Here is a 144,179-nt window from a genome sequence, read left to right on the forward strand (position 1 = left end):
TACTTGTAAATGAGTAGAAGGCTGGAAACCCAGGCTTGGTTACTCCTAACATTACTTTGTTCCTGCTTTTAAAGTAATGTATATATGTTTTCCCTCTCACAATTAAACTGACAGAAGCCAGGGCAGTAGAACTGAAATGAGAATTTGACTCTTCCTCTGCGAAGAACAGAAAAGAAGGGACAGAAGTTATACAAATATATGGTATAGATTGCATAGACCAGTGGTTTTTGGAAGTGTGTCCAGCAGCATTTAGATCACTTGAGAAATTGTTACAAATGCAAATTATCCGGCCCCACCCCAGACTACTGAATCAGAGATGGGGCAGTATGTGGCCTGGCAGTCTGTTTGAAAACATCCTCCAGACAACCTCTATACACTCTGCTGTGTGCTCAGCAAAGCATGAAATGCAATCATAATTTTACATTTAAGTACCACTAGAAATATATTTATTCATATAACTATTTGGTGGTCCGCCTGGTGGAAAGCTGAGTGGATTCTCATATTTCGTATTTTGGCATGTTACCTGCCTCACGAGGCCTTTCATTAGTTCACTTTCGGACACACTCCTTTATGCATGAGTTGCCTCTGGCACAACTGGAAAGCTAAATCAATGGAGCCCAGCTGAGAGTCCCTCAAGTCCCAAGAATGTAAGAGTAAGGTCCTCCTGAGACACAGGTGGGGGCCTCAAGGTAACTTTCTAAAAACTCCTTTAACTAAGAATGCATTTAAAACTAAAATACAAAACGAAGTACAAATGAAAGTCATTGGAGCTTCTTAAAAACAAGTTATGGGCATAAACTAATTAACTGAGGAAAAACAGCTATGATGATTTTGATTAGGGAAATATGTTTATGTAAACTATGCTGTTGAAAAGAATGTTGGTTTACCATTTTAACCACATGACCTCAGCCAAAATTTAGGTGCTTCTTGACTCAGGGAAGAAAACTGTATCCATTTATTCAACTACGCATTCATTTATTTAACAAACATTTCAGGTATCTGTGGGGTGACTCAAAAAGGGAATCTTGACTACACCTTTTCACCCTGTCCTCTTCCTGTCCTGAGATGCCGAGACCTGGTTTTTGCTGTACTCTTCCATCGCTGCTTTTCCAGAGGTCATCAGAGACTGCCTACCAATCCACCTGCTCCTCATCTGGCTGCTCTTCCCTGCAGTTTGGGGCTCAACTGAGCATCTTTTGCCTCTTTGAACTGTATGCCTTAGGTTCATTTCTTATTTCTCTGACTGCCTATTTACCATAACTTTAATTGAATTCTCATCTATATTTCTTTTTTTCAAAAACAAGGGTTCTGTGAGATCCTCAGTCCCATTTTCTTCTTTCTCAGCATTTTTTCTTTACCTGAAGGAACTCATCTACTCCCACCAATTTCATTTCACTTCATTTTCTACATTGAGTGGGTAGCTAGCTCCTCTTTCTCCATTTTTAACCCGTGATTCCAAGCTCCTCAACTTAACACACATTTAAGATAATGTTACAGGGTGCAGCCAATAGGGGGGACCCCAAATAGGCATTTGAAATGGGGTCCAGAACTTAAGATGTCCAGGAGATTTTAAGGTGTCTTCACCCCTTCCCCCACAGGTGTGAGTTGGGGGAAGGGGCACACAGAGCAAGAACATGCAGGGCAGCTTTGCAGCTAATCCATGGCATGGTCATTTAGCATACCTATAGCCTTTGGCTGGTCACTTAGATATGCTAAATAGCTATGGCCATGCTCAAGGCCAGGGGGATGGAAAGGGATCTCCCCCCCCCAAGATGTGACTGGGGGGCAGGTCCCCTGAGTTATAGCACCTGCGTGGGAGCTGGGAGAAGATTGGCTCCATGACATGGGGTGACACCTGCCCAGACCCACGATGGCGACCAGAAAAGCTGGAGAAGACAGCAGATTGAGGGCAAGTGTGCCCAAGTGTAGGAGGAGTTGGAAATGGGGCTGCAGAAGAAGATTGGTGCAGGGGATTTAAACCCAGACACGGCAGCCCTGAGGGGGAGAACCACGCGGCTTTGGCAGAGTGGGGACTCTCCCCTTCCCGCAGCCCTGAGAGAGGAGAACCACACATCTTTAGCAGAGTGGAGACTCCCGCAACCCAGAGGAGGAGAACCACGCAGCCTTGACAGAGTGGAGACTCCCGTGGCCCTGGGAGAGAGGATCACGTGCCTGTGCCAGAGTGGGGACCCCCACAGCTTTAGAAGGAGGAACCACCACCTGGTTTTAGCAGAGATCCTGGCGACTCAGCCGAGGGTGCCGGGAACCCAGGGAGGTCTCCCACTCGAGATGGAGGACTAACTGGGAAGAACCAGAGGACTGCCTGAGCCATGGACTTCTATTTCCTTTCCTGAGATACGGTACTCTGGACTGGGCAAAGGGGGAAGGAAGGAAGGACTGTGTGTGTTTGTGGGTATTTTTTAGGGACTTTAGGATTTTTGATAAAGACATTAGGTCACTACTTTAAGTTAGTATAGCATTAAATAAACATTTCCTTTCCTTTTCACGAATCTCTGGCATTGAGAGACGTCTTTCCTAGGGCGGCGGACATAATGGACCCGGGGCCTTCTTTCAATAATAGTATATCATCCCAGGCCCCCCCGTCTGTTCTGTAACAATAAGACTAATTCTCTTCTTCACAAAATGTTGTTTTCTCATTTATTCATGTATTAAACAAATTTTTTTTGAGGGACAACTATCTACTGAGTACTGTTCTCTGTTCTTGGGATATAACAGTGAACAAAACTGACAGAGCCCTTGCTATTCAAAAACTCACAGTCTAATGGGGAACAAACAATAAAAAATAGGTGGATAATATGCTGATAAGTATTTTGAAGAGAAATAAGACAGGATTGGAGAGATTGGGAATAATGGGAATACTTTTTATATAGGGTGGTCTGGGTCTAAGAAGGTAGTATTTGATCAGAAATCCAAAGAATGTGAGGAGGGAATGAGTTCTCTGCATATAAAGAATAGAAACCAGTTGAATGTTTGAAGGAAGGAAAGCCCAGGGTAACACTAGAAAGCACCCAATAACTGAATGTGAGCTAAAAAAAAATCATGACCCCAACATTGAAAAACTTAGTGTTGTTAGATGCAAGATTATGCATCAAGTGTCACTATGGAAACCAGACTGGGGGAGGATGACTCTGCTTCTGCCCTGTGGGGCCTCTCCATGTTCTGAAGCATTGGTCAATCAAATAACAAAATTAATCTCACTCCACTTACACGTGGGTGTAAGTGCATGGTCTCCTCCTGCTGATCAGTGATTTATATGATATACTATTGTTGATACCTGTAACACTGTAAGATATTTTTTAATATCTTTTTATTCTAAATATCTAAATATCTTTATATCTAAATATTATTCAAAATTTATTTTAAATATCTAAATATTTATTTATTCAAGTAATGTTGAAGCAACTGGAACATTAACTTTATTTGTAAATTATTTAGATTCAATTTTTCTCTTTTTCTTTTCTCTTCTGTGAGTACTCTGTGGAATTTTTGTAGTTGTTCACTCACATCTGCCCCAGGACACAGGTGAATAAAAAAAAGAAATTCAAGTCTCTTTCACTGTTTGGTATAAGCCCTTATCATCTGTGTTTTGGGGAATTAGTTTCAAACAGAAGAAATAAATTATTTTGGGATTATTTAATGAATGCTTTTTGTCCCAGTTACTTATTTGTTCCCAGTCATTAATTATAGTAATGATTTTCTATATGTCCCTAGTTATGAATAACTGAAGCATAATCAGATTATTTATATTTGTGTATTTCCTTTACACAATTCAAGATGGATTTTCTCCATTTAATTACTCAATATTTCTAACAACCTTCAGAATGGTGTTAGTTAAATCCAGTAGGTGAAGAATCAATAGATCTTGCTAAAAGTAATGATAATATCTTCTACAATTAAAGCAATATGTGACTAAGAATCTTTGCTTTCATTTGACCTGTATCTTAAAAATTGCTTTCTTTACACTGACATTTATTAATGGCTATTGCTGAGAAACTTTTAAATGAAGGAAGATTGAATGTTTTTCACCTGATAGGGCTTCTAAAATCTCCAAAATAACACTTGAAACTCTCATTGCTTTCTTTTCATAAAATACCTCTTTGTGTGTTCCTTTTTGCGTAGGTTATTTGCAGTTGTGAGAAAATAATGGCTGGAAGTCATTGCACTTGCTCAATTTGTCCTGGTTCTTGGCACAGAGAAAGTCACCCCCTCCGCCCCCCCAGCCCCAGTAGCTTCATCTGCAAACCTGCTTCCAGAACTGCGGGAGCCTTCTCCAGGCCACAGAGCTCCAAATCGCATGAAGGCTTCTGACCTGCAGTTCTGAAGGGACCTTGAGTCACATACACCAGCCAAACCACACCAGGATTAATGAGGGGACTTTTAATAATTTTCATCCTACAAGAGTGGGTGTCCAGAGAGGTCACAGAAGTCATCTCAGGTGAAAGTTTAGAATGTGTGTCTGGTTTCTAGGCACAAGGATGGAGTGAGGGAAGATGGCGAATAGGACATCACTATAAGTAAGTGGGCAGCAGGGCCAATGGTGGGTGAGTGAGCTACAAAAGTAAGGCTGTTTTAAAGGCAGGATGGGGAAAACAAAGGCTCATTATAATCTCCTCCAGTCAGATTATCCAAGCACAGCTGAGAGATCTGGCACATTCAAGGGCAAGTGCTTGAACTTGAACCATCAGAGGAAATGGGTGTGGGGCTAATGCAGACAGGGCTGTCTTCCCACTGCCCACGATGAGGGCTGGCGGGTGGGAGGGGGGGCGCCTGGTTAGAAGGAATGTGTATTGTTTTGAAAATGGATTGTAACTGCCTCCTTATCTCCCTTTAAGAACAGGTCTTGTCCTGTGACTGCTTCTTGACCTTTTCTTTCTGCACGTACACACTGAGGTAAAGTACGTAGTTTCGTGTCATGCGTAGGACATGTGCCTGCTTTGTCTGGGCCACCTTGTAACGAGCCTTGGACTGGAGGAGGAGCAGTCTCTCTCACACCAACCGGCTGCCCTCGGGTGCGCTCCCCTGTAATGTGAGTAACAAACGGCATGTCCACATCTGCTAGTCCTCTGGGTGGTTTTTTCCGATTACCACAAACACTTAAGCAGCTCCCAGGCTTGGAGTTCCTGTGTTACAATGGGGCTAGTAAGCATTGCTTGCAGACTGTAGGTGAGGGAGCTTGGACCATGGTTGGACAGCATGGGTCAGGGACTGTGGGGGGCAGGGTTTTCCCAAGGGCCATCTTCTGGGAAATCTCTACTTTTTATTTCATTAAGTAAATTGATAAAAAAAAAAACAGGAGAGAAGAAAGAAAAAAGGCAAGAATATTGAAGGATGGGGAAGCTGAATGTAGGGAGAAGAGGATCACAAATAATCATCACTCTTCTAGTAAAGTTAGACAAAACCTCTGATCAAGTGAATAAGCAAGGCCTTTGATTTCTTTCTGCTGTAAATCAGGGTTTACATGTAATTTATTACTTCATCTTTCCAAATAGAAGGCAAAGGGCATTTCAAGACATTTTACAAGCATTTAAAATATCTCAGGCAAGTAATATTAGCTTGAAAAAGGTACTTAAAAGAATAAGATATCCATGTGTCACTGAAAGAATTCCTTGTATGTTTAGAATTTCTTTTTCAACAAATATTTCTTGATACCTCTAATAGGTAAGACATTTTCTAAACTTAAGAATGGACAAGACCTTTATCTGTCCCTAACACCACAAGCAGAGAGGAAGTCATTTAAAACAGATCAGGTGTGAAACTTCCACCAGTTTCATTCTCTCTCTCCCCACCCCTTCCTGGGTCTGATTGCTCTTCCCTCAGATCTGCTTGTTGCTCATTCCCCCACAGCCGGCAGGAAGGGCCTCCCTGGACAGGGTATTAAAAACTGTGCATTCCACCCCCAGCACACTAAATTCCTTCCCTTCTGAGGCTCCTGTCCCTTATTTCCTTGCATTTCACTCTATAATTTACTTACTCATTTTATGAATTTTCTGTCTCCCCACCCCCCACCCCTGGCTATAATGTAAATTCTATGAGAGCAGGGCAGGAATTTTTTATCCTGACATTTTATTGCAAAAATTTCAAACATACAGAAACATTGGAAGAATTTTGCAACGAATACGTATATGCCCATTGCCTAGATTTTACAATGAGTATTTTTCTGTACTTGCTCTATCACATTATCTCTTCATCCCTCTATTCACCCATTAATCCATCCTGTTTTTGATATATTTTAAAGTTGCATTTCCCTTTAATATTTCAACATGTATGTCACTAACTAGAGTTCAATGCTTGTTTCTCTTTTTTCTCTTCTGAGGTAAAATTTACATGGCTTTGGCAGATGTATTCACAAACCTTTATCAACAATAAAGTAATTTAATAAAAAGATATGGAGCTTTACCAGCACCTGGAAGGTTCTGTTATGTCTCTTTCTCACAGGGTTGCCAAACAATTAAAAATACAGGAAATCCAGTTAAATTTGAATTTCAGTGAAACAATGAATACATCTTTAGCATAATGTTTCAAAATTTACATAAGGCATAGTTGTACTAAAAAAATCCTCTGTTGTTCATCTGAAATTCAAATTTAACTGGGAATCTTGTATTTGATCTGGCGACTCTACTTTTCAGGAATTTCTTGCCCCAACTCCCCCAAAAGCAGCTATTGTTCCGATTTTTTTTTCCACCAGAAATTTTACCTTAGAACTTTATAATGTGTTTTTTTTCTGTATGGCTGAGTGAAAACTCAGCATGATGCTTTTGAGATTAAGCCATACCATTGCACGTATCATGTGTTTGTTCCTTTTTATTGTGGGATAGTATTTTATAATATGGTTGTAATACCCTTTGTTCATTTATTCCCTATCTTGGGCATTCTGTCTGTTATAAATAAGTTGCTGCAAACAAAAACATTCTTACAACATGCATTGGCTACCAGTTACAGTAGTCTAGACAAAGTACAAACTTTTAACAAACCTCACCGGCACTGTATAATTTAGCTTCTCTTACCTCTTCCCTGGCTTCCCTTCTTGCCACTCTTCTTAAGCTCACTATTCTCCATCCATATTCCTTTTAGTGCCTGGATGCTTGCATGCACCTCCCATTTGAGACTTTTGTTTGCAATGCCCTACGGTTGGAACACTGTTTCTTCTTCTTCTTTTTAAAGATTTTATTTATTTACTTTTTTTAGAGAGAGCAGAAGAGAGGGATAAAGAGAGAGAAACATCAATGTGTGAGAGATACATGGACCTGTTGCCTCTTGAGCACCCCCTACTGGGGAACTGGCCCACAACCCAAACTGGGTTGTGCCCGACTGGGAATTGAACCAGCAGTCTTTCAGTTCACAGGCCGGTGCTCAATCCACTGAGCCACGTCAGTCAGGGCAGAACACTATGTCTTCTTACTTGTTGCCTGACACATTTTGCCTGTGTTCCTCTATCTGCTACTCTAGGCAAAGTTCCTAACCTCTCTATGGCATAGAATAATAATAGTTCCCTTTTCAAAGGGTTATTAAGAGAATTAAATGAATTCACATTCGAAAACCACTTAACATGGCACCACAGTAACTATTCAGTCAATGTTTGTAATTGATGTTGTGGAGAACCTTGAATTTCTAGAAGCTTATGCTTTATGTATACTGTATACTAAAGAACAGGGAATTATTGAAGGCAATGGCAGCAGAGTGGAAGATGAATTTCAAGGGGGACCAAGCAAGCAAGAGGGAAAAAGGCCAGATCAGAGTTTATAGTAATAGTCCACATGAGTACAGTCAACGGGAGTTGAGTTAATAGCAGTAGGAATTGAAAATGGGAGATGGATTCAGAAGACCTTCATGTTCGAGATGGAACCAACTGAGTAGTGAATGTCAGCGAGCCTAGGACAAGGTGTGACATAGCTTTCTCCGAGCTTCCTGTCTTAGGTCATCTCTAAGAATGTTAGTGCCAGGTGCTGAGGTAAGGAATTCAGGAAGAGGGGGTGGATATGAAGAAAAATAATTTTGCTTTTAGAAGTGGTAAATTAAGGATGCTTTACTGGACATTGCTAGAAATGTCTCATAGACCATTCAAAAGGAAAATACAATGGAAGGCATGGATTTTGATGAGAATGAATGATATATCATAAAGATGATGTTTTCAAGGAAACAGAAAGTGACACTTTTATTGTTGTCCTACAAATCTAAGTTCTCTTTTAGAGTCATCTTCCATATAATTCTAATGACATACAAAGTATACAACTCTGTCTTCTACATTCCAGTTTTAGAAAACAAAGACACAGGGACAAGTGGAGAAGACTGTTCATGTGAGAGGGCCAAAGGCACACGGGAGGGGCCTGGTTAAAAGTGAGAAGCAGAGTTGTTTGAAGGGAACCACTTAAGGTCTGGCTGTGGCTGTGATGCCTTTCTTCTTTTTTTTCTGAAATATTAAGACAGTGGTGCTTTGAATCACAGTGTTCCAATTTGCAGTTCAGGGTAGATTATTTTAAATCTTAAAACTGTGAAGAAGAAGTTGAAGTCAGTAGGTGCCATTAGGTTCCTGGTTGTAAGGCAAGAGGCAAGTACTGTGTGATGCTGGGAAGTGTGTGTGCCTGTTTTGCCTTTTTTGCTTGTTTTGATTTTTTTTTTCATTGCTAGACAGGAGCTGGATATCAGAGAAGAATTACTGTTATGGGTCTTCCTTTAATCTGAGAAAAGCTTTCTAGTTATAGTGCTTGGGCTTTGTGTCACCGTCTAGAAAATTAGGTGTATGCTAGTCTTTATTATGCTGTATACTTTTATTAGAGTGTAACAAAAATTACTCAAGCTGAAGAGTTCTTTTAGAATGGAATTACTCATTCAGAAAAACAGAAACTGATCTGAAATTAGTTGTTTACCTCTGAATGTATCTTAAAATTATAATACATGGGCAATAATAAAATGCTACTTTCCTGATAAAAATATTAATGAAATTCAATTCTTTCAATCTAAGCTTTTTTAGAGGTTATTTATTTATAACCAAATGAATCTGTTTACAATATGTTATTTGTATTTTTGTTTATGTGAAGGTCTGTACTGTGAACCAGAATTATGATACATAATTTAGAGAGTTTATTTAGAGAAACTAAGAAGATTCTAAGAAACTAAGAGATTCTTTCATGTAATAGACATAAGGTATCTTACTGCTGATTCTAATCATGTTTTGCACTTGAAACAATATAGGTTTTCATTCATGTTTGGCTGTTTTATTTAAGAGCATGACATACTTCAAAATTCATTTCCTCAATTCCCTTATTCATCTCTTTTCATGAAAGGAATCATTTATCATTATGAAAGTACTTTTCCACTATACTATTTTTCTTACAGTGCTGAAGGTATTCCCTTTTGCTCAGTATTGATGGAGTTTCCAGGGCATAGGTCTCATAATCAGCTCTTCTGGTTGAAAATATATTGCTGAATTTAAAGAAGTCAGAAGCATTGAAAGAAATCACAGTGAGGGGGCCTGGGGAAAATAGAGAGCTAGAATGTTTGAGTAGGTGACAAAAAGGGGGGAAATTAATGAAAATGTTGCCATGTAAATTGGCTTATTTTTATGGTGCTGGTGTTTGCTGACGGAGCATTCATACGACTCCATTGTGTGGAAGAAGCAGGAGCTGCCTATGCCTAGCAGGCTTAAAATGTGCTCTGTAGAGTTTCAGTCTCAACAAAAATGTTTATTTTAATTTTTATTTATTTTTAAATTTAATCTTTAGTGTATTTTTTCATTACCATTTAGTTCCCTTATACCCTCCTCCTCCCAGCATCACCGCACTGTTGTCCATGTCCATGAGTCCTTTTTCCTATTTGCTCAATCCCTCCTCCCCTGCCCCTCCCCTGGCCCTTAGCTGTCAGCCTGCTCTCTGTCTGTGAGTCTGTCCCCATTTTCCTTGTTAGTTCAGTTTGTTCATTAGATTCCACATATCAGTGAGATCATATGGGAGTTGACTGGCTTATTTCACTTAGCATGATGTTCTCCAAGTCCATTCATAACGTTGCAAAGGGTGAAGTTTTCTTGTTTTTTTTATAGCCCAGTAGTATTCCATTGCGCAAATGTCCCATAGTTGTTGTATCCACTCATCTACTGAAGGACATGGGCTGCTTCCACATCTTGGCTATTGTAAACATAGGGGTGCTTATGTTCTTTCAAATTAGTGTTTTGGGTTCCTTCAGATATATTCCCAGAAGTGGATTGCTGGGTTGAAAGGCAGATCCATTTTTAATCTTTTGAGGTATTAAGGTTGAAAATTCTAGTCCATGATGCTGCTGAATACTCACTGGGAAAACTGAAAAATATTGGGAATATTTCCAAATTGGTGCCCTGGATTTGCAAGCCACTTTCAAAGTTTTACATGCTTGTAGTTAAAATGTGCATATCTGATATCTGAAGAAGAAGCAACCCCCAAACAAAGGATAATTTATTTTAGTCTAGTGAAGTTACCCCTTGTAATAATGTAAAGGAGGGTGAGCCTAGCAGGAGAGAAGAGGAAATGAGGAAGAAAAGGAAAGATGTTGGTCACTGAAGAGATAGCTTCCCCCCGGAAAATGTGGGAAAAGGGAACATAGCTTGTTGTTGTCTTACTTTTCTGAAAAATATGTTCCTGAAATCCGAAAAGGTAAAATAACTTGTCCAAAATCACACCGTGTGTCCATGGAAAAGCCTCAAGTCTTAGCTCCCTGCTTAACTCAGTGTGTTTTATTGCAACCATGCCTAGGTCTTGCCCCCATAGAGTCTCCCAGAGAACCGGAATTCTTACATCGTATCTTTTCAACTTCTGTGTTGCTCCATGAGTAGTATTCTTTAAACACTTAAATGCAGTTATTGCCTTCCAGGCCTGGCATTCTCCTTCACTCTGTTCTTAGCTGTCTCTCCTCCAACACCTTTCAGGATGATATTCTAAGTGGGAGTTTTCAGAAACATCTACTTATTCCAAATAGATCAGATGGTAATTGTAGAAAACTGGGACAATAAGAATGGATTCAGGATTTGTTTGCTGTGAATCTGGAATTCATTTTTATATTTAACTTAACTAATTTATTTTCAACTAGTATAACTCTCTTCTCTGAAAGTTTCAGTATGTGTTTTTTTTTTGTTTGCTTGTTTTTTGTTTTTCTCCTTAAAGTGTGACCACCATATCTCTGGGTGTGGAATGTTAGTCAGGAATATAATTTGAAGATCACTGGCTCTATAACTTAATCAGTTTTAATCATATTTGTTGGTCATATCACAAACTATTCCTTTTAATTCTTATTCAAAGTAATAAATGGGTTAAACCCATTATTTTGCAGAATGTGTCCCTCCCCAGACCTTTGTTACTTGATTTGTATATTAGGACACTCTTTTTTTTTTTAAGTCTTTTACAAAGTACATTATGAAGTACAATAGTTGGTTACCATTAAGTCATTACTAAAACTTTGTGTGTGTGTGTGTGTATATATATTTATAGTTGGCCCTTGAACAACACAGGTTTGAACTGTGAGAGCCCACTTATATGTGCATTTCTTCCTTTCTTTTTTCCTTTGTTTTTCATTTTTATCTGTGCATTTTTTCAATAAATACAGTGCTATAAACATGTTTTCTCTTTCTTATGATTTTCTTAATGATATTTTATTATTTTAGCTTAATGCATTGTAAGAATTCATTATATAATACATACAAAGTATATGTTAATCAACTGTTCATGTCATCAATAAAGCTTCTGGTCAACAGTTAAGTTGGGGGAGTCAAAAGTTGTACTTGGGTTTCCAACTGCACAGGGTGTCAGCGTTCCTAACCCCTGCCTTGTTCAAGGGCCAACTGTCTATATGCGCACACATGTTACTGTTCTTCCATGGGTTAAAATTGGGTGGCTGCTCTATTATTTAGGAAAATGCTACAGAGATTTAGCAGTGAAGGGCATATATCTTTGCCTTCTTTTTTTTTTTTTAAAGATTTTATTTATTATTATTTATTTTTAGAGAGGGAAAGGAGGGAGAGGGAGAGAGAGAGAGAGAGAGAGAGAGAGAGAGAGAGAGAGAGAGAGAGAGAGAGAGAGAGAGAGAGAGAGAGAGAGAGAGAGAGAGACATCAGTATGTGGTTGCTGGGGGTTCTGGCCTGCAACCCAGGAATGTACCCTGGCTGGGAATCGAACCTGGGACACTTTGGTTCCCAGCCCGCGCTCAATCCACTGAGCTATGCCAGCCAGGGCTAAAGATTTTATTTATTTATTTTTGGAGAGGAGAAAGGAGGGAGAAAGGGAGAGAAACGTCAATGTGTGCTTGCCTGTCGTAGGCCCCCTATTGGGGACCTGGCCCACAATCCAGGCATGTGCCCTGACCGGGAATCGAACTTGTGATCCCTTGGTTTGCAGGCCAGTACTCAGTCCATTGAGCTGCACCAGCCAGGTGCCTTCTTTTTCATCCATATAAAATATATTACCTGTTCTCAATTCTAATAAGAGAATTGAGGAACTGAATTTTGAAGTATGTAATGCTTTTAAGTAAAACAGCCAAATGTGAATGAACCCTATATTGTTTGAAGTGTGAAACATGATTGCAAACAGTCTTCCATTCAGTGAGTGGACAAGCTATGGCCAAACCGTCATTGTGTTGCTACTTGGTTTTCTCATATGTATTCAGGTAAGCAGTGCACTCAAGGGAAAGCATGTCATTCTTTAGGTGAGTCCAAGAGGACTGTGTTGTATCTCCTGTTCCTTATTTTTGTTTAATTGCAGTCATTGATGCCCTGCAAATAGACATAGCATGAATTGGTGAGCTGGTTTCCAGGTGTGCAGAAATTGGAAGTCTTTATTTATTTTTTATTTTTTTTATTTATTTATTTTTAGAGAGGGAAGAGAGGGAGATAGAGAGAGAGAGAGAAACATCAATGTGCGATTGCTGGGGGTCATGGCCTGCAACCCTGGCATGTACCCTGACTGGGAATAGAACCTGCGACACTTTGGTTTGCAGCCTGCACTCAATCCACTGATCTATGCCAGCGAGGGCAGAAATTGGAGGTCTTTAGAGGATTAAATGTTCTGAGTCCATGGCTATATGCCTGGGGATTTCTGAAGGGTAGAACTGTTTCTAAGCTGTCTGCTTCTGGTCATTGAGGGCTTGGTCCCTAAGTCATAAAAGTAAGCATCAAGAGGAGAAAGAGCAACTATATGGAAGGAAATATTATAGAAAATATATTCTTGCTCACGTTTAGGACTGACTTTAGAACTCTGGAATGCACTTTCTAATAAATTATCCATGTGTATAACCATACTCATTCCTATCAGGAGGAAAAGAGGAAAAAGTCAGAATTCCTACCAGTCTAGAAACATTGTAAAACAATGTCAGCCATGAAATGTTTATGAAAGATTTTGGTTGAAGAAGAGTTTAGGGGGAGTAAAGAGCTATCAAAGGTCTGAGAGACACAGAAATGTTTTAGTAATGGAGAATCTCTGTCTGGGGATTTAAAAATATATAACCCTAAAAAGATTGGTTCTTTAAAAGGAAAGATTCCTGCCTTGGCTGAGCAGCTCCACTGGTTAGAGTGTCATCCAATATGCCAAGGTTGAGGGTTCAATCCCTGGTCAATGCACGTAAAATAATCAACCACTGAATGCATAAATAAGTGGAACAACAAATAAATGTTTCACTCTCTCTCTCTTCCCTTTTTTCTTTCTCCCTAAAAATCCACACAAATTTTAAAAGGAAAGATTCCTTACAGATGTCTAAAATACAAATATTTTCTCACGAACTCAGGAAATATTTCTAACAGTCATTGATTAATAGCTCTTGAGTCATAACTGAGTTGATATATTACCAATTTCAATGCCAAGTTTACTTAACTGAACTATTGGCTGGGCACTAGGCACTGGGATGCTGGTTTGGAACTTCTATTACATCCTCATATAAGAAATAGATTACACAGAGTCAGAGTAAACACTGGCTGCCACTGGAATCCTTAATTTTTCTTTATATTTCTGAAAATGAAGAAAGACTGCACTGTTCATTTACTTTTTAAAAATTTTACTTAAACATAAATCCTCTTTGACAGGCCTCAGGACAGAAGCTAAATAATACGTATGGAATAGACACTGGTCCCTAATTAGTAGACATAAAATTTGTAACAGAATATTTACTTTTCAAGTTGAGTTTCAGGAAAATAAGCTTCTGTTCCCAAAGAAGAACATGGGTCTTCTTGGTTGCATCAGAAAGAAAACAGAAACCTCTAACCTAGACAGAAGAAAAAAAGTGAAGCTGGTAATTAGGCCGCAAGCTTTCTATTTCCAGCTCTCCCCATTACTCTTCCCCTTCTCCCACGGTTTTCAGGGAATAACAGAGTTGGGAGAAGCTGGGAGAAATCCAAAATCCACTTGAGTAATTTTATAATTAAAACATTCTGTGCAAACAGAAGTTTGTTTCTTGACATAGTATGTTAGATTGTCAAGTGAAGGTAGATAAAAGCAGTAGATAGCCAATGCCTTCCTGTGGGTAGAGCATGCGTTATTTTAATGAAAGAAAATGAGAGTTGATGTAATATATTATTGAAAATATTAATTACCATCAATAGTCATCGCTGATATAAATTTTATACCTTTTGTGCAAATTCAAACCCCAGCAACTTGCATCCAGGTGTTCTTGATTGTTCATTGTGGACTTGATGCCCACTAGGTGGCACTGTTGCTTCACAAAGTTGGTCCTGGAAGCTCCATTAACTATGTAAATTACCTAGGGAGCACTATTTATATTTGTTATAAGTATATTGTTTATAGTTTAAGTGGGAATGTCTGCTTTACCAGCTGGAAATCACACTAATACCAATTGTCGTTATTTTTACAAATAGTTCTGATAAAACTCTCTACTATATAAAATTTACAAATGCTTAGAATAAAGAAAAAAACAAAACAAAACAAAACTGCTGATATTCTTGTTACCGTTTGCCACCACACCAATGTCTACTATTTGTCAGCGGCTTACTCTATGAGGGCATTTGTGCTTATTATAGGTAAATTATCTCATTCAGCCCTTCTGACAACCAAACATGCTAAAGATGGCAAGGCTAAGAAGTGGCAAGACTAGAGTTCGCACCCTATCTGGCGGCCCCTCCTGCCCTGCGAGTGCTGCACAGAAAGCTTGGGGTGGGGAAAAACAGGGGGGTGGCTTAACATGGACATAATATGGCTTTCTTTCCATTACTTTTAAAGGTGTTTGTGAGAGTGGAAAAACTCTGTGCCTGTTTTATATACTGGCTAATATATATATATTGCACAGAGGATAACTTGAATTTAGGATCACTAGATGAAACCCAGGATGCCTATTTAATTTTGTGTTTCAGATAAATGACTTCTTGCAAATATGCCTTATGGAAAAATCTGAATTTCTGATAAACAACAAACACATTGATTTTTCTAATATAAATATGTTGCAAGAGCATATCTACATTTAAAAATAAAACTTATTCTTTGTTTATCTGAAACTCAAATGTAACTAGGTATCTTCTGTTTTAATTTGCTAAATTTGGCAACATGGCCTTGCTATGATTTCAGTTAATTTGGGCCAGTTTAACAAAAATTCAGTTTTCTTTCTGTCTAGGACTCTTTCCCTTCTCTCTGAACAGCCCTTGGTTCATGTCTAAGGAATATCTAGATTTGCCCTTTTAGGGGATGACCCTGTGGTCATTTCCTTGCTACTCCTTTCTGGACGTACTCCACCTGGCATCATCATGCTTGTTTCATTTTCACCCCTTTTCTCTCTACCACGTTTTTTCCCATCTATAAAAATGATTAGAGATTTCTACCTCAAAAAAACTCAAGTTCCCTTTGGTTATACTTCTTGAAAGAGTTGCCCCTATTTTTTTTAATCATCCACTGACTTTTTAAACAAATACAACCTGTACCCATTAGTTACTATCTCCCAAAAGTTACTCAACTACTTTCTAATTGCTAAATTCCATACTTTTCTTAGTCCTCGTCTTTCTCTCTTTTCCCCTCTGTGTTTGACAATGTTCCTTCTTTAATCCCTTATTTCAGTCTCCCCGTATTATTTCCCTTCTTGTGACAGACCATCACCTTCTGGTAGTCAATTCTCAGATATTCAGTCTTTATTGCCATGGTTATAATGGCATTGCCATATACCCAGCCCCATAAAAATACTCCTTTTTGACATTTTCTGGCCTCTGTTGTTTTTTGCCATTTTATGTGGTTTCTATCCACACTACATTCATGCATCTATTCGTTCCTTTTTATTTTCAATCTGATTAAATTATAAAGAAACTGGATTTGTCAAACAAATTAAGATTAACAGGAAAGGAATTGTATTCTATCTAGCCTTCCCTCCCTAATCTCCTTAACTGGTGATTATCTTGGGGCTGACAGGAATAAAAGGCATGTTCTTGTGGTAGGGTTTCTTGATTTTTTTTCGGACTTGTGAATGAGTTGATAAGCTCTCTGCTTTCAGCTGGTCTCTGTGGTTTCATCAGAGTGAAGGTGGGACATGAGAATACTTGTGCATGAGATGGGTCATCAGGTTCAGCTGCGACTGTGACACAGGCACTTTCATTACCTTCAGTTTTGAGCATTACCTGTTCAATATGTTGACTAGAATGTGGGAAAGATCATATATGAAATTTGCTTTATTATTTTTAAGTACATTTTATTGATTATGCTATTATAGTTGTCCCATTTTTTTTTCTCCCCTTTATCCCACTCCACCCTGCGTGCCTCCTCCCCACCAGCATTCCCTCCTCAGTTCATGTCCATGGGTCATACATATAAGTTCTTTGGCTTCTTCATTTCCTGTACTATTCTTAACCTTCCCTTGTCTATTTTGTACCTACCATTTATGCTTCTTATTCCCTGTACCTTTTCCTGCATTCTTTCCCTCCCCTTCCCCACTGATAACCTTCCATGTGATCTCCATTTCTGTGATTTTGTTCCTGTTCTAGTTGTTTGCTTATTTTTTGTTTTTTTTTTTAGGTTCAGTTGTTGATAGTTGTGAATTTGTTGTCATTTTACTCTTCATAGTTTTTGATCTTTTTTTTTTTAGATAAGTCTCTTTAACATTTCATATAATGAAGGCTTGGTGATGATTAATTCCTTTAACTGGACCTTATCTGGGAAGCATTTTATCTGCCCTTCCATTCTAGTCCATCACCTTAACCACTTGACCACAACTACTCACACATTGCCCTTCCATTCTAAATGATAGTTTTGCAGGTAATCTTGAGTAATCTTGAGTGTAATAGAGTAATCTTGATAGAGTAATCTTGAATGTAGGTCCTTGCCTTTAATGACTTCAAATACTTCTTTCCAGGCACTTCTTGCCTGCAAGGTTTCTTTTGGGAAATCAGCCGATAGTCTTATGGGAATTCCTTTGGAGGCAACTGTCCCCTTTTCTCTTGTTGCTTTTAAGATTCTCTCCTTGTCTTTAATCTTGGGTAATTTAACTATGATGTGTCTTGGTGTGTTCCTCCTTGGGTCCAATTTCTTTGGGACTCTCTGAGCTCCCTGGAATTGTAAGACTATTTTCTTCACCAGAATGGGGAAGTTTTCCTTTATTATTTTTTTCAAATAAGTTTTCAATTTCTTGCTCTCCCTCTTCTCCTTCTGGCACTCCTATGATTCAGATGTTGGGATATTTAAAGTTATCCCAGAGGTTCCTAAGCCTCTCCTCATTTTAAAAAATTTTTGTTTCTCCATTCTGCTCCAGTTGAATGTTTATTTCTTCCTTCTGTTCCAAATTGTTGATTTGAGTCCTGGTTTCTTTCCCTTCATTGTTGGTTCCCTGTATAATTTCTTTTATTTCACTTGTATAGACTTTATTTCTTCCTTTATTTTGTGACCATACTCATCCATTTCTGTAAGCATCCTGATTACCAGTGTTTTGAACTCTTCATCTGATAGGTTGTCTATCTCCTCATTGCTTAGTTCTTTTTTCTGAAATTTTGATCTGTTTTTTCATTTGGGCCTTATTTTTATGTCTTAGTAAACCTGTTATGTTGTAAGGGGTAAAGCCTTAGGTATTCACCAGGCTGGGGCAACCTACTTCACTAAGTTGTGGTGCTGTATGAGGGGGAGGGGCCAGAAAGGGAACAATGCTGCCTTCTCAACTCTCATCCTGCTTTCAGTCACTCCCCCTGCTACCCACAAGCAAATTGGGTCCTTCTCGTGCTGATTCCCAGGTAGGTGGGTCTGTGTATGTTCTAGGGCCCTGTAGGTCTCTCCAATGAACTCTCCTGTGAAGCTGGGAGTTTCTCCTGTGCTGCAAGCCTCACAGGGTTTATAGCCAGAAGTTCTGAGGCCTTAATTTCCCACACTGGAACTCTGGGTTGCATGGTCTGTCTTGCTTCCCATTTGTTTCTCCTATCTTATCCTCACATGAATGTGGGACCACCTGGTCCACCAGCCACTGTATCACCCACCCAGTCTGCTGCCTTTTGGCGTGTCCTCCTCCACCCTGGCTGCCTGTCTCCACCCCTCCTACCAGTCTGGATGAATGTTTCTTCTTTAACTCCTTGGTCGCCGGACGTCCATATAGTTTGATTTTCTGGTAGTTCTGGTTGTTTTTTGTTTTTAAATTTGTTGTTGTCCTTCTGTCTGTGTGAGGAAGCAAAGTGTATTCACTTACATCTCCATTTTGGCTGCAAGTCCTCAATGTGCCTTATTCTTAATCTCAGGAATCAGTTCCAGCAGACAGGTGAGACCTTGAACTCTTAAATGTTTTGTCCTTGGTTTTACAATCCTAATTATGTTGTCTTCTAAAATATAATGCTCCCTCATTCTTGGGACTTCCTTGGTCAGGTAACCCATGGAGATGTATTAGAAAACAGTCTGATCATCTTGTATAACTTTTGAAAAAGAGACTTCAAATAAGAATGTTCATTGTATTGAAGACTGTTGGAAAATTTATTTAATTAGGTGAACATTTTCTTTTGTTACAGGTTAGTAGACTGCCTACCAAAAGCAATTCCTTTTCTATAGACAATGGAAAAAATTGATAGGCATAAATACTGTGTGCTACTAAGCATATTCATCATTTCTCTCTTTAGTTTCAAGTTTCTAGGTACAATAAAACCCTGTTTTTATAAATTGGAATGAGACCCACAATTTGTTAAAAGTTATTTATAGATGCAAATATGAGAAAATATTTCTGCTAACTTCCATAATTGCCTTAGATTAAATATTTCTAGAGCAGTACTGGTATGTGTACACTCCCACCTGTGCCCATGGCAGATATCACTAACAGATCTATACAAAGTTGCTGAGTGAGCATGTGCGCACTTCTCCAGAATCCTCAGCTCCTCATTTCAGTAATTCAGCTGAAGAACTGATTCATCCATATTGGCGCAGGATATGGGTGACTTTATATTGACCAAATTAAAAACATAGAAGATAAATACCAGAAGATAAAGTCAAGAGTTTAGAAATTTCAGGATCACTTAAGGACACAGCAAACCTTTGAGTTTGAATAAGAAGAATGGAGTTGGCATGTGGGTCTCCAAACTAAACAGGGGTACATGACCAATTTTTGAGGATAAATAATGCTGTAGTGCAAATAAGAATTTGGGGTTCAAAAAAGGGAGATGGAAATAGGTTTGGGTTATTATAAAATGTGGAGTTTGAGTAAGTAGACCAGTTTGCAAAAAATTATAAACTGGATAAGACTGTCCACCTAGGAGAAGAAGAAAACATTCTATTCTAATTGAATAATGATGGGAAGTGAGACATATATCATGTTTTTCCTTTATGCTTTTAATTCACTAAGGAATATTAAAAACTCAGTTTAAAATTGTTTCCCTGACCATTGTGGCTCAGTTGGTTGGGCTCATACTGCATAGTGAAGGGTCACTGGTTCGATTCCTGGCCAGGGTGCATGCATGCCTGGGTTGTGGGTCTGGGCCCTGGTTTGGACATGTGTGAGGCAACCAAGTGATGTTTCTCTCTCACATCTATGTTTCTCTCCCTTTCTTTCTCCCTCCCTTCCCCTCTATCTAAAACTAAATAAAATCTTAAAATTGTTGAAATATACCCATTATTCAAGTCATCTTGAAATTAATGAAAGAATTTTAGTCACTAACAAATAACATTTATCAGTATTTTCTCCCTTGCTATTTCACTTATCTAAATCCACACCTCAAAGACCTTGAAAAGTTGGCATGAAATTTCAGCTTTGCTTGCCAATATGTTGTTTACTTTATGGCTCCATAGTGCAATACTTTAAATATTTGTTGTTGTTGTTGTTGTTGTTGTTGTTGCTGTTGTTGCTGTTGTTCTCCTATTGACATGAATAAACAGTAATGTGCCCTGGGGTTTGATTTATCAGCTCTAGTGTGTGTATATTTTACTGCCAATAATATAGTGAATATGGTACAAAATATCATTGAAATCTATGTGTAATGTACATCTTGCAACTTCTGGGGCAAATTTGAGTTATGCTGTTAATGAATGGGGAGAAAGAGAACTTTGGTTGTATTCCCTGTATGTTACTTCTTAAAGTGAAAGAAATGCTTCATGAAAGGCTTAAAAAGCCTCTTAACATTTTGAATTTTCTATAAACTAAAATTGTTTGTCTATATCTTCAATAAATTATAAACTTGTAATTATTCACTGTTTCTTTTTCTACTGGAGTCCACTGCTTGAATTATACTTAGTCATTCATTTTGACTTCCTAAAAGAAATAAGCCTGAGCGTTGAGAGCTTTCGAATGTTGTTGTGTGCCTGATGGTAACAAGACATTACTGGTAGCCCACATTGGAATTACGTTGTCAGATATGAAATGTGAACCAACAAGTAAAAACTAGCTCAAATGAAAATTATGTTCCATGACTTCAAGGTCCCAGAAAATTGTAAGCCCAAGTGCTCTAATTAATCCAGAAAATAGATCTCATCAAGTGTTGTGAAGCCAACACGTGACAGGTTGAAGAATGTCCTAATGAGACTACTTACAGGATGAGTTTATTATTCATCTGAGCTGGTCTAAGGTGTTAGCCCCAAAGTGCCTCATTGGAGCACTGGAACAAGACACACTAATGAAAATGGCATCATTAGTGATGAGTGTTTGCTGGTTAGTTATCTCCTAATGATTCCACTTCTAAGGAAATAGTCAGAAATCTGGTTACAGATTTATGCCCAAAGATGTGAATCCCAGTATTATCTGTGAAACGAAACAAAATAAAACCCTGCAAGAACCAAAGTATTTACTCCTCAGAAAATGGGTGTACAAACTATGGTACATCTTTATGAAGAAATATAGTGCAGTCATTTAAAAGAATGGTGTTCTCTAAGAATTTTTCATGATGTGGCAAAGGCTTATGATATAATGCTCAGTAAAATCCAAAGTTATGCATACAGCAATATCTTAGCTATATGAAGAAAAACATGTCATAGATGAGAAAAACTAGAGTGTAAACTATACCTACATTTTTTAAAATTTTATTTTAATCCTTGTTCAAGTACAGTTTTCTGTCCTTTACTCCTATCCCAGCCCACCTATACCTAAATTTTAATCAACAATGTGGTTATAGAAAATATTTTTCTTTTTTAACACTTTTCTATACTTTCTAAAAGTTTCTGTTTTATAGTAGTAAATTGATTATATAAAAATCAGAAAAAATGAATAGAAAATATTAGGACAAATAAATGGCTTCTGAATTTTTGTCCAAGTGCACATGGTCCACATTTTGCCCTACTGATCCCTGACAGAAAGTACACAAAGCCATGGTGATTGACCATGGACTGAGTAAGCACGGATTTGGAGTTGATGTCCTCCAAGATTTATAAGTCTGTATTTCCAAATGTAACCTGGCTATAAATCAGTATTTTAGGTGTCCCAGTCCCCATACAGATCATGTTCAAAGAAACATAATGCCACAGTCAAAAGTAATGTGAGAAGGTAGTAATGGGTGAAGGGGGTCAAATTCATGGTGACAGAAGATAATTTGACTTTGGGTGGAGGGCACACCATCAATATCCAGATTGTGTATCATAGAAATGTACACTTGGAACTTACATGATATTATTAACCAATGTTAACTAAATACATTTAATAAAAAAGTAACGTGAGGAGAATTTCAGTCTTAACTAGGATCTCTCAAAAACGATTAAAGGTGATCCAATGTATAACCTGAATATTGTTTCTTAGAAGACTCTTTCCTTATTTGAGCCTGGCTCAATTACCTCATACTTCATAATTGTTCCACAGGCTCTTACATGCTAACCCTCTGAAACTCTCTAAAACCCCAGGCCATGAGGTTTTCTGTTTCCATTCCCCCTGTCTCTTGCATTCACTGTCTAGTTTTTCCCCTTTCCATTATACAGATTCTGTAAGAAAAGTAATTGTGTTGGAAAGAGATGGACCTTTCCATATATTGTGAGGGAATGGGGAGAAGGCCAGCAAGTAAAATAAAATCTCTCCTTATTTTACCCATTGTTATCTCTAACTATTTTTCTGTCTCCACTGATTTTCAGGCTACCAGCATAGCCTGGAACCAGGCTGAGATAGACTACATCATTCTTGGGTAATTTCAGGAGTGCAGGCATTCAATTCACATATTAATACCTAATGACTGGATCCTACGTCTGCAGAACTTTCATTAGATCCTAGGAAGGTGGCAAAGCAAGTTATGTGAATAATCCCTACTCACAAGGAATTTACAATCTCATTAGCCTGACTGGATCAAATCACATGAAATAGATTTCAAGAAAGAAAACCAATAGACAATGAGAATGACTATAGCTGTACACCCAAGAACAGCATAAGGGTTACCTGGATGTTGGGTGTACAGCAAGAACAGAGCTGAGGGGAAACCAGAGAATGTTTCATGGAAAAGGTAAGTATTGAGTCTGTGTTTGATCCAGGCAAGAGACCGGGGAACTAAGGAAAGTAGTATAGAGATATGCTGAAGAGTCAGTATGTAGCATATGGTGAATGTAATTATCTACTGAAACAGAGAGTCCAAGCAAGGTGCAAAGTTTTCTTTTTTCCTCAGTGGAACTGCAATTGTGATTTCAGTCAAGCTTTCAATTATTCTTACTTTGCCAGCATAGATTTGAATTTATTACCTAGATATGTTTTGAAAAAATGTATTGTGAATTTTGATTATGGGAGTAAAATATACTCAGTATATATACATATTATATATATATATAAGTATATATGTAAACTTTTGAAAGGAAGTATATAATACAAATAACTATTGTTTTTGTGAATGAAAATCTCACCTACCAGGGACTGAAAAAGATAGGGCATTTAGCAATGCCCTCTTATTTTGCTGAATTTTGTAGAGCTGAAAATGTATACTTCCTAAATTGGTAAAGTACAGATTCTCTGATTCCCACCCTCCCCGCCTCCCGCCCCCCACAGGCCAGACCATTCTGGCAGTTTTATGTTTTTGCATAGCTTATAGGAAGAGTCTTAACTAGCTGAATGCTTCCTGTTTTCATTAGCATGGCCCAGCCCACTTCCAACACACACCCAGAGCTACATTGGCCTTTGGGATTGGAGCCAAAATTTAAGACTACAGTGAATATAAGGGAATTTACTGGTGAGAGAGCTGTAGACCAACTTAACATTGAACCCATTCCTTTTCCAAGATCGGAAAAATAGTAACAGGAACCATTTCCCCATATCATTCAGGTAAGAATTCAAGGTTTTAATCTGTATTTTTATCTGGAATGATTAGCTGCACTGCAATAATACGTACAGCCCAGCTGCATATATTTAAGTTCGTCTGTTAATCTTTATCTCTCTTTTTTTTATTGATTTGTTTTTTGCATAGCGTTGACGTTATAAACCACAGACGAATTGGAGCCTCACACTGAAAGGAGGAAAACTTTTGTTTCGTACAAGAAAGGTTCTGAAAAATGACAGGGACAAAGAGGAAAAAGAAGAGTGTGCTCTGGAGCAGGATGAAGAACCCCCATTGTGAAGACTTGGAACAGTGGGGCAGAAGGAGGCTACCTGTTTTGGAATGGGCACTACATTACAATCTGAAAGAAGACTTGCCCCCAGACACTGTGTCTGGGATAATGTTGGCAGTTCAACAGGTAACACAAGGTAATGTACTGTACTCGTTTTTCCTGCTTTATGCAGAACAGATGTCACTTTGCTTTAGTGGGAGAGTATTGTGACCTCAGATCTACAATTTAGCTAATGAAATTAATATTGAATTAATTTTGGGGAAATAAACACATTGACTCTTTTATACTGAATATATGTATAAATATATAGAGAATCCTGTATGTCCTTAGAGCTTATGTTTATTGTGCATGCTGATTTAATTTTGAATCACATCGTACACTGTATTTCTCAATAAGAAATTTAAACTGGTGAGAAGTCTCATTTTAATTTTCCTAAGGCAGATTCTAAATGATATGCTGGGTTTAGATAGGTGTTTCTCTTGGTAAAAACTTTTAGTTAACTAGTGTCCACATGTATGAGTGTGTGTGTATGTGTGTGTGTTTTCCTTAAAAGTATACTCATTGTATTTTTTGACTGATTCAATTAATCATTTTCTAACTGTAGCAAGGAAAGCAACTGACTTCTCAGCCTTGAGAATTTGGAACGCTTTCCTTAGCACAGACTTTGTAGATTTGTATTTCCTTGCAGTTTCACTACCTCCCTGTCTTGAACTATTATTCATACCATTAAACTATATGCACTCTTTTAACTGATTTGTTCTGTAGCTGAAACAAACTTGTTTGTTTATTTGTGCTTTTAATGCAGATTAGAAACATCTGCACTAGTGGCTTTACATTAAGATCCATAATACTACCATTTTGTGGGTTTAAATATTTTTAAATAGTCTTGTATTACATTTTAATGACTATTTTGTTAACAGCAAAACACAGTGATCTTTCATTAAAAAGCAGAATAAATAACAGGTTAGGGCTTTTGCAGCCTTGTTTTTATTTAATTTTATTCAAATGAGACACTGCTACTTTGAAACTTAGGTGATGAATTTACTAGGGCTTTGTCACCAGATAGTCTGAGTATATTTTTTAAACTTATTTTGCTTTAACTTAATGTGAAATAAAAGACTAATATATATTTAAAACTAAATTTTTTCACCTTTGTAAAATATCAGGTTAATGAAGAAGTTTGAGAATATAATAAAATTACCTGTGATATGTCATTAGTGATATCATTTATATGTAAGTCATTACTAGTTAATTGTATGGCTTCTATCTGAGTATAGATTTTGAGGAATTTTATTTTATGATTTATATATTACATTAGTTATGAAGAAAAACTGGGCAGATCCCAACTGACGAGAAGCACAAAGGTCACCCATTGTGTCTTATAAAGTCATAGATCTTGCTACTGTTCCTTTTGAAAGTAAGTCTACCCATGACTGGACAAGGCTACATCACTAGAAAGACCTTAAAATTTTGTGTTGGTATATGAAAAGACTCATTCTTCTAAAAGTACCCCTATCCTCTTAAAAACAACTTTCTCAAACTTTCTCATGCTTACCTACTATGGAGGTATAAAAAGTGAAATATGCCCTGTCTGGTGTCACTCAGTGGATTGAGTACTGGCCTGTGAACCAAAGGGTCACTGGTTCAATTTCCAGTCAGGGCACATGACTGGGTTGCAGGCCCATAGGGGGCGCTTGAGAGGCAACCATGCAGTGACGCTTCTCTCCCTTTCCCTCTCCCTCCCTTCTCCTCTCTAAAAATAAATAAATAAAATCTTCTTTTAAAAAGTGCAATGTCGCAACATTATAAGGAGCATTGTGCTAAACTCCTTATATACGTTATATTCCCCTATCCTAACACAATCCTAAGACAGCAGTCTCTTCTCCATTTTCCACATAAGAAAATGGAGGCTTCGGAAAGTAAGTAATTTTTCCTGGACCTCATACCTAATAAGTGATGGAGTCAGGACTTGATTCCAAAGTCAACACTCTTAATATTTTATACTTTACAATCTGTACTGCCAAAATAACTAGACATATTCATAATACCAATATTATTAATAATTGGAGACATTTCTTTAGAAAGGATCAAATATCCTCTCTTCAAATTACTTTTGCATTTAGCTTTCACCCATGCAGGTTTCAGACTGAAAGGTGAAGTTACAGGGAAAATAACTACAGTACAAGGTAGAGTAAGGAAGGCATGTAGATATTATGGCTTTATGTTTGTGTGAATACAATACTGGCAGACGTTACAGGCTCCATTTCTTTACAAAAATCAGAAGAAAGAAGAGATAGTTTTTGCTTTTGCATCATAGCACAAAACTAGAAACAAATACCTGTTTTTACTCTACTGATCTTTGTTGTTTTTTTATTATTAAATACTTTTGAATTGTATTGTTGTTCAAGTACAGTTTTCTGCCTTTTCCCCCATCCCTCCCCACCATCCTCCCCTGTTCCCAGCCCCCCTTGTGTTTGTCCATGTGTCCTTTATAATAGTTTCTATAATAGTTTCTGAATAGAAATCCTTCACCCTTTCCCCTCTATCATTCCCTCCCCTCTCCCCTCTGATTACTGTCAGTTTGTTCTTAATTTCAGTGTCTTTGGTTCTATTTTGCTTGTTTGTTTTGTTGATTAGGTGAGATCATATGGTATTTGTCTTTCACCACCTGGTTTATTTGACTCAGCATAATGCTCTCCAGTTCCATCCATGCTGTTGCAAAGGGTAGGAACTCCCTCTTTCTGCTGCATAGAATTCCATTGTGTAAATGTACCATAGTTTTTTGATCCATTCATTTACTGATGGGCACTTAGGTTGCTTCCAGCACTTGGCTATTGTAAATTGTGCTGCTATGAACATTGGGATGCATAGGTTCTTTTGGATTGGTGTTTCAGGATTCTTAGGTTATAATCCTAGCAGCAGAATTTCTGGGTCAAAAGGCAGTTCCATTTTCAGTTTTCTGAGGAAATTCCATACTGTTTTCCACAGTGGCTGCACCAGTCTGCAATCCCACCAACAATGCACTAGGGTTCCCTTTCCTCTTGGGAAGGAGTCCATAGACTGTTTCAGACTGATAAAGGGGTGATTGCCCTTCCCCAAAGTAAATAAATATAAATGTAGATGTGTTCATTTCAAAGAAAAAAGAGACGATTTAGATTATTTTTAACCACGTTCATAGAGTTTTTAGAAAACATTTGTATTTTTTTAAAATACCAAAAACGTGGGCTCTCTCATTTCTAATATTAGACAATGGCTGTTATAGTCAGCATCTACCACAATGCTCTTTAACTGACGTCTTATAAGATCTCACTACAGAATGTGTTTTAAAGATGAGCAAACATTCTAGAGAATGCCATTGACTTACAACATGTCATCAATATAGTTGGCAAGCTAAGTAGTATAAGACTCTTGTTTGTAGAGTATTTATTTTACATTTTAGCCTGGATGACGACTTTGGGAGAAATAGTTCCTTTGTTCCTAACTTGAAAACCCAAGCACTGCAACAGGGTGGAGACTTACAATGCATGACTTGTCATGTAAGAACTCAATCCACCCAGAAGCAATACGAGAATGTTTTATCTTATAATTCCCAGGGATCACCTAGAATTTTGTTCCTTAATCATGAAAATTCTATGCTGCCACAGCATTGTGGGCTGCACAGAAAAGATGAATGTTCCTTATAATTATGTAGAATGTGTGGCATTATTAGCACAAAAACGCATGCGTGGAAGCTCAGCTTCATTGCACTCTTGAGGGCAGCTTAGTGACATGTGGAACAATAAGTGGAAACTCCCGAAGCATACGTACTACATTGTAAAAATTAAAGGCTTGTCTGGAAATATTCTTCTGCATGGTCTCAGGCTTGAGGATGTGAAACCCTAGCATTAGCTACCAAGTTCTAACTTGACTCCCTGAATCATTGTCTTCCTGCTAGTACTTTTCTCCAGGAACAATAGCAACCTAATATTACTAAATAGGTCTAAAGTGTCCTTGCCCAGCCCCCACAAAAATATACCAAGGAGTTAGTAACACTCTGCTGGCTTTTCCCTTTTTCTCCGTTTCCCCTCATCCCATGACCCATTCTCCACTGTACTTCCAGGCTTCATTCAACACTTCTGATTTTCTTTGCTGATTTGCACATTAAATGGCCATTTATATAATATGTATTAAGATTTGCAACAAAATAGGTAGGCAGTGAGTGTGAAGATAAAGTGTGTGGCTTATATAGTATCATAAATCTGTTTCTACCAGCTAGGATCCATCCCTGGTTTTTGTTATTGTTTTTGCTTTGTTTTGTTTTAGTGACCTTGCCTCTGTAATCAAGGAAAAACACAGCATTCCGAAAATAATGATTTTTATAATTGAAATATAAACCAATGAGTGAATTATCTGTTATTTAGGACCATGATGCTATCTCTCATGGAGCAAATGGAATAATTAAATTATGGTTTATTTTGTCATGAAATAAATCTAGATTCATTCTAGTTTCTAATGGACTATATTTGGGGGTTATAAGATGGTCTGAATTATGCTGGTCTTCTTCACAGGGTTGGCCTTTGCTATTCTCTCATCTGTGCACCCAGTGTTCGGTTTATATGGGTCTTTGTTTCCTGTCATCACTTACGCCATATTTGGAATGGGACGTCATGTTGCCACAGGTAATAATTCCTGTTTCTGCTTCTCATCTTACTAATGAAAGGGACCTCAGAGGTGATCATTAGTTATTGGTTACATTTCTAGCTTTACTACTAAAAACTCAGCAAATATTAGGGCAAAGACATTTAACTTCCTGTACCTCAGCTACTCCATACATATTGTGATTTATTACTATATGACTATGTAACCAGGTTATTGTTAAAGACTCTGAATTTTTTAGTTGTAAAAAGCCATAAAAGAAGGACAATGTTCTGAATTTACAATAAAATGGAGAAAAGTAAGCACTTTGAGGGGTAAAGAAAAGAATATATAAAATTTAGTGATTTAAATATTGAAAAATATTTTCCACATAATTGATCTTTTAGATTTCTTCTAAGCTATAATCTATAATGTTCTTTAATTAATATGTCTTTTACCTTGTTTCACTCTGCATTACCAAATATAATTGGAAGTGTCACAAGTACAGTTGTCTGATAATAGAAGGGGATGGTTAAAAACATGGGTTTTGGAGTCATTGGACTTCTTTTCAGCTAGATTTCAGGTGGTTCTGAATGATGGTTTTTCTGTAGTTTAGTTGTAATTTTGATGTGGTTGTGGGAGGATTCAAGTACCAAGTTTAGCAATACCACCATATTGACTGGAACCTCAGCATTTTAAAATAGACAATATCTGTGTATTTGGGTTAAAAAGAAAAACCCTGAAATTCAGAAAGTTTTCTGTGATAACACAGACTAAACTCACAGGTGCACGGATTACAACCAGTTGTGGCCAGATCTAAAGCCCCAACTTTTCTTGTTTACAGTCAGTTGCTCATGAGTGGACTTTCCTTTGTGTTGACACAAAAATAAAAAAGCACAGCAATGAATTAAAAGATTTTGAAGCCTATTATTTCTAAATTATTCTGCTCTCTAATTTCCTAAAAAAAATTTTATTTTTCAAAATATATTTAAATATGTCATTAGCAAGAAAAAGCAGATTGTTTTAGAGCTGACTTCAAAGCATTTCCTCTGTTAAAAACAAGATAAAAGAAGAAGGCAAAAAATTTTTCATAATGTCATAAACACACTACTTGATATACACATAAATGTACATTTACACAAACCACTTTATTTCTTAAAGAATTGCTATAGACATTTTACTGGTGGCATGGTTTTGAAATGGCCATTTTTATAAGACTAACAAATATTACTAACTGTAAATCCTGTAAATTTCAAAATACATGTAATTTCTATGGCATCAGTAAAGGAACAATTATTCTCTTGCCTTTTGGTGGTATAGTTACCTATTTATATGACAGTAATAAATATTAATTTAATAATATCATTATTTTTGACTTTCCTATAATATTAAACATAGGGACCAAGTGAATCTTAGTAAAAGTTTCCTTCAGACATTTAATATAGATAACATATTTCTATTTAAAAATCAATTTATTGTATTTTATTATGGTGTATGTATGTGTGTGTGGGAATTCCTTCTTCCACTTTGTTACTGAGAGAGGGATCAGAACTCTTGACAGGAAGAAAACACACTGGATATGGTCCCACATTTGTGTGAAGCCAGGACAGTCCATGATTGAACTTTATCTAATCACTATAGACAGAAATGGTATACCATATTTTCCTATGTATAATGTGCTCCTATATGTAATGTGCACCAAATTTTTAGGAAAATATCTTTCATTTTAATTTTTTAATTCAATTTCTTGAATCAATTATTTTTTTATATTTAGAAACAAAACCGAATATCGTGCTCCAGGGTATTATTTTGCATACAGATCCTTATTGCTTTCTAGAGTTATGCTTTTAACACATAAGCATAAATAAAAGAACCAAAAACATTTATATAGATACGGAATTAGTACTAACCATGTATAATGTGAATGCTTATTTTTCCCTCAAAAATTTGGGCAAAACTGTGACTTATACATGGCAAAATACGGTAATCATTTTATGGGCTACAACATGTTGTTACACTATATTAAAGGTCCACTCTAATAAGGGTCTAATCTGCTATGAAAGTACAGAGAGTAGAAAGATTAAACCTGGCTTGCAGAATCTGGGATGAATCCTTATGAATATGGGATTGAAACCAGACCTTGGAAGACAATAGAGTATGTATAGGGAGATGGAAGAGCAAGCATATCAGGCAAAGAGCTTCAGATTCATGCAAAGAACTCATATTTCACCACTGAGCCTACTGAGGTTTTTATGCTTATAATCTTATTTATATATTTCCCAAAACTCTGAAATGTAGATATCTGACTCTCATTTTACAAATGAGGCAATTTTGACTCAAGGTGATATGCTGGATTTATACCCAGTCCATGATCTTAATCCCTGCCCAGAGGACATTCTTATGCAGGTTTGCAGAGAAGTGGGCACATGTATGGCCTGGGAGGGAATAGCAAATAGTGGGTGTGGCTATAAGTTGAAGGAATGTGTATATGTAGGTAATTTTCTGTTTGTTCCATGGAGTGGAACAAAAAGTAGAGGAGTGGGAGTGTAGAGGAGAGTGTTTCTAATAGATCTGCTTGGGTCTACAATGTAGATTCAACTTTAATGGTGGATTTCAACAGTTTTCATTGAGTCTGTTACTAATAGGAGATTCCTCACCCCATTCCTCCTTTTAGGCACTTTTGCCTTGACATCCTTAATATCAGCCAATGCAGTGGAGCGTCTTGTCCCTCCGAGTAGCCAGAACCTAACTGCACAGAGTAACACAAGCATGCTGGGCTTATCTGACTTTGAGATGCAAAGGATCGGTGTTGCTGCAGCTGTTTCCTTCTTGGGTGGTGTGATTCAGGTAAGCAGTACTGAGATGTGGGGGTGAAGAAACTGAGATGGCAGCAAAGGAAAGGCAATTGGCGTTTTATTTTTATTCATGTTCATGGGTGTGTCTGTCTAGAAGGATTGGGGGGCGTGTGTTGTTATGACAATACGGTCTGCTACATAAAATAGTTACTCTCTAAGTGCTGGTTGAGTAAATGAGTTGGAATTAATAAACAGAAGTTACAAAGAAGCAGTTTTTGATTTTTAAGAACAAGCTTTCTCGGAAGTGTTTCACACAATGGATTGGACTTCCTTATGAGGCAGTGAGGAAGGCCTCGTGTTCACATGGTGATGCAGTCATCACCCAGCGATAATGCTGTAGGAGAATTGTTATAATGGGAAGGAGACATGGCTGTTTCTAGGATCCTTCCCAGTTTTCACAGTTGATGACGATTCTGCCCACATCAATAGTAAACGGTGTTTAGCTGGTGCCATGGACTTGCTGGTGTGGGTGCTGGTGCATCCGTCTGTCTGCACCAGTCTTTGCCCCTTTCAGCGCCAGGCGTGTGTGCTTTGCCAGATCTGCTCTAGTCTATTTTTTCAAAACATCAGATCATATAGTTCACTGTTTCTAGTCAGTTGTCAAAATTAGATAACTCAGAAATGAATATAAAATACATGTCGACAAGTACTGACTATTAGCTATTGATTTCCTGTTTTAGAAGTGTTTCGGCTTACTCTTTCAGTTTAAACTGAATTATGTGGACATGAATTTCCTGGGTTGGTGGACGCCCTATTTTACAGTATAACATTATACACAAGGTCAAAGATGATGTAAACACCAAGAAGAGAGAAAAATAGTTGATGATTGTCTGAAATTGAATGATAGGAAGGAAAGATGTGACCTAGAGGTTAGGAACTTAAACTTCGTAGAATCACATTTGCTTCCAGCTACGTGGAAAGGACAGAAAACCTGATGTGAAATGAGTAAGAACTCAAGTCTTCACAATTCTTCAGAAAAGAAGCCATCGGAGTGGCAGCTTTGCCTAGGAGATTACTAGACTAGAAGGCCAATAGGTGTTTTCTATGGCTGATGTCTGTGCTTTCATGAAATACAAACTGGTTGCCTAGGTACCCTATAACCTTTGCTATACATTTTTAATCATGGATGATACCAACCTATTCTGAGTCTTGCACAGGCAGAAATAGTGGCCTTTCTCTCCTCGATCGCCCTGCGTGAGGCCCTCTAATAGACGCGTCATCTGTATCCATCTCAGGAATAATTAGCCTCATGAACTGGTTATTCAGACATGGATATGTTGCTGTAGATTTGGTATAGGTTTTCCTAATTTCTGTTTATTTAAAATAAAAATCTTTGTATTAACAGAGCAAAGATAGTATTGCTATTTCTTCTGGTCTATTATTATCCATTCATATTTCTCTTTAAATTTATTATTTTTGTTAGATTTAAACTTTCTCATTCTATTACTGATATATTTTAAAATCTAAGAACATATATAATTAGCAATTAGACACAGCAACCTTCTGCTTAGGCTCATTTTTACCATTTTCCATAAATTTAAAATAATCACTAGCTATTTTGTTATCATCTTAACATATTTAGATTAAAATTAAAATGATAAAATACAAAAATAAGAGCCAGGATTTTAACATCATTAAAAAACTAACGTCTCACCCTGGCCGGGTGGCTCAGTAGCTTGGTGCATCATCCCATACACCAGAAGGTTGCAGGTTTGATTCCCAGTCCGGCACATGCCTAGGTTGCAGGTTTGATCCCTAGTTGAATGTTTAGGGAGGCAACCAGTCGATGTTTCTCTCTCACACAGATGGTTCACTCTCCCTCTCTCCCCTCTCTCCATCATTCTCCCTTTCTCCCTTTAAAAAAAAAATCAATAAGCATATCCTTGTGTGAGAACTAAAAAGAAAGTTGTCTCATTTCCTAGAATGAAACTCTAGAATCACAGACTAAAATGGGATATTATTGAAGATAATAAAAATAATTTGGATTTCAATACCTTTTGTTACAAGTAAAATCTAATCTGGAGAGTTATGGCTTCAAACCTCTGTTTTCCTTTGTCCTTAGCACTGACACTGGATACGTGACCTGTGTTTTAGCCAAGTTTTAAGCAGGTGGCTGGCCTTTCTTTGGCCTCTAAACTCATCTCTCCACAGTCAGTCGGAATCCTGAAGCCCGTCAGGTCTTTGGGATCCAGCTGCTCAATCCCTGTTTCTTTCCCCCCGTCAGCTGTGAAATCCACAGAATATGAGGGCAGTTCCGAGGTGTCCAGTTTGTACAAACACAGGAAGGTGTTTGTCCGCTTACCTCATTTTATTTATTTACTTTTGGTTTGCTTTGCTTGTATATTATTTTCAGGTTGATTTCCCCCCACTTTGAAGGTCTAACTAATGGAATTCTTTAGGTTAATACAGTTACATTGTTAAGGTGTTTGAAGCAATCACATCTGGTTCAGTTCAAAGACTGTGTATCAGCTGGAAATGCCGTCAGCTGTAAGGAGCAGAGAATCCTACTACTAGAGGCTCGCACCGTTTCTTGTGTAGCAAGAGGTCAGAGAAACAGATTCTTAAGGGTCTTTGATGGTTGGCCACCCATTTGATTGATGAAATGATCTGCTTTATAAAATTATATAATAGGACATCTGTGACTTACCAGTGCTTTTTCTTTGCCTTTTTTTCTGGTAGTTCACAAATAAGATTTTTTTCCCCACCTAAATTTTAGCTTTTATTTGCCTATTTTTTCCCCACATATTTCTCTCTCCAATTCTTTACATGGCATATATTACTTTAAATTTTTAATGATTCTAAGATGTCCATCCCTTTAATTTTAACTTGTCTTATGCTATTTTAGAAGAAAATATGACATAAAATAATAAAGAAATTAAAATTAATAGTATACTTATAGCAAATTATCTTCATAGCACAAAATTTCTGATTTTACCTTGAGGATTGGGTTTTTTTTTTTTGCATTTCTTCCAACTTTCTGGACATCCAAAATATTTTGGTCTTTTTTTCCCACACAAGACGCTGTTTAGAGCACAAGGTTCTTCAGATTAATTACAATATCTTCATCCATTTTAAAGTCTTTATTAAACTTAGCATAGAACCCTGCACATGACAGATTCTCAGAAAAGTTGTTGAATTAAAAAATAAACTGTTAAATCAGGAATCTGAAAACCAAGAAATAACAGACATCATGCCAAGTAATAATTTTGTGATTTAAAAAAATTAAGTGAGCCTATCCTTTGTTGGTTTTAATGACTACAATATCAGGACGGAGCTATTAAAAAGTGCACTCAGAGAAGAGTCGCTCTTTCCAGCCTTTTCTCCCCAGGTCTGCTGCCTTTCTGCTGCCACTCTGGTCTCACTCACCCCCTAGAGGTAACGTCTCATTCATTTCTGGTGTGTGCTTCTTGTGTTTCACTTTGCAAAATGAGAAGATACCTGCCTGTTTTCTTACTTGCTTTCTTTCTTGCGTGAAAGATAGTGTTCTTTTGTATCTTTCTTTCTTCACTTAACAATATATCCTGGAAATCATTCTGAGGGTCAACATATTTTCATGTAAGACCATTTTGTATCAATTTGGTGAACTGTCTGTTCATGTATCTTTCCATTTATGTATCAGTTGGTTGAGAGCTGATTTTCCCTAGAATTTTAAGAGTTCTTAATATGCTATGGATATTAGCTCTTTATCTGAGATATATGTTGCAAATCTTTTCTTCTAATTAGGCAGTTTTTCTTTGGTTTTATTTTACAATGCACTTAAAGAGTTAGGAACTCAAATTTATGAATTGTTTCTTTTAGTGCCCTGGATTTTGAGTCAGCATTAAAAAACATTTTCCTGCATTGAATCTACAGAGGAATTTATCATATTGTTCTAGTTAAATTTATTGAGTTACTATCTATATAATTTGTTTCTTTAGTTTTCAGATCAGTATGTAGTTTATACTTATATATGATGTGAAATATGAATCTAGTTTTATTTTTTTTCTAAGTGGCTGCCCAGTTGGGCCAGCAACATTTATCAAAAAGCCTATGTTTGCTTCCATGATTTAAGATGCCAGCTTTATTATTTCTATGCTTATTTTCATCTGTCTCAGGACTTTCTTTTCTGTTCTACTGGCCTATAATTTTATTCGTATGGCAGTAGTGCCCTGCCTTAATTATGGGGACTTATAGTGTGCTTTAATATCTGGTAAGACTAGCTCCCCTTTGTACTTTTTAGTTCTTAGTGTGTACCTGACTATTTCTGTATGTTTGTTTTTTTTTCTATGAACTTTATATCAACCAGACAAGTTGATAGTTGCATTAAAAAAACTTGTTTATATTTTTAATGTGATTGTGTTAAACTGAAATTTTTTATAATGTGGAGTTGTCTTATCCAGGAATAGGGATGCCATTTTTTTTTTGGTTTAAATCTAATTCTATGTCTTGTAAGAGAGTTTTCTCTTATAGGTTTTACACATTTTTGTCAAGTTTATTCCTAAGTATTTAATCATCATTATTGCTATTATAAAAGGGGATTTATTTTACCATTTTGACCTCTAGCTATCTACTGTTTGTATTTAAAAATATATTGATTTTTGTATGTTAACAATACATCCTGATAATTTACTGACTTCACTATGTGGTTTGTCGCTACTATTCTCTAGAGATACTTTTACTTCTTTATGAATTGATGTAACTCGTGACGTCTCTTATCCAGTTACATTAAGTGACAACAAACACCATTGTAGTGTTAAATCATGGTGGAAACAGCGAGCATTCTTGCCTTTTCTTAAACTAACTCAAAATGCCATGAGAGTCTCCATGAAGACACTAATAACGTGTGTAGGTGCCAGTCAAGGTGGAGGAGCAGGCGGACGCTGCATGCCCCTCCTCACAGGACCACGTCAAAATTACTAAATTATAGGACAGTGAACCTGGAGAACTATCTGATGGCTAGCTAAACAGAAGTTTTATAACTAAGGATGTACAGAAAAAGGCACGTCGAGACTGGCAGCAGGAGCAGAAATGTGAAACAAGCTGGCCCCTCTCCTGTGTGTGGTCGCTGAGAATCTGGAGGGATATCCCAACTGACAAGGACCTCCTTTAGGAGTGAGGGGCCTCATCCCCATACTAGGCTCCCCAGCTTGGAACACCAGTGTGGAAAAGAGGACCCAGGTAACATCTGGTGATAAAATCAGGGGGGATTCAGTCAGTCGGGTGAGATGGAAGGCTGCTGAAAATTTAGGCATACTCTTAAAGGGCCAGTGCACAAACTCACACTCACAGGTCCTCACCTTTGGCTTCAGCTGAGGGACAGCAGCTTGGAAAGTGTCATAGATGTACAGGGAGAAACTGAGTTGTGTGGCTTTGGGGAGAGGGCTGGAGAGATGGTTGCCATTGTCCCTGTGCTGAGCCATCCACAAAGGTCCCCAGTCCCCAGGCACGTGGCAGTGATGGGCACTCTTTCCTGTGTTGAGCTCATCCCCCTTACTACCAAATTCGAATCTGCGTGAACCTGGTGAACTCCACTAGCTCCACCCTGAGGACTCCCTGAGACCCTGTCCTACTTGTCCACGACCCAAGGCCCTCTCAGTGTGAGACAGCCTCAGCCTGCATTCAGTCTTTATTAAAAGACTCTCAAGGAATTCTGGTGAAGCTTTGGGATTTCCAGAGACATACAGGGAGAAACTGAGTTGTGTGGCTTCAGGGTGAAGGCTGGAGGGACAGCCACCATTGTCCCTAGATTGAGCGATCCCCACAAACCACGAAATCTGAATCTGCATTGGCTTGTTAAACTGTACTCCCTCCACCGTGATAAGTCCCTTAGACCCCAGCACCTCTACAAAGGCCCCCAGCCCCCACACCAGTAGTGGCTGGTCTGTGTGTCCACTAAAACTTCTGCTGAGTATCTTCAAGCCCAGCACTGGTGCCAAATCTGAATCTGTATTAGTATTAACTTGGTTAACACAACGTGCCCCAACTTGGTGACTGCCTGAGGTGTACAACATACAAGCACTTTACATAGAGAGCAAATTTTGATGGACATAAAGGGAGAGCTTGACAGTAATACAATCAACAAAGAAATAGCAGCCAAGAGTGCCACATAAGATTAGATGGATTTAATTGATATTTTTAAAGCATTTCACCCCACAGCAACAGAATACACATTCTTCTAAGTGCACACATGTCAGGCACCAAAACAAGTCCCCATAAATTTGGGAAGATTGAAATTATATGAAGCATCTTCTTTGACCACAATAAGATGAAATTATAAATCAAAAGAAAAATGGAAAAACACATGGAGTCTAAATAACATGTAACAGAACAATGAATGTGTTAACAGTGAGACCAAGGAAGAAATCACAAGATACCTTGAGACAAATGAAAATGCAACACAGCAACCCAAACTCTATGAGACACAGTGAGAGCAGTCCTAAGAAGTGAATTCATAGAATACAATGCTGCCTCAAAAAATAAGAAAAATACCAAATATACTATTTAAACTACACCTAACAGAACTTTAAAAAGTACAACAAAGTGCAAAGTGAGTAGAAGAAAGGAAATAATAAAGATCAGAGTGAAAGTAAGTGAAATATAGTATTTAAAAAAAAACACAAAAGATCAATGAAACCAAGAGCTGGTTCTCTGAACAAACAAACAATACTGATAAACTGTTAACCAGACTCAGCAAGAAAAGAAGTAGGCCCAAGTGAACAAATCAGAATTCAGTGCAGACAAGAGACAACTGACAACACAGAAATACAAATGGTTATAAGAAAATAGTATAAACAACTATGTAAAAATGGACAATCAGGAAGAAATGAGTAAAATCTTTGAAACACACAATCTTCCAAGACTGAATGGAGAAGAAACTGGTAATCTGAGCAGACCAATCATTGTCAACAAAATCAAATCAGTAACAAAAAATGCACAGCAAACAAAAGTCCTACATTGGATGGCTTCACAGGTGAATTTTACCAAACATTCAAAGAAAAATTAACAAAAAATAAAATAATATAACATATACAAAAGAACAAACTGTTCTTTTCTAACTATTTCAAAAAAATCAAGAGGAGAGATGGCTCCAACACATTTTTCAACACCACTATTGTCCTGATTGAGAAATCAGGCAAACACATTACATTAAAGAAGATTATTGGCCAATATCCCTGATGAACATGCAAAAATCCTCAACCAAATATCACACTCACTTCTCAGTGTCATTATTTCACCTTTCTTTATACAGTCTTTTAAGCCATAAACTATACCTTCATTTCTCTATACTTCAACAGTGCTGTGCTTAGCCTCTAACAGGTATTGTATTTTTTAAAAATTCATTAAGTGAATAAATTGCAGACAACCCAACAAAACTTGAAGTGAATGCTGCATTCCATCACTTGGGGGGTAGAGTTGTTTGCTATGCACACTGTCCTTTATTCACTATTTGAAGTCCACTTATAAAAAGTGGTCTGAAACCTGAGGTATATTCAATTTACACAGAACACATGGTATTTATAGAAGCATTACCAAATAGTGTGCTAATGAATTTGGTAATGTGCATCAGGTTTTCAGCATTAGCTCAGAACTTCAGCATTACTGCAAACAGGTAGAATATCTTGTATGAAATTTATTTTCCCATAAAATGTTTGCATGGGCAAATTTTGGGAGTTGGCTAGCCGGAGCAGCATTATTATCATCCTTATTATTAGTAAAAGGAACTGATACGGTTGTGTATGAAGTCATTCACTTAAAAAAGTCCTTAATATTGGTAATATTACAACACTGTAATATTACAATTGGTATAAAATAACTTTGGGTTTTTCAATTTCTCCTCCTCCTCCTATTTCTTTTTCTTAATATATCTGCATCGTCTTGGGTTTTGGAGAGTGATGTCATCCAGAAAAGACAAATTTTGCTTCAGTTAAGTCTCACACATTCCCAATGATCCTTCATGTACCCAAGAGTTCGTGTCAGAAATGAGGTCTTAGGAAGCTTCTTGACCTTTCAGAGTTAAGAATTCTCCATTTCATGGATTTTTCCCTTGCTGGGAAGATTTTTTTTTAAGCACAGAATATGTGTACAAGTAGAATATTACAAAAATATTTAAGTCTTGTATAAGTTTTAAAGGAGGGTATTTTATCTTGTCTGGCTTCTATTGTAAGGTAGATACCCATATTTTCAACATTTGAAGTGGTTGAATTCTTATTGTATCTTGTGCTTTTCCTGAATCCTTCCTTCCATAACATTTCAGTTGTGGACATGAAAAAGAAGCTGCTGCTAGAAGATAGTGATTGGCTGGAAGTGGTTGGTGACTGACTTTAGGTTAGGAGACCTTGGTTTCTCAGACCTGACAGATCATTAGCCCCTCTAAGTAAGTGATGGAATTTAGGAAACAAATAAGGACAGAAGGTAAAGTGGTGATGGTCTATACAAGGACTCCCAAAAGTTTGTTTCTCAAGATAAATGAAGGTAAAACCTTTTAGTACATAGATAAAACTTCCCAAAATTCCATATGTGCATAAAATTTCATATAAGTGAAGAGGTTTCACAAGTCTAAACGTTTGGATTGTTTGTATGCTGTTTTTAGCTGAAATAAAAATCCAGCTCTCTGGTGTTCATCTTCCTCCAGTAATTTCAGATTTAATCCCTCATGGCCTGTGAGAATTAATGTCTTAAATTGGAAGTCACTTACTAGAAGAGACATGCTTAGGAAAAAAATTGTTCAATGTTTTTCTTAAGTGGTTTTGTCTTCAGGCTGAAAATCACCAGACTGTAAATCCAGAGTTGCCAGAAAGATCCGTGTTTTTCTTCTGTACTTATTTCATTTATTGATTGGGTATTTCCCTCAGGAAATTTCTACTTTGACAAACAAACATGGTTTCAGAAAAAAATGTTAGCAGTAGAAGCAGCCGCTTTGGCTTCCTATGTTGGTAGAACAAATCACTTGATTTCTACTTTGGCAATTCATATTATTTTCTTTATTACATATTGAGGTAAAAGGAGGTTGTTACACGGCAAACTATTCAAATACAGTTCTTTCTGCACTAATAAATTCTTTCAAGTTTTCCAGAGTTGAAAAATGTGGTATGACCCTTTCTGCACATTCAAAGATGGTGGCAATTTTTGTTTTTTTTTTCCTTACTGGGTAAATATTTCTTTTTTAAAGTATATTTTATTGATTATACTATCACAGTTTTCCCAATTTCTCCCCCCATACGCCCCATCCACCCTGCACCCCCATCCCTCCAGCATCCACCCCCTTAGTTCATGTCCATGGGTTGTACATATAAGTTCTTTGAGTTCTCTGTTTCCTATACCATTTTTGGCCTCTCCTCATCTATTTAATGCCTACTAATTATGCTTCTTCTTCCCTGTACCTTTACCTCCCTATTCCTCTCCCCTCTTTCCCCATTGAAAACCCTCCATGTGATCTCCATTTCTCTGATTCTGTTCCTGTTCTAGTAGTTTGCTTAGTTTTTGTTTTCATTGTTTTTCTTTTTTTTTAGGTTCATTTGTTGATAGTTGGGAGTTTGTTGTCATTTTACTGTTCATATTTTATTTCTGACCCCTCTTGATGATACTAGTACATCACATACAGGTTTCAAAACTCTTTCATGTATTATTTATTCTTTCACATTCAACTTACAGCGGTTCTACAAGACAGCACAGACATTGCTGTAATGACACCGGTGATGATGAGGATCAGAAAAGTTTGATAGATTTTCCATAGCCACGAGGCTAAGACATAGTGGAGCCAGGTCAGAACTTAAGTTTTTAAGTTTGAACTCAGAAAACTTCATTCTGATACAAGTTCAGACCATTACTACTTTTGGCCAAGGCACGATGCATATGATAGGAGTGATATTTTTGCAATTTAGGCTTTTGTGGTACCAGATAGCACTTTATATTTTTATAACTTTCATCAGTGTGATCTCTTGATAGAAGGAGATCTCATTGCTCTTCTTTCCTCTGATTTCCTTAATGATTAATCTTATTTTCTAACCAGAATTTTAAGACCTTACCTAAAAATGATAAATAACACACCAAAAGGATGTATCAACATGTCCTATTTCTAGTGTGGATACTGGTGGATGTAATTTACTGTTAATTCCAAAACAGTGAATTTTGTTTTTTTTAGGGTTTCTGTAACTGAGTTTGCACAGTTGCATTCGGTCAAAGGGGGGGCCATCTCTCAAAGCTCTCTTTCTGCCAAGAAGTGCTCATCACTGCCATTGGGACAGTGAGAGGGGAGAGCAGAGATTCTTCCTGTCGTCTTGTGCCTAGTGGGGCTCCACGCACAGCTGCTACCCAGAGTTGATGATTTCGTCTGGTTATGAAATGCTGTTGCAGAGAAGTATGATGCTAGAAGTAGCAGGGAAATATTTAAAGAAAATGATTTTTCTATTAATTCTTGGGTTTCTCAAGACATGTCCCTTTAACCCATCTTTGTCTCTTGCACTTCTCCATATACAAATAAGTCCAATATCTTCTTATTAATATTGGCCCCTGAGAGCTACTTGACAGAGTCTCCAAGCAAAATAGTATTTTTTCCATTTCTTAAAACTTGGGGGAAACTCTAGAAATGGCTTTTTGTCCTTCATGTTTTTGAGGTTTTAAGCCTACTAGGTATAAAGTAGTCAAGCATGCCCTTTTGATTTTCTTCAATATAAGTGTCCTTTTTTTTGAAATTGAAACAGTGGAATGAAGTGGTTTGTGGCTGACACTGGAGTATCAGCCAAAGAGCAAACTGCAGAAGTCTGGGCCCGCTGCCCCACTTCCCCCAGACAAAGGCAAGACCATATTAAAGAGTGGGAGACCTGGCTGGCGTAGCTCATTGGATTGAGCTGGGGCTGCAAACCAAAGTGTTGCAGGTTCAATTCCCAGTCAGAGCACATGCCTGGGTTGCAGGCCACGGTCCCCAGCAACTGCACATTGATGTTTCTCTCTCTCTCTTTCTCCCTCCCTTCCCTCTCTAAAAATAAATAAATAAAATCTTTTAAAAAAAGAATGGGAGAAAGGATGGCAATGGCTGGCAGATTTCCAGCAAAGTGCAATTTTCATAGTGGTTGCATTTCACAGTCACAAATGTGCCCCCCCCCCACCCTCTGCCCTCACTGTAATTCACATTCATAGTGGAATATTTCTCGCTGTCCCGAGTAAGAGGCATCTCTTTCATACCCATTCACTCTGCCTCAGGGAAGGGCCTCTTCTGGCTTATTCGGTTCTGGGACCAGGATCAAGATGCTGGAGACAGGAGAATTCAAACTGTGGTAGAAGAGGTTTGCTCATGATGTTAACTCATTATTTGCTGAAATTCATCTTGAACACTTTTCCACTGCAGTGAGTTACATAAAATTTGTACAAAAGGTTACAAGTTGCCCCCTCAACCCCCACAGGAGAAATAGTGAGTCAAGACTTAAGTATCCCAACACACCCAAAGCCTTGGCTCTTGGTGGGGCTGATGAAAGTCACCTGGCTGGGTAGGGGGGTGGTAACAGGTGAGAAGCAAAGGTAGGGCTCAGGGGCAGGAATGGGGCAGAGGGGCAGGGGCAGGTCAGGGCCATGAAAGCTGTGTTTGTTTGTTAAGAGTAGTGCATTATCTTAAACGAGTAAAGAAAATAAGAATGAAAAACTTACTTATGGGAAAAAAAGACAAAAGTTTTGGGAATTAAAATAATAAGAGTAGTCACTGGAAAATGTATCCTTTAAATTTCTTTTGAAAAAATTGTTTGGAAAGTATTTTTAAGGTAATATTTTATTTTCTTTTGGAAAAAGAAATCCTGCCCCATTCCCTCCCCCAAGCAAGTGGAGTTGCCACCACCTAATTTATTTCTGTTGTCTTATGAAGAGGTAGATAAAACAAGAGTGAAATGGGGCTTCTAGGAGTAGGTCCATCAGAGGGTGGGACTGGGACAGTGGTCCAGGAGTGCCCCGGATTACAAAGACACCTGAATCACCAGAGAACCTGGTGCTCAGACTCTCAGGACAAAGGATCCTGCTCCACCTTTTCTCCTTCTAGAGCCTACTGCCCCCATGGAGACTGAGATACAATGGAGGTTGTGCATCTTAAAGAAACCATGTTGAAGAGATCTTAGTTCTTGCTTCCCCAGGCTTCCTGGCTTTGGGGCTCAGTGATGGATTCCAGACCAAGCTCCATGTTGCACCTTCAGCCAGCCCCCTCTGGTAGAAGAGGAGGCAGTTCCTCTCCTCACCCTCTGGTCCAACAAAAATATAACAGGTGAGACAGACAGACAGGAGAGAAAGGGGTGAAACATGGGATCCTAGGGCAAGGAAGGCAGAAAGGGCCACCCCTCCCAACCCAACTGATGTGAATAGGGGATCCTGCCATGGCTCCCTCTTCCTCAAGGACAAAGTTTGTGTGGAACATGTCTCAGCTCACTCCTCCTGCCCTATCCTACCCTATGCATGAGTCCCTGCCCTTGGTTCCAACTCACTCTAAGGATTGAAGTAATTAATTAATTTATACACATAGCATCTATCACCTATGGTTACTCAAAACACATGCTCCCAAGGAACTTCCTGGTATTTCATTTAAGAAAAAAATCCTTTCTTTTCTTTTGTCTTCTCAGTCCCAATGCAACCATACTAAAGCACCAGTAGTGATATGGTTTTTTTTAATTACAGATATGATAATGCAAATTTGATTTTTCTCCACAGAGCCCCATATATTAACTGATTTTAGTATTTTTTGGTAAAATGTATGATTTAAAAAAAACAGAAAAAAAGAGAAGTAAATATTCAGGAAAAAACCATGTTAACTTTATTGAAACACTTTCGTTGTTCCTTATAACATTTACTGTCTTGGACCTTGATAGTGTTCTCAAGAAAACTCAAGATACTGAATATATAAAGTTGGAGAAACCCATTTTACCTGAGTTCTTTATGTCTGTGGGAAATGAAAATGTGTTGGATGTTAATCTGCCTAGCAACCTGGGGAAGTTTTATTTTTCTTTGTCCTCTTAGGTGGCCATGTGTGTGGTACAACTGGGCAGGGCTACGTTCCTGCTGACGGAGCCTGTGATCAGCGCCATGACAACCGGGGCTGCCACACATGTCGTGACTTCCCAAGTGAAGTATTTCTTGGGGATGAAAATGCCCTATATATCTGGACCCCTTGGATTCTTTTATGTAAGTTTTCCATATGTTTCTGTTCATCCTTTTTGGATGTGTATTTCACAAAGTTGAATTTGGTTAATTATAATACTGAATTATTTCTTGGGTTTAAATATAATCTTGCAGGGTATTTTAAATGTGATTTAGGATAGTAAACTGTTTAATGAATAATATTTATTAATTTTTGAAACAACTCTATAATAACCAATTGAATATGATATAGTTTGGGAGCTTGATTTGAAAAAAAACAACAAAATTTTCTGTAAGCCAGATATGTTGCCATTTTCTAATGGAAGCCATCTCCTGGGATTGTGGCCAAGTTTGACAACAATACAGCCAACCGCATTCTTTCATTATTGTGGACCCTGGTATGGATCAAATCATAAGCCTGGCCAAAACTGGTGGCTGGAACCCCAATAGCAGACAGTTTTTAAAAGCCTCTTGAGCCCTGGCTGGCATAGCTCAGTGGATTGAGCGCAGGCTGCAAACCAAAGTGTCGCAGGTTCGATTCCCAGTCAGGGTACATGCCTGGGTTGCAGGCCATGACCCCCAGCAACCACACATTGATGTTTTTCTCTCTTTCTCTCCCTCCCTTCCCTCTCTAAAAATAAAAAAAAAGACTCTTGAACCTGACAGGGGAATGTGTGGCCAGCATCAACATATCATGTTCATAACAGTCTGTTGTTCCTGGTCTAGTGGAAGCTGGCCTACAATCCATGACTTTTCAAGAAGTCCTTCTATTGGAGCTTTAAATGCAAATTAATGTCTTATTAATAAACTTGCAGGCTACCAAGGTTCATATTATTTAATTTTGTGCTGTAGAGGAGGAAAAAATATTTTCCTTTTACTATTCTAGGTTCTCAGCTATGGCCACTCTAACAGAAAACAGATTAACAGGAGAAAAACATAAGTGTATTACATGCATATCTAACATATACATGAAAGAAATTCAGGGATGAGTAACTCAATAGAGGTGGCTAGAACTTGGGTTTATATGCTGTCTTCACCTAAAGCAAAGGAAGAAGGATGTGGGGTGGGCAAGCTACCAGAAGGTGACCAGGAAACATACAGTGAACCAGGATAAGGCTGTTATACAGATTTACGTTGCTGCCTTCCCTATCAATCAGAATGTCTTGTGATTTTGAGTTATCCAATTCTCTCTGGTACAGAGAGGAAAACATCCCACAAATGGAGATTTCTTTTATAAATCTAAATATCCCTTTAAAAGGGTAATTTATACTCTGTTTTAAAAATTTACTGTCTTGCTGTTTTTCACAATCATAATCTTAAAATAATCCTTTATGTCAAAGAGGCATATTTTAAGGGTGACATTTTCTGATCTTCTACAATGTAATGTTATATATAATGCATTGCACACATATACATTTACCAGTACGTACAATGTATATACATAACATGAATGTTTCATAATAAGAATATTCCTATTTTTAATTTTTTTTATTTCAATGGTTGAATAGTAACTTAATATATGGAAGTACAATAATATACTTATTAATAAAACAAGAACACTGGAACTGGTCCTGGAAGCTACGTAATTCCAAGTTCTAGGTCAAACAAAAGCAGACCAGAGTAAGACTTTTGGTGATGCCAGGCCTACAAAACCGATCCAAATCAGCACCACATTGTGCCTTGACCTTCTGGCTGGTCAGGCGTGCTCACCTGTGCATGTGCTGTGTAAGGATATATGAGTGGGTTGCAAATTGGTCTCTGCAGATGTATTCACATGTATGATAATCACACACAAATAACCATCCCTCCTTTTACTAGCTGTGTTAAAAGAAGCAGGGTAGCCTGATGTGGGACCCGGAAGTCTTTCAGTTTGTTTTTCTGCTGCATAAAATGCTACATTAAGGTGTTTTGTGTAGGATTTTTAAAAATATTGGTTTTCTTGTGAGGTAAACTGGAAGCTACTTTATTTTTGCCTTGTAGGTCAAATACTGGGTGGCTTTTGGGTGGCTTTTGTAAATTTTTACTCTGAAATGGAATCAGGTTTAGAAATATTTTTAGATGGCTGACTTTAAATTCATTTATTCAGCTAGTGGAAGTCACTGTGCTTTGTGTTGATGGAAAATGAAGAGGAGTTGCTCTTGTTTTTCAATGTCACAGAGCCATGTACCATTAGGTTGAAATGATGCTTTAGTTCTTTGACAAGGTTTCAAAATAAAAGCTGGTATTTCAGTGTCAACAATTGTGATGATCTGGCCCTTAGATTAAGAAGTAATTCTGTATCACGTGTAGGCTACACTGGCACATTAGGAAAGTGAGTTTTGACGTAGAATGTGGTGATGATCAAGTAAGTGCAAATTTGCTCTTGGGTCACTTAGGTGGCATGTGAACCAGCAGACCTGAGCTCTGCACAGAGGCATGGAGCAGAGGACAAGGCAGAGGCTGTGGTCCTGCAGTTACAGGACCTACAGGAGTGTGAATTAATCATACTGGGGTTTTACTCTCTGCACTTCCTGCTTCTGAGTTTTCACAACTGCTATACTTTTTTGAAAACTGCTAAGACAGGTGAGAAAAAAATAATGTGTTACATAAATTTCTTGGAACATAAATTAACATCAAGAACATTTGAGACTCTTGCACAATGAGCCAGTCACCACTCATAATTGTCTCAGCTGAAACACTCATTTTTCTTAAAATAATGCAGGTTTGTCCAATCCAAATGTTCATTCATTGATTCCAGCACAAGCAGTCTTTGCTATCAACTTTAAGAGAAAACACAGCCTTCTACTTTTATTCTGCTCTTAGGTCACTGTAGGCTGGGCTCTCTGTTGTCTGTTGCTATGGTGGTTTCTCGGGTGTCTTCTTTTTGGGAGATGCTTGATTCTGTGTTACCAAAATAATCTAATTCTTTAGTTCAAATAGCTAAAATCTCCATCACTTTCGTTGCTCTGAAGTGGCAGATGTTCTTGCCTCAATGGAACATTTTTAGAGAACAATCTGAATCAGACCCAGGGAGCAGTGTGTTTGATGGAAGCATCAAGCTCAAAGCAATTTTGTACAAGTAAATGAATTAAAGCTTTGCACTGACCATGCATCTGTATTCCACCTTTCCATTCTACAACGATTGAGATGTTTTAGTAAAACCTCACTGAGTTTATTTGGGGACAGATCTTGTGATATTGTGGGTGACCCTAAATTTTCTTTGTATTGTTTCTTATCATTGTAGATATACATATATGTCTTTGAAAACATCCAGTCTGTTCAACTGGAAGCACTGCTCTTATCCTTGGTGAGCATTGTGGTACTTGTTCTGGTCAAAGAGTTGAATGAACGGTTTAAAAGGAAAATTAAAGTTATTCTTCCTGTTGATTTAGTTTTGGTAAGTACAAGATCAACATTTAGCATTCTCCTTTACCAGGTTTGCCAGTGGTTGGGGTAGCCTGCGGAGGTTCATTATATTGTCTACAGTAACCCACAGCTACTTGCATCTTTCATCAATATATACCTAATTTTCATGGCTATGCATTAATGTGAGAACAGGTAAAATTTTGAGTCAGTAATTTGAGGATACATGTTTTCAATTAATAAAGCATTTCTTTTCATTTTTTACATAAATAGAATAACATATGGCCTAAGATTTTAAATAAGGAGACATTTCCAAGGGTAAGACACAAAAGATCTATCATAATTCTTCCTGTAGCAAAAAGTGATACCACATTCTATTGATGCAGCATCTATATATTATATGTAGACATATTATTGATTGACAAATGTCCATTAATGATTGGTAAATTTATTAAAACTTTGTAATTTTTTATTTTTAGACAGAGGGCAAGGGAGAGAGAAAGAAAGGGAGAGGAACATCAGTGTGTGGTTGCCTCTCACGCACCCCACACTGGGGAACCTGGCCCTCAACCCAGGAATGAGCCCCAGCTGGGAGTCAAACCAGTGACCCTTTGCTTCACAGTCTGGTGCTCAGTCCACTGAGCCACACCAGCCAGGGATTATTAAAACTTTTTTTTAACTAACCTAACTTTGCTTTAATGAAAAGCTACCTATGATTTTCACTGGCCAGGGCTGTTCTCTAAGATATTAGTTGTTGTTGTTATACCTGGCAAAGCAAAATATTATACTTTGCTTTTAAGGTTTATGACACTAGAAAAAATACATTTTGAAAGCTTAAGAGCCTCTACTGAGAACCCTTAACTAACAACATTAAGTTGAAAAAGAAATATTAACACAACCATAGTTTGGGTTTTAGTTTTTTTTAATGGTCTTTGAGTTCCTTATACATGTATATGACAAGTGGTGCCTATGCAATTTCACTTATTGAAATATCCCTTCATACTAGTAAAATGACCTAGGTTTACATACATATTAAAGTTAGCACATTAAAAACTGTCTCAGAGGGATATGACACATATCTGTAGAACCAGGATGGATGGCCTCTTTCCATAGCTAGGCCTTGTGTGAATCTACATCTTGATAGTTTGTAGAGATATATCTAACAGATGTTATCTATATAAGGTGTGTGTGTCTATATCAAATAAGCCATAAGATGGATAGTACTATGATTATTGGTAGTATTCACAGCAATAACTGTGAAACATTTTATTTTATTCTAAAGTCTTGTGGGTATTAAGAAATACTTATTATATCTTGGGAAGCACTATTACATAAGTTTCATAAATCCAAAAATTGAAATTAACCTTATGTAAGAAGGCTCTTGAGCTAGAAGTAAAAGTGTTTCTTATTCAAAGCAAAGGTAGTAAGAATTATCCCTATTAAAAAAAATAAAAGGAAACCCTTATGCACTGTTGTTACCTTGAAGGCAGGTTAGAATAGAAAATTCTCCTGCTCCTTTGAGTTCTGCCAGAATATGTCACCACGGGGAAAGCCAGCCTCTTGGCTGCCCCTTTCTACTCCAGCTCTACCCCACCTACAAGGGGATAGAGCTGGAGATACACACACACACACACACACACACACACACACACACACACAGAGGGAGCCAGAGATAAGGGGATATCTATATCTATCTATATCTATGTCTATATCTATGTCTATCTCTACATCTACATATATCTATATCTATATCTATATCTATCTATATCTATCCATCTGTATCTATAGTCTGTCCAGAAAAGGTGCAACAGTTTTTAATATAACAAGAATGGTTTGTGTGACACTGATATAACCTGGCAGCCAAGGAGAGTGCACTGGAATGCACCTGCATAAACAATAATGACTTCATTGTACTAGTCAGTGGGAGTGGTAGATGCTGTTTAGTGAGCATGTGTACTGTGTGGTCATCACATTTAAAATGACTGAGCAAGTAGAGCAATAAATCTGCATCAAATTTTGAGTTATGCTTAAATGTTGCTCCCTGGAAACTGTTTGGATAATTCATAAGGCCAGAGCTATGGGAAACTGGTAATTGGCAGCTTCATCACGACAGTTCGCCCACTCATGCATCACATCTCATGCAGAATTTTTTGGCAAAACATCAGATCACCCAGGTGATGCAGTCCCCCTACAACCCAGATTTGATGCCCTGTGACTTCTGGCTTTTCCCAAAACTAAAATCATCTTTGAAAAGGAAGAGATTTCAGACCATTGGTGAGATTCAGGAAAATACAATGGGCAGCCAGCAGCGAATGACAATTGGGAGGACTGTGTGAGGTCCCACGGTGCCTACTTTGAAGAGGACTGAGGTGTCATTGTTATATGTACAATATTTCTTGTATCTTCTTCAATAAATATTTCTATTTTTATATGACATGGCTGGATGCTTTCTAGACAGACATTTTATATATAAAATTATGTATAATATGTGCATATATACATATATATGCTTCAGTGAATATCCTTGTAACAAGGTATTGTCACATGAATTTAATTATGTTTATAGCTTATTTTCCTTGAAGCTGGCTGTTGAAGCAAAGGTAGCACTTTTTGAAAGGTTTTGGATACATTTTATCAGAGCATCAAAAGATTATATCAAATTTACTCATATGGATGTATATGAGTAAAGTTGATACAATCAAATTGTACAAGGTCTAAGCACTGTGCTAGCTTTGTACACACATATAATATTGAAGTAATATTAAAGACAGACCAGTGAATTGATTGATAAGGGGAAGTTTAATTATGATTTAAAATATAGTAAGGAGCCCTAGCTGGTGTGACTCAGTGGAGTGAGTGCCAGCCTGTGAACCAAAGGGTCTCGGGTTCAATTCCTAGTCTAGGTCACCTGCCTGGGTTGCAGGGCAGGTCCCCAGTAGGGGGCACATGAGAGGCAACCTCACAGTGATGTTTCCCTCCCTTCCCCTCTCTAAAAATAAATAAATATAATCTTTAAAACAAAAGAAAATACTATTCTATCACAATGTTTATAAATTTTAACAGTATAACCTGTAAAGTTTAGTTAGCTTTTAGAAATTTTTCAAGGGTGTTGTGTTTTTTAAATCTATTTGACGTTTTAAAAACCTCTGCAAATTCAGTTAAATATTACCATAAAGAACAGAAATTATAAAAATCTTACAAAATAATATTATTGAGCATTAATTATTAAATATTCCTTATTTTGCTAATGGGATCTTATTACTATTTTTTCTGGCCATGAATACAGTAAATTTTTACTTTAGATAATTGATGTGTCTCTTTTTAACAAAAAACGTGGTATATAAACAATTCTAAACAGTTACCAAAATGATACCATAACCACGTGAAATTTCTAGCATCTATTAAAATTATTAGAAGAATGAAAAGTAATCATGAAAATTCGACGCAAAATTTTAGGGTGGCAGAGCTGCTAAAACAAAGGCTAAACTGGGTTCTGAATGTGCATGTGAAGGTGATCGTGGATAGAGGCAGGGAACACGGGACCTCTCCTGTCCTGTCCTGTGTCATCTAATATATGTCATAAAACAGAGTGGAGAGCACCTGAGACTCCAGGAAGCATGTTTTACTTCAAGAAATAGTAAAAACTCAGAATCTAAAAATACTCAAAGAGATTTGAGGTGATTATTGGTGATTAATATGTGTTAGGAATATCATGCAATGTCTCAAACCCTGCCATTTTATGAAGCATCCCTTCCCGTCACAAGATGAATGTTAACATTGGATTGTCATGTCTGTGCACACACACACACGTACTCTTACAGTCTGTGTGTTGCTTCCCTTACAAGTCAGACAGAATTGGGTTGACATAGGGTAGAATGTTTTTAAAAATTATTATAATGTCATTTAATTTTTGAGACTCTGCAAATTAAGTGCTCTCAAATCTCAGAAGAATTTTTTGAATTTCAAAATTTCCTAATTTTAAAAAATCTGACTAACCACTGCATTTCTCTTGATGATCATGGGACAAATAAAAACTGTTAAAATAGTTTGCAAACAGGTGTTTGAAAGACTGCTAATAATTTTCTTTTTTCTTGTTTTTCAAATGGACCCCATAGATTATTGCTGCATCATTTGCTTGTTATTATACCAATATGGAAAACACATATGGATTAAAAGTAGTTGGTCACATTCCAAAAGGGTAAGGTAGTCTTCTTTCTTTCTTTTTTGTTTGTATGTTAATTAGTTTGTTTTTGCTGGGGGAAAGGACTGGAAGTAGGTAATATGGATTTTATTTCTTTCAAAGGACCTGTAAGAGAGAAAGTTCTAATTAATTTCTATTTTAAGTGACTAATACAACAATGTACATATAGAGAAAGACTAAATTCTTAGACTGTTTACATATAACTAGGGAAGTTGATAACTATTTTATATAGCATTGCTCTAGGTAAAAGATTTGTAAATTATTTACAAAGATATTATTTTAAAAAATGGAGGACATTGAATTTCTAAATTAGAGTCATGCTCTGGGATTTAGTCTTCCCCATTTCTATTACATATTCTTATTTTTATTTCTCTTAAAACACATTAGAAGTACACAAGCATTACCTGAGCTAGCAAACCCATAGGCCTGGATGGTGGATAGGGGTGAGGGAAAGGGTGGAGTGGAGAAGAGGGCATGGTGTTCTTACTGTCTTAAAGCTTCCCTCTGAACTAAGGGGAAGGTTAGCAACAAGACGTGTTCACCCTAAAAGGGCAAACAGTTGTTACAAACATAAGTGAAAGGAAACAAAGTCATCTTCAGGAAGAGGAGTGTGTTTGATGGCTTCTTTTTAATGGGCTATATATACACCAATATTTATCATTTGGGGCTAAAGTTAGTTATTGAGTTCTCTATATCTTTTTGTCTTCCAGTCCCAAATTCTAGTTTCTAAAGACATTAAAATGGAGGGACAAAGGAAAAATTTCAGAGATTAAAAAAAGAATTTTTAGCACTGGCTGGTGTAGCTCAGTGGATTGAGTGCGGGCTGGGAACCAAAGTGTCCCAGGTTCGATTCCCAGCCAGGGTACATGCCTGGGTTGCAGGCCATAACCCCCAGCAACCGCACATTGATGTTTCTCTCTCTCTCTCTCTCTCTCTCTCTCTCTCTCTCTCTCTCTCTCTCTCCCTCCCTTCTCTCTCTAAAATTAAATAAACAAAATCTTTAAAAAAAAGAATTTTTAAAAAGTCTTTCTTTAGCCTTTATGCAGCTACAGGTTAATGGAGAGTGTCTGAGTTCCCACCTTGAAAAGTGGGAAAGTAGATTAAAGTCAGTTTCTTGTTTCTTTCTGGGTCATTTTATTGTTCTTAGTAATTCGGTAAGCTCAACTTTCATGAAATAATTCTTATCCTTTGAATTGGTAGGACTTTATGCATATATTTTAGTGCATGCAATGCTACGAGTCCACTGGTTTTGGGGGTAAACTGTAGCAAGTGAATAAAACAAGTGTGCCACTTCTTCATCCGCTACAATTGCCCCTTATTTTGAGTGAACTTTCCAGACCCAGCCTCTTAAGAAACCAGTGAAAGAGTGTGGCATTGGAATTAGATGGAGCTGCGGTGGAATCTCAGCTCTGTCATTCACTGTGATTTAGAACATTCCTTAACCTTTCTCAGATGGTTTCTTCTCCACACAGTTACTACAGGAGGGCTGAGCATGCCACTTACATACTAGGTACTAAATCAACATGTGTTTCATTGGGGATAAATAAATGATGATACTTCGTTTGGTGCAAGTGGTTTTCAATAGTCAGGTACTAGCTGAAGAACTATTTTAAGTAGTTCTTCAAAATGAGAAAAAGTTACCTGTGGTCCTGTACTTTGCAATAGAGGGTCAATGGAGCCTTTATACATATTTTTCCTGGCATATGCGATGCATAGTTAAGTGTGCTGTGAAGGGACCAAGTTAAAAATGTAATTAAGATTATGAATCAATGGCAAGTTCAAGGATTGACTCAAGAATTACAGCTCACAGTAAACTAGTGTTCTCATACAGCACCATAGTGTTCGAGGAAGGGAAGGAAGATGGTCTGTAATGACCACCGAAGAAATGTTTGTAAAGGTTCACGTGCAAGGCTCCCGATGTGCTTCTGTTCTGATACAGACCATTTGTGTTGATGGACCCCGGTGCAAGTGAGAGGAGTTGCTCCTGTGGTGTTTCTTGTGGTTTTGTTTTCCTGTTAAATAATGTTGAAAACAAAGGGCTCCTAAAAGCAAGGCTGCTTGGTTTTCTCAGGGGTATTTTACTTATTCTATGTAACTTCAGAGTCATTACCACCATTGAATTCAATGCAAGTTGTTACAGAAATTACATGACAGTTGACGACTTCACTGTCATGTTTCTCTCCACAGAATTCCTTCCCCTCACGCTCCCCCAATGAACATCCTCTCTGCAGTGATCACTGAGGCGTTCGGAGTGGCACTTGTAGGCTATGCGGCCTCACTGGCTCTTGCTCAAGGATCTGCCAAAAAGTTCAAATATGCAGTTGATGACAACCAGGTGGAGTATGCCCTGGTCCCTCTCCACAGCTACTGTACCCTTGTGCCGTGCACTCCCTCCCAGATGCTGAGCATGTTGAACTTTTGAAAAATATAACTTTCCTAAGTGTACAACAACAGTAGATAGGACAAAACAAAAGAAGAAAATTTCTAAATCATTCATACAAAGCTGAAAATCTGTCCTTCATGGGTTGGTTTATAATTTTATTTCATTTTTAGAAAGAGGAACATCTCGATTTTCTTTTAAATTTACTTTTAGGAGAGGATCTAAATATATTATCATTGAGTATTTACTTTTAAAAACTATGGATTTTAAAATATAGATAATACTAGTATTATTATTCTTAGTAAAAGACTAAAAGATGTGAGTGTGTATTTTTAGAATGCTGAGTGATGAAGATAATGTTGATCAAATTTTCATATTTGTGAATCTACTTCCCCCACTGTCTTGTTTTATGGCCTGTGACCCTACATTCCTACAGGGTCTGCAGAGACAGTGGTGGAGTATTGGTTATAAATGCCAAATTACCTGTCTATGCCTTACTCTGACACTACATACCCTTAATTATTTCTGGGTCCCAATTTTGTCATCTGTATACAAGCAGATACACTCATTCAACAGATGTGTGTTGAATCCTACTAATGTGCCAGGCACTGGTCTAGGAACAAGGGATAGATACCCCAGCACACAGCACAGACCACACGTTTTCTCACCTCAGACTCTCCCAGAGGCACACCCTCGTACTGAGATTAAAAATCTCTTTACCAAGGTTTGCAAGGCTCTGCATGACGTGCCCCCATCCTCTTTTTCTTGGATTTCCTATCCCTGTCTACTCTGTTCTAGCCTCACTTGCTGCCTTGCTTTTCCTTCCACCCACTAGTCATGATTCTGGCTCAGGACATTTGTGCTTGCTCTTCCCTTTTCCAGAAAACTCTTCCCCCAGGTATTTACCTGCTTCCCTTATTTAAGTGTTCCCTTCTCAGGGAAGCCTTCATTGGGAAGCTAAAGTCCTAAACTCCAGATCTTCTACTCCCTCCTCTGCCTTACTTGGCACATTCATCTTGTTCACTGTTGGCATTCCCTCACTAGAATGTCCGTTCTCTGAGGGCAGCAATATTTGTCTGGGCTGTTCACTGGTCACAGGAAAAGAAGAAGAACATTAGGAGATTTGTACAGAAATCTGGGTGAAATGTGATGACTTGTACCAGGATGTAGCAATGGAGGAGAAGGGAGGTGGGGGGATTCTGCGTTGTATGTAGATGCCATTAGGGAAAAAGGAAAGGAATCAAAAGCAGCGTCATGTGCCACTTAATGATGGGGATGCATATTGAGAAAGGTGTTGTTAGACTTTTTTGGTCATTTTTCAAACATCACAGAGTTGTGTTACACAAATGTAGATGGTATGATTTACTACACACCTCCACTATATGGTACAGCCTATTACTCCTGGGCTACAACCCTGTGTAGCACATTATTGTACAAAACAACATAAGATTAAATCAAGCACAAGAAAAAATTATATAATCAAGAGACGCAGTAAACACGAGATGTATGAGGCTGCTGCTAATCTAACAGGGCATGCTGTTTTCCAGCAAAACCCTTTTTTATTAAGTGAAAAGAGTATAGTTTAAAATAACAATAAAAAGTATAATATAGTAAATAACATAAATGAGGAACATAGTCGTTTATTATTAGGTATTATGTACCATACATAATTATATGTGTATGCTTTATACAGCTGGCAGTGCCTTAGGTTTGCTTATACCAGCATCAGCACAAACATGTGATTAGTATGTTGCTCTATGATATTGTAATGGTTGCAGATGTCACTAGGTGATAGGGATTTTTCATCTCTATACAGTCTTATGGGATCACTATTTATATGTCATCTATCACTGACTGAAAGATCATTTTGAAGTGCAAACTATATGTGTAAAGCTTTTGGCCCAAGCCTTTGCTATCTGAGCTGGAGGAGAACTGGGGAGGACAAGGTTGAGGGTAGTGGCAACAGCCCGATTACGTTTGGGATACCTGTTAGCCATCCAAGTGGCAATGACTGAGTAGCAGGTTGGCTGTATGAGTCTGAAGTTTAGAAGTGTGGTTCAGGCCAGAGAGATAAGTTTGGGAATTAATAATGTGTATTTGGGTAGCTAAGATATAGATAGAGAAGTGGTTGAATATTTGTGATTGGCCTGAAGAGAAGGAACCACAAAGGAAATTGAGAAGTGGTGGCCAGGGAAGAAGGAGGAAACCAGGAAAGTGTGAGGTCCTAGAAGGGCCTACCATGAGACTTTAAGGAGGAGAAAGAAAGAAATTGTGTTAAATGCTGCTTTTAGGCCAAGTCAGGTAGGAATGACCCATTGGATGTAGCGTTGGGAAGGCCCTGAAGTGGTGGAAACAAAAGCCTTGCTTATAGTGACTAAAATATAGGAAAGAAATTTGCCACAGAGACAATAACTACCTTGTACTTTCCTATAAGGTGGTTATGGGGATTAAATGAGTAAGGTGCTTCGAATGGTTTCTGGCTCATATAATCACTCAGTAAATTTTTTTTTTACAATGGTTAAATCACAACCAGCAGAGAGAACAGAAATTGAGTACAAACAAGTCTCATTGTTTGACAGGCTGCACCTGTGGTCTATAAAAGTCGATTGGTATTAACAAATGATATGTTCTCATGTTATCCATCTTATAGGAACTTTTGGCTCATGGCCTCAGCAACGTGATTTCTTCCTTCTTCTTCTGCATACCGAGCGCCGCCGCCATGGGAAGGACCGCTGGCCTCTACAGCACAGGAGCAAAGACACAGGTAACTTTTCTGTGTAGCGAGGAGAGCGGAGCTGCCCGGCCTTTCCTCTTCTGGGAGGGAGTGGTAAGAGTGAGCTTCTACCTAAAGTCCAGAAAATATTTTTACTTCTTTGATTTTTTCTAACTAGTTTTAAGGAATCCTGTCTCCCTTCTCGTTCTTGTACCAAGCTTTACTGCTGGCAGCCTTTGAACCAGAGCTCTCTCTAATGGAGCCTCTGACTTTATTTGCTCAGCTAATCAATTCAAAATTTTTCCAATTTTGTTCACTTCCTTTAAATAAAATGAAATCAATTATACGCAAAATTTGTCACTGACACTGGAATTTCTGTATGAATAGATGTATAAGTATTTAAATAGGTAAAAAGATGTATGTGCATATTTGAGGTTAAGGAAACAATTATTATATTTTTAGGAACTCAAGTCAGCTTGACATTTGAGTGTCTCTTATACACCAAGTGTTGTGCTGGGTGCTGGTTAGAGGACAGTGATGACCATGAAGATAATCTGTCATGATGATCACAATGGTAGCATTGGTGGGAGCGCACGCGTATATTGACTTACAGGCCAGGAACGTCACGTCACACTTTCTATGTAAATAAACTCATTTAACCCTGTAGGCAACTCTGAAGAAAGTATAATTATTATTCTCAGTTTCCAAATGATGATGTTGAAGGAAAGAAGGTTCCAGCAAATTGCCCAGGTCACAGAGTTAGTGACTTGTAGAGCTGGAATTTTAACACAGCTAGATTTACTCCAAATCTTGCACTGTTAACCACTGTTCTGTGCAAACATCATGTATGTGTTAATATAGAAATTAAAGTTATCTTCTAATTTTATTAAAACAATTCACATTTGTTTAAAATTGGAATTGCATAATAATTTATACAATATTTTATGTAATACTTCAAACAGTTTTAGGAGTCTGCCTTATAATTAAGTATTTTTGGGGGGGAAGGTTAAAAGAATAAATTGGGAAAGGATATAGTTCTTGATCTTGGAAAGCAAATGGCTTGGAGAAAGGTGATGAACAGATATTAAAATATAGCCTAAAACTAATCAAATTATTGATGAATACTAATTAATGGAGCATAGGGGAAGCAGCAAAAATCTGAATGTATAATAATTTGAAAAATAATTGTCACAATTCATCAGCTAAGATATGAAATCCTTATCTACACTCATTTTACATGGTAATTTAATTGATCTTTTATGCAGTTAGTGATTTCAAGCATAGGTTCATCATGTGTATTGGCATAAACATTTTTTTGAAAATGATATTCTCAGATGTTTATTATCCAAATTTGAATGTTTAATATGTAATGCATTTATTTACTCATTTTTAATGAATTTATTGTAGTAACATAGATTGAATTATATAGGTTTTAGGTGTACGCTTCTAAAATACATCATCTTTATACTGTATCATGAGCATACAATCTCTCTCTCAATGGAATATATGGTAAGTGTATATATAGCTTCGTAAGAAACTGTGGAAGTGTTTTTTTCAGGAATGTCTGAGAACACTAGTTGTTCTGAATCCTTGCCAGCCCTTAATATTAATTGATTACTTGCTTATTTCTATATTTATTTTTAATGTTAGTCATTCTAATACAACCTGATTCCCTTTGACTTCTCCATAATGATATTCTAGTCATCTCTATAGTCTAGTGAAAGCCCTCTTTTCTCCTGTCAGGCTGACAGTTTTGCCAAATGTTTCTGTTAAGTCATGAACATTTGTTTATGTGAAATCAGTTCTCCATTAAGTGCAGCATAGCAAGAGTCAGGTTATTTGGATTTCCTTTTGTCAGCAGGTTGAGTTGGGTTAGAAGATGATACTAATCACTTTTCAGGATTAATAAAATTAGTCTGTTCCGCTGCAGAGATTTCTCCCATAATCCTATATAACTACTTCATTGTAGATGCCTTTCTAACAACTCCAAAGAGGAGAGTAAATATTTCAGTGAAAACTTATCATCAACACAGAAAAACTTTAAGCCAAATATACAATTATTACCCACATTGCTCCCTGGGAAGTGAGGAGGGCAGTAAAGCCGAACAGCTATGGGCTAAAGGACTTTTAATTGAAATGCTGCTTTTACTGTTAAACAACAGCAACAACAAAAAGCCATTGCTGTCATGTGTCATAAAAATTGAGAGTGTCCTGTTTTTTAAATTTTTTGCATGAAATTGCTTTTCTGTCATCACTGACTTCTTATATGATGCCAACTTGTTGGATGTTGTGTTTGATTTCTTTTAGCTGCAAAATACAGATAATGATGGTTTATGTAATTTTATAATGATATGCCAACATTTTGTTTTTTTTTTCTAGTCAAGATGACCTATGAATTATATTCCCCCCATAACTTTGGAATGATAAGAAAGTTCAAGGTTTTCTTTTTTATTTGTCTTGTATTTTACAGGTGGCTTGTCTAATATCTTGCATTTTTGTCCTGATAGTCATTTATGCCCTAGGACCTTTGCTTTACTGGCTGCCAATGGTATAGTAGTGCTTTTTCATGATCTACTTTTTAAGTTTACTTTTGATGAGAATAAATGTATATTAAAATTTCTTACAAGAGCAACTTCAATAATCATTAATGACCCATATGTCATTGATGTGACATAAGTAATGGTTGAATGGAGGAGAGGTGGGAAAAGGCCACATTTGATGGGGGAGGAATAGGAGTTTTCTAATTCTCAGGCTCTTGTATAAAAATGGCATAGTGGGATTAGATTTATTCTGTGTTCATTTGGAGGGTGGAACTAGGCAATATCTCTTATAAGAAATAGACTTTGGAAGGATTTTTTTTTAGATTGGATATTCATTGCCTTTACTTTTTTTCCAATTTTTTCTCTGCTTTTTTTCCCTACATTTTTTATTGTTGTTCAAGTATAGTTGTCTCCATTTCCCCCACTTCCCACCCTTGATCCTACCTGCCCTTTGGTTTTGTCCTTTATAACATGTTCCTGAAAACCCTTCCCCCTTTCCCCTCCATTATCCCCTCCCTCCTCCTCTCTGGTACTGTCCACTTGTTCTTAATTTCAGTGTCTCTGGTTATATTTTGCTTGCTTGTTTGTTTTGTTGATTAGGTTCCACTTATAGGTGAGATCATATGGTATTTGTTGTCCACTGCCTGGCTTATTTCACTTAACTTATACTGTTAGACAAAGTGTTCTGGGCAAGAAAGTAGGGAACAAAATACATCTTGCCAACTTTGACACATTCTTATGAAAAATGACTCAGAACACTAGTACCAATGGTTCACCTTGTATTTCATAAGCCCAAGGCACCAAAGTTACATGAGTAAGATTATGGTTTTCAGAGAACCAGAGACTGTCTCAGTCCTTTCTTGTTCTAAGTCTTCATTCATATAGTGAGATTATATAATTTCTACTGGAGGATTTTTCAACAATCAAGTTCACATTTCTAGAGAGTTTTATCTTTAAGGTGAAACCAGGTAATTGATAAGTCAATTATAAAGAAAAACATGATATAAATATAAATATTTATTTTGTAACAAACAAATTTCAAACAAATGGTGGTGAATAATTATAGAGTTAAGAGGACAATCAGCATTATAACATCCACACTTACCATTCATTACTTTTCTTTTTCCTTTTTTCTAATTTTTTAGAGTGATATAAATTTTACTCTGTGGTTTTCTAGAATTGATATTATATTCCTGAAGTGTAATAATAGATTAGTTCTAAACAAAAGATATTACATTATTCTTCTAAATGGTTATTGCTTTTTTCTTGTAAGTACTTTAAAAACAAAGAGGGAAAAACACCTTGGTTCTTTTAAATTGTGATTAAAATATTATCTTGCTTTTTCATCAACCTGTTTCTTATTTGTAGTGTGTTCTTGCAAGTATTATTGTTGTAGGACTGAAGGGAATGCTCATACAGTTTCGGGATTTAAAAAAATACTGGAATGTGGATAAAATCGATTGGGTAAGTAGAAATTTAACCCAAACTTTTCTCCCTTGACTTAACCACATGTAACAAAATAAATTTAGCACTTTCATTTGCAGAAAGTAGTTTTAGTCATTTAAGACTTGTATACTTTATAAACTACCATTAATTTTTTCAAAATCTTAATAAATACATTAAAATGTAAAGTGTCTTTATAAGAAACAAACATGGAATTTTGTCAAATTTTGATTGATGTGTTGTTTGAGAAAATTTAAAGAAACTAACTAACTTGAGTGGGTTCCTAATTTCTGCTAGGAATTAATTTTGGCAGTAAAACTCACCAAGGAAGTGCACACTAATAGAAATATGACCATTTATAACATGGGTGAAAAATCAGCATTAATCACTAAGGCATGTATGCCACAGTATTCTAAGGTGAAAATCTTAATAGTGGCCATATTCATTCTAAATACAAAAGTTTCATTAGTTGTATTCTAAGTGGGCTACATTGAGAGGATCATTGTTAATAGGATATTGCCAGAAACAGATTAAGTTATACTAAGCGATGATAAAGTGTGGTTTCTAATAACAGAGATATCTGACATACTTACTCCAGAGAAATATGTCTATGCAAGAGCATCCAGAATTTTTTTTTCCTCTGCAATATGGGTGGAGTGTTTAATGAGTACTTTTTGTTTAGCTCTGTTATGACATTCACCATATTGAAATACAATTATCTATGTATTCCCCTCCTTCAGATTCTTTGAGAGACTTTGAGGATTCTTTATGCTGGTGCCTACTTTCATAAAACTCCTCCTAGGGCTCAGTATTACCTAGCTCCTACCAAAGTATAATGTTGAGGGCCATTGGTAATGCAAAGAATTACTTGTGTAGGAAGCAGGCATGGAAACATTAACTTACACAAGGCATACTACAACATGTCCTAGAAGCAAAAGTACAGACTTAATGCTGGGGAGAAACAGAGGCTGGGGCATTTAATTTGGGTTGGGTTAATATGAAAGACTCACAGCAGAGCTGAAATGTGAACCGAGACTTGAAGGAACAGCATTTTGTAGGCAAACAATTAAGCCAAAATTAGCTGGATTAATGGAAGATTGTGACTTCTTAAAGGTGATGTATGTGAAGTAGCACAAGGAAATAGAGAATGAGAAGATGCAAACTAAATTATCAAGCTATTTGACAGTCCTATTATAAAGGTATTTCTAAAGAACATATTAATCGCTTAAGAGGGAACATATTACCATATTTGAAGGGGAGAGATATCAGAAGGAATTTCTTTTAAGAATTATGGGTAGAACATACAGTGTGAGGGTGGGAGTAGAAGCAGATGGAGTTGGAAAATTTGAGAATGGGTTGGACTGAGGAAGGCTGCTCATGTCCTACAAAGAAGCAAGACTAGACTTCACCCTAAAGACAGTGAGGCATCACTGCAAAGGGAAATAGGGATAAGATCTTTGTATTAGAAAGGTGACTTGAGAAAGATGAGTCAAACTGATGAGGTAGGCAGCAGTTGGAGCATTGGAGTAATTCAGGCAAACACATGAGGATGGCTTGAACCAAAAGTGAGACCATGAGGTTCAAGTGGAGGAAACAGATTGGAAAAATATTAAAAATATTACGTTAGTTAGCTCTCACCACCAATTTGTCATATAATGTGCAATGTTCTAGAATGACTTCTAGGTTTCCAGATAGTAGCATCAGAGGAGAAAGATGGTGTTGTTTCTTGAGTTATAGAACATAGAATATTGTTTAAATGCATTTAGTGGTTACCTTTAGTCTTTTATTTTTTAATTGTGGGTTCTCAATCCTGATTTATTAATTTTCATTTATCTCTTTGTTTTCTGTATGTCATCACTCAGCAGCTTTCTGAGAAGACTCATGTGGTTTTTATTCCCTGAGATATTGCACAGTGAAAATATCTATCAGTTTTCTTTTTATACTAGAAGAAAGTTTTTTGCTCAGTCTAAAATGCTTTCCCTCAGAACTTTTTAGACTTGAAACTATCTTCAGACATTAAAAGATAAGGCAGATAAATCACATGTTAATATGATTTTTTGGTATTTTATGTTTGTTTTTCCAAAGGGGTGCTCAATGAGGTTCTTTCTTGCCCAGGAAGTTTGGTCACATTATCAGAAAATTTCTCTTAGTTGAATACCCATTATTAAATTTCTATCAGGGTGACATATCCTTTTGATCTCAGAATGAAGATTATATACACATTTTTTCTAATATATCTTCCATTATCTTTTCAAACCTAACATGTTTTTTTCTCTTAATAAACTATATATTTTCAATCTTATTTTTACTTTCATCTTATATGTACCTTTCTGCATAATTATTTTGGGGGTATGGTTTCTCTGGACTGGTCACTGTATCTCTGATTATGTATTTCTGACTGTGACTGTCTCATTTTTTTTTAGCTTCAAATATGACTTCTATCTCTGTGATGGCTTTATTTCTGTTTAATTTCTTTCCAAAATTCTTCCAGTCTCCTTTTTATCTCCTGTTTATATTTTTAATTATATTTTTCCTACTTTGACTCTTCACATCTATTTTTAAAGGTTTTCACTGTCAAAATTATATTACCTATTATGTCTAAACCTATGCTCCATTTTATTATTTTTTCCTTTATTTTACTCACTTCTATGAATAAGTCCTTTGATGATTCCTTTATGGTTATAATATATTTTTAGTGGACTTAGCTAATTGCTGAAAAATAATGTGGGGAGGCTTGGACAGGAAGTGAGGTGGAGCAGCCCACAGCTCTGATTTGGGTGTGTACTCTGAAGATTTGTTCCTAGTTACAGCAAAGCCTCACAAATCACAGGCTCTGTGGTGATCTGACATTTGTTGTCTCCTCTCAGTTCTTTACTTTGCTTCACTTTACAAAGGTAATTTTGGCAGCAGTCTGGCAAATGGTTTACAGGGCTAATAATTAAAGGAGATAGTTAAGTAGGAGGCTCTCAGAATAGTCTAGGAAAGCAAAGTGTGAACTAGAGAATTATCAGTGAATTGAGGAGAGGTTATGATTGGAGATTTTTTATATTAATAATTGATGGAACTTGGGAAATGACTAGACAAATAGATGAAAAAGGAGAAATAGTAAAATATGATTCCAAGATTTCTTATTGCAGTGTGTTGAAGAATATTTGGGTTATAACTGAAAGAACATTGGAGAAAGGGCAGGTTTGGTGCTCAAGTTAGTTTGCATTTGGACATATTAAGTTTGAAGGTATTTGGTAGGTAGTTTGAAAAAATGGTTTAATGCTTAGAATTGTTAGTCACCTAGATAGAGGTTAATAGTTGAAAACTTGAAGTAGGCAGTGCAGTTTGGGCAAATAAGGTTGAAAAGATGACATGAATATATGGCAGATGCATAGATGCATTATGATTAAATGTGACCTTGAGTTTAGTTTGTCAAGAGCCTCCAATAGTTGAGGCATCTTCTAGTTGATAATGACTCAACTATGGATTACTGGCATGTGATTTGAATGTAGCATTTGTAGTGAAAATGTTACACAGACTCTTTTGTGGATATAGGATATTATTCAGTAGTCAGAATGTGTCTAGATTACTCAATAAATAGAATAGACCTAAAATATGGAAGTAAAGTTACCAAAGATATGTGTGTTTGTGTGAAAGTTGAGAGTTAAATGTTTAAAAAATTGGGTAAGCAGTTATCACATGAAAAAATTAGAAATTTTTGTATCTTTAAATCTTTTACAGCTTAACAATGATTCTACTTTAGTTACAGATCAAAACTCTCTTTGAGGTAATGAGAAAATAGGGATCCAAAGTAGAGGCCTGACCCTGGGCACAGAACTGAATTTGAGTAACTGAACAGCGGGGATAGAAGTCAGACCTTCAGAAATTGAATAATATGAATCAGTCATCAAAACACATAGGCTGACGGATGGCTCCGGGATAGGTGGACTGACTGAGTAGCTGCTATACTGTGCTTTACACTGATGCATTTTCTTTAGGGAGCAAGGGTTTGTGTGTTCCCAATTTGAGGTCAGCTTTGGGGTTAGTTTGTGTTTAGGGCCTGTGAGTACAAAATAGGAAAAGAATAAAGTAAGAACACATAATGAAAAAAATAAGTGCCCAGGAGCTAACCAATTCCTTATGACTGTGACAACCAGCATTTGGGTCTTTAATAGGAATTGCTATGGAACAGTGCTGGCACTTGTTCTAACCAAATTACTGGCCTATGTGATTAATTTCCATTTGATATTTTTTCCAAGCTATAAATGTAGCCCTGGGAAATAACTAAGCATTATAAGCCTGGCTAACAACAGATGATGTTGTGGGAGAGTAAATATGCTTTAAAAATGGAACCAGATGGTATCAAAATTGTTGGTGCTCTGGAGAATCACGGCCTCCAGGCTCTGTGGTTTCTAGAATGGCAAACACCAAGGTCCTCAGGTTCCTGTGCTCTATTAAATTATGCAGGTTGGCCAGGAGAAATTGGATTTATAAGGCTTTTGCCACACCCACGCAGGTTAAGTCAGCATTAGGGGATGAGTGAGAAACAACAATCACGGCAAGTTGAAGTAATGATCAAACTTTGCGACCTAATTTTGTATATGATATAGATAGTGATATATGATACAGATATAGAGAATACATTAGGATAGAAAAAAAACATACTGTGCACACATAAAAGATTCAAGTGACTGTCTGTTCACCTGAACAGAGGGACAACATCTCAGCATCTGACCTATTAGATGACTGCCTGAAGATGATGTGATAATAAGCACTAATTTAACATTATATTTCAGGTGATGGATCGTAACATGAGAACACTTAAAACATGTGTTTTCTTTTGCTCCAGAATGCTTGTTTCTTTTATGTCAAAGTAATTTTACAGATAAAAATCCCTCTTCTTTCAAGGGCTTAGCTTTTTGAAATAGCCCATCATTAAGAAAACTTTCAAGCTCAGTGTGGATAAATAACACAAAGGAAAAGTATTTCAAGTAAAAAACAGAATGTGCTTTAGAAACACTGGTTTCAAACTTACGTGAAAAAAACCATCCCCTGCCGTGAAAGTCTTTGATAAAACTGCAATGGTTTTGGAATTCCAACTAAGGGAGAAATAGTATTTTATTGCCATCTTTTGAAGCATTCCCAAGAACTAAGTTGGCCCTCATATTTTAGCTTTCACAATTTCAAAAAAAGTGGCCCCTTGTAGATAAAGTAGTGACAATCTTTGGAGTGGCTGATCTAAAAGTGACTTTGGTCACATTGTTAGATTTCAGTCTTGTGGAACAATAAACTACATTAGTTTTTTTGTATAGAAAATAGATTATTGCTGGGAATGAACAAAAAGCTGCACACAATTACTTATAATATAGCATTCAACGAGAAAACAATGAGAAATTATGACATGCTTTGAAACCCTACACATCAACCAACTATTTACACATCTTAAATACAATGTTTGTTGGAGTTTGAACTAAGTATTGGCAGTGTCTAGAAATAAAAGAACATAACTTTTTCTTACCTCTGCTTTTGAGAGTCTGATGGGTGTAGAATTTGCCTGGGCTTCTGTTTTATCACATTTCAAATAATATTTTCTTACTGAGAGATTTGGTCACAGAAATGTTGCAGATTAAAATTGTGAGGAATTTAGCACTTATGAGAAAGAAGAAAATACCAAAGGACCCATATCTTTTTTCTTTGTTTCTCTTTCAGGGCATATGGGTCAGCACATATGTATTTACAATATGTTTTGCTGCCAACGTGGGGCTGTTGTTTGGTGTTGTCTGTACTGTAGCTATTGTGATTGGTCGCTTGTCAAGGTAAGATCTTACTTAAATGTTCTGTTGACTATGACATAGCAGCAAAGTAGATAGTGTTACCAGTTACTTTTATTTCTGTGGATTATATGGTATATATATCTCATGTTTTATTTGGTATCAGAGAATTGGAGAAAAATAAAGGTTTTATCTACATATAGTACATAATGTTCTTTTTAAAAAGATTTTATTTATTTATTTTTCGAGAGAGGGAAAAGGAGGGAGAAAGAGAGGGAGAGAAACATCAGTGTGTGGTTGCCTCTCATAGGCCCCCAACTGGGGAGCTGGCTCACAACCCAGGCATGTGCCCTGACTGAGAATTAAACCGGTGACCCTTTGGTTCAACAGCCATCACTCCATCCACTGAGCCACAGGGCTGATAATCCACAGGGCTAACAGTAATGTTGTTCTTAATTAAGAGAAATATTTTGTCAGCACCATAAAATAGAATATATAAAATCTATTAAAGTAAAAAAAGTAATTCCATTGCTATACACTGTATTGCAGCAGTATTTTTAATTAAGGAAAGAGATGCAATATACAATGAGACACAAACCATATAACAGTTTAATCACTTAGAAAATCAGAACCAACAAATTTAATTTTTCAGAAGCTATATCTATATACTTTTATCCAATTTACTGAAGAAAACATTCTCTCTTTTTAACTTTTTACTGTGAGCAGTTCTATCTCTGTTTTCCATCTGATAATGGTTTTACTCACTTTTTAGTCTTCCCTTGAAATTCTTTGTACAGTAATGTATTCTTTTTTATAATTTTCTTTTTTGGTTACATCTTATATTTAATAATATTTGTGTTAGTTTCAGGTGTACAGAAGAGTGGTTAGATAGTCATATACTTTACAAAGTACTCTCTCCCTATATTTCCAGTACCCATGTGGCACCATACAGTTATAATAATATTATTAACCATATTCCCTATGCTGTACTTTATATCTCCATGATTTTTTAACTTATATTTTATTGATTATGCTATTGCAGTTGTCTCAGTCCCCCCCCTTTTCCCTCTCCACCTAGCTCCCCCCACTCCCTCAGGCAATCCCCACACCTTTGTTCATGTCCATTGGTCATGCATGTAAGTTCTTTGGATACTCCAATTCCTATGCTGCACTTTACATCCCCATGGCTATTCTGTAACCACCAATTTGTACTTCTTACTCCTCCCATTTCTTCACCCCTTCCCCCAAACCACCGTGCCATCTCACAAACATCAAAACTCTCCATATCCATGATTCTGTCATTTCTGATCTTGTTTGCTAATTTTTTAATATTTGATTGTTATATATTTATTGCCATTTTATTGTTCACAGTTTTGATCTTCTTTTTCTTAAATAAGTCCCTTTAATACTTGGTATAATAATTGTTTGGTGATGATGAACTCCTTTAGCATGTTTCTTTTGTGTGTGTGTGTCTGAAAAGCTCCTTATCTGCCCTTCGATTCTAAATGGTAGCTTTGCTGGGTAGAGCAATCTTGGATGTAGGTTTCTGCTTGTCATAACTTTGAATATTTTTTGCCAGTCCCTTCTAGCCTGCAGCTTTTCTTTTGAGAAACCTGCTGACAGTCTAATGGGAATTCCCCTGTAGGTAACAAACTGCTTTTCTCTTGCTGCTTTTAAGATTCTCTCTTTACCTTTAACCTTTGGCATTTTAATTATGATGTATCTTGGAGTGGGCCTCTTTGCACCCATCTTGTTTCTGACTCTCTGCACTTCCTGGACTTGCACGTCTATTTTCTTCACCAAATTAGGGAAGTTTTCTTTTATTGTTTTTTTCAAATAGATTTCCAATTTCTTGCTCTTTCTCTTCTCCCTCTGGCACCTTTGTGATGTGAATGTTGGAATGGTTGAAGTTGTCCCAGAGGCTTTTTATACTATCCTCATTTTTTTCTTCTTTTTATTCTGATTGGTTGTATTTTGCTTCCTTATGTTCCATATCATTGATTTGATTCTAAGATTCATCCACTCTCTTGCTGTTTCAATGTAAATAGTTTTTTATTTCAATTAGTGTATCCTTCATTTCTGACTGGTTCTTTTTTATGCTGTTGAGTTCCTCACTAATTTTCTTGAGCATCCTTTTAACCAGTGTTTTGAACTCTGCATCTGATAGATTGCTTATCTCATTTTGTTTAGTTCTTTTTCTAGAGTTTTGATCTGTTCTTTCATTTGGGCCATGTTTCTTCATCTCCTCGTTTGGACAGCCTCTGGTGTTTTTTTCTGTGTATTAGGTAGAGCTGCTATGACTCTGTCTTATTAGCATGGCCTAATGTAGTAGGTGTCCTGTACGGTCCAGTGGCACAGCTTCCCCTATCAATCACCCAAGCTGGTACTCAGGATACACCCTCAGTACTCACTCCTCTTATAGTTGAACCTTGATTGCTATTGGCAGGTCAATGGGAGATATTTACTCAGGCCAGTCAGATGCAAGGATTGACTATGACCATTGATGACCAACCTCTTCCTCCGTGGAGGATCAGCTGTGCAGGGGCAGGGTGGTGGTGCTCTGAGGTGGTCTGTAGCTGTCCACTGGTTGCACAGGTTCTGGTGTTTCCCAGGTGGTGAAGGCCAAGGTCAGCCTCCCCCTGTGTTCTGCCTGGGGCCACCCTGCATGAACTACAAAATAATATGCAGATGGCTGCTACTTATGTTGTGCTTGGAGGTTCCCAGGAGAAGCCAAGCTGTGAACCTAGGTGACTATGACTACTGCTGGGCCTGGGGCCACTTAGCTCGAGTTATGGGGGCTAGGGGCTCACCGAAGCCAGCTGTTGTTTGTTTGAGAGGATTTAGAAAGTTATGACCAAGACAAGCCATTCGTATGGAAAAGTTACTGTTAACAGTTTTGGTGGGCCTGTAAGTTGAGTGATGTAGAGCCTCATGGGATCTCCATGGCAGGGTAAACAGTGTTAGCCAGGTTGATGGAGTCTCAGATAGAGCACCGGCTCTGTGGCTCTGTAGTTGGAGGGTTCAGAAAAGGAACAATGGCCTCTGCCTGCCTTTCTGTCTGGGAGTAAGCTCTCCTCCAGCTCTCACCTTGATGCCATACACTTCAGGTCCTCCTTATATGCCACTGGTGTCTTTCAAGCTGTTACCCTGGTGCTGGAGCTTAGAGGGAGTAAGTCTCAGTAAGTCTGTATGCAGGTTCTTTAAGAGGAACTGCTTGGGAATCCAAAAGTTTCTTCCACTGAGTCAGTCAATCCTCACTGGTTTATGCAGCTGGAAGTTATGGGGACTTATCTTCCTGGCACTGGAACCCTCTGCTGGGGAGCCTGGTGTAGGGCTGGGACTCCTCACTCCCAAGATATCCCTCCCTAATTTTTATCTACCACCCATGGGTGTGGGACCAGCCCATTCAGCATTTTTGTGTCTCTGTCCCTCCTACCAGCCTGGATGGATGTGGTTTCTTTAATTCTATAGATGTCAGACTTCCATTCGACTCAATTTCTGATAGTTCTGAGGGATTGTTGTTCTATAGTTTAGTTGTCATTTTGATGTGGTTGTGTGAGGAGGGGAGCTGTGCTTACCTACACCTCAATCTTGACCAGAAGTCTCCATGATCCTTTTCTAACTCCCAATTTGTCCTTTTTAATCCCTTCACCTTTTTCACTCAGTTCCCCAACCCTCCTTCCTTCTGGCAACCATCAGTCTGTTCTTTGTCTATTACTGCTTATATATCTATGAGTCTGTTTCTGTTTTGTTCACTTGTTTATTTTGTTTTTTTATATTACATATATAAATGAAATAATATAGTGCTTATCTTTCTCTGACTGACATATTTCACTTAGCATAATACCCTCTAGTGGATGTTCCTGTATTGTTCCTGATCTTAAAGAAAATGCTTTTAGTTTTACTCCAATAACTATAGTGATCGCTGCAGGTGTGTCTTACTTTCTTTGTAGTGTCTTTATCTGGTTTTGGAATCAGGATAATGCTGACTTCATACCATGAGCTTAGGAGTTTCCCCTAAGTAGAGATGTTATCCATTGGCAGCATGGGAGAGGAATCTATCACAGAAACAATGGCAATTGTCCCTGTAGCTCTCTCCCCAGAGCCAAATAACTCAGTCTTTTCTAGTACAACTCCTGTCCACTGCAAGTCAGCCCCACTCTGGTGGAGCCCAGAGTGAGTGGCTGAAAAGATTTTTTGCACTGACCTTTAATAGGGTGCCTGGTTTTCTAGAAGATGATTGTCTCTCCCTGTTGATCTTCACAGCCAAATGTTATGTAGGTTCATCTTCCTGGTTCTGGTGTTCTGGGCTGGGGATTTGAGCATTAAGTTAAGACCCCACACTCCTAAGGAGGGACCTTTATAGCTGAGATATCCCTCTGGATTCTCAACCACCACATGTGTGTGTAGGACCACCCTTTTCACATCCCCCCTTTCCTACCAGTCTTGATGTGGCTTCTGTACATCCTTTGATATGAGTCTTCTGTTCACCTAGTCTTCGGTTGGTTATTTAGGTTGATTGTTTCTATAGTTGAGTGGTAATTTCAGTTTAGTCTTGGGAGGAGGTGAGTGTAATTTTACCTACCCATCTTCATCTTGGAAACCTGAAATAATATATTCTTTTTAAAAATTGTATTTGTTTACTTTTAGAGAGAGGGGAAAGGAGGGAGAAAGAGAAGGAGAGAAACATCAATGTGTGAGAGAAACACTGATCAATTGGTTACCCCTCACACATCCGTCCCCAACCAGAGAACCAGCCTGCAACCCAGGCACACGCCTTGACTGGGAACAAACCAGTGACCTTTTGGTTGACAGTACAATGCCCAACCCACTGAACCACACCAGTCAGGGCTGAAATAATATATTCTTGAAAAACTTTAGGTTTTATCTCTATAAATTTTATCTTTATAGACTGAATCTATGTAGAGTCATCATTGTTTGGTCCTATCTTGCTTCCCTCTTTACTTTCTTCATCCTAAAACAAGCTTTTTCTCAAATTCTGTATAATCTTTAGCCTTCTTTCTTACAGTTTTTATTTGTCAATTCACATTTTGTAGCTTGGATATGTGGTAGCTGGGAGCCCAGGCTAGGTAAATTGCATTTACATAGATATCTCCTTTGTTACCCTTTATTCCTGAGGATTCCAGAGAAATACAGATTTATCATTGTTTGATCAACGAATGTGATATGGAATCTAAACCATTTTAGATTGTTCCTATTGTTAAGACATCATTATTACTTCTTCTTAGTTAATGTAGTAATTACAAAATGATATTTTATTTTCTATTCATCTTAATTCTAGAGCAAAGACTCTGACTATAAAAAACATGAAAGAAATGGAATTTAAAGTGAAGACAGAAATGGATGGCGTAAGTTTAGTTTCCTTTTCCTTGGTGCAGTTGTTAACAACTTTTGTGATTCACATAGTTTTAGGATATTAGAAACAGATAAATTATGACATTTTAAACATTATAAATGTATTTTAACTAGTTTGAACTTTAAATTTTATATATGTGACATATATACACACACACACACATATACATAGGGTCCAGCAGAAGTAAGGCCTGCTTGAGTATGTTTGGTAGAGTAATAATTTGGGTGTAATAATTTATAGATTTAATTTGAACATTTCACCTAAAATGTCATATGGTATGCTTGAGTGTGATATTGTTATGTTACAGAATTGCATGCTTATGATTTTGTAATAAAAAGGGGCATTATTTGTGCTGCACCCTGTGTGTGTGTGTATGTGTGTATATATATACACATACACACACGGCAGTTGACATACAACAAATCAGTAGAACAACTACAACAAACCTTGTATTAGCATTCAGATAAAACAATAGCATAGTTCATAGAATTACCATCCACATTAGAATCATAGTTCAGATTAAATCAGGCATTTGGAAACCTCTTTTCCATTACTAAGTTCCATAAAAGAGCCAAACTAAACAAAAGGCCATTCCAAATGATATGATGAAGGAATGAAGGAAGATAGGGAAGAGAAAAAAGAATAAGGTGAAGTCAGATCATTTTGTGACACACACAGTGAGACTGTATTATTTTTTTATTTTTTTAAAGATTTTTATTTTTATTTTTAGAGAGGGAAGGGAGGGAGGAAGAGAGAGAAAGAGAAACATCAATGTGCGGTTACTGGGGGTCATGGCCTGCAGCCCAGGCATGTGCTCTGACTGGGAATTGAACCTGTGATGCTTTGGTTCGCAGCCCGCGCTCAATCCACTGAGCTATGCCAGACAGGGCAAGACTGTATTATTAGCAGATTTAATTCTATTGGTTATGGAATGCTAATGGAGTCAGATTCTTGCACACTGCACACCTTTCCTTTTTAAGAAAACAACTTTTTTGTCTCACCCTGTTCAGTATTAGCAGGCCAATTGTGTTTGTCTTCTAGTTTTTTATTCTGAGGGATGGATAGCCAAAACAAGTTTGAAATAAGAAAAAAAATATTGCCTTGAATTTAATTTTTTTTTCCAATTGGCCTCACTTTGAACCCATTTTGTAAATGTTTGGCCAACTTTTTTTTTCTTTATTTTTTACATTTACTTGTTCTGGTACCTCGTGATTACCCTCAGAACAGAGACAACTGGCCTTCCACCAGCAGGACCAATGTCAGGGCACTTCTGAGTAGAACCGGAGTAAGACGTGTCACCAGGCATCCTTCTAGCACACCAGCAGCTGGGATTTAATAAGCCTGAGGAGATTTGCTTCACCGAGAGCTGCTTAAATTCAGAGCCTTTGAGAGTGTCCCAGTCCCAGTGTCAAGTTTCCCACCCCATGCTGCCTTTCTTTTCTTTCCAGTCTCTTTGTTTTCTTTGTTTACACTTTACGTGCAAATCTAGTGCTTTTGCAAAGTCCCAGACTGGATCTTGGGAACCTAAAGTCCTCTATGTATCGACCCCACACACAGATACATACCAATACATTAGCCTTGGCATTCTTACCTTTGAAATAGAAGTAGAGTTTAAATATTTTTATGCTTAGAGATCACTGGTTAATAACTTCTATCAAATCTTTACCTTCTCAGGCTAAACACACGAGGAAGTGAATGAAAGGATTTGTAGGAAGGTGAAAATTTTTCATGTCTTTAAACTTCAGTTGGTTACGATCCAGTCACACGCCTGAATAACAACTGTGTCACATGAAAATCTTAATTTTATTAGAATATTACACCTCACTAGTTATTTAATGTTTCTATCAAAAATAACAGGGAATAAACCTAAGATAATGTGATTTGAAGCTGAATGGCTGGGTGGAATTTTAAGCTGACCAAGTTGGCTTGGTGGTGATCTGTCATTCCTCTCTTCCATTCATGCATTCTTGCACAGCTTTTCCATACGAAACAGTCATTCTCAATTTGGGGCAGCTCTTCCCACTCAATGAATTCAATCCATTGAGAATTTATTCTCTGGTGCAATTTGAATCTTTATTCTTTAATGAATACCTATATTTTAAAAAAGTTACAGCTTATTGATTATGCTATTACAGTTGTCCCAATGCTTACCCCTTTGCCCCCCTCCGCTCAGCACCCTCGACTCCTTCAGGCAACCCCCAACCATTGTTCCCGTCCATGGGTCATGCATACAAATTCTCTGACTACTCCATTTCCTAAACTGTACTCTACATCCCCATGGCTATTCTGTAGAAAATATCGTCTTAACTGAAAACAATCTACTGGCACAATCATGTGGTGTGATTAGTGGGTGGATCTAAGATGGGGAATTTTGTGGTAATTAAATATGACAAGCCCAAGAATAGTTTTATTTTTGGTTTGTAAGAGATTTACTCTCAATTAGAAGTTGGTTTGATAATTTAAGGATTTTTGTATTCTTAAGTTACTTACAGCAAATATCTTTACTTTTTAGAGTGTACTCAGTTGGATAGCTATAGGAACTTTATGTGGTAATCTAGCTTAAATATTAACCTAATTTTAAATGTGAGAAAACTGAGGAAGGTTAAGTGAATTTTCCAGGTTCACATACTTAATATTTCTTTTATCTTTCTTTCTCTGCTTGGATGCTTGACTTTTCCCTGTGTCTCTTCTATGTAATTACTGAAGCCTGCAGAGTAATGCTTTATGTAGTTGGTATGGAGTTATCATTTCATAGAATATACCATCCTCTCAATTTCCAGGTCTGACTCCTGCCCAAAGGTCCTGGAGAAGACAGTTTCAGTTGCATACCATCAATTAGCTGCTGGGGAGACCTGAGCAAATGACAGTAGCAGATATCTTTCATATTGAAATTTTTCTTCCCTTTTTCTGTGTGCCTTACCTGAATCTTGGCAGTGTAGGGCCTAGGTCTGCCTGAAGTGAAATTAAATTCCCAATACAACCTCTAGCTTTCCTTGTCTCATTAGGGCTATCAGCCACTTGTAAGGTAATACACCAGCCAAAGGAAACCTGTGTCATTATGAAGCTAATGACTGCCAGTATGAACTTTTAGGGCATGTTTTTGTTTTTTTAAATATTCATGATTAAGTAAATAAATTTTTAAATTTTATATTGAGTAGCAGAGATACTTTTAGAAGAATAAACCTTCCTTGTACTCTGGACATTCTAGGCCATTGCAACCCCAAAACCCAATAAGGAAGGATAAGAGCCATTTTCTGAAAAGCTTCAGACTTATTTCATGGTTATTAATGTTTCTTAGTGAAGAGGATGTACATATTTTCTCCAAGAAACATGACAGTATATTAAGTTCTCCCAATATATTTCAATAATAAAAATGTTAGCTAAGAGATTGCTTCCATGACTGAGTGACATTTGGACTTGTAAGACTGAGATTTATTGGATAGAGTTATCCTTTTTTATTTTATTCAGGTCTCTGAATCTAATATTTTTCTCCTCCAAAAGGAAACCCTGCAACAGGTGAAAATTATCTCAATAAACCAACCACTTGTTTTTCTGAATGCAAAGAAGTTTCATACTGATCTGATGAATATACTCCAAAAAGAAAATGCCAGCAGTCAGCCACTTGATGATACCAGCAAGGTAGGGCCAAGTGTTTCATGGTTACATGTCATGATACAAGTAACCCTATATCATGATACTAAAAAAATTAATTAAAGCTCCTGCTTCATTCAGATTTCCTTCATTTTACCTAATGTCCTTTTTCTGTTTCAGGATTCCACCTAGAATATCACAGCACATTTAGTTGTGTTCTCTTTTTAGGTTTCTCTTTGTTGTGATGGTTGCTCAGACTTTTTGATGACTTTGACAGTTTTGAGTAGGTCTGGTTAGGTAGTTTGTAAAATTTCCCTCTATTGGATTTATCTAGTGTTCTGCTCACTGTAAGACTGGGGATATAACTTTTGGAAGGAAAATTATGGATGTAAAGTGTTGTTTTCATCACATTATACCAAGGGTACATACTGCCAGCATGATTTATCACTGTTGCTGACTGACCTTGTCACCTGGACGAGGAAGCATTTGTGAGGCTTCTCCACTGGAATGTCCACTCTCCTTTCCCCCTTTCCATACTGAACCCTGTGGAAGCAAGTCTCCAAGTCTAGTCAATACTACAGGAGTGTGCAGTCATTTTGTAGCTCCTTGAGGTTGGAGTATTTACATAAATTCTTCAAAATTCTTCAGCATAGGAGACTTCAGAGAGGTACTTTTAGGACCAGTGAAAGGAAACTCACATCTGTCTAATGTCGTTCAGGAGCTATTCCCCGTTTTGAACTATCTGAATCATCACCAGCCCCATGATATAAGGTAACCTAGTGGGGATTATTTGGTAGCCATCAGAACCAGACTTAAAATACATGATCTGCACCATTGGGTATCTAGAAAGGAAAATAGATGTTCTGTAGTCAGCCTCCAAGATAAAAACTGATTTCAAGTGAGAGATAGTGTAATTGAGCAGTTTGGAGCATGAGGTTTGGAATGTAAAGGCATGAGCTCAGGTGTTAATGCAGGTCTGACTAGCTTTGTGCTTTAGGTCAAGTTATTTAATCTTTCCAAAATTTAGAAATTTTTAAATTTTCTATCAAAATGAGATCAATAACTTCATAGTATTGTTCTGAGGATTAAATGAGGAGTGTAAAGTCCTCAAAATACAGTACTCCAAAAATCAGTTGTTGTAATTAACAATAACAATAATATATTTTGAGATGTGGATAGCATGCTATCTCTTTAGGGCATCAATTATCAATTTTAAGAATTTATAGGGTATGGAATCATTTTTATTATTCAGCATTTCCATAAAGTAAGAATGTTTCTTGGGCATTTTCATAGATCTCCAGATGAACAATTGACTTCTGTATAATATGAAATATATGGTTAGTGATTGTCTCTCAGAGAATGCCGTGTTAATGTTAATTTCTGATTGGATATACTACATGAAAACACATTAAAAATTTTAATTACTGATCAAAAATCAAAGCAAACAGTCTTGCATGACATATTTCAAAGGAGATAGTCTGACTTAATAACATAAATTATTTATTGAGCAAATTCATACTTAGAGCTAATGATCATTTTATTATTTCAGCTTGTCATATTTACTGTTCTGAAAAAATAGGCTATGAAAAATAATTATTGGAGACCAGTTATTTTTGCTATTTAAGGATAAAATAATGCATTTCTTTTCAGGGACAGAAATGAATTCTTATAATGCTATTATTCTTTATATTTATTTTTATTTCAGTGTGAACGAAACACATTGCTCATTTCTTTATCCAATGGCAGTAGTTGCAATGGTGAGTCAGTTTTTTTTTAAAAATAAAGTGTTTTGACTTGAACATACACCAGAGAATGGTACTTTCTTCCCCTTCTTCTCTCTCTGCCTCCCTCCTCTGTCCTCCCCCCGCCCCCCCCCCGCCTCACTTTTCTCCTCCCTCCACCTCCTCCCTCTCCTTCCTTGCATTTTCTCCTGTCTTGCTCCTCCCTTCCCTGCTTGGTCCTTCCCCCCTCTTCTCTTCTCTCTCCTTCTCTTCTTCCTTGTCTGTATCTTCCTCTTGCCTCTTGCTCTCTTTTAGAAGTAAACTTACGTAAAGATGTATAAACCTACACAGGATGAAGATGCAAAACTTTATTTCAATGTATTAAAATACTCAAAACACTTAAATATATGGTATTTATAAGTAAATGGAGGGAAATATGATACTCATTATTTAGTATATTCAGTATAAATGAAATTACACCTCTCTCCCATACTGTATGCCCAAATTAATGCCAAATGAATCAAAGGCCTAAGAGTGGTAGACAAAATATAAATTTAGAAAAGAATATGTACAAAAACTATAAAGCATTAAACATAAAGAATGGTTATTAAACTTCACTAGATTATTTATCCACAGCACCAAATAAAGCATGAAAAGTAAGCCAGAGTGAAAGAAGATAGATGTGACAAAGAGTTGCACGCGAACAAATCAGTAGGTAAAAGGTAGATGGCCCAATAGAAAAGCAGGCAAAAGACATGAACTGGCATTTCTCAAATGGAGACATTTCCAATTTTTCCAATAAATATATGAGAATATGCTTAACTTCACTATTATTATTCATAATAATTTTGGGGGACATGTAAATTAAATTCACACTAAATAACTAGGTAGATAACTGGTAAAATCTGACAACACCAAAGGTTGGTGAAGATGTGGGACAGCAAGGAGACTCTCACAATGCTGGTGGGCGTGTCAGCTGTTACAGCCGCCTTGGGGAATAGTTTGGCAGTGCCATGTAAAGTTGAAGACACCCATACTGTATGGCCAGCTTCTAGTTACGCATCCTAAAGAAACGAGGGCTTATGTGCAGCAAGTCACACGAGTAAGAATGTTCACACAGTATTGTTTGTAATTCCAAATCCAAAAACAGCTCACAGTTCACAAAAAAGTAGCAGGTCTATATAAACTGCATATATTTATACACTTGAGTTTTTATTTGACATATTTATTACATGGTGGAGTTATAAAAAAATGAAAATTGCATGAATCTTATAAACATAATTGGAAAAAAGTAAGACAAAGAAACATATTTTAAAAGTCCAATTTCATTTATATGAACTTAAAAAAATAAAACAGCTAAGCTGTATTAATTTTTGTATTTCTAAAGGCAGTAAGGAATCTTTTAATATTTGTACCTAGAAACATAAAAAGATTGTTCATAGTAACTTTTTAAAATAATTTCTCCAAATCTGGAAACAGCTAAAATATTTATCAACAGTACAAGAATATGTGAAATGTTTATATGAAGATAAAATTCATATTACAATATTTATTACTATATATAATGTGTTTTGAATAAATATATGACATGGAATAAAACAATAAAATCAATATTATATAAGTATATGAATCATTTGCATGACCCATATCAACATGGCTGTGGCTCAGACATTAGTTTCTCAGGTCTCTTCTGACTTCCTATGGCAAATTTTCTGTTTCTTGCCTTATGCTGTAAAAGAATATTCATGTAATACTATAAGCATTATACAATAATGTATTTAGTATATATTAGTATATAGCATATCCTATATATAATATAATTTTATAACTCTATTACACATTATATAACATGATATAATTTTACATATTATATATTGTATTATATAATATAATTATATGATATATGACACATCATATATTCTATCAAATATATAATATTATATATCATGTTATATATAATATATAACATAATGTGTATCATATAATATATTTATATGTTATATAATTATATAAAATATATTGTATGTTTTATCATACATAATATATATTGTATGTTATATATTATATTGTATATTGTGTATATAGTATATATACTAGTATTTAGTATATATATTAGTATTTAGTATATGTAGAGAGTCTGTCTAGAAGGTATCCAGCCATATAATATGAAAAATAGAGACATTTATTGAAGAAGATACAAGATACAAGAAACATTGTACACAGGACAGTGATGCCTCAGTCCCCTTCAAAGTAGGCATCTTAGGACCTCACACGGTTCTCCCAATTGCCAGCAGCTGTCCCATTGTATTTTCCCGAATCTCATCAATGGTATGAAATCTCTTCCCTTTCAAAGGTGATTAGAGTTTTGGGAGAAGCCACATGTCACAGAGTGCCAAATCTGGACTCTAGCGGGGCTGAGTCACCTGGGAGATTTCATGTTTCACCAGAAAACTCTGCATGAGACATGATGTATGAGTGGGCATATTGTCCATGAAGCTACCAATCATTAGTTGCCCATAGCTATAGCCTTCTGAATTATCTGAATAGTTTTCTTGAAGGAATGTTCAAGCTTAAGTCAAAATTTGATGCAGATTCATTGCTCTACTTGCTCAGTCATTTTGAATGCAATGGCCACACAATACACATGCTCAATCAATGGCATCTATCCTCCCCACTGACTAGTACAGTGAAGTTGCCATTGTTCACACATGTGCATTCCAATCCACTCTCCTTGGCTGCCAGGTTACATCTATGTTGCACAAACTGTTCTCATTATATTAACAATGGGAGGACTTTTTCTGGACAGACTATTATATATATTATACATTATATATTATATATAGTATATATACTATATGTGATATAGTACTTATTTAATGATCATTTCTTGAGTGTTAAACTTTTTTAGAGCATTTTTACCTCTGCATGCCTTTTTATTTCCATTTCATTATCTTTTATACTTGGCCAGTAAGTGAAAATTATAGTACACCAGATCCACTTTGCACAAGAAGAATAGCTGATGGGCACGATCACTTTTGCTATATTCTTGTGAAACCTTTGTCCCCCAGGGGCCCTTTCATAATAGTCAGAACTGGTTGACCAGAATATTTTTCTGGTATCCTTCTCCTCTTCCTTTTTCTGATGCTCCAAGGTATCCTGGGTTCTCTTATTTATCTTTGTTCAGGAACACTTCCCTGCTTTCATCTCCCTGTGCATTAAATGCTAAAGTTACATTTCCTGTTCTTGCTTTCCTTTCTCAATTTAACTCCAATTATGATTCAATTACCTACAATTCTTGGTTTTGTTACCTTCACTTTTTCACTTCTGTTGCTCTGATTCTGTGTTTAACCATTTTCAGAATGAGTCTGTACGATTTTCATATGGTTGTTTTTTTCTTCAGTGAGACACTCTTGGTTTTATTCCATGAACAGAAAATACCCAGTTTCCTTCATTTACATTAGACATAAATAATAGGTCAAGGCATTTCCTCCTATGAGGCAAAGTAGCCCAAGAATCTTCTAAACAATGGGCTGCAAGAAGCTACTGCCAATGGTTGACACTGATGCCCAAGCTGAGATGGAACTGCCATTTCAGCTTCATTCTATTTTGTGATGTAATGACAGGTTGATTTTAAGTCATCTTTACTTAAAATTTCTCTTATGCTTAAAAAAATGATGAAAGTTCCCTTCTGAAAATCAAGTGCCCACTCTTGAGCATGGCACCTAAAACTCTTTATCTTCACAAACTGCTTTTTTTTCTTTTACTACAGAGAGTACACGAGTCCTCCATCACGTTAGACAAATCAGTTAATGACCCCTAATTTAATTATCCCTGGCTCTGAGTCCTTATTTGGATTCTCTCAAATATAACCATCTTCCTTCTCTGCCAATCTAAATCTCATACTTTTTTTCAAGCTGTAATAGAGAAGTAAAATAAATTGAAAGGACAGAGTCCTTGGCAATCCCATTAAGTACAAAAATAAGTCAACAGGACCCATGCAGAGAAATATACAGTCAAGTGCAGCCTGGAATTCAGTGTCTTCAGCTGTGAAATGGAGATAATAATAGTAGGGAACCAGAGAGACTGCCATACACTTCACTCAAATATATAGTCTTATACAGTTAAAGAGTTGTTTTATTTGTGCATATTTTTCTTTTAACTAGATTGTAAGGCAAAGGATGCTTTTTTCACTTCCATTGAATTATCTTTTATTATCCAATGAACACTTGGCCAGTAAATGAAAATTATAATAACATTTGTAAAGCACTTCACAGTTTTCAATGGCCATTCTTCTTTTTAATAGTTCTGAAATAGGTAATAAGTAAATACTATACTTTCATTTTCAAATAGGTAATAGTATGCTATTCATTTTCCTGATGAAGAAGTTGAGGCCATAGGGAACGACTTGTTCTGGATCATGCCATTGGTTAGGGACAGACAGAACTAGAGACCCCAGTGAAGGCAGACATGCACATAGACAAGAACAGGCGCTTGAAGCTGGCATCCATGAGTGCTGACCTTCCCGTGGTCTGCAAGGACACAAGCAAGAAGGGTGGGCTTGTTGTAATCCAGAGAAGAAAAGGTGACAGTGCCATCTTCTGGTTTGGTCACAGGGCTATGAAACTGCAGGAAAAAAGGATGGCTTCCAGGAGATTTCAGCATGGAATGAACACAGCTCACATTGTTTGTGAATGGGGAGGGCAATACAAGCGATGATTTTGAAGCTTTTAAACTCTCATGCTGGCGTAATACAGAACCCAGGAGGATAGCTAGGAGGGAAGATATGTTTATTTTGGAAGATGGTGATTTTAAGATACTGGGAGGTGCCCTGGCCAGGTGGCTTCATTCACTGGAGCATCGTTCCAAAAGGTTGTGGGTTTGATTCCCTGTCCGGGCCCATAACTAGGTTGAGGGTTCAATTCCTTGTGGATTTATTCCCTGTTTGGGGCAGGTACTGGAGGCAACTGATTGATTTTTCTTTCTCTCTCTGTCTCCCTTCCTCTCTAAAATCAATGAACATATCCTCAGGTGAGGATTAAAAAAGAAGCAAAGATTCTGGGAGGTCATCCAGGAAATATCCAGTGGGTTTTAGGGACCACCAGATAGATCTAAAGTAACTAAAGCAGAGAGACATTAGCTGAATAAGGGAACGGGAAAGAAAAAAGAAAATAAATCCCCTTCAACAAACTTTACAGAAGGGGAAGGTTTGTAGTTGAGCATGTAAATGAATAATCAAAATACATAAAACAAGCTATGTAAATAATAAGATGGAAGTCATCATATTTTCTGAATGAAAAAATAAAACGTGCTCAAATGTGGAGAAATCGTGCATTACCATGTTCAGCAGATTATGTCCCAACACACGTTAGTGAAGTTGTGCCATCACCAAGAGGCACTCTGACTACGTCTCTCTTGGTATGACTTTCCAGACTCACCTACACCACCTTCTCACCTGCCTAACTTCAAATTCTCCTTCCCGTCTCAGTCCGCACATCCCACTTGCCTTTTCATTTCTGCATTAGTTAATGCACGTCGTTGTTCACTCAGCACATATTTCTTCTAGGTATTAAACATCTCTTAAGTCCCAGGCACAGTGATCAGTGCTGCATGTTTAAAGATGGAAAAAGCAGACATGATCTCTGCCATAATGAATCCTGAAGTCGAACATAAACTCCCCACCTCATCACCACCCTCCACTGCCCAAAGTAGCCATTCAGGTGTACTGTTTTCCTATTGCTGCTGTAACAATAAACAGATTTTCATAAACTTGGTTTAAAACAACAAAATTTCATTATCTTCTAGTTTTAGAGGACGGAGCTGAAATGAATCTTACAGGAGAAAATCAAGGCTTAATAGGACTGATTTTTTTCTGGAGGCAAATCCATTTATTTGCTTGCCTTTTACCATTGGCTGAGGCCACTGGCATTTCTTGGGGCCCCTTCCTTTCTCTCCAAACCTGCAGTGCAGCATTTTTAAATCTCTCCAACCTCTTCTTCCACCACAAAGTCTACTCTGACTCTGACCCGCCTGCTTCCCTCTCATGAGGACCCTGTGACTACACTGAACTTTCCTAAATAATCCAGCATGACTTCCCCATTTTAAGGCCAAATCAAGGCCTTACTTTCATGAAATTGCAAGTCTCTTTACCATATAAGGCCACATATTCACAGTTTCTGGGGATTAAGATATGGATATCTGGGGGGGACTTTGTCCATCACACCAAGTCACTCTTGTACACCTTCACACTTTCTGCCTGATTTTTCCAGACTTCTTAGACTTCAAATTACTAATTCAGTTGACTGGGTTTCTGGCTTGGTTGTGAGCCTATTGAGACCATAACTTCTCTTGTTTACCTCTCTACTTGCATTTCTGAGGACAGTGCCTATTGTAAGCACCAAATACACCTACACTGATTAAGTGCTTGAGGGAATGAATGAATGATTGAAGTACTCAATAATACACGCACAGGTTTTCAAAAGATGGTGTTGTGGTTTTGTCCTAAATATTTCTTATCTTTTTGTTTTCTTGACAAATTAAAGATGCAAATCTGCTTCTCAATAGTTAATTGATATTGACAGAAAATGCCTTTTAAAAAAATTATGAGTGACTCACAGGCTGTCAAGAACTTATTGATGTCTATGAACAGCACTCCTAAATTATGCAACCATGAATACTTTTTAATTAAAGGTGTTAATGAATATTCAACAGGAAAGAGCTAGCTTCCACAGACTGGAATTAATTGTTCACCCACAACTGATGGTTTATTTTTTTTCTGAAATGTTGTTTTTGGTAGATAAAGCCCATCATCTACCACATTCTACATGGGTATAGGTTTGTTGTCTCCTGTACACATGCTCTGAGCTTACCTCATTTTGCTTAATGCAGAATATTAGCTGTGAATTTACTTTACTCTTTTCCAGGACAATGTGATTTTTATTGCAGTGTTTGATTTACTTAGAAGCTTAGAGCACATGGTTATAACCATAAAATCAGTATAATGGCAGAACTGAGAGGATACTGTATAAAAGAAAATATCACTTATTTTCAAAAAGATTTCAGAAATCTCCATTGTTTTTAACGTTTCATTTGAGCAAAATGGTAACTTTCCCATTAAATGTGTTTTTTTATTTACTAAATGCATCATGAATTGCTTTTGTTAAAATAACTTACTTAAATTATTATCCATAACTACAGGGCACAGTTCTTTTGCTTCATTTGTTTTGTATTGGGTGATCTAAAAATATGCACATATTTTAATTAAAGGAGCAGGAAAGAAATTCAGATGTAAAAATGAAAGACAAAGCATGTACACAGTGAGAAAATGGAAGGGAAATTTTTGTATCAGTATTGAAAAAACCAAAACATTCTAATAACAGTTTATTACCACTTTAATTATGCAATGATTACAAGAAAATACAGAGAATGGCAAGAATAAAATTACAAGTGAAATAAATGTGACAGGATAGAAAAGAAAACTTGTGTTTTAAAGAATTTTCTATACTTTTCTTACCACCATTTTCTAGTTGTTTAGATCCAGCGATCAATCTCTCTCCACAACGTATATATAGATTAATTTTTCACTGTAGTATTAAGTTGAGATTGACAAATAATATTCTTAATGAACTAGCAGTGGCTTCCTAAAGCACTGAATTGATAAAATCTCTCAGGCCTTCTTTGACTTCAATGGAAAAATTACCATGATTGATTAGCCATGACTGTCTGGCTAAGAAATGGTCATGGTAGAGCTCATGCCATATAGTTATAGTTATGGATAATAATTAATGTAGCTTCTTTCAGGAAAGTAATGCATTGACACTTTCTAAACAAACTAGCTGGTAATATTCTTTCAGATTACAGTTTCTTTTTACTAAGCCTTTTTTGTAGCTAATACCAATGACAGTTACGTTTTCTAATAAATAAAGAATGAAGTTTAAAGATGTCAGAAAAATTGTCCTGACTGGTGTGGCTCAGTTGTTTGGGCATCATCCTACAAAGTGAAAAAGGCTCCAGTTTGATTCCTGGTCAGAGCACATGCCTGGATTGTAGTTCGGTTCCCATTTGGGGCATGTTGCTGTTTCAGACCCCAGTCGGGGCACATACAAAGGGCAACCAATCAATGTTTCTCTCTCATGTCAATGTTCCTCTCCCTTTCTTTCTCCCTCCCTTCCCCACTTTCTAAAATTAAGAAAAAACAGAAAAATTTAGAATTTCTTTAATTTTAATTGTTTAGGATTAAATATTAATAACTTTTTCTATATAAATTTGGGGTGATAGATTTTAGATTGTAGCTTATTTTATATGTTCTGTATTATAAAAGACATGTCTTTTGCTAAGAACAGGACTGAATAAGCAGATAAAAAAGGAATTGACTAATTTTGATAATAAATTATGTCATAATTTCATTTTAAGAACTGTTGCTAAAGATTGTAGTCATTTAAGTTATTAACTTAATTAAAGCCATTTGATTGTTAAAAATTACTGATTGTTTTCTTCATATTTAACCAGAATACCTGCATTATACCAATAATGTGCTGTTGAATCTTTAACAAACAACTCTTGGAGTGGAGGGTATGGTGGGGGGTAGTGGAGAAGGTGGAGAAGCCCTGATTTGTAGCATTTGCCAATTTCCATGGAGTAAATATTCCATTGTGACTAATTACCAGCATGCTATAATTAAACATGGAATTGAAAGATATGGACACAATTGACATATTGAAAAGATGTCAGAAAAGCTGGTATAAGTTGACTTGAATCCACTACTGCCTTTAAAGGAATCACATACATTTTATTTTCTAAAACAGATATGTTAAAAAGCATGTGCATAGGAACCCTTCAAATATTGAATTCCAAGGGACATTATCACTATGGTTACTAAAACTATTTCTGTATCTAATGTGGTAAGAAAATATGTAATCCATTATATATTTTTATATATGTATATCATATGGACATTAAACTTCTCTAAGGTTATTTAATGTTTAATTTTTAGATATTTTTATGCTCTGAAAATTAAAAAAATATTTTCAAATTAGATAAAAACGTACTTATAAATAAAAAAATAAGAAAATGCATGCCACAAATTGAATAATGTACAATTCATTTACTATTAATCTAGGAATTCTTTTTCTGTAACTCTAAACAAAGTGCAATAAAGTATTTATAAACTAATTAGTGTAGCACCAACGTGTGTGTGTGTGTGTGTGTGTGTACATGTTATGAAACTAGGAGGTAAAATGAATAAATACCAGTCAACAATCCACTGTTTAATCTTCACTTGGGATGTGTATTTATTTCCTGTGATCTGAATCCCCTAATATCTCTGATAATGAGCAGAGGCACATTCCATCTGAGGATGTAAAGAGAGCCCTTGCCTAGTAGAGGTGGGTCCTATGTTTAATTAGGCAAACAGTGCACGATAATGATTACTACTGAGTGGTCAGCAAATGAGCTAAATTGTGGTTACTTCCCATTTTGACTGAGGTTCTAATCTGCTATTTTAAGCATGTGGTAGCATAACCTGAATCTATACTTATTTCTTAACCCTCCTTCCCATGGGAGAAATAGAGAAGCAGAAAGCACACCTAAGTGCCTGGCATGTGGTAGGTCCTCAATAAGTGCTGGTTGTGTGGAGGGAGCAGTAGGAGTTTCAGATTGCCAGCTCTCATCAGTGTTCAGTTAAAGCTGTCCCTATGACCAGAGTCCTTACATCTCCGTATCACGTCTGCTTTGGAACGTATGTATATCCTCCAAGGCTACTTTGGCATGTAGCTTTCTTAATCACTTTGAAGAGACTTCTCCTTCTTATAAATTCCCATTCTTTTTTCATTTTAAATCATGTCATTTATTTACTAATCCTATCTGTGCCATTCATGGATAAGCTCCTAGAAGAAACAGGACCTTTCTCACGTTTGTTCCATTCACTACATTTGAAAAAAAATTTTTGAACACAGTATATGCTCTATTTATTTTTCAATTAATAACCATTCATACAGACCTGAAGGTGAAACTCAGGCACAACCTGTACCTGCATAGCAAATTTCAAATACATTAAAATTACTTTGTAGCATTTCTCCTTTTCTTAATTGTTACTGTTATATATAAATTTTCAGTATTTTTTCTATCGTTTACACTCACCTGTTATTTTCCTCTAAGTTTTTAAAAATTCACAATTTCCCTTATACTGTCTCTCAGTGCTAATTGAGAAACTACCATATTCCTTTGTAATAACACCATAGGAGAAGACCATGGATATTTTAAGTGGCAAAATTGTTCCAATCAAGAATTTATTGTTTACCTGGCTGGCGTAGCTCAGTGGATTGAGCGCGGGCTGGGAACCAAAGTGTCCCAGGTTCGATTCCCAGCCAGGATACATTCCTGGGTTGCAGGCCATAACCCCCAGCAACCGCACATTGATGTTTCTCTCTCTCTCTCTCTCTCTCTCTCTCTCTCTCCCTCCCTTCCCTCTCTAAAAATAAAGAAATAAAATATTTAAAAAAAAGAATTTATTGTTTAGATAATGTCATAGGAATTAACCAATTGGAGTTTATTTGATGGACTTTGTCTTCTGACAGTGAGAAAAGCTCAGCCTACCGGCACTGCTCTGAGAGCCTCACCTCTCCTTAGAGGGACCTCAGACGTGGCCTGTAGTTGCTTCAGACACATGTCATTTCACACGAAGAAGTGTGGCCCTTAGGACATCAGTGGAAAAGAGGTCCTGAACTCCTCAGTGAAATTTATTTTTCCCAATAGGTGCTTTTAGAGGCAGATTTACCACAAATCTAATGAAGCAATTCTCAGGGCCCCTCCTTCAGACCCCTTCCGAGGCCCAGAGACAGGCTTCAGCAATGAATATTCTCCTGAAAAGTATGGCTGCAAAGCTGTATAAGCTCCAGGCCCCACAAGACAGGGCCCTGCCTGTGCACATGCCCGTGAAGGAAACTGTGTTATATAGCTGTGGAGGAGTACGATGCAGGGCATCCGAGGCCTTGGTTCTAGTTGGTTTAGCGCTGACTGCCAGATATTTCTTTCAAAATTATGTGACCTTGCTGGGGTTTGGGTTGTGTGTGTTTGAAATGACACTGGTGCTTAACCTAGCCCATCTTCTCTGAGTTATGTAATAATGGCCTGACATAACATTTGAAAAATCAGAGTTCAGACATAATTAGTAATTAATTGAAAATGTAAAGATTCAAAAGTGTATGGCACTAGTCTTGTCAAACATAAGGCCACTGTAATCATTCCACTTTTCAACAAAATCAGCAGCAGAACGCTCCGAGAACTCTCCTTAACTCAAGCCTGTGTTCCTCCTACAGAAGAGGTGTCACAGCCCCACTCAAATGAGGAGTGTTCTTTGATCCTGGATTGCAGTGGATTGACCTTTTTCGACTCATCTGGAGTTTCCATGCTTGTCGAGGTATTTACACAGCTTGCGTTTGGACTGATTCTTTCCCTCCCCTTCAGTAACAGGGTTTCACCATCTCCTCTCTCAGCTCCGGAATCTTTGCCCTTCTTGTTTCAATACTCACCTCACCCCTTCTCTCCAAAGGACATAGATATGTCCTTTGCCTTCCACCACCATGCATTTATTTTCAGATCCCATCAAGCTTCTAGGTATGTGTGTGTTTGTGGGGGGCTTAGGTGGGAATATTTACATGAGATAGAGAGAAGAGAACATAGACTCAAGATGTAGTGGGGATCCCATGTGCCAGGCAGCTCTGCTCAAACAGGAGATCACTGCTTCACTGTGAGAACGCTGCTGCTGACCTTGGAGTTTCATCTGCAGGGCCCTCTGAAACCCTACCTCGGACAGAAAGTTAAGCCACATGGGATTTCCCTGCAAATGCAGGGGAGGGATGGTTCAGGGGTGTTTCGGGAATGGCACTGAAATACTCTCACACGGGACAAGCAGGTCACAGTGGTGCTTAGACAATTTTACCCCCAGACCCAGGCCAAGGAGGGTCCATCTGAAAACACTTCAGAAAGAAGGGGGTTTCTTATCTCACTAGCATCATCCTGATGCCACCTCAGTAGCTCATGAAGTTGGGCTTCACCTGTCGCCTGGGGAGAAGATGGCCCAGGGGCAAAGGACAACAAATGTCCTGCTTTACCCAGGGAGAGACCTACTGGCCTCCTTCTTCCTCAAAAAGGGAGACTGCAGCTGTTGGATTGTCCAGGGAGCAGCACTTGGCGTGAGAAATGTTCCGGTGAAAAGTGCTGAGACCTATCTACTGAGCTCACCGCAGGCACATCTGTTGAAGAACCTCACTCACACATCCCATTATCCTAGCCGGTGCCTTCTTGCTTGCTTTTCTTTCTTTATCTTTTTCTTTTTCTTTTTTTAACCTACTTGCTCATTAGCAAAGATACTTGGCTTGGAGGAGAACTGTGCCCCTTTACAGCTAATCTTTTCCTCCTCTTGGGTCCTGTAGTCCTGTCTTTGAATTTGCTATATACATGACCATCATTTCCATAGTGGTAGAAACAGCAGCCTTGCGAAAACAGGATTTGCAGTTCAATAAAAAAAAAAGAAAAAGAACTGAAAAGAGCCTCTGAGAACAGCTGGTCCAGCCTCTCACACAGACAGGCACACAGCTAGGCAGACCAAGGACAGCGTTCAGTCAGTGCGCCCTGGTAGCGGGAAGAGCGCGCCTCTCTTTGCCGTTCTGTAACTAGATGTCTGGTCACATCACTCCTGTGCAAACTGGCCAAGGGTTTCAGATGGCAGGGCCTGTGTCTTGTCTATCATGTCCCTCCAGCATTCTACCCAGTGTCTGAGAAATCTGTGGCTGTTTCAAGGACTTTGTTGAATGGTGGGGATGCTGCACGTTGAGCCTATAATCAGCTTTACAGCCAAGATTTGTTCTTGATGTGTCTAAGTAAAGTATCTTCATTATAATTTAAAGTCATTTATGTGAAAGCAGTAAACTGTTCAAGGATAGTCATGAAATAATTATTCATTCTGCCCTGGTTGGCATAGCTCAGTGGATTGAGCGCGGGCTGCGAACCAAAGTGTCACAGGTTTGATTCCCAGTCAGGGTACATGCCTGGGTTGCAGGCCACGGCCCTCAGCAACCGCACACTGATGTTTCTCTCTCTCTCTTTCTCCCTCCCTTCCCTCTCTAAAAATAAATAAATAAATCTTTTAAAAAAAGATTAAAAAAATAATTATTCATTCTAATGCCTAAGGCAAGTTGTTGATTCACCACCACATTTTTCTCATTGTCCTGCTTAAGAGTCACCATCTTCTTCTTTATGACAATTCACTTTCTGCTGGAACATTTCTGATGTACTCTGTTTTTTCCTTTTTTACATGTTAAATTGTAGTTGTAACTCAAAGTGCTGAGTGAGGGTTCTAAAAGCCTTGATTTTAGTCCTGCTGTCACTCGCCCTGTCTCGGTGAGGGTCATGTCAGCCAGCTTCAGGCTTCTAGGAAGGAAGGAAGTCCCTTCCGTGATAACCAAGCAGCCTTGGTGGTGGCAGGATGTCCTAGCTCACACTGTTCCCTCCTAGAGTTTGACCCAGTGTCGTTGGTGGTCCCTGAACCAGTGCCTGCTGCAGGGTTTTCTCTATTCTCCGGAACGACGGTGCTTACTTCTCTACCCCGTCACTGTCACCGCAGAGTCTCCGCATCCCGGTATGCAAAAATAACAGTTTTATTTCGCTCAAACTGACAAAGCTCACAAGCTCCCATTTCCATGAAAAAACACCTAATTTTGCCAATTCAAGAAAAACTCCAGACACTTCTGGAATATTTTTCTCTCTTGGTTAAGTACTGAGTCAACAAGAAATGTCCCCTCCTTCTTATTTCCATTTGTTCTCTAACACCTGAATTTGGGGGCAGGGTCTTGAGGAGGAGGCAACACCCGTCTCTCAGCTGTTCTCGGTCCTCCACCAGCTTCTGCTGCACCCAGCTCAGCTCACCTTGTCTTCGGGCATTTGCTCCGGCGGGGTTCTCCTACCCTGGCCTCATGCCATATCCGCTAAGTGTGGATTTGCCTGGAGCAAAAAACTTAGTTAAAACCTATGAGCATTTCTGGAGCTCTCTCTCTGCATAGCTTCTTCCTTTCCATTACTCTCACAAATGACACCCACCAGTTCTTCCGGGACTCCCATTCTGTCTGCTCAGCTTAGTGAAGCACTTTGTTTTCCCCTCGAGGGTGCCCCCGCACCCCGCTGCAGGGGCCCAGAGTTGCGTTAGCACAGAAAGCCAGGATGATCAGCGAGCTCGCCTCATTTGTTGTCTTTCTCTTCAGTCCTGTGCTGTCTGTTGTCGTTGTTTGAAAACGGTTGTTTGTATGTTTGCGTCCTGCTGTTTCTCTATTTGTGGTGGATAGGATAGTCGTGTATTATTTCCTCAACGTGGCCAGAGTTGAAATTGGACATGGACTTTTAAATGGTGAAGATCAGTAGTCTTTAGAAGTTCCCAGGTTGCAGATTTTGACTTCCTTGTGGTGGTTCATAGCCATGTCTCTGTTATTTGTACTTTAAGTTTAAAATGTCCAGCCTTTCAAACTTGAGATAGTTAGTACAGAGGTCAACTTTGGTGTGGCCTCTCTGTGAGCACAAGGTAGATTATGTGGAGGTAAGCCGCTCAGCGTGTGACAGTCTGAGAGTGGGGTCTCAACAACGCCAGGCTAGCTGTGAGATGTTGGGGAGATGGGCTCACCTGCCTGCATCTCAGGTTGTTCATTTTGTAAAACTGAGGGCTGATTTTGTGTCAGCATTAGCAGATATTCAGAAAATAAATTATGTAATATGATGGATTTAGTTTTAAATGTCCTAGCCCTTAAATTTGGTAGCCATTTTTGGTGAGCCATCCTTTCCCCATGTAATCAACCTTCATCATCTTGTTCACTTTAAAATCTTTATAGGATTTGGCAAAGGGTTCCACATGAATACTTTTCTTGCATCTAAACTTGGACTCTACATAGATAATCCCTCTTTATTGGAGGGCTTCTTAGGCTCAGCATTTTTATTTTCTCTCTGTTGTCAAGGTTAGACGAGTGTTGTTAAATTTCTGTGCATAAGAATCCTATGAAGTGCTCATTTAAAATGCAATTATCTGCATCCTGGTTCTGGCCCAGGAATCTGCATTTTAAGCAGTCATAGATAATTCTGAGGCATGCGGTCCAAGGATCATATTTTGAGAAACACTAGACTATGATTTTTTTAATCCTCACCCGAGGATATATTTATTGATTTTAGAGAAAAAGGAAGGGAGAGAGAGAGAGAAATATCGATATGAGAGAGAAACATCAATCAGTTGCCCTCATATACACCTGACTGGGGATTGAACCTGCAACCTAGGTTTATACCTTGACCGGGAATTGAACCCACAACCTTTTGGTGTACAGGACCATGCTCCAACCAGCTGAGCCACCTGGCCAGGGCTAGGAGTGTTCTTTTACTGGAAAAAAGCAAGTATGCATATTTTTTCATATATTATAAATTTGTTTCTGAATGTGCTCTAATATTTACTAGCTGTCCTCTCTAGATATTGCAAATCACTGCAGAATTAGTAAGGAGGAGGAAATGGTTACCTATTCCCACTGAGTTTATAATCTAAGGTTGAAAATTTAAAGGAATTCAAATAATCTACAAATTGGGCATGTTGAAAAAAAGCTTTTTAAGAAGTCACCCTAATAGTTAAAATACCTTCTGATAAAATGATGGAATAATTAACAAATGCATTTTATTTTTAAATTGGAAGAAAACTGCATTTCCCTTGGCCTAGTGTTTTTGTCTATATTTATAAAATCAGCAATTTTATATCAGTTTGCCCTTTTTAATTTCCTTATTACTATTTGATATATTTCATCATGGTTATAGGAAATTATGATGGATATTAAAAACATAGCTTTTTAAAGACAGTCAGACCCTGGGTCCAGATGTTAGCTATATAATTAGTTATGGGCTGTGGGCTCAGGTATCCATTTTTCTATAAACTGGGAGTAGAAATACCCACTTTATTAAGCTGTTGGGAAGCGTAACTTAGAAATGATATGTCCCATAAAAAGAACATAAAGTTTGGAGAAGTTAGTAAATACTCAGTAATGTTAGCTTCTAATCTTTGTTCTTATTGTGCAAAAGTCATTTCTTAAGATGCAAATAATATCATGGCAACTGACATCATGTCTTAGCTGCAACCACCCTGAAAGAGGGTCCAGAGTAAAGACCCACAGAGTCTCCTTGGCCATGCATGCCTTCCTTTTCAATAACACTGCCTGGATTATTTTCTTAGTCACTTTAGTATAAGGAACATTCTCCTAGCAGTGAGAGGTTGAAGGAAATGGAGTGACTTCTGTTTATTTTTGTGCTTGAGACACCGGAGAGGTCAGTGAACTGGAGATTATGTTTATCACCCCCACAAACTGCCCGTAGCCATGTGCTTGTGCTTTCCTGAGCTTAAGGAAAAGGCAAACACGGACAGGTCACCTTGAACTGATCATTTTACGTTTCACACACAGGAGCCATTTCTTCAGAGGCCAGGCCTCAGTCCATGTATTATTTATTTGTTTGCTTGTTTACTCACTCTCCAAGAGAAACGTCTCCTGTTCTACGATTCTTCCAGCATAGAACTGATTACTGCTAGAAGAATATACGGGAAAGTTTTAGATGTTTCATGCGTAATATTAGAATGTGTTTAAATGCAGGATTTGACATTTTAATGGTAAAATACATCCCTGTTTTATAAGAAACTCTATCTTACAGTCACTAAAACCTCTACCTTTACTTGCACTGTGTTTTATGGGGTGACTTTGGTCTGGGTTAATTTAAGGTCAGAGCCTTCGATAAGTTGTTCTTATTTGAGATTTTCTTGGGCTTGAATGAGGCAAGACCTTACAGTATGGCAACCAAATTATTTAGGATCTCTGGATGGACCTTTAAAATTGAAAGTCAGGCAATCAAACTTCAAGTACAGTGAGGTTCTCAACTTACCATTCGTGGATGGGATTTCCAGAGTCCATGAATATGCACAAATTGTAAAAATATTGAAGTTTAGTTGTTTTCATCACTTTCACAAATGGGTCCTTGACTTTAAATAAAATAAAACTGAGAATAATTTTATATATTTCTTATATAGAAGGAGAGGTAATTCTTTTATTTTTAGTAAATGAAGTGGAAAATGTAAGCAGCAAAATAAACAAAATGAACTAAAGCAAAATAGTGACAGGCTCATAGAGAGTAGGCTGACAGCTGCTGGTAGTGTGTGTGTGGTGTGGGGGAGTGGGGTGGGGAGGGAGATATAAAATATAAACGAAACAAATGGACACAGACAACAGTGTACTTCTGATTTCTGGGGAAAGGTTGGGTGGGGAGGTGGAGGAGGGTGTGGGGGATAAACGGTGATGGATGGAGACTTGACTTGGGGTGGTGAACACATAATACAAGTACAGTGTACAGATGATGTGTTCTAGAATTGTGAAACCTGTATAAATTTTTTTTAACCAGTGTATCCACAATAAATTCAATAAAAAGGAAAAATCTTATTTGTATAAAAAGATAAAATGCCCTGCTCCATTCATCTTTGCTAAGACACTCAGCTTTCCAGCATACTCCCGACTGTGAGGCAATGCCGCCCTCTGGTGGTCTGACATCATAGACATTGGCGCTTTTTAGCAGAAATTCTTGATTCTGAAGCCGGTTGTATCCCTTTGTGTTGGTAATCCTGCACTAATTGTGGGGTACTATTTTAATTCTTCCAGGTTTACATGGACTGTAAGAGCAAGAATGTGGATGTATTTTTAGCCCATTGTACAGGTAAGAAAGGAAATGTCCTTGGCTAACATTAATCCGTGAACAATTGAACGTGATTTTTTTTGCTGCAATGTAGTCTTTATGTTACTTGTGCTTTCTTGCAGCTTCCTTGGTAAAAGCAATGAAGTACTGTGGAAATCTAGACTCAGAGAAACCATTTTTTTTTAAATCGGTATCTGCTGCATTAAGTAACATCCATTCAAATAAAGTGAGACAAGTAAGTTGGCCTGCGACAATTATAAGAAAGATTAGGATGTAAAATCAAGGGTTTTTTAAAAAATATTAGCCTGCTGCCCTGACTGGCGTAGCTCAGTGGATTGAGCATTGGCTTCAAACCAGGGTGTTGCAGGTTCAATCCCAGTCAGGGCACATGCCTGAGTTGCAGGCCACGGCCCCCAGCAACTGCACATTGGTGTTCTCTCTCTCTTTCTCCCTCTCTAAAAAATAAATAAATAAAATCTTTAAAAAAAAAAAAAAAACCTGGCTGGCGTAGCTCAGTGGATTGAGCGCGGGCTGGGAACCAAAGTGTCCCAGGTTCGATTCCCAGCCAGGGTACATTCCTGGGTTGCAGGCCAAAACCCCCAGCAACCGCACATTGATGTCTCTCTCTCTCTCTCTCTCTATCTCCCTCTCTCTCTCTCTATCTCCCTCCCTTCCCTCTCTAAAAATAAACAAATTAAAAAAAAATATTAGCCTGCTACCCAACTGGTATCTAAAATATATTAAACCCCACCTAGAGTCCTCTAGCACATTGTTTAATAATTTGGGTCTTCCAACAGCATCATGGCACAGAGGATTTGATGATCACCTATTAAGTGTAAACTGCGTGCTTATAAAAGCTTCTTCCAGGATCCACTATTTTGGGCATTTGAATACACCTTTGTCAAATACAAACACTCTGAATATTATAGCATTATAGCTTTTTTTCTACTCTAATGCCTTTGACTTCTGTCGCCGTCTTTGGAAATAGTATTTACGAAGCCTGGTACTCACATGATCTGAAGTGTCAGTTGTCTCCCAAACACGGGGCTTTATTGTTAGTTTTACAGCTGACTCTAGAGTTTTGATATCCTGTGATTTTTTTCTTTGACTTTAAATTGTGTTACCTTTCTCCATACCCTGGAACAGCAGTTGGGCCTCTCAGAGTTGTCCTGCTATGTTCGATCAGAACTATATGTATTTACAAAATATTAACATTAATACTATTACTATTATTATTATACCCTAATGTATATTGAGTGCTTGTTATGTTCTAGGAATATACTAAGAGCTTTACCAATATTAATTCACTAAATTTGCTGCAACCTTATGTGGTAGATACTATTCTTTAACCCAGTGTTAGAAATGAGGAGACTGAGGCCCAGGGAAGTGACACCATTTTTAAGTGGTGGAGCTGATTTCAAAGTCAGCACTCTGATCTTGTACTGGGAGCTTCAAACTGCTCTACTCGATGCCTCATAGGCTGTTTTCTTAGCTTGGCTGGACAGCTCACTTCAGGTACTACTATTCTTTGACTGGTCAGTAGCACATGCATTTTTCTCTCTCTTCTATTTCAGAATTTGAGCAAACTCAATGACCAGAGTGAAGTTTGAGACCATTCCTGCCGCAGCATAGCTCTATCTGTTAGCAGCTGCCCTGAAGAGGCCATACTGTACTTTGTACAACCTTTTTCAGTTGTTTAGATCCTACAGATGAGCTCTATTACAAGTATGATATGACTTCATAACCACGGAGTCCTTGTTGAAGATTTGCCAGCAATTTTTTTTTCTAATTTCTGTTAGTAAGTAGATTCATTGAATAGATTATTTATAGTTATTTTTATAAAAATTGATATCATTTAGTTTTAGTGTGCTGAAAGGTAAATGTGAACTTATTTCTTTTTCCACAGTAGTTTGTGTTATTTTATTTCTTTTTAGTTGTAAGTTAATTTGTGAAACTGAGAAATACTTTGTTGTAAGAGCTTTGGAACATTTGTAAACTGTTTATAAAAATCCAAGATCACCTATAACTAATATACAGAAACAACTTAGCAAATTGCCATTTTCCCTTTTGGAAAAAAATTAAATATCAATAAGGTTAAACATTATTTTATGTGCCATGATATGACATCACAGAAAATAAGTCAAACAGAAACAAATAACACACTAGAAACCATTGTTCTCCACACCGTTCCATGCACGGCAGTCTTCAGAAATATTTTTACGATGACTGATATCCCAAAAAAAACAAGTTCTTCACATTAGTCTCTTTTGCTGTGAATATTAGAAATGCTTAGGAAGCCTTAAGACCTGATACCCCTGATTTCCACATCCCCGCTTCATAAGAGTCTCTGTTTTCAGTTTAATTTTGTTGGAGCCCAAGAATGTGGAAATTGCACTTTTTTTCCCCAAATATGAGTTTTAGGTGAGAAACCATCACCAGTAAATAGGATAGTTTTGTGCTATTCTGATGTAAGATTACAGTTGTTTGATACTTTCCTATTTCAGAGAGACAGTCAATATAACATAATACATCTCTATATATTCATTTATGTATGCTTTTCTTTTTCTTTTGTTGGAGAGCTTAGATATGTGATTATTTGTAAACCCACCAAATCAACAGGGTAATTGACAAACACCATAGGCCAGACTGACCTATGTTTCCTTTCATTCTTGTACATGTTTTTATTTGCATGCAATTACACTTGTTCATATTTTTATCTGTCAATTTAATCTACCTATTAAGAAATCTCACTTTCAAAGATAGGTGTGACTACCTAATTATGTTTAAGTCATAAGGCATTTTAACTGTTTTAGAAATTACCACTATAACACAAAGCCAAACACTTTAAATGAGTTTGAGAAATGGGTTGTAAACAAAATTGAAAGATAAGTAATTTAGATGTTTTTGCGGACATCTGTAAGAGTAATTTCTAGTGCCTGCAAATGTGTGGTTAACATTCATGTGGCCCTTAATTTTAATATTAAGTCCTGGGTAGGACAAGGTAGTAAAATGAAAGGAAAATAATAAATATTTCAAACTCTTGTAGTTTATCCAGCCATTTCAATGTGGGTTGACATGAACTATAAAGAACACTCTGTCCCCAAGAATCCTCAGTCCCTTTATCAGTGATCTGAATTGGAATGAGTGAGGCCAGGTTTCATTCCCGTCAAATAATATACCAAGAAAAGGTGGAGGTAATAATTGAAGGTAAAATTAGCTCAGAGGAAGAAATTCTACTCTGTCCAATTAAATTATTCTAATGGTGGATGGTAACATTTACTATCCCTAATCCATTGGTCGTTGGTATGTAAACATGAGTCAAGGAAAGTTAAAAAAATAAAATATATTTTTCCATCTATAAATTGATATTTTTCTATGTGACTTTGGTCTATAATTAAATTTATGTTCTGCAGACATTTTCTAATTTGTTAGAGATCATGGCATTAAAATTATTATATTTAATCAATAGATGGATTTTTCTATTTTATTGTTGATGCTAACACAGGACTCCTGGAGCAGATGTATTTGAATGCATTTCAGTGTTTATAGAAGTTTAATGGGTAAAACTTAAAAGCCAAAAACTTTGGTGTCCAATGTTAATATTGTCTTTAAAGCAAAGAAAGACCAAAGCATGTACCATATCTAGAACCTGTGTTCTAAGACTTGTTCTGCACACCAAGGTAACAATGAGTGTTGACCTTGAGAAAGTCCTTGGAAATGAGTTCTGAGAGGCTGATAGCTGAATATGTGTTTCAGACACACAAAATTCTAAACCATAAATGTTTCCTTCAAAGCAGGCACTAACAGCACAATGTGGTCTAGATGCTAGAATGTTTCCAGTGACACTGAATGATTTTCATGATATTGTCTTTTTTTTTACATGATTAAATACTTTCATAATATTTATTATGGCAAAATAAATTGCAAAATTAAAACTGACCTACAACAATGTTAAGGACCTAATAAACTGACATATATAAATTAATAATAAAATATGTAACCAGGAAAAGACTATTAACTTTACATTTATGCAAAATAAATGCCTTTATAATTTTATCATTTGTCTTTCATTTTAAAGGTTATTTGCCCTCAATTATGATGCAAGTGTTATGAGGCCTAGTTTGAACCACGTTTAGTAATTTCATTTGACAGATCTCTATTCTATAATGCATAATATAATGGAGAAAAGGATCTTTTTTAATGAAAACATTAATGTGTTAACACCCTCATATGCTTGACATTTAGTGGTTTCTAAAATATTTAGTCTGTTGTGGAGCATACATATGCCTTAGAGATGCACACTCTGTATTCTCTGGGATGATGATTTAATTCAATGTGGAACATGCTTTTTTGCAATGAGTTTGTTACCAGATTTCAAATAATGAGTTAAATGGTGATTTTACAATCCAAAGATTTTTTAGTGAAGTCATGTAGTCTAATATGCCATACTTATTTTATATTTTTAAATGCATTTAACTATTGTTCTTAAAATTCTTTGTATTAACTCAGAAGGCAACAACCAATTCACATGGAACTGAATTGCAATTTAATCACTATTGTGCTGAAGCAAATTTGTGTCCATCATTTCAAGGTATTTACAGCAAAGCAAATAATATATATATTGATTTTTCTTAGACTGGCCTCAAAGTATTATGTGTTGAAAATTACTGGAGGTATTTATTATTCTTTTAATTTGTTCTTACAGAATGTCATCCTAGGAGTGTGGGGTATTGTGCCTTTATTCATGGAAGGCTGATAAGGGCATTTTTTTACTGCATGACTACATTTACCTAATTCTTTTTCACTGGGTTTACATCCTTTTGTTCTAATTTTAACAAATGTGTGTATTTTAATTATTTGTTTGGGTTTTTCATTTGTATGCTGTTGTTTGTGTTTCCTAAGTTTCTAGGCTGATTTTATTATTTTTCAGCATTTTAAAGGTTACTGCTCCAAGGACAAGCAGATAAGTTACTCTTCTGGGGTTGGGCAATACAGCAGTCAATAAAATAGAAAAAAAAAACCCTGCCCTTGTGGAGCTTACATTCTAACAAGGGAAGACAGAAAATAAATGTGATAAATTTAAAATACATTTAATATGAGTTAAATGATAATACGTGCTGAGAATAAGAAGAGACCAAGGTAAAAGGATAGGAACTGCGGCAGAAAGTTTGCTGCGTCCCCAGATGAGGGGGCAGGAGCTGTGACGATGAGAGCGGTTTAGTCATCCCGGGCTGCTGTGACAGAATACCACAAACGGGGCGGCTTAAACAGTGGACTTTTATGTCTTGAAGTTCTTCATGCTGGGAAGTCAAATATCGAGGTGCCAGCCAAACACTCAGTTTATGGTGAGAACTCTCTTCCTGGCTTGCAGCCAGCCAGCTTCTCGCTGTGTCCTCGTGTGGTGGAGACAGGCAGAATGCTCTCTGGTGCCTCTTCTCTAAGGACACTAATCCTGAGGACCTCACTCTTATGACCTTATTTAACCTTAATTACTTATCTCCCTATATGCCCTGTCTCCAAATACAGTCACATTAGGGGGGTAGGGCTTCAAAATACGAATTTGGGGAACATAATTGTGTCCATAGCAGGGAGTTATACATTTCCTATACCTTTAAAGATGTTTCTGTTTTATGTCTGAAAAACAGGATTACCAGAATGTTATTTATGGTTAACATAATGTGATTGTTTTTGCATGAAAAACATGATAAATAGTCACAAACTCTATGGTTAAGACATTCTGATGCTAGATACAGTAGCATGGGCCCTTGAAGGTTGGGGAAGAAAGAAAGGCTGAGGATGGAGGCAGGATTTTAGAGGCTACAGAGCATCTCAGGAGAGCGTAGGTCGGCATGATCAACCCTATAATGGTATGATTACTGGAGTATCTAGATGTCTCTTGAGTCCAGATATTTACTTCACTGTTTTTTCAAGGGGTCTGCAGTGCTCATCATTAGTCACATAGGCAGGAGTAAGTATTATAAGAAGGGAAAAAACACGTGTAAGTCATTATCATGCATTGTGTTAGCCTTAGGAAGCACTAGTTCATCCGATCAGTTTATAAAACTGCCATCAAGGACTCAAGGAAACAAAGCACAGCATACATTTTAATGAGGAAGGCAGGTTAGAAATGGTTTTGGAGCTCGGGGCGTTGCTGCAGGTAAGGATGAGATTGTCGGTATAGTATTGAGAGAGAGGCTGGCATGGTGGGAGGGGGTGGGGGTGCTGTCGGGAATGTAGGCTGCGAGAGAAGCCTCAGGCATTCTTGGTGACCAGTGTCCTCCTTGTCCCCCACCCTGAAGACACAGACATAGTGGAAGTGGGGTTTGTGAAGCTGAACACGATTCTTCCCACATAGCAGTTCGTCCTTTTCCTGGGGCTTGGATCCATGACTTTTGCTGTGGATCAGGAATTAAAATTTGAGAGTAGCTGTGTGACTGCCAAAAAGCAGGGTAGATTTCCTATACCTTTAATGTAATTTTTGTCTTGTGTAACCCTTTTTTTTTTTTTTTCACTTGTTCCTCTCCACACTGCCAATGAAAATACTGAAGTAGTGAGGGTCTCGCTTAACAGAGTAGAGGGTTAATCCATTAAAACATGATACCAGCTTTCTCTTAAATCTTAATAAAAATGTTATCCTTATAATATTGGTACCAGAATCACTATGGGCATTCACTAAATATGCAGATTCAAACACAATACCCAAGACCTAGTGGATCAGAATTTCACTGGGTTGGTTTAGGGAATAAGGATTTTTAAATGACTGTCCACTTTAATTTATACCCTAAAGTTTGGAAACTGGTCACAAGGGCTTTTTTTAGCCAGGAATATGAAAGAATTCCCTGAACTCTGATCCTTAGGCAAGTATGTGTGCATCACTGGCTTCATTTGGGCTTGCGCATCAGCTACAACATGTTGTGGATACATAGTGGATCTATGGTGCTACTCTTAAGGAACCAGAACTGGGTGTATGATTATATCACCTGGCAAAGGACAATGTCAAATTCACCGTTGCTTTTAATTACTATGAGTTTGTCAGAATCAGAAAGTATCTGAAACATACTATCCTTATTCATATATTCCTGGGTGAATTTCCTAAGACTAGAGGTTTGTATTTAATGTCTTTCATCATGGAAAATTTCAGTCTCCCTGTTTGACACATTTGTACTGTTTCTGACAGATACTAATGCAGTCACATAAGAAAATGGTCTCATCCTCCAGGTTATTTCCCACATATATCCATTAGAAACACATCATAAAGAGAAGATATTTCCCCTCCAGCCCAAGGCTCCTTGGGTAATTATTTTTCTTTCAATACCTTCATGGAAATTTCTTATGTAATGCTACCAGAGTGAATTATAGTTAAACCTTTTATTCTGTGCAGATGGAGTTGGAATGAAGAGAAGGCTCCAGCAATATCGCTCAGCTACTTTCAGTCTGAGGACTGAGGCTGATGTAAACCATCATAACTAAAATAATATTCAATTATGAATCACTGCCAGATGTGTGAATTTATGTCTTCAGGTTTCATTTTTCTGAAATATGCTCACTATAGCATATTCCTTATCGGCTTTTCAAGTGATTTTCTTTCTTTGGGTAATAAATTTAATTGTATTAAGTGTATCTTCCCACACTTTGCTTGCCTGGGACAAACCATCAAGGTTAATGCCGATGTGAGGGAGAGAGAGGGCAGGGTAAAGTAGAGTAAACCAGACTATAATTCTTAGAAAAGCTACTTGTAGCCTGAGTTAAAATGGAGTGATATCTAATATGTTGGTCTTGAGATCCTGGATTCCAAATTGTGTAGTATACACAGACCGCCAGATTGTTAGGTAAACAAATGAGGTGTCTGGAAAATGACCATGTTTCTGCAGATGGGCATCCTCGCAAATTCCGTCTCGAGGCTGAGGTGGGCCTTTAGTGCTTTCCCTTCTCTGTGCTCAGTGATGTTGCCATTCCTTTTTTTTCAGTATTCTAACCCTCTTCTAAGTCCCTATTCTAAGGGTCTTCTACAGATGACCTTTCCTCCACCTTCTGGAAGACATTATGCATTTTTGCCCCTCAATTTTCTACCAACTTTGGCCACCTAACAATATACACATCAAAATCTATTAAGTAATTCATTGTTTAAGTTTTTAAAAATGAGATAGCTACCCTCAAAATTTGGTTTGAGACTAATAATGCCACAAAGACACAATTTTTGAGAAAAGATTTGTCACTAATGTAATCAGCTTTCTGGGGAGAACAGGCCGGGCCTCCTAAGCTAATCAAAATTGACTTGAAAGATCAAGGGAAGGATACTACTTGAGATCTATATGTGACATAGGGGGTGTGGCTGGTGAAAGGGTCCATGAAGTGTTTTCAACTCCACACCAAAGGAGGAACGACCCAGGCATTCTGACCAGCTTGCCCAGATGTGGGGCAGAAGGGAATGAGTGAGGTGTAAGGTTTAAAAGCTATCATTAGTACCCCAACATAAAAAAATGGAGTTAGATTCTTTATTATTACTTATCCAATTAATATTAGATGCACAGTTGCTCTTTCCTCTATTTATGCTGCCAATATTTTATAATTGTTCACTTATATTCTTTTTAAATTTATGGGGATGACATTGGTTAATAAGATTGTATAGGTTTCAAGTATACATTTCTATGCTACACCATCTGTATATTACATTGTATGCCCACCACGCAAAGTCAAATCAGGTTTTGTCATCATATATTTAGCTCTCTTTACCCTTTACTAACCTCACACCCCCCTCTGTTACAGAACAAACAAGGGGGGCCTGGGACGATATACTGTTACTGAAAGAAACCCCCAGGTCCGTTATGTCCGCCATCTATAGGAAAGATGTCTCTCAATGCGAGAAATTCATGAAAAAAAAAAGGAAATGTTTATTTAATGCTATACAAACTTAAAGTAGTGACCTAATGCCTTCATCAAAATCCTAAAGTCCCTTAAAACACCCTATACATCAGACACAGCCCTTCCTTCCCCCCTTTGCCCAGTCCAGAGTACCATATCTCAGGAAAGGAAATAGAAGTCCATGGCTCAGGCAGCCCCCGGTTCTTCCCAATGATCCATCTTGACTGGGAGACCTCCCTGGGTTCCCGGCACCCTCAGCTGTGTTGCCGGGATCTCTGCTAAAGCCGGGTGGTGGTTCCCCCTTCTAAAGCTGCAGGGGTCCCCACTCTGGCAAAGGCATGTGGTCCTCTCTCCACCCCTCCAGCTGCGTGGTCCTCTCTCCCAGGGCCACGTGAGTCCCCACTCAGCCAAAACCATGTGCTTCTTTCTCGATGGCAGCGAGGTGTGGGGGAGGGGGAGTTGCCACTCTGCCAAAGCTGAGCAACAGTTCTCTGCTAAAGCTGCATGGTGATTCTCTCCCTCAGGGCCGCGGGAGTCCCCACTCTGCTAAAGATGCATGGTTCTCCCTCCAATGGCTGCCGTGTGTGGGTTTAAATCCCCGTGTCAATCTTCCTCTGCAGCCCCATTTCCGACTCCTCCCACACTTGGCCAGGCTTGCCCTTAATCTCCCGTTCTTTCCAGCTTTTCTGGCTCCCATCATGGGTCTGGGCAGGTGTGGCCCCATGTCATAGAGCCAATCATCTCCAAGCTCCCACGCAGGCGCTGTAACTCGGGGGACCTGCCCCCGAGTTATGTCTTGGTGGGGAAGTTACTTCCATTTCCCTGGCTCAGAGCTTGGCCACAGCTATTTAACATATCTGTGCAACCAGTTAAAGGTTATAGATATGTTAAATGACCACACCAGAGGTTAGCTGCAAAGCTGTTGCTGTGCAGAATAGCTCTCGATGACTCTGCTCCATTTGTCCCTTTCCCCCAACCCACACCTGTGGTTGGTGGGGGGAGTGAGAACATCCTAATATTTCCTGAACACCTTGAGTTCTAGACCCCATTCCAAATCCCTATTTGGGGTCTCCTTCTTGGCCGCACCCTGTTACACCTTCCCTCTGATAACCACCATTTTTTTGTATATGTCTATGAGTTTTAATTTGTTTTTATTTCTTTATTTACTTTTTGTTCAAATACAGTTCTCTCCATTTTCACCCCACCATGCCCCGCCCCCCACCCCACCTCCCACTCTATAACCTACCCCTTTTGGCTTTGTCCATGTGTCCTTTATACATGTTCCTTAATGGCCCTTCTCCTATTTTCCACCATTATTTCTCTTCCCCCTCCTCTCTGGTTACTGTCAGTTTGTTCTTTATTTCAATGTCTCTGGTTATATTTTGCTTGCTTGTTTGTTTTGTTGATTAGGTTTCACTTATAGGTGAGATCACATGGTATTTGTCTTTCACCGCCTGGCTTACTCCACTTAGCATAATGCTCTCCAGTTCCATCCATGCTGAAATTGAGCATCTTTTCATATATCTGTTGGCCATTTGTATGTCTTCTTCAAAGAAGTGTGTCTTTAGGTCCTCTGCCCATTTTTTCATTGGATTATTTGTTTGTTTGGTGTTGAGTTGTATGAGTTCTGTGTATATTTTGAATATTAACTCTTGTCAGAGCTGTTGTTTGCAAATATCTTCTCCCATTCAGTTGGTTGTCTCTGTTCTGTCATTGGTTTCATTTGCTGTGCAGAGACTTTTGCATTTGATATAATCCTATTCACTTATGTTTGCCTTTACTTCCCTTGCCTTTGGTGTAAAATTGTGAAGAGTTCTTTAAAAATACAAAATAATCTTAAAAGTCTATATCAATCTGGTATTATGAAGCTGTGAAATTGTCAGTTGGGTGTACAGGCTGGGGCAAAAGTAGGTTTACAGTTGCTCATCTAGAAAATAATACAATAATTAATAAATAATAATACTGGGCCTAAACTCTTGTTCCACAAACCCACAACTGTAAACCTATTTTCACTATACACTGTTTAATGGTTAAAATCATGGTCTGACATTCTACAGAGTTGGTTTGGGCTTTTACCACAGGCATTTTCTAGCTGCGTGGCCAGGGAAAGTCTCCAGTAAGCTCACTGGAAGGACATTCATTACACGAGAAAATTAATATAAGTCATTTAGCACATTCTTTGATGTGATGGATGTTTACTGAGTACCTACCATTCACCAGATTCTTTGCTATGCGCTGGACATTGATTGGTGAATAAAAAGGAGCTGGAACCTGATCTTGTGAGGCTGTCCTCTGTGAAGGGAAAGACAAAAACAATGCAAATAAACACACAAAGAACTATTTACAAATTGAGAAAGTGATCTGAAGAGCTAAGGAAATAGCCATCATCATAGAGAGTAACACAGCAGTAAGAGGGAGGGTGAGACATTCAGGAGCCTGTTCTGGTGATGGCACTCCAGGAAGGTTTCAAGGAAGAGACAATTTTTAAGTAAGAAGTTATAAAGCGGAGAGAGACCCCCTCTAAAACAAGGTTCTGGTGGGGGAAGCAGATGTGAGAGGACTCCAAAATAGGAAAGCTCAGTCATGAAAGAGCTTAAGTGTTAAAAAGCTGATTGGACACCGGCATGGCTTGGGAATGATGGTGTGGAGTGAGGACAGAGCCTGGCAGGATTTACAAGTGCTTTTAGTTTTTGTTCTTGATGTTTTTATGAGAAAGTAAAAAGATAATGTATAAAAACCTTTTAGTATAATGCCTGGGATATAATAGGTGCTCAACCAACAGGATTGATTGCTGTGTTTATTCTTTTTAGCAGTACCCGTAGCTTTGCTATTTTCTGAGAACCAAATTGCATTCTGAGTGCCTCCTTTGATACTGCCCTTGTTTATCTTTGTTCCTGTCACAGTCCCCGTGACTCTTACTGTGGTTTTTCATTCTTACCTGTGGAGTGTCAATATTAAGAATACATTCTAGATATTCCACACATAGTTATTAGTTCCTTTGGAATATTTGCTTCTCAAATACATTTACATCATTTACTCTAGTCAAAGATTTCTGTTTTTTTTAATTTATTAAAACATTTAAAAAAGAGAAATGACAAAACAAAAAAAGTAAAAATCAAGTTAGTTTGATAGCATACCCCATGTTTGGTATTGCAGAGATGGTCATTGCTGTGCTATCTGGGGAAGAATCTGAGTCCTGACCTAGTGAGGAGGGTTCAGGAACTGCTTCTCTCCAGTCACCAGGTGGGAGGCCTGTTCCTCTCATCAAACGATCATAAATTATTAATTTGAGATTCTGGATTCTTCAGAGCTTCTTCCAAATGAACAAAAGACAGGCATGCTCAGAGTCCTAATGGCATTTATGCAGTTTTAGTGGTTTGTGTGTGAGAGAGAATTAATAGTAAATTCATTATGGAAACCCATTTACCGTGGGGTTGACACCAGCAAGAGCCTCTGGGAGCTCAGAAAATTCTGGGAGCCGACATCTGTTTCAGGGAACATAACTCAGACATTCCACATCCGTGCTTGCTCCTTGGTGCTTAATAGATTCTTACACAGCTCTTCTTCTCCTCAGGACATACACATTCAGCCACAGAAAACTACAAAGGCCAAATGTCTTCTTTAATCCTCTGAAGCTTAGCTAGCTAAAAGGAAACTGTCAAGAGCCATAGAAACTGACTATGTGAAAAGAATACTACTACTAATAGACAAAAGAGAAAAAGAAGCCGATTTGCTGACTTAATTCATTTAAGAATCTCTTTTTCTCTATTTCACTGCATTTGTGTCAGATTTTTATGAATATTAAAATAGAACGTATAATTTAATCATGCCTCCTTCATTGTGATTTACTGTTAATAACTTTACTGAATTAGAAGTGGCCTCACATAATAACTGAGTGTGCTTCCTGTGACATATGCAAACTGACTTATAAATTAACATATGCTGCTATTATTCATAATAGATTAACTTTGTTTGAAATACTTGTGCCCAAAATTACCATTTGGCATGTCTTCAAATTCAAATCCACCTCCTGCCCTGAGATGAAATGTAAGGATTTGTTTTCTGTTTACATATTTTGGACAGGCTGCTATTACTACAGTAGAAGTGTTCAGTGTTTACATTATAAAGACTATTTATGGGGGATTAATATGTTGCTTCTTACAAATTGCATCCGACAGAAACTTGGCAAAGTGGTACAGAATGTGGAATCATATTCAACTGTATTTAACATTATATCAGGTGCTTGATCTTTTGAAAATCTATGTAGTTAAATGATATTTAGCATACTCTTACATACTTTTTTATCTTTTGCCTTTTTTAAAGATTTTATTTATTTATTTTTAGAGAGGGAAGGGAGGGAGAAAGAGAGAGAGAGAGAGAAACATCAATGTGTGGTTGCTGGGGGCCATGGCCTACAACCCAGGCATGTGCCCTGACTGGGAATCGAACCTGCGATGCTTTGGTTCACAGCCCATGCTCAATCCACTGAGCTATGCCAGCCAGGGCTCTTTTGCTTTTTATAAAAGCTAAAATGGTGCTGAATCTTACAATAACTTTGCAGGGAAAAAAATGTGTTTTCTGATTGCCATACTTTATACTAAAGTATGGGGGAGGGTAATGAGAGAACCAAATACCAACCTACTTGTTTTTGAACTGTTAATGCTTTGTAGATTGCTACTGGGATTTTGGACTTTTGTGTAATGTTACTGTGTCCTCCTGTGGCTAGGTGGAAGATGGAAGCAGAAACTGACCTGGAGGAAAACATCTATAGATGTGAAAGGGAACACAATAGCCAAAGTGAAATGGTTGGTTTGTACTGAAAGAGCATTTTATATAATTCTATACCAGTTTAAAATATTGAACCAAACTAAAGCCAGGTAAGTTCTGGATAGGTGGAATGAAAGAAGTATACTCTTATCATTTTAAACTTTAATTTGTAAAAAGGTGAAATGTTCTAGATTTTGGAAACAGTTAAGGTCATTGAATCAGAATTCAATTATGTAAAAATAGCACTTCCAGTTAGTGTTTAACTTTAAATGAAAATGGTTGTTTCTCAAAAAGAGCATTGATGGGGAAGCAGTTTGTCATGGCCCCAGAGAACCCCTATAATGATCTTGCCACATGTTTAAAATGCAAGGTATGTCTTTCTCCAGATAATGAGCCATCTTCATAGTTAGCCACAGGGACCACAGCGTGACCTCCATGTAACTGCTTACTCCTTAGTGCAGAGGGACTGACTTGTTTGTTGCTTGCTCAGGAATTGCTGGTCCCTTGGTTCTGCTTCCTCAGCTGCAGTTCAAGACACAGCATGCAGAGCATCCATCTGGCCCATAGTGTGACCTGTGGGACTTGGGGACCAGGGATCCTTCCAAAACTTCCTAGCTGATGCTCTGGCTGTGTGCTATGCTATAATAAATAGTCTCACCTACATTTAGCATCTATGGAATGGTTGCTGGTTTTTCTTCCCCTCCTTTATAAAAATGGAATTTTTCCCTGAGAAATATTCTTTGAAAGATCCACCAAAAATATTTTGACTCTAATTATTTAAAAATTGTATATTGGCAAACAAAATACAATAAACAATGGACAGTATATTATATAGAGAATATAGACTCTACCCTTATTTAAGGAAACCACTGCCTACCTTGTGAGAATAGCATTAAAAATTCTTCCATTTACTGAAGTCTGTTAAGTGCATTTTTTTCATTTACCACCTCAATAGCCTTATAAGATCTGTGTTATTATGTTGTTTTCACACACCAGGGAAGTTTGGTGTAGCTAGTTCGATAACTTTCCCGTGTCACATGGCTTTTGAAATCAGGCCTGTCTGACCCCATATCCAGTGCTTCTAATGCCTAACTCAGTTGCCTTAAAACTACGTAATTATTGTTTTACATATTTTACAGTTAGTTTTATTTCCTGATATAAATTTTATCTGCTAAAACATTTTTTCTCAGAAGCACTGTCCTCTACCTCCAGGTGTGGTTCTTCTGCACTTTCATTCTCTTGCACTGTCATTCCAAAATCATAACTTGTATATTTGGAATGAAATCAGGACTTTAAATTCCAGTTTGAGCCTTTCTTGACCGTCATGGAATCTGGACTGTTGCTAATAAATAAGGTACCATGTTTCCAATAAACATGATTGTCTATAAGAGTAATTAACTAGATAGCCAAAAAAGGTTGAAATTATTGCAAATAAACTAATTCAAGGTGTATTTCATTTGCTTCACTTGTTTGTACAATAGAATCTAGTTTAGCCAAACTCGTTGACACTCTGGATAAATGAGTAAAATCTAGGCTCATCAAAGGACCAGATGGCCTGAACTGGATGGGGTGGAGCAGTCCTGTGGGCATATTTGATATTGTGTGTTTGGGGGTTTCTTTGTCATTGTTCTAATGTTGTTGGCTGGATCTACTACATTAACATAGTTTCGGGAAATAAAACCAGTTGCTTCCTGAAGTCAGTCTGATTAAATTTATAAAACTTTACTTATTGCCAAATCTTCATACTGCATGTCAATAATCAACACATGATTGAACATCTATTGGGGCTCTGTCATATGTTAGCCAACACTTTATAAAATAAAACCAGACTCTAAACTGGACTGTGGGAAACAGGAGTGGCAAACTCCTCTGAACAAATAAGGATACTTCCAAAATGTTGCTTAATAGAATCACTAACTTCGATGCTTAAAATTGGAAAGTTTCTGACTCTGCATAAGAAATGCTATAGGGCGTAGGGCGGCCTGGGAGACTGACTGCTGCCCTCGGGCATCGAAGATGCCCTGGAGCGGGACTGGGCGGGTGGGGTCCGGGGCTTACTCTGGGGGAAGTGCTCTCTTTAATTCAGGAAAGGGTTACAAAATAGGCATGAAATAGATATTTATTTAGAATGAAGAAAAAAGTAAAGAAATTAAATTTTTAGAATATGACAAAACTGACAAATACCACAAACACCTCCAAGTCCAGAAAATAATATTATTTTTAATTATTAACTTTCAGACTCATTTCCATAATCTTTTAAAAAATATTTCTCCCTGCATACTCTTTGATCACTACTTCATATAACATCAATTATGTAATATTTTTAAATAGAGAAAAAGGAAAAAATTTTCCTTTACCATGTTTGAGTAAAATTTGTATTTTTGTACTGGTAATTTTGAAAATATTTTAAATTTGTAAGTTGATATTAGTAATGTCATGTCGACATTGAGGATATTTATCAATGTTGTGAAATCCTCTACTAAAATTTATTCGATGTATTGGCTCTACAATTTTAGGGCATTCCAAGTTTTCTTGTGAAACTAGGACTCTCAGATGATCTTTGTATTGACAGCTGGCATTAACTACTTTGTCATTGGTATTCTTTCTTTTTACTGTTGTTCAATTACAGTTGTCCCCATTTTCCCCCATTACTCCCCCTTGTCCTACCCACCCTCACCTCCCTCTGCTCCTCCCCCCGCCCCCCCCAACCACCTCTATACAGGTTCCTTGACTTGACCCTTCTCCAGCTTTCCCTGTTATCCCCCTCCCCCCACACTCTGGTAACTGTCAGTTTGTTCTTTATTTCCATGTCTCTGGTTCTCTTTTGTTTGCTTGTTTGTTTTGTTGATTAGGTTCCACTTACAGGTGAGATCATATGGTATTTGTCTTTCACTGCCTAGCTTATTTCACTTAGCATCCAGTACCATCCAAGCTGTCATGAAGGGTAGGAGCTCCTTCTTCCCTCCTGATGCATAGTAGTCTGTTGTGTAAATGTACCAGTTTTTTGATCCACTCATTTACTGATGGGCACTTAGGTTGCTTCCAACACTTGTCATTAGTATTCTTGCTATAGTGTAGTTTCCTGAGTACTTTATTATCTGTCACTGTTCATACTGGTTATCTCAAATGTGTTCATATGATATACTTCTTTTTATTAATTAGATTTTCAAACTAATGGAAATGATGCCCTCATATAAAGAATTACTGATTTTGGTATTATGTAATTTTTTGTTGTGCTGCAGTTCATTTCCCACTATGGAATCATTTTCTTGATTTTCTTTCATATATTTTTAAGTTTGTTTTCCACTCCATTTATTTTTAATTTATTTATAATTTTAAACTTATTTAATATGCAGATTTTTAAAACAGACAAAATAGAAAGCCAAATCAATTATCTGTAATTTTTATTTGTTTTTATGAAACTTTCCAAAACATCCTTCTAAATTTTATTTAATGTGACATATTTCCAACTTAGTTTCTCCTTAGCTAAATCCCAGAAGATAGTCACAGCCATGCTACAGCCAACCAATGAATGTGCAGGATGATGGACAAGTAGTAGGCAAGGAAAAGGCAGCATGGAGTTCTGTACCATAACATTTCTTACAGGGGTGTCCAACCTGTAGCCCATCAGGCCGCATGCAGCCCAGGATGGCTATGAATGCAGCCCAACACAAAATGGTAAATTGACTTAAAACATTGAGACTGTTTTTGTGATTACATGTCACAATGTATATATTTTAAAGATTTTTATTTATTTATTTTTAGAGAGGGAAGGGAGGGGGAGGGAGAGAGAGAGAGAGAGAGAGAGAGAGAGAGAGAGAGACATCAATGTGCAGTTGCTGGGGGCCGTAGCCTGCAACCCAGGCATGTTCTCTGACTGGGAATTGAACTAGCGACCCTTTGGTTCACAGCCCATGCTCATACTGAGCTACGCCAGCCAGGATGTCACAATATATTTAATGTGTGGCCCAAGACAATTCTTCTTCTAGTGTGGCCCAGAGATGCCAAAAGGTTGGATGCCTCTGAATGAATTTTGGAGTAAACTAAACTCAGTTTTAATTCAGTTTCTAGTTGTAGATCTTGGGCAAATGACTTTGCTTTTCTGGGCCTCATTTATAAATTGGAGATGATGATGCTTATAGAATTTTTGTGAAGAATACTGTACATACTTACTAATGTAATGGTGCTAGGATAGAGCCTAAAACTGTCAAAACTAATGACTCATGAATATCACTCAAGTCATCATTATTTAAGGAGTTAAACCTGGTCAGTGGAATCGGCAGTAGTTTCCAGGTGATGGTGATAATTTCAGCCAGGTGTAAATTGTAGCAACAGGATGCACTGGGTTTGTCCAAATAAAAGCAGGGTATTTGAGAATGTCTTGGAGTAGCAGGGAAGTAGTATCGGTTTGGGGAAAAGAAATTGCCAAAACCAGGTTGATTAGGCAAATATCAGTCAACTGGGCTGATTTCAGGGTAGCACATCAGATCCTTCAGAGAATTAGAACCACAACCAGAAAGCTGGAGCAGGCTAAAATCTTGGCTTTATGTCTTTGGGCAACAAATACTTCTTCATACTTATCTGTAGAAGATGTTAGTGTAGATGAGTAGTAATAGGCACTGAATTCCTAGCATTGAGCCTAGCTCTTGGAAGGCACTGAATAAGTATGTACTCCAGACTTGCTACAAGTAGAGGGGCAATAGAGATGAACCATCTTCACCCTAGTAAGGCTTAAAAGTCATATGCCATTTCTAGAGTTCGTGGCGAGTGAGCTGGGTGTTCAGATGCTTTAGTATCAGTCCTACAGAGATCTTCCTTGGCCAGTTGCATGTAGGTCTGTTATGGTGGTGAGAGAGAGAGACTGAGTCAAGAGGCTCTCTCCTCTGCCTCAGTTCTTGTCTCGCTCGTGACACAAATTCAGGCAAGACACACATATAGTGGAAATGAGATAGCAAGTTTATTTATGAAACACACTAGCACAGAGCTGTAAGCAGGAGCTCAGCTAGTCTAAATTCCCCATGTGAAGAGGAAATAAAGTTGTTAGTAAGTTTGTTAGTAAATTTTATTAGTAAGTTTGTTCTACACACTTGAGTCGAGGCTACACGTGATGACTTAGCCAATCTAAGTACACCCGACTATTGGGGTTCAGGGTTTATCTACCTTAGTAAGCTTCTAGGTTCTTCCCCTTCTCCCCCTTCTAAATCTTGGGAATAATGTACAGCTGCAAAGGCTTTCTTTCTTAGTTAGTTAAGGCTCTTTGACTTAGTGAAACTGTTACTGAATCCCCCTTTCCTAGCATAGGCCCCCTCTTCCTCCTGTGCAATTCCTGCTTGTGATGTTCAGAACACCTGGCAATCTTAGATTATTACAGCCCATTTCCTCAGCACGGTCTCAAGGACTCTCCCCTTGTTCTATACTATTTGGGTTGTAATGCTCAGAGCACCAGCAATCTAATCAAACCAAGCTCAGGACTGCCAAGTCAACTGGTGAGACATGTTTTCCTTTTGCTTCTAGCCCCCTGTATTAAGTTCTTTGCTAGATTGTAGTGGCGATGGTCCTGCCTTTATTTCCCCTCTGGCTGCTCATTCCTAGCTGCTACCTAAGAGGTCCATCAATCTGAGTACCAGTGTCTGAGATCAGATCTGCTCCCAAGACATAATCTTGGGGAAAAGTATGCTAATTCCACTGATTGGTTGAGCTGACATGCTCAACCTGAGCTGACATGCCAATGAGAGCATCAGGAAACTGTAGACCTAGATATGCAAGAAGGCTTAATGAAGGGAAAGTTGTAGGCAACACAGCAGTGATGAGCTAGGCTATAAGCTCCTCAAGTGGCAGTTTCATCCCAAGAGGGCAATAGTTGTTTGCTGGTACTGCTGCAGGTGTAAGCTGGAAGGTTAGCAGGTGTCTTTTAGGAGCTGGGGAAGGGAGAAGTTCCATCTTTTGTTGGACAGATTGTTGGCTTCATGGGATCATTGAGGACAATATACACAAAGGGACTCTATAGACATGTTTAGATCAGAGCTGTCCTTTGGTTCAGTTATGGGAGCTGTTCTGGATCTGGAAGGGTAATCAATTGAGCAATATATCAATAGTGAAAAGACAGCCCATTTTCACTGGAGAACAGCAATTGTCCATATTGGGATGTGCCTGCTGGTGTTGAGAATGTCAGAGAAGCATGCTTTTGGCAAAACTGAGGGAACCACTTGTATTGGAGGGAGCTGAGACTTCCCAGGGAAAAACATCCCTAAGATCTTTGGGGAAAAAATATGTTCACTAGTGAACCTGCTAAGTTATAAGCATCAAGAGAATAGGTATGACACCTGGCTTAGTGTCTGAATCCATAGCTCCTCTTCAAATATCTACTAAGGTGCCTAGACTGGAGAAGTGTCCAATAAACATTTGTGCAATGGTTGAACAAATAAAAATTAATTGAAAAAATGAGTACAGTGGCTTTCAAATGCCCCAGGTGACCTTAGGTGCAGGTTCCCTGTCCATGGATGTGTTAAATACCCAGCATATTGGAAAGTTGTATAAATCATAAAGTTACAGAAATCAGAAAGGGCTCACCTCCAAGTGCAAAAACAGACTGTTTAAATAGATTGTCTAAAGGAGAGTTTTCACTGGAAATCCTTTTGCCTGATCCTATAAAGTCTTGTGTCCCCCCCATAACCGACAGAGAAGTAATAGCTGGTGTTCTGATGTACCTAAGAGAGCAAGATAGGTTTTGGGTAACAGAAGTTTAAAATGAAAACTCTTGCAATTTTTTCAAAAACAGTTACATTATAAAACTTTAAGAGTAAAGAAAAGCTTTGCTTTAAGCAACTTCTTCTCTGCTGTCTTTTATGTGAGCTTCTAAAGTAATATAATATTTTCTCCCTTAGAGAAAAAACAAACTTTCTAAATTAAAGTAAGCTGTCTGCTTCATTGCCTATCATCTTTGGCACATAATATAGCAAATCTCTTACTAAAAGTCAGCATGTGGAGCATTAGTACAAACACACAAAATCCTCTTAAAGGAAAAAAAGTGAGGAAATATCCCACGGCATAACATGCAAAGACACTTTTCGCTAATTAAAGAACCACTGCAGCTTGGCTGGCAATCCTCTAATAAATATCGTTCATGTTGCTCCGAAACTGTTCTCTGTGCACACAGCACACCCCACATTATCTAAAACTGAATAATGAGGACTGAAGCTGTTTTTAGTCCAACAAGGGAATGAAGGATGACTTTTTACTTAATTCCCTTGCCCTGGACATATTTCTAGTAAAATTGTGACCTTTCTGTGTTTGTATTCATGGAACAGAAACCCTAAACTGATTCATAAGGATGCACCTAGAATTAGCTTGATCTTGTCATTAATTCAGCTGCATCAACCAACTTTGCATGAACCAGAGAAATTTAAATAGTCTGATCTATATATTTCATTTCATTGAAATTGACCAAGATGACCCGGCTGGCTGGTGGTTCAGTTGGTTGGAGTGTTGTCCTGTACACCAAAAAAGGTTATGGATTCAATTCCTGGTCAGGGCACATACCTGGGTTGTGGGTTTGATCCCTGGTCAAGGTGTGTTATGGGAGGCAATTGTTGGTGTTTTTCTCTCACATCGATGTTTCTCTCTCTTCCTCTCTTTCTAAAAATCAGTGTAACATACCCTCAGGTGAGGATTAAAAAAACATCAAGCTGGTATACAAGTACTTTGACTCCTTGGGAGAACAAAGCCCATAATTCCAAAGGTCACAAAATCCAATTCAAAAATAAGATTTATGATGTCTAGCATCTAATAAAAGATACTAGATATATAAAGAAGCAGGAAATAAGCCATGACCAGGAGAAAGAGCAGCCAATATAAACAGATCCAGAAAGGACAGAAATGATAAAATTAGTAGACAAAGATTTTAAAAGACCTCTTATAACTAAGCTTGATCATTGAAAAGAAAACAATAAAAAAATACCAAAGCAAAGGATATTTATAAGACAATTAGAAATTTAACTCTGGAAATTTGATGGCAGAAAAGACTTAAAATTTAATACGTGGTAACATTATTTTGATTTTTTTTAATTTTAAGAAAAACACAGTAAAATATTTCAGATGATGTAAAAGCTATGTGGGAATTACTTCAAAATATTAATGAGCATGGAAGAAGTGTGAGGGATCAGAAATGAAGCAGGACTGTCAGTGAGCTAGTCATTACAGAAGCTGTGGGAATATTGTTTGTTGTATTACTGTACCTACTTCTGTATAAATGGCTAAAACACACAAAGAAAATTCAATGGAAAGATTTAGCAGCAGATGAGATCATGAATGAGAGAATGTGTAAACTGACTAATTGATCAGAAGAATCTACCCAATGTACACGGAGGGAGACAAAGATGAAAACAGAAGGTAAGATCTATAGAGCGAACTCCAAAATATGAACAGCTTTTGATCAGAAGGAGGAGCAGATGTAGCATTTGATGATATAATGGCTGAAAATTTTCCAGAAATGAAAAATTCTTCCATTTACTGAATGAAGGAGCCCAGAGGATTCCAACTACAGTAACATTTAAAAATCTACACACAACCATATTATAATAATGTTACATGAAACCAAAAAGAAACAGAAAAATATATATGAAAATTTGCAGAGTCTAAATTTAACCCAAATTCTATTTAAACTACTAACATCTGACTTCTCAACCATAAAACTGGAGGGTGGAAGTAAGTATAATATTTTCAATTTCCTGTGGAAAAAGTTTTTGCTTAAAATTATAAATCCATCAAAATATATCTTAAGGATATTATTTTTAAAAATAATCTAAAGATATATTCAAATAATAAATCTGAAAAAAATATTAATAGCATTCTTTAAAGAGGATATCCCAAAGATGCTTAGGAAAGAATGAAAAGTGATCCCAGATGAAAGGTAGGAGATGCAAAAGTGGACTAACAGGGAAAAAGTAAAGATGTAAAAAATGTAAATAAAAATTATACAAAACAGAATAATGCCTAAAAGAGTTAAAATTATTGAGTCAAAATACCTGGAAACTATAAAAAACAGTCAAGAAGAATAGTAAAGTGGAGGTAAAACATTCTCAGGCCCTTGTGTTATCTGAGAAAAGAGTAACTATTTTGATTAGTTTTGTTAAATATGCATATTTTAGGATAACCTCTAACAATGAAATCAGGAAGAAAAAAAGAAAAACATATTTAGCAATACAAAAGTAAGCACTAAAGAAGAGAAAGAAGAATATTTATAAAGCAGAAAAAATAGATGATAGATTTAACCCCAAATATATCAGTATTTTAAAAATGCAAGTAGAATAAAAGTTAAAAGATAAAGATTTTTGAATAAATTTAAAAATTATACTATTTAAAAGGGAAACATATAAAATATTAGTATATGGGAATGTTTAAAATCTGGATAGGAAAAAATATTAGGCAAATATTAGCAGAAAGTTTTTATAGCTACATTAATGACAGACAAATTAGATTGGTAGAAAATATCAAGGGAGATAAAAAATCACTTTATATGGATGAAAGGACAGAATTTATCAGGAAAACATACCAATTTAAAATTTCTATATACCTAAACATACCAATTTAAAATTTGTATGTACCTATATAGACTCAAGATAGGTAAAACAAAACTTTCCACTTGCTAGCCAGAAAGGGCTCAACAATTTCAAGGAACTGGCACCACATAGGGACTTTAATCTGATAAGTAGGCAAATAAAACTTAAAAGTAATATATCAAAAAGAGAACTAGACAATTCTCAAATATCTGGAAATTAAATTTTTCATGAATTAAAAAGAAATCAAAATAAAAACAACGTACTTTGCATTGAATGATAAAAATATTTCACGTAGAAACATGCATGCTGGAGCTATAGTCATACTAAGAGAACAGTTTAAAGCCTTAAATACCTATACTGAAAATAAGAAAGGTTAAAACAAATAAAATAAGTATCTATTTCAGAAGTTTGAAAAGGAACAACAAAAGAAACCCAAGTAAAGTGGAAGAAAGAATGCAATAAGTCTCAGAAATTAGAGATACAGTACAAGAACATACAGTGGTGAAGATCAACAACACCAAGAGTTGATTCTTTGAAAAAGTGAATGCAATCAACAAATATTTGGCATGTATAAAATATATTGTTCAGTATCCAGTTGGGAACAGAAACCATATCACTAATTTGAAAATTCAATAGAAAAGATTATCTGGCAGCAGGCAATGAAGCACTAAGAGAGGTGAAGAGAACTCTAACAATAGAAAGAGCAGGTCTAGGGACAGCCTGGAGCTGAAAGAAGGTACCCAAGGAAAGAAGAAACTTGGAAGAAGGACCCCCCCTACAGGGATAAAATTCAGACCTCAGAGAGAGGGTGTGGCTTCGGTCCAGTGCTTGTCAGAGAAATTTCTGTAGTTGTGACAGGCCAGGGCTGGCAAACAGGAAACCGATCGCTGACCTGTGGGCAGCTGTAAGGCACAGGAGCAAGAATAAGAACACACTAGAATCAGGAAGAAAGTCCCCTCTTCCTGCCATGCCCCTCCAGTGCTTTCTACTCACAACGTTTAATATGTTGCTAGCTGGCAAAGAAGAAATAAGTGTAAGTCCAGCTCCATTGTCACAAAGCTGGGGGTAAGGAAGGGTAATAGAAACAATAAATCAATAACTGCTAGACATCCAATATTAGATGGTAATAAAAGTAAACAAACTGCAGCTGATTGCAATATCATTCCAATGTGATTTACCTTAAAGAAGCAAATCACAAAAATGTATACATTGTGATTCTGTTTTATACAAAGCTGAAAAACAATGGTGGTAAATATGTAAAGTATAGCAAGAACATAATTAATTACTTAAAGTCATTGCCGTATCTCAAAAAGGGAAGGAAACTATTGTGACCAGTAAAAGACCGTGATTTCAGATGAAGGCTGGTCATGCAGGATGGTGGGTACAAGGTGAGTACTTTACAGCAATTTGTTAAGTTATACTGGTGTGTTTGATAATGCTATTAATATAGTCACACTAGCTGTTAGTGTTTTCATATTATATCTTTTTCATTTTTTATTTTCAGCCATCCTTCATACTTAGATGTGTTGTATCTCTGGAGAGCTCAGGGGGTTAACCAAGGTGGTTACATAAATGGGGCTGAAGAAATAGTTTCTGGGAACAACCCTAATTCCTATTCTGAGTTGCTATATTTTGAATAGTGAATCTCTGACTCACAGTGATAGAGACCATGACCTTTAAATCACTTGTATAGATGAGCAAACTGGAACTCAGACAGGTAAATGAGCAACTCCAGATCACGTGGCAACTTGGGGTTAACACTTGGACCAATGAAAACTGCAGGGGCTCCCTCAATTCAGTGCTCTTTCTATTACCCAACACTATTTTACATATTAAGTAACTTCCAAGAATATATTCCAGCATCAGTTGGAGTCAAAAAGGGGAAAAAATGTTGATCCTATGTAGTCCTACACATAAGTTGTATTCTAAAAAGGTCCTAGTTGAACATGCTATAGAGGTGCAAGCTAATTGGATCACTTTTCTTTTATGTTTTAGTCCAGCAACAAGAAATATGCATATAGAAGGGGGGAAGGTAGGGGTGGAAGGATTGAGCAAAAAGAAAACAGTACTCATGGACATGGACAGCAGTGTGGTGATTGTGGGGGAGGGGGTATAAGAGGATTAATGGTGATGAAAAATACAATAAAAATATTTTTAAAAGATATATGCATATATAAATCTATCAAACAAGATTAGTAAGACTTTCAAGTGAGAGCCATGTGTTTTCTATTCATTTTCTTTCTTCTTCAGTGACTCTCGTAAGATGAGATACAAGTAGGAATATATACAAGTATATATTTCTATAAATACTTCATATTTATAGAAAATCAGGTATGTAGTTTGTCAGACCTAATGAACATATTTCTATACGTCCCTTCATTTTCTTTAACCTGAGCATTGGTTCAATCCTTTAGATGTTTAGTTCTGTTCCAGCTGATATATTCTTCCACTAACCACCTGAACATATTCTACTCAATGTGGTTCTGACTTGGCCAAAGATTGTATATCTCCTTTAGCTCTGTGGGATAGTTCAGAGTTATACGTCTTAATAGGCTATTTTTTCTCTGAAGTTGTATATGTGAATGGGTACTTTTTGCAAAGAAAAAATATCTATAGTCTATGTTAGCTCAAGGTTAATGTTTGTCTCATGGAACTTACAACTCTAGGGATAAACCAACTTCAGTAATAGCTGCATCCTGGAAATCAGAGATTATCATTAGGATTCTCTCTCACTCTTCTGCTGACTTTGATTTGACTTTATTCTGCAGATGGACTCTGTCCATGTGGCAGTAAGGGTGGTATTCTGAACATCCTCCTGGAGTCCCTGTTAGTTCAAGTGACAAGCCTTAGGAAATAATTTAATTTGCTCTAGTGGAATCATGTGACCATATTGAAATGGTCAGCCTTGGGCCATATTCTCTTCTTCCTGTGTCCAGGGGAAGAAATGGTAGTTTGAATGAAAGTCCACTGGGACCGTAACATGAGAAAGAGTTCATTCTGCAAGGGAAAAAGCAGGGTGCAAAGAAGGGGAATCAGAGACATGTTGTACTGACAAAAATCATGACTCCTACAGTCTATTATGAGGTCAAAATTTCTGTAATTGACATTTGCCTTATCATAGTGCAGCCTATCTATCATCCAAATAAATGTACAAAAAATGAAGTTAAAACACTGAGTTGGTAGGAAGATTGCTTAGAAAAAGTATACACTTTTGGATTTGTAAGATGTTTTAATATTTTATACAAGATTTTGAAAAGAATTTTGGTTTTGGGTGCTCTTAAAGTCTTCTGATGGAAATTGGAATTTGTATAACATACATTTTGTCATTCTGCAAACAAGGAACTTAAAAGAATTCATAATATTTATCCTAGATATTTATCTGCTTCTAGATGTATCTATTAAGAATTAGAGATTAAGACAAAGATCATATGTAAGAATGTCAGGTATGGGGATATTAAAACTTATAAAATTAGAAAAACAGAAGAATAGCAGTGCAATAGAAGAATAGTTAAAAATCATGGCATGTCTAAAATAATGAGATATGCAGCCATTACAACTTCAATGACTTGAAAAGTACTCAGATAAGAAATATTTAAAACTACCCATTGTAATTCATATGTCATATTTACAATAAGCATATTTTTAGTTACATAAAAATGTCAACAGTTTTTCATGTGGTTCTATGTTAACATTCATATTTTTATTCTAAATATATAATCTATTGTTACCGTAAGATTTTTAGAAAGACCTTTTGTATTCTGAAAGATATTTCTTAGTTAAATTTAATAATACCATTAGACATTATCTTTAAGAGTTTTTTTATGTGCCTTGTGTATAGCTGTGCAAGAATGCATGTATTTAACCTCTTCCCACAGAACTCAGTGCATGCAAAAGAGAGCAGCTGTGAAGGACTCGGACATCTCAGAGTACAATGGTGTGTTTGTAAACAAGCAGAGAGAACTTCACTTAGACACCTGGAGTGAGATAGTAGAGGAGGATTCTCTCTCACTCTTCTGCTGACTTTGATTTGACTTTATTCTGCAGATGGACTCTGTCCATGTGGCAGTAAGGGTGGTATTAAAAATACTTTAGTATTTTTAAATAGTACTAGACCATGTAGGCTTCCTGAGGGAAGGATCAGTATTCACCATCCCCCGCCCAGTGGCTGGCACTTGCTGGATGCTCATGAAATGGTTATCAGACACACTGTTTAATCATCCACTGAAAATAATTGAACAAACTATACCAAATAACTCTGAAAACACTTTGCTCACCACCTCTACCTTTGAAATGCTTAGGTGTTGGCACATTTGAAGAGAGGCTTGTCAGTTGGTGTTGATGGAGAAAAGAATTACGAAACATGAGATCTGGAGGTTCGCTAGTGATTCCCACTGTCTCTGATGTGTGAGTTAATTGTCATGCAAATGATGTGGAACAATAACTGAATGACACTAACATCAAACAAAAGCAGCTACTGGATTTTCTGACAAAACAGAAATAACTTGTCAGGTGAAGTCTTCATACTGATGCTGGCACTTGAAAGTTCTTACTTTTGGCAATAAATATCGAGAAGGGGCCTTGTCAGCAGTCTTGGGGGACGTTGAACCATAGTTATTTGATTTATGGTGTTTCAAATCAGAACAGAAACTCCCTACTGACCTTAAGTACATGCTAGAATTGTTGGCAATGTGTATGGATGGAATGGAATTTACCTAAATGTGCTTGCTTTCCATTGATTTCTACCTTTGTATTTGCTTCTGCTAAGAAATTGCAAATGACTGAAGGCAGCAAATAAAACCAGTGGCCAGGACATAGCTCCACAGTAGTTTGACAAAGGTTAGGCACACTGGGTGAATAGCAAAAGAAAACAGCCTCGGAATTCACAGATGAAAAAGATTTAAATGCATTTGTTACAGCACGTACCCTTGAATGTATCTTGGTAGAGTAGTTACTGTGCAGGGGTGCATGACGTAAGATTTTGTGTATATGGCAAGTAAGGGAAATGTTGCCAAACCATTCTTGAACTAAAGCCCAATGCCCATTCTCTGTAGTGAAAGGATTCCTAGGGCACAGCAAAGTTGAGATGTCTCAGCCACTGTGAGCCACAGAAACAGCATCTTGTGGTTGAAAACAAAACTCAGAGTGAGATTATTTAAAATCATGGTATGAGGAAAGAAGAGCAGCCTACCACCTAGTGGCACACTACTCATTGAATGGTCCATATTTGAACTGCAACATCCTGAGGAAATGAGGCTATAAAGGGAATACCTGGAGGAAGCCTGAATGGGGGCAAGGAGGTAGAAAAGAGATAAAGGTATAATGTCTGGAGTCAACAAAAATAATTTTCTGTCAAGGCTCATAGGTAGGGGATGGAGTGAAGAAGGCTGAAGGAAAAAGTGGATGTTACCTTGGCAGGTATGAGTCATGGGGGGAAAAGCCTAGTGCCTCTCTGACAGAGGTGCTGCTCCCTGAAGGGAACTCCCGAGTATGTCTGATGAACACTAGGCTCCCTGTGGTGTTCGCCACACAAGAGATGCTAATGTAGTGACAGCCAAGCTGGCATAATGAGTAAAAATGAGCAAGCAACGATACTCCACAGGGAGTGCTCCCCAAATTGCCTTTGCTTTGCTTGGAATCATTCGATCCTCTCCTTTGTGAGGTTCCCAACTTGGAAAATCTGAGCTGTTCCTTTTCAACAGGGGTTCTCAAGCTGAAGGGTAACAAAATGACTTAGATGACTTGTTAAAACACACATTTCTGAGCCATTCACCTGAAATTTCTGATTAAATAGGTCTGGGGTGGGACTTGAGAATTTGCATTTCTAAGTTACCTGATGATATAATATAGATGCTGCTGGTCCAGATCACACACTTGGAGACTTGTTGCTTCACAGCACACAGGGGCCTGGAAGTGTTTCTACATGGTTTGATTGAGTAGGATTTTTTTTTTTTTGCCTCAGCCTCCGAAACCATCAATTTCATGAAAAGCCTAGTAAGACAAAGTAAGTAGGAAGTAAACATGTTAATATTTATTAATTCCCTGGGACATGACACCTGGCAGCTTTGCCTGTCAAATATTTAGTTCTTCTGTTTCATTTGTCTATGGGGAATCAGAACTTAGACATTCTGTGTGTCTCCCCTCTGCATTGTAACAGTGAGCTTTCCCTCCCAACTCCAATGGAAAGGCTTTCCTAGCCTTTCCCAGGTTAGGAAAGTCTTCGGTTGGTATGTCAAGCCTCCAAGCCTCCTGTAGCTCTACAGCTATGCCCCCGCCAGAGCAGCGAAGCAAATTCCACGTGAATGACTGGCAAAGATTATACATTTTGGGGGAGATTCTTATGCTTTTTTTTTTGCACAACCAGCTTAATTGAAAATCCTTGGCAACATATGAACAACAAGTTTACCATCTCAATATACCAATCAAACATAATGAGATAAATGCAGACGTCAAAGCACAAACTCGGCCTAGGGAGATCTAAAGCCTTAGAGCTGCACCTTTAGTCAGCTGTCAGAAAGCAGTGGAATAACCGGGCCTGTGGGGGGCAGGGTTTGCCCATTACAGTTTAAATACCTATGACATGAGCTCCAGGAATGAGCTAGTCCACACTTGGGTAGCATTTCAGAATGTGAAAATAGAGCTAAAATCTTTGGTTTGCGATGACATATTAAGGTAAAAGTAACAGGAACAATGATGAGGAAAACAACATATTCCAAGGCACTGGCCTACTTCTCGAGAATATGGGTAGAAGTCAGGAGCCAAAACGAAAACCTGTGTTCCAGGTCTGTTACTGTGATATCTTAGACAAGGCAAATGATGTCTCTTTTTTGGAATGGCTAATGAAGTAGGAGTAATAGTAGCTGTTTTTATTTGTTTTATAATAATAATTATCTGAAAAAGAGTAGTAGTTTTAACTAGATTAATTTGTCTTTTTTAAAATGACTGGGTTAATAAGCACTAATATAGAGTACTGTCAGCATCTCAGTGTAACAGGCTCTTGGCCAGATTCAATGGACTTCTAATGGGCAAATGACTTGTAACTTAAGGCAAGTTTGTTGTTAACCTGAATCACAGGTTCTAGTCGCTGAAGGGCTTGGCCTTGCTGGGTGTGGTAGCATTCACCACTTTAATCAAAATTGAATGAAAGTAAAGTTATCAAATTTGTGATTTGGTAAAATTTGAAAGAGATAGCTAATATATTCTGTAAAAAAATTAGAAGTCCAAATATACTTTTTTTCAGTTTGACAATAAGTTGACTATAATAAGTTATATTTTAATAGAGATGAATGTTAGGTTCTCCAACAAGATACAAAAAAAGATCCCTAAAATGAATCCCACCAATAAAATAGGTGACTTAAATATCATATGTTCATATGTTTGAAAATACTTTAAAGTTTCAATAATGACACATAATTGGCTTCTAACGGGTACTGTAATCTTTGTTGCCTTTAATGGATCACACAAGTAATATACAGAAGGAGAGAGGAGATGGTGTTGCTGTAAGTTAGCCAGACCACATCCAGAGTGTCATCCTCAGTTCAGGACACTAACGAGTGCCGAGAAGAACAATGCAGTGCAAGAAAGACGTGGTTCCATATGAGGGATGGTCGAATGAACTGGGAGATTTTAGCCCTTATAAATGGAAACTGAAGGCAGAACATGAGCTATGGTTTAAAGTACTTCAAGGATAGTCATTGTGAAGAGAAACTATTACAGCGTTTGTATGTCGAACTGTTTAATTGGGATCAGAAGGCAGAGATGCAGGTTTTAGGTCAATATAAGAAAGAAATATTTTTTCTTCCCTCCCCCCGTACATTTTAGAAACTTATTTTTTAAATTAGATCTTTGTTATTGTTATTCTATTATAGTTGTCCCAATTTCCCCCTTTTCTTTCCTCTGTGCCCATCCCACACCCCACTCCCACAGTCAGTTCCCACACTTATCCATGTTCATGGGTCATGCATACATGTTCTTTGTCTAGTCCCTTCCTCTTCTTCACACCATTATCCCACTCCCCTCTGGTCACTTTTGGTCTGTTCCATGTTTCCATGTCTGGGGTTCTATTTTATTCATTAGTTTATTTTGTTCATTAGATTCCCCTTATAGGTGAGATAACACAGTATTTGTCTTTCACCACCTGGTTTATTTCACTTAGCATAACACTTTCCAGTTCCATCCATGCTGTTGCAAAAGGTAAAAGTTCCTTCTTTCTTTCTGCTGAGTATTTTGATGTATAAATGTACCAGTTTTTTGATCTACTCATTTACTTATGGGGATTAAGGCTGTTTCCAGAATTTGGCTATTGTAAGTAGTGCTGCTATGAACAAAGTGGTGCATAAGTTCTCCTGAATAGGTGATTCATGATTTTTAGGGTACATTTTCAGTAGTGGAATCAATGGGTCAAAAGGCACTTCTATTTTTAGGTTTTTAAGGAAATTCCATACTATTTTCCACAGTGGCTGCACCAGTTTGCATTTCCAACAACAGTGCACTAGGGTTCCCTTTTTTCCTCAGCTTCACCAGCACTTGCTGGTTGATTTATTAATGATGGCCATTCTGACAGGTGAGAGGTGATAGCTCATCATGGTTTTAATTTGCATCTCTCTGATGGCTAGTGATGCTGAGCATCTTTTCAAATGTCTATGGACCATATGTACGTCCTCCTTGGAGAAGTATCTATGCAGATCCTTTGCTCATTTTTTAATTGGATTGTTTGTCTTCCTGTTGTTGAGTCATAATGAATTTTTTATATACTTTGAAAATCAAACCCTTGTCCAACATATCATTGGCAAATGTGTTCCCCCATACGGTCCCAAGTCTCCACAGTCAATTAATATTTGGCAAAGGGGGCATGAGCATACAATAGGGTAAAGATAGCCTCGTCAATAAATAGTGTTGGGAGAACTGGGCTAGTACATGCAAAACAAAACAGAACAAAACAAAAACTAAAATGAAAAAAAACTGGACCATCAACTTACACTATACACCAGAATAAACTCAAAATGGATAAAAGACTTAAATGTAAGTTGTGAAAGTTCTAGAGGAAAACATAGAGAGGAATATTTCAGATATCCCACGTAGCAGTACTTTTGCTGATATATATTCTAGGGAAAAGGAAATAAAGAAAAAAATAAACAAATGGGACTACATCAAACCAGAAATATTTTTTTCTTTAAAAAATATTTATCAAATTTTTACATACACAAATACAAACAGGCTACAAAGACAAATAATACTCCAGAGCATGTAATTAAACACCAGTTATCTTCCCTTTCTCCACTCTAATCTCTGCTCCCAAGAGACAGCTTCTAGGGACTGTCTTTACTTATTCTTCTGGTATTTTCTTCTATTTTCTAAATATCATGCACATTCTTTTAAAAAATAATTAAATCTAAGGACATATAGAAAAATGGAAATTTGGTTTTCTGTCACACAATTCTACTGTTCTTCCATTCTTCCAATGTATTTATTAATAAATGTTTCTGGTAAAATCAATTTTCAGGAAGTATTTTAATAAATAGCTCATGATTGAGTCATATGAATTAAGATTGCATTTTCTGTCTTATACAATAAAATATCTTCTTTAGAATTAATGATCGTCCTATTTTTATTTGTTTTTTATTAATTCATCACCAAACTTTCCATCAGAACTGCAAGGCTTCAGTCAGCACAATTAATAGCATGTCAGTCAATCCTTTAGCACCATTTTTTTTTAGCAAAATTCTCTCTAAAGTCCTTAGCTCACCAGCTCCCATCTTGCTGCCGCTCTGGTTCCTGTGACTCCCTTTACCTCTCTCCTGAATCGTACAGCATCTTCTTTCTTGTTCTGCTGCTGTTTTGACAAAATATCTTTCTCGGCAACTTCCTCAGAAAAGATGTATGATAATTACAATTTTTGAAACTTGACCATCTAAATATGTCTATATTCTCTCCTAAATTTGGTTGAGAGTATTCCTGGGCCTAAAATTCTAGGTTAGAAATTATACTCCCTCTAAATTTTGAGGGCATGGATTATGCTATTGTTTTCTAACTTTATGGGGTTGTTTTCAAGAATCCTGAGATTGTCCTTTGCATATATGCTGCCTTTATTTGTTTGTTTTCCTACTGGGAAGTTTTCATACATTCTCCTTATTCTTGTTAGTCTTAAATTTCTCAGTGGTGTGCATTAATGTGGAACTTTTTTAATTCAGTGTGTGGCACACATTAGAAACTCTTGTAATTCACTTCTGAGAAGTTTTCTCATAGTCTTTATTGGCTTTTCTGAAAACTAATTTTGCACCTCCATATTTTACTTTCTTTTTTAGGACTCCTATTAGTCAAATATTATACCTTCCAGATTATCAAATTTTTTTATGTTGTCTTTCTTCTTCTCTGTATCTTGTACTTTTTTTCATATTCTGGAGAGTTCCACACTATTTTTTCAATTCTTCTATCCATTTTTAAAAATTTTTATTAATGTACTTTGAATTCCCAAGAGCTCTTCTTTGTTTTCTGAAAGCTCTGTTCTTATAGGATTCTGCTTTTTATTTTATGCATGAAGCATTTTATCTCTTTGAGAATAATTTAATATTAATATTTTCTGCATTATCTGTCTCCTTCCAGCTTTTTCACCCCCTAACCTGAGCATTGACTTAGACTCAGTCTTTCATATGAGAGCCTTTCCAAAAAATAAATGCTGGCATATCTTTTTATATTCTAGAGTGAGTGTGTTAGATTGGGCTCCCTGGAAAAGGGACTCTGGGTAGCAAGTTTACTGGGAATTCTCTTGAGATTAACACTTGAGCGAGAGATTATCAAACGATCCCAGGGAAAGCTCTGGGGTTAGGGTGCTTCCTCAGATATACACCAAATTGGGTCACCTACATCTACAAGTCATTGAATTTGTGCTGTGCCCCAGGAAGGAGTACAACCTTGGAAAAAGCATCTCTCTAACTGATGGCAATTGTCTATGATCCATAAAATACGAACACTTTTAGCAATTGTGGACCTCACTACAAGGTGATCTTTTTGAAATATCATTTAGGGAGAGTCTCAAATATCAGTATCAGGGATGTCACTCATGGGCTAGTAAATTTCTACTGATGAATCTGGGGAAGGGGTTGGGTGGTGGCTAGTCTGCTCTAAGGTCAGTTGAGGGGCTCAGTGTTCAATGGCAGACTTACACTCAATCCCCTTCTTTCAAAAGGTGCTTTACCCCCACCATCCACTGTCCCTCATGTCAACAGTTTTGTTGTTTAAAATCTCCAGAAAGTAAATCATCACACTTGATGGGAAGGACAGTTTCTTGGTATTATGAGGTAGGGAGAGAATCTGGGTGTCTGACTCCTCTTAAAAAGCCTATCAATAAATTATCCCATTGTCAGCCCTATACCACATCTCAGATACACCTGTGCCCTTCCATGCTTTCTCTCCCCATTGCAGGCTTGAGCTTCAAGTTTCTCTATTCTGCTAAATAAGCTCTTAAACTTTTGTTGACGTCACTGCTTCTTTGTTCTTGTGGAATATTTAGAAGTTCTTTCCTTATTTTGCTTGAATTTTGGAGATGAAGAGGGAAGACCAATGGGTTGTTTGGTCTTCCATGTTTGACTTAAAGTCCCAGAAACTACTTTCTAGAAGGCAGAGTATGCTGTTTCAAGAGGCGACGAATTCTCAGTCACTGGAGATGTTCAAGCAGAGAATGAAAAATCATCAAGAGGACTATTGAGAGGGTTTCTGCTTCATTTTGGAACTAGGAGCTAGATTCACCAAATCCTGAGATTCTACAGTTCCATATGATGAAGGAGGAAGGGCTTGGTGTCCGTGAGAGGAAATGCTATATGACCATCCGAGAACAGGAGTCTATGTAGTACAAGTTCCCCATTTGACAGCTAGGCTTAATACTCTAGGCCCTTTTTGATTTTATTTCTATTTTCCATTCTAGTTCCAACTCATAGTATTTCCCCAAATACCCTTGGATTCAGTTATGCAGAATTGCTGGCAGTTTCTCAAACATATTTCTCATGCTATTTCATGCCTCAGTGTCTTCAGAGCTACAGTGAACTTCACCTTCTTTTATCAAAAGGATTCCTAATAATTCTTTAAAAACTTAGCCCAAGAGTGTCCTCTTAACCAAAACCTTCCTTCAGTGCCTATCCTTAGTCTATTTAGTTGCTTCTCTTCTGTGATTTCTCAACCAGTCTGTAATTATTTTGGACATAGGAAGTATCTCACATGCACTTTTGTGGCTAGCATAGTACTTAGCAAACAGTTAATGGCTCAATAAATCTTTGCTGAATGAATGTATGAATGATGAATGAATAAGGAAACTAAATTTGAGAAAGTTCAAGTGACTTGACCAAGGACACATGGATGATCAGCAATATTAAACTGGAAACACAAGAAGGGTCCATTAAACTGTTCTTTTAACCACACAAATTTATGTATTTTTCTATCTTTATATTCAGGTGTGGGATGACCAGTCAGTCTCTCTTCCTACCATCCCCTTCCTTTTTTCCTCTTCCTTTGTCTATTTCATTCAACAATTATTAAGTAACCTCTTTTTGGTTATTTTAGAAAATACAAATATGAGTACCTTTTCTCTGGCTCTAAGTCCATTTCTCTATTACAGACCTTCAGTGTTTCTCAAAGCTTCACCAATCATTTCTAGCAACCTGTAAGTTGTCTCATATTAACTCAAGATTAAGTCATTTCAATTCCTATTATGTATCTCTCCACAGCTCTGCTTTATTCAGGGTGACCTCTTTCTTGGGCCTCCATTGCTTTTATAGGCATTTCACCACATTACGTTTTCTGATGGTACAAGTTAGCATGAGGATTCTGATGTTTGTGAGAAAGTTGTTTTTTTGATGTTTCTCCTTGCTTTGTGTTACACATTTTTATATTGGCCCTAAAGCCAATTAAGCTAATTTTCTTATGGAGTTTTAAAATATTCCTAACCACCACCCTCCTTCCCATTATTCAAACACAAGTTATATAAATCTGGGGCAAACTCAAGTAGCAGTAACTTACCTGCCCCTTTTGAGAACCCAGGCTTTTTCATTGGGCACATTTATCTGTGCAAATTTTTTTCTCTTAGGATAGGTTATTTCTAAAGAAAATTTCCATTTCTTACACAAATAAACTCAAGCTGGACCCATACTTTCAGTCAGGCAGAGACACTCACCCATGTCTAAATCCCAGCAATGAATATAATTTAGGCTCAAGCTGAGATTGTATCTGTATGAGAAAGAAAAATAGATTACATATTTCAGTTGAATATATGCATCTATAAATGTTTAGGCAAGACAAAGTGATCAATGGCCTTTGAATGATCTCTACTGGGCTATTCAAACTTAGATAAATCTGCCCCCTACCCCTGAAATTATTGGAAGAGTAGGTCAAATGTTCTCTTTGTTTTTCATGTCATTGCATTTTAGATAATACAATACCCAGGGCTAACATTTATACAGCTCTTACCTTGAGCCAGGCAGTACTCTAAAGCTTTACAGGAATCAACACTACATTCACAATAAAATCTCATAGTAAGTCCTTATAATAAAATTGTATGAGATAAGATAAAGTTTCATCCCCAGTTTATAACTGATGAAACTGTGTACAGTGAAACGAAGTAACTTGCCCAAGAGCACACAGTAGGTGACAGGCTAAAACTTGAAACACATTCTCATCTGCCTGTAGACACCAAGCTCTCAGATGTTGTGTAGATCTGACCTTTTTTTATTAGTGTAAGACATACCCTCCAGAGATTTTATACAATAACAAATAAGTGAAACAATGTATTGTGTCACACATATTACACAGCAATGCATGGCACACAAAGGGAGTAATAGAATAACCATATCTGTGACAAAAAAGCAGTTTTCCTCACGTAGTCCAATTAGCAATCACGAAAACGTTAACCATTTGGGGGTGCTGTGTGGGTGCCAGGCCAGCCTACCACTCAGTACAGCAATTTGCAGCTGTTTTGTGGCTCACTATGCTTCTTCATTTATAATTTAATTAAAACTGTATGTTGCACAGGCATTTGCAACATACAGTTTTAATATTAACAAATTCATGATAGTTAAGCATTCTTGAACATTACAAAACCATGTTGTATGACCTCACAAATTATATTAACACATAATATATGATTATATTGACTATATAATACATGAATATGTTATTTATATAAATACATACACACACATAGATACATACATATGTAAATATGTTTCCATACCTTTGTATAGAGCACAGTGCTTGCTACACTCAGGTTGCATTGTTCTAATGGTTGGAACAATAAAAGACTCAATCCCTGTAATCAGTTTTGTCTTTTATTTTTAGATTTTTTTGCTCTAGGAAATAACTAAAAGAATTTCCATGTTTTTATTTTAAGAAGAGAATTAGTTACTGATGTTAGCACCATAAAGTAACATCATAAAATATAACAGGTGCCACTTCCGTCATAAAAGCACTTTTTTTTTTCCTCCAGGAAGAGAATGTGTATCTTAGAAACTTATTTTGAAAGTAGAAATGTTGACTAGACTTTGGGATAAAACCAGATTATTCCAGCAGATGTCACTATTTCCCTTTTAGTGAAAATGGTTTGCCATCCAGTAGTTTCTAAGATATTTAAATAGAAATGGAATAAACAATTTTTATGGATGACTCAAACAGTACAGCCTGCTGTCTATGAAGAGACGCATTTTGATACCTGGCCTGGCCCTGCACATTGACTTTGACTCTGGCACAGTGCAGCCGGTGTCTTGGCAAGGGGCCTGCTGTATACGGTTGCTACATATTTAAAAGAGAGGAATTCAAGTGCAGTTCAATGGTCCATTTCCCTAAAAAATGTGGGTAAAAGTAATTTTCCTGTTAAAAGTAAGGATTTCAGTCAGTCTACAAAACCTCACAACCATGTTACTACTTGCTCCTTTATTCTTTGAAACTTCTTAACTTTATTGAACCAAATGTAAAAGATTAGACCCTAAAGAACACAGAACAAAGATTGAGAAATATACCAAGTTCCCCCACCTTGTCATCAGGATCCTAAAGTTTTTTTTTATTAGCATCATCTGTCTATGGGACATGCTGTCCATTTCAATAACCATATCGAATACCATGGCATAAGCATAAGATTCCATTTTATCTTAAGCTCTTTGCATTCTCATGCTGCATTTTATATTTTCCTGTCTGAAATGCCGTGGCCTTGCATCCTTGAGAGCAGATAAACAGGGTGATGATAAAGGATAAAATAGAATATTTAGAGTAACTTTGCATTCTTTCAAAAGCTAGTATTCCTTCTACCAGACATGTTTGAAGACGTGGATCTGCTAAGCCAGCCAAAAAGATGACCAGGAATAAATGGATTATATAGATTAATTCCTTCTGCAAATATTTGTCCATCTTTGATACCTTTCCATTATTCTGATAGGAAGTAGAAGCACGAGGACATGAAAGATAAGGTCCCAGTCCTCAGGGAGCACCCAGTCTACTGAGGCAGGAAGATGAGCAAAGAGGTATAATGTGCTCTGAGGGTAGCAGCGGATGTACTCATATGTAAGCACTACAAGCCGACGGACTGAAGTGAGAAGGTCTGAGTTCACATGCCAGAAGCTTCAGTTGCCCCTTGAGTCAGCCGTTTTACTTATGGCAGGTTAACTAGCATTAAACCATGAAGAAACCCTCCTGGTTCAAGATATACTTAATAAATAAATGAACAAATGAATGAATGAATAAATAAATAAATAAATAGTTTAAGGCAAGTATATTACACAACTGCTCACCTAAGAGACCTATTTCAAAATAATGTTTAATTGAAGCAGATAGGAGAACAGAATATTTTTAAAAGCCCAGGATTTCCGCTGGGCTTTTACCCTTAACATCTTCCGGTGAGACTGAGTTGAAAACAAATTACACTTTGTTTTTCACCCTAACATAAACCTGAAAGTGGGAAAAGAGAGTATGTTGAGTCTTAATATAAAGTAGAGTGGGACTGTTGGTCATCTCACTCAGTTTTTATTCCCACCGGATAATTGTATAGATTGATTAGCATTTTAACCAAAAGAAATGGCTATCTTTCTTCCTATAATAGTGTAACATTTTTAATATTTGGCTAATGTAGGAACGGTTTTTTATTTTAGTGTTTGCTACTGCTACTCCCTAAAACTTTGGTAAATTCAAAAACTGATAGGAAATACCAGAACATGCTTTATTGGTTATAAAAGTGTCAGTAAAGAGAAAGGAGAGCAAGTGGAAGCCAAATATCTAATTACTAATTATTGATAATATAAACTATAGAATGTTCATTGACTGGAGTAGCATGATATCATTAAAAATGATTTTGTAGAAGACTAGTTATGGTAAGTACACCTATATCCATGTTACACCTTAAATGAAAAAGCAGATTATAAAGCTAGATACAATGTGATTCAAATTTGTTTTTTTTTGTTTTTTTTTGTTTTTTTTATAAAATCTTTTATTTATTTATTTATTTTTAGAGAGGGAAGGGAGGGAAATAGAGAGAGAGAGAAACATCAATGTGCGGTTGCTGGGGGTTATGGCCTGCAACCCAAGCATGTACCCTGGCTGGGAATTGAACCTGGGACACTTTGGTTCCCAGCCCGCGCTCAATCCACTGAGCTACGCCAGCCAGGGCTTCAAATTTGTTTTTTTTAAACCTGTGTATAGTTTTGCTAATCTGTGCTCCCTTAATTTATAAAAGAATTGTATAATATATTTATAATGAGAAAAAATATATTAGAGTTTGTATGTGTATCTTTATTATTTTAAAGAAGTAACTAATCTTTAGTCTGCTTTTTAAAAAGTCTATTATTTCAAAGAAAGACATTCTAGCCTAAAGCCTGTGGTTATAGATGTCTAGTGAGTACTTAAAAATAATTTATCAGTTTTTTTATTATAGTGATAATAGTTAATTATGTTCCTACTAAAAAAGGGAGAGAGAAATAACTAAGGCCTCAAGTCACAAAATCCTCAATCACTTAGATTTTCAGGGATTCTATTGTAAAATGAGACTACGTTAAAGCCAAATGCAGATTTTTTAAAATACTGTCTATATTCAATCCAATGAAATTCATTACCCTCATGTGCATCTCAAAACCACCCAGTTCTCCTCACACCCTGCAGTGCTGGTCCCTGGCCCTTTCTCTAGGCCTCACCCGCTTTCTCTTACCAACAGCTATACTCCCCACAGCTGTGACGCTGATATTGTGTCTCCTTTTGGAGATGGAGTAGCTTCCAAAAGCCTTTGAATGTACTCTGTCAAAAACATCTAACTTCCTGAATAATTTTCCCTAATCTCTCAGCTCACGGTTATGGAATGGTAGAAAAGTACAAAAGCAGCCTAAATACATGGTACATAGTTAATAAGAAAAATATATATATAGCAATACAATCTCCATTTTAAAGGCATTCACCACTAGAATAAGACACAGCTTTTTTTTAAAAAAAAATCAGTAGTTGTATGGATCATAAAATGTCCTAAATTAATCCTGTTTAGTTTCCTGGCTCTCATTGCTAAAATTTCAGAGGGCAGCTATCATTGTCTTTGAATAATTTTAAGGTTTTTAAGATTTTTAGGGTTCTGTGAGTTTGACTGGAATTGAAGTGATCTGCTGTAGTTGAGTGAACCTCACTTCAGGTCTCTGTTTACTGGACCAGCTATCTTGACACGAACCGGGAGTGTGAAAGGGCCGTTCATCTCCTGACGTGGTCCTGGCACACACGCTTCCCATCGCGCATTACCTGAAGCCACGGCCCCGTGAACCCTGTAAGTCATGAGTCCTACTGTGAGTGGTTGTAAATATGGACATAGAACACCTATGGCTGTCATAAAAAGAAAATGAATTTATTAATGCTCTGGATGTGATTTCAGTCTTTCAGATTTATAGATCATTCCTCCTCATGTTTGAACACTATGGAAATTGTCTTTACTCGGTGTGATCGCATTCACTTTATGACATTTTTCTTCGTGGATTTATGTGCAAACTTTTATTTCTCCATTTGCATGTATTTGTTCCATTCTCTCTTTTTTTGTATATTGAAACATCTTCATTCCCTATATTTGGACATGGATTCAGAATTAGTTTATATTGAAGAGCTCAGGTTTGGAAGGTTCCTTCCTTCAGTAAAAATATTTTGAACTACTCTCCTCCTTTTAGGTCCATTTTTCAAACATGAATGGAGGTCTTTCACAATCTAGTCACACAAAATTTTTTACCAGTTTCTGCGTTGTGATATGGTCTCCTCATTTCTCAGCAAGCTGTTCTCTCAGCCTGGAAGTTTTTCTGAGTGCTCACTTTGGCTTGACTAACTCCTTTTCCAAGTTTAAATGTCAATTCCTCTGTTATGGGTACTGCCTCATCCTTCCCTCTCCAATTCCCTCACATAATACCAGCGTAGACTTAGACGTGAAAACAGAAAGTGTTCCTAGATCTGGGCTACTTTGGCTGATTCTTTAAAGGAATATAAACTCTTTCTTTTGTAGTTGTTGGGGCCAGAGATGAATCCCCAAGGGTGAAGATGGGGGACAGAGCAGAAACCCCATTTAGCATCCCCCCTCCACCTACAAAAAAGTCTCTTCCAAGGCAGGAAAAAAAATGTAACTAGCAAAAAGACACTTTGGAGATGGCCTAATAAAACAATAAAATAAATTTCTAACCTGACTATCCTAGAAATACAAGATAACTTTCTATCAAGTGGTAATTCTGTTTCAAAATAACTTTTTCCTTACTTCTGCTTATTCTTTCTCCAGTGTATTCAACATCAAACCATTGATTCCTCTTTCTGAAATATCCCTGCCTTCCCATTCTTCAACTCAGTGACTTAAAATAGCCTTCTTTATTTTATTTTCTGCAAACTTGCCATCATTTCTTATAAAATAATGGCATTTTTTTTCTTACCTATCTTTCCCCTGAAGCTCTTCAATATCCTGGTTCCACTTCTGGCTTGGTTCTCTCAGGGCATGGCTCACAGGCACGGTTTCCTGAACCCTGAGTCCTCCTCTCTCTCAGTTTACCCATTTGTTTCTGCTGCTGTACATGCTCCAGGAACTCCTGGGAAAGAATATATAAGAGGAAAAGTTTATGAGACCACACATATCTGTAAATATTTTTATTCTATTGTCTCCTGGTTAGCAGTCTTATTGGTTATGAAGTTTCTAGGCTAAAATTTACTTCTCCAGAATTTGAGAATGTTTTCCATCACCTTCCAGCATTAAAACTTGCTGTTAAACTCATGTCATATGACTTGATATTCCTTCACAGGTGATGTTTATTCTTTCTGAAGCTTTTACTTACCTCTGTTATGAAAATTAAGAAAGGTATGCCTTGGTGAGACCCTTTTTGCATCTGTTGCACAGGGAACTGAATGAGTCATTTTAACCAGCAGAATAATGTACATTCACTCTGGGAAATGTTCTTGTATATTTAATGTTAAGAGTGAGAGTTCTGGACTACTGAAGTATACCGTTTGACATTAGGCGATGTTTAAATGTTTCTCTGTTTCTCAGTTTTCTTACCTAAAAATTGAGGTGATAACACAATCTACCTCACATAGGTCTGATGGGATTAAGTAAGAGAGGATGTGTAAAGTCTCTAGGACAATGGCAGCCATCTAGTTCTATTTTATACTTGGGTTTACACAAAAATGGGTTGTGTTCACTACAGAGAAATTAAGCATGGAAAATTAAAGAAAAAATATCATATGTAATAGGGAATTTGGTTAAAGAAATGAATAAGCTTTTGCAGTTTTTAATTTCTTGGGCTTCAGTACAAAGCACAGTGGATGAGTAAACCAATATTCAATGAGTGGGGGAAGCCTAGACTTCCAAATCCAGGCACTTGTATCAGATGATTCGATTAGACCTCGTAAGAAAATAAAAGGCTTCATGTAGTTCTGCTTGCCTAAGCAATATTTACTGAGCTGGAATTTGCCACCTTGCCTGTTATAATATTTGCAGCTGTATAGAAACATTTCCAAATAGTCTCATGAAACTTTTCTGTAAAAGACTTTTTTTTGGTGTTTGTCCAAAGAGGCACTGTCATTATGGGTAAGAATTTTATCATTTTTTTAGCCATTCCTGTGAAAAGAACATAAAATCTATCACTTAGGGGCATCATTTGGATTTGTGACTCTCTCTGGAGACCAGTGTACTCATAAAACAATGAATGTATTAGATCCATCCAAATCTGAAGTTTTTCATTTATGACAAATGTAATATTGATAACATCCTTCATTTAATAAGTCACACAAGTGTAATTCAGTGAAAGTTTTTAGTATAAATTACTAGCCATATTCGTCTTCTTGACTGTTTTATAACACTGAAGAGAAGCAAGCACGGCTGCATAAAAATTCCATGTTGAAATCTAGGAGGGCTGCTCCTGCAACAGCACTGGCTACCTCTCCTTTGAGAAGTGACACCAGCCTAGCCTCTGCCAGAAAGTCAGCTCACGTAAGTGTAGCTCTGTCTGGCTGTGAGTGATTTGTGGCCAGACAGGTACAATGGGAAAAGGAAGGAATTCTTTAGAAAGCTCTATCAAGTCTGTCCTCTTTCCTTTATCACTACACAACTCTTTCCCACTATTTTCCCTTATAATGGATTTCTGTCTGTCTGAAGTCAATGTGATTTAGAATATAGACAGCATTGTCTGTTCTTTTTAGAGCATGTAAATGCCTGTGAACCAGATGGGTGACCTGGAAGAGCTGAGGGAGCCAGACTACAAAGGATCAAAGTCTAAATGAAATTAATAATCTGATGAGCGTCTCAAATGTAGAAATATTGATTATATGCAGCTATGATGATATGATATAGAAGCAGATGAAAAAATCCATGTGAAAGGCAGGAATTAGACCCAGCAGGATTAGAACCACTGTTCTTATTTCCATACCTCTAACTTTCTATTTAACCACCACACACTGTTTCCATTTTCCTAATAGAACCACATCGTCTAAAGTCATTATGGTACTGTAATGCCCAAATCTGTTTTTTCACAATTCTAGCTTGATCTTTATGTTGTGTTTGACCTGAGTAATCGAATCTATCTTTTTGAAAGTTTTCTTCCTCGGTTTCTAAGATACTATGTACTTTAAAATGTGCCATTGCTAAATCTTCTAGTTTTCTGTGTTTCCTTTGTGTGTGTGTGTGTGTGTGTGTGTGTGTGTGTGTGTGTTGAGGATCAAATCTGATGATATCTGTAAATCACACACCAGAGTTTTTAACCTGTAACACAGTCTCCATGACTAGTTCTGTTGGAAAGGTTTCCTGGTGATATACTATATCCAGGAACTTAATGTACTCCAAATGTATACGTTTGAAATAAAACTTGTGGTGTTTCCATAGAACTGACAGTCTCACTCAATCTTCCTGTTTTAGTGGGATCACCTCTCTTCATTTCCTCACCTGAATCTCAGTGCATATATAATTGTTGTCACTTCGGAATTCTGTATGGAATGTCCTAAGAATCATCCCCTCTTCTTCGGGGCCACTTTCCTAGCAGCCCAAGCTCACTGTGACATCACCCGGCATTACACCATTTTTTATTTTTTCCACGAGGTGCCAGACTTATCTTCCAATTATCCACTTTTCATCTCTAAATATGAACTTAATTATAAAGAGAATAAAAGTGTTTGATAAAATGATCTGTCTTTTCAGCTCTGAAGCTTTATAGATTACTATTTAACTTTTATGATTCCGTATTACTACTTTCATCAAAAATCTTAATATCCATTTCCTGCCTACAGGAGAAAGCCCACACTAACTTTTCAAGCTCTAAGGACATTTTCTGATATGGCCACACATTACCAAGCAGCTCTGTCTACCTTTAAGCCTCTGCCTTCCTTGCTGTCCAGCCAGCTCAGTGTGTTCTGCACATGCCTTCCTCCACTTTTCATACACTTGTCTTTATTGTTAGTTAGCTTCTTTCTCTCCTTGCTGCCCACTGTTTCTCTCTTTAATTCCCCTCCACCCTGCACCTCCCTCCCACCATCCTTCCTCCACCTTAGTTCATGTCCATGGGTCATACATATAAGTTCTCTGGCTTCTCCCTTTACTATACTATTCTTAACCTTCCTCTGTCTATTTTATACCTACCTTTTATGTTCCTTATTCCCTGTATCTTTTCCCCCATTCTCTCCCCTCCCCCTCCCCAGTGGTAACCCTCCACATGATCTGTATTTCTGTGAATCTGTTCCTATTCTAGTTTGCTTAGTTTGTTTCTGTTTTTCTTTTTTTAGGTATGGTTTTTGATAGTTGTGAGTTCATTGACATTTTACTATTCACATTTTTTATCTTCTTTTTCTTTGATAAGTCCCTTTAACATTTTATATAATAAGGGCTTGGTGATGAGGAACTCCTTTAACTTGACCTTATCTGGGAAACACTTTATCTGCCTTTCCATTTTAAATGATAGCTTTGCTGGATAGAGTAATCTTGGATGTAGGTCCTTGCCTTTCATGATTTTGAATACTTCTTTCCAGCCCCTTCTTGCCTACAAGGTGTCTTTTGAGAAATTAGCTGATAGTCTTATGGAAACTCCTTTGTAGGTAACTGTCTCCTTTTCTACTACTACTTTTAAGATTCTCTCCTCATCTTTAATCTTGGGTAATGTAATTATGATGTGCTTTGGTATGTGCTTCCTTGGGTCCAACTTCTTTGGGACTCTCTGAGCTTCCTGGACTTCCTGGAAGTCTATTTCCTTTGCCAGTTAGTGAAGTTCTCCTTCATTATGTTTTCAATTTCTTGCTCTTCTTCCTCTCCTTCTGGCACCTCTCTGATTTGGATGTTGGAATGTTTAAAGTTGTCCCAGAGGTTCCTAAGCCTCTCATTTTTTCAAATTCTTGTTTCTTCATTCTGTCCTGGTTGAATGTTTATCTCATCTTTCTGGTCCAAACTGTTCATTTGAATTCTGATTTCCTTCCTTTCACTGTTGATTCCCTGTGAATTTTCCTTCATTTCACTTTGCATAGCCTTCACTCTTTCCTATATTTTGTGACCATACTCAACCATTTCCATGAGCATCCCGATTACCAGTGTTTTGAACTGTGCATCTGATAGGTTGGCTATCTCCTTGTTGCTTAGTTGTATTGTTTCTGGAGCTTTGATCTGTTCTTTCATTTGAGCCATGTCTTTTGTCTCAGTGTGTCTATAACATAGTAAGGGGAGGAGCCTTTGGTATTTGCCAGGGCAGGGCAACCCACATTGCTGCATTGTAGAGCTATATATGGGAGAGGCATCCAAAAGGGAACAATGCCTCTTGCTTGGCTCTAAGCTGGCTTTCAGTTCCTTCCCCCACTACTCATAAACAAATTGGGCCCTTCTGGTGCTGATTCCCAGGTGAGTGGGTTTATGTACATTCTAGGACCCTGTGGTCTCCCCAACGAACTCTTCTGTGAGGCTGGGAGTTCCTCCCACTGCCTCAGCCCTCACAGATTTTTTTGGTCAGTGGTTTTGAGACTTTATTTCCCTGCACTGGAACCCTGGGTTGCATGGTCTGTCTCACTCCCCAGTGGTTTCTCCTGGTTAATCCTCATGCCAATGTGGGACCGCAGGCTATGCGAGCCACCATCTCACCCACCCAGGTGTCTCCAGCCACCGCCTTGCCATGAGTCCTCTCTGCCCTGGCTGGCCATCTCTGCCCCTCCTACCAGTCTGGATGAATGTTTCTTCTTTAACTTCTTGGTTGTCACACTTCTATACAGTTCAATTTTCTGGCAGTTTTGGTTGTTTTTTTAAAAAAATTTGTTGTTGTCCTTTTGGCTGTGCAAGAAGGCACAGTGTATCTACCTATGCCTCCATCTTGGCCAGAAGTCCCTCTGCTCATTTTCTTAATTGGATTTTTGTTTGGTGTTGTGTTGTATGAATTATTTATATATTTTGGAATTAACCCCATGATACCAAAACCTGGTAAGGATAACACAAAAAAGAAAACTACAGATCAATATCTCTGATGAATATAGATACAAAAATCCTACCTTTTCTTCCTGAGAAAATCTTGAAATCAGAAAAGTAATCCACATGTAGACACTTTAGACTAAGATAACAAATATTTTCTTTGATAATATGATCCTGATTAAAATTGTCCTTTATTAGCATTATTGTTTCTTCATTTATTCTTAGGGGATGTATGTGTTTAAGAATTTTCCTATGTAAGCATTCGCTCACAAAATACTAGAAACAGGAACTAAAGCTTTACTGACTAATCTCAACCTCCTTGACTCCACTGACATTTTTCAAAGCTTAGAATTGTACAACTTTGAAAATACACAAAGAATTTCATGTTGTAGAATTGTCCTGAAGAGAGGCTGGGGAGTCCAAATTTGTGGGTGAGGAACAGTGTTCTCGTTAAAGAGAATGATATTCCCTATGAATCTATTTGGGAAGAGGCCAATCAAGAACAGAAATTGAATACTTCTGTGGAATCAAAAGGAAGAGAAAGTTATTTCTTTTTGTTTCTTTCTCTAGCCTCAGGGAGTTGACCTCTAAGCTGTAAGAGAAGAGGATACTTAGGAAGTCCCCTTGCCTATTTACCAGGATTAAGCTGGACTCTATAACATGCAAGAGACAAGAGATGGCAGGGAGGTTGATTTTGACCACAGTGAAGCAGGCCAAGATCTAAGGTAAAAAAAAAATGGTGGCATAAGACTCTGATTTGTGGTTTAGGACTATGGATTCTAAAAGCCACACCAGTCTAAGTTTCCTGTATTATAGTTCCACTCTTATTTCTTTTAGGAATAGTTTTGTTACACATTACATAATCCAGTTGTGCTTCAGAGAATTGAGGGATTATCTTGTCACTATGTCTGGTGAAGCTGAGAAGAGGGGAAAGCATCCTGCACACTTAGATACAACATGAAATGAACCTTGAATCAGAATTGAAGAACAGAATGTAGTCCAGAGTCAGATGCTGGTTATTCCAAGAGGCTGGTGAGGACCAGAAAAGATTCTGAGAGCATGTAACAAACGCCTTCAGGATTCTCAGAGGCACTTGGGAGAAGGAAACCTAATAAAAGACTAGCACCCCTAAGTCAAACAGAATGAGTGCTTGTATCAAAATAAATCAGTTAAAAAAGGAAGCACAACTTCATTTTGAAGTCAAAGTTTTCTGAGGCTAGAGAACATGAGTTAAAACATATTTAAATATTTTTCTTTCTTACTTTCCAGCTTTTCTTTTTTTTTTAAATCCATTTTCTGACAAAACAAATGTCTAAAAATTTCCACATGTAAGTTGAAATACAGTTTTATCTTTCTAGTAAAGTCCTTCATTACATTTGAGAAAAAGGATTTAGGACAAGAAGAAAAACAGTGATGTTACTGTACTTGAAATATAATGACTTAAAATTAAAAAATATTTTTATAAATTAATTTCTGAACAGGAGTTAATGTTATATATGAATTAATTTTATCTGTAAAACAAACTTCATTCTATTTATGAATACGAATCAGAACATTAATAAACAAATACAGTTTGCAAACATCTAGTATATAAGAGCTATAAGAATGTCTCTTAAAAATACACTTTAATTAAGAAATTGTATAGACATAAAATACAAACAGAAATGAAGTGTATTTTACTTAGGATCATGTACATTAGAGGGAAATATTTTTTGAAAATATTTGTTATTTTAAGAGTAATCTAAACAGCAGACAAACGAGTTTATTTTCATGCCATTCCCTTCTTCCATCCCTAAAAGATTCTCTGATCTCTCATACCAGAAACTGCCATTGTAA

General features: G+C 37.3%; 1 protein-coding gene across 3 annotated transcripts; it reads left to right on the forward strand.

Annotated features, from left to right (window-relative positions):
- The first annotated feature begins 4,980 nt into the window (after window positions 1-4,980).
- SLC26A7 (solute carrier family 26 member 7) lies at window positions 4,981-99,329 on the forward strand. 3 transcript variants are annotated; one of them, XM_045861528.1, is made up of 19 exons: window positions 4,986-5,047; window positions 23,771-24,048; window positions 28,460-28,570; window positions 31,201-31,373; window positions 44,348-44,512; window positions 47,691-47,843; window positions 51,925-52,007; window positions 54,198-54,345; window positions 57,041-57,154; window positions 59,574-59,651; window positions 61,012-61,107; window positions 66,784-66,890; window positions 72,148-72,214; window positions 75,724-75,861; window positions 77,519-77,570; window positions 88,847-88,947; window positions 95,240-95,294; window positions 95,396-95,508; window positions 96,848-99,329. In XM_045861528.1, the coding sequence occupies exons 2-19, from the start codon at window positions 23,856-23,858 to the stop codon at window positions 96,881-96,883; spliced, it is 1,983 nt and encodes a 660-aa protein (XP_045717484.1). In that variant the 5' UTR covers window positions 4,986-5,047; window positions 23,771-23,855; the 3' UTR covers window positions 96,884-99,329. The 3 variants fall into 3 exon arrangements, with proteins under 3 accessions (XP_045717486.1, XP_045717484.1, XP_045717485.1); XM_045861529.1 differs by lacking the exon at window positions 4,986-5,047 and adding an exon at window positions 23,495-23,628; XM_045861530.1 differs by lacking the exon at window positions 59,574-59,651 and having other exon boundaries at window positions 4,981-5,047.
- The last annotated feature ends 44,850 nt before the right edge of the window (window positions 99,330-144,179 follow it).

Source organism: Phyllostomus hastatus, unplaced genomic scaffold, assembly GCF_019186645.2.
Source record: "Phyllostomus hastatus isolate PE091 unplaced genomic scaffold, TTU_PhHast_1.1 phas_scaffold_21, whole genome shotgun sequence".
Lineage (NCBI taxonomy): Eukaryota > Metazoa > Chordata > Mammalia > Chiroptera > Phyllostomidae > Phyllostomus > Phyllostomus hastatus.

Bases quoted from the DNA above. Each gene is read 5' to 3' on its own strand.
- SLC26A7 (XM_045861528.1), top strand. From the start codon at position 23,856: ATGACAGGGACAAAGAGGAAAAAGAAGAGTGTGCTCTGGAGCAGGATG. The intron at 57,155-59,573 runs GTAACTTTTCTG...TGTATTTTACAG, and splicing joins GCACAGGAGCAAAGACACAG to GTGGCTTGTCTAATATCTTG. The intron at 59,652-61,011 runs GTATAGTAGTGC...TCTTATTTGTAG, and splicing joins TGCTTTACTGGCTGCCAATG to TGTGTTCTTGCAAGTATTAT.